Source organism: Varanus komodoensis, unplaced genomic scaffold, assembly GCF_004798865.1.
Source record: "Varanus komodoensis strain SLA01 unplaced genomic scaffold, ASM479886v1 scaffold53, whole genome shotgun sequence".
Classification (NCBI taxonomy): Eukaryota; Metazoa; Chordata; class Lepidosauria; order Squamata; family Varanidae; genus Varanus; species Varanus komodoensis.
This window is the reverse complement of record NW_025336126.1, coordinates 336,416-478,328: the sequence shown is the minus strand read 5'-3', so window position 1 is coordinate 478,328 and position 141,913 is coordinate 336,416. Positions and strand designations below refer to the sequence as shown.

The 141,913-nt window shown below is 45.3% G+C and overlaps 5 protein-coding genes across 8 annotated transcripts; 3 read left to right on the top strand and 2 right to left on the bottom strand.

Moving 5' to 3' along the window:
• Positions 1-1,890: 1,890 nt before the first annotated feature.
• Positions 1,891-8,612, bottom strand: LOC123032056 (carbonic anhydrase 4-like). The gene is made up of 8 exons (XM_044447679.1): positions 8,537-8,612; positions 8,357-8,386; positions 7,923-8,087; positions 6,438-6,586; positions 4,965-5,054; positions 4,591-4,669; positions 3,583-3,746; positions 1,891-2,320 (listed from the first exon to the last, which is right to left on the bottom strand). The coding sequence occupies exons 1-8, from the start codon at positions 8,610-8,612 to the stop codon at positions 2,105-2,107; spliced, it is 969 nt and encodes a 322-aa protein (XP_044303614.1). The 3' UTR covers positions 1,891-2,104.
• Positions 8,613-18,572: 9,960 nt separating this feature from the next.
• ARMC5 (armadillo repeat containing 5) lies at positions 18,573-30,233 on the top strand. 2 transcript variants are annotated; one of them, XM_044447983.1, is made up of 6 exons: positions 18,573-18,950; positions 21,127-21,234; positions 24,079-24,922; positions 25,879-27,158; positions 27,977-28,109; positions 28,586-30,233. In XM_044447983.1, the coding sequence occupies exons 1-6, from the start codon at positions 18,626-18,628 to the stop codon at positions 29,376-29,378; spliced, it is 3,483 nt and encodes a 1,160-aa protein (XP_044303918.1). In that variant the 5' UTR covers positions 18,573-18,625; the 3' UTR covers positions 29,379-30,233. The 2 variants fall into 2 exon arrangements, with proteins under 2 accessions (XP_044303918.1, XP_044303919.1); XM_044447984.1 differs by lacking the exon at positions 18,573-18,950 and adding an exon at positions 19,878-20,066.
• Positions 30,234-36,385: 6,152 nt separating this feature from the next.
• Positions 36,386-59,341, top strand: TGFB1I1 (transforming growth factor beta 1 induced transcript 1). Its single transcript, XM_044448001.1, has 11 exons — positions 36,386-36,501; positions 44,639-44,781; positions 46,341-46,420; positions 47,588-47,730; positions 49,517-49,613; positions 49,944-50,043; positions 51,633-51,881; positions 52,206-52,379; positions 53,703-53,784; positions 55,306-55,454; positions 57,693-59,341. Exons 1-11 carry the CDS (start codon positions 36,489-36,491, stop codon positions 57,957-57,959), a joined length of 1,497 nt encoding a protein of 498 aa, XP_044303936.1. The 5' UTR covers positions 36,386-36,488; the 3' UTR covers positions 57,960-59,341.
• Positions 59,342-60,911: 1,570 nt separating this feature from the next.
• Positions 60,912-67,744, bottom strand: ZNF629 (zinc finger protein 629). 3 transcript variants are annotated; one of them, XM_044448003.1, is made up of 4 exons: positions 67,668-67,744; positions 66,397-66,488; positions 65,733-65,826; positions 60,912-64,540 (listed from the first exon to the last, which is right to left on the bottom strand). In XM_044448003.1, the coding sequence occupies exon 4, from the start codon at positions 64,537-64,539 to the stop codon at positions 63,169-63,171; it is 1,371 nt and encodes a 456-aa protein (XP_044303938.1). In that variant the 5' UTR covers position 64,540; positions 65,733-65,826; positions 66,397-66,488; positions 67,668-67,744; the 3' UTR covers positions 60,912-63,168. The 3 variants fall into 3 exon arrangements, with proteins under 3 accessions (XP_044303938.1, XP_044303937.1, XP_044303939.1); XM_044448002.1 differs by lacking the exon at positions 67,668-67,744 and adding an exon at positions 67,491-67,638; XM_044448004.1 differs by lacking the exons at positions 65,733-65,826; positions 67,668-67,744 and adding an exon at positions 67,491-67,639.
• Positions 67,745-78,432: 10,688 nt separating this feature from the next.
• LOC123032147 (integrin alpha-X-like) lies at positions 78,433-116,435 on the top strand. Its single transcript, XM_044447834.1, has 30 exons — positions 78,433-78,544; positions 81,552-81,657; positions 82,162-82,265; positions 82,959-83,023; positions 83,507-83,621; positions 84,042-84,172; positions 89,602-89,735; positions 91,551-91,701; positions 92,629-92,779; positions 95,006-95,079; positions 96,199-96,331; positions 97,106-97,254; positions 98,171-98,305; positions 98,979-99,185; positions 100,629-100,759; positions 101,669-101,826; positions 103,173-103,324; positions 105,137-105,268; positions 106,180-106,253; positions 108,397-108,538; positions 110,638-110,751; positions 111,984-112,063; positions 112,375-112,458; positions 112,615-112,693; positions 113,199-113,306; positions 113,554-113,634; positions 114,149-114,265; positions 114,533-114,625; positions 114,863-114,973; positions 115,332-116,435. Exons 1-30 carry the CDS (start codon positions 78,508-78,510, stop codon positions 115,458-115,460), a joined length of 3,477 nt encoding a protein of 1,158 aa, XP_044303769.1. The 5' UTR covers positions 78,433-78,507; the 3' UTR covers positions 115,461-116,435.
• The last annotated feature ends 25,478 nt before the right edge of the window (positions 116,436-141,913 follow it).

Here is a 141,913-nt window from a genome sequence, read left to right as displayed (position 1 = left end):
GTAGTTAAAAGGGTGTGGTTTGCTCCAGTTTTTCCCACGGAGGAAGAAACTTGCTCTGGCAGCTGCAGGCCCATGTTGGGCTGTCCGTGATGGGAAGGGATGCAGCAACCGGATCACGCACACATGTGACCCGCTGTTCACTGGGTGCCTCAGAGGCAGTGCCCGATGTGGACTGACTCTATTGAAAAAAATGCTGCACTGGAGATAAATTATGGAATTTCTGTGTGAGATTAGAGACATCCAATGTGAATGAGCAATTGCTTGATGTTCCTATCTGTATAAAAACGGATCTCGAAGCTGCGGCCTGTGTGATACTGGGGTGTTCTCTTTATGAGGCATTGAACTCGGGGCTTCATGGATGTTCCAAGTTCCAAAAGAGTCTCATTTTTTTCCACTGGGGTTTTGCTTTCAATGCCTTCACATATGTTGTATTAGATAACTACATGGTGGCACTGCCGTTTAGCATAATTGCTCATTTATGCAAACCTTTATTCTAGTTTGTTGTGCCATGACAATTCATTACCTCATTATCTTTATTTGCTCTTAAAAAAGGCACAAAAGGGACTACAAAACATGGGAGAGGCCTGGAGGATGATGACTTGCCAACTTTTGAAAGGGGCTTGCCTTCAGGTAAGGGGCTTGCCTTCAGGTAAGGGACTTGCCAACTTCTGTAAGTGAAGGGTTTTAACTACACAAAAAAGCCTTGAGAAGCCCACAGACCTGAAAGTAATTTCAACTGTTTAAAAAATGTTAAAAGGATTTGCACAGAAATCTGAACCTCCCAATCCACACTGAAATCAATATTTGAAATGAACTTTTTCCTGGTGTTATGTGAAACTTAGGTTTTGGATTATGATGTACTGAATCAGTGCTCAAATTCCATTATCAGGTCCATTAGTTCTAAGCCCAAACCTTGATTTGGGAAACTCAAATATAGACAGAGGTTGGTGTAAAGCAACACAAAAGCAAATAAAAGAATTGCTGGATCCACAGCAGGTGCAGCCAGTCTTAAGAAAAAATAAATAGGAAAAACAAACCAAAACTGAAGTAATTTTATAATATAATTAGTGTTAAAAGCTTCAGCTTGACTCCATTAGAAGCTGTAATATTGAATGGCTATCAAGAAGAGTCACTTTTAGTATTAATTTTATGATGGAATTGCTCTGTTGTTTGTCTACATTTCATTCCTTTCTGTCTAGCTCACAATTTAAGTCTTGAGATACAAGATGTTCTGGAAGCTTCATTTCAGCTCTAGGTGTCATAGACTGAGCAGCACTTTTTTCTCCAACACTGTCCGTAGAAGCCCCGGCTGCTTCTCCTCTGTGCTCCTGTCCCTACAGTGATGCGCATCTCTCACTCCCCCTTTTCTGTTTTCAAGTACATTTCCTACCTGGCTGAACTGGTTGAGAGAGAGATGGCAGGTAGGGACAGGTAGGATTGCGTGAGCACCTAGACATAGGTGGCTGACGGGGGTGGGCAGAACACCAGGAGCAGGGCGCTGGTGTGAGGCTGGGCTTGTAGCTTTGTAGGGCTAGAGGCTGGCAGTGTGGTCAATGGTCCAGGGTCAAACATGAGGCAGCAGGCAGTCCAGTCCAGTGCAAGAGAGAGCAGAAACAGCCCAGAGGTCAAATGCCAGGGAAGCAGCCACAGAAAGGCAGTCAAGGTGGAGGAGGGAGGCCACAGGGACAGACAAGAGTGTTCTGGAGCTAAGCGGGATTAACCGGAACAAGAAGGAACACACGGGAGCAGACTGGAGCACGCAGGATCGAGAGGAGCAAGGCAGGAGGGAATGAGCAAGCAGCGACGAACAGGAGCAAGGCAGGAGCGAGGTTCCAGGCATGGAGCACACGAGAGTCACAGGGACAATCGTGTCCTTGTGGGGGAGAACAGCAGCGCAGAGAGGCCTTCTAGGACGGTTTCCTGGGCCCCAGCTCCGCCACGTGATTGCCTCTCAGCTGCTCCCTGCAGCTGCCTGCAAAGGTGTTCCTGGTCCTGCAGACATTTGCAGAGCTAGGCAGGTCCTAGTCCTGATTGTGGTCTAGTACTGACCTCTCGGGAGATCACAGCAATTCCCTCTCTGCGTGGTTCCCAACACTTCTGCCCTTTATACGAGCATTGAGGAGATGATGGTGGCGATGAAAAGGAAGGGGAGGAGTGGTGTTGATGGAGCAACCAGGGAGGCAGCAGAACGCTTAGCCTTCAAAGCGGCCGATGCTTGCACCTCCCGTTTCCCTATTGGTTGCAGGGGGCGGAAATTGTTCTGCATCCGTGGCCCGCTGGAGGAGTCCGTATAACGCAGTTCAGACGGGAAAGCTTCCACCTATCAGAGGAGAGATAAGAAGAACATCAGCCTGGGTAAAGTGACAAAGGAGGTGCTGCTGGATTGAGCACTGGGATCTATGCCATGAAAACCAAGAGGGACCAAGCTAGGATATCAGCCGATTAGCAACTCAATGGGACAAATGCACAGTTGTTACAGTGCACCATTGAAATGGCCTCAGACCCTCTTTTCATGTTATAGCTCCTTTCTCAAGCCCAACTTCTTTAGCAAAATCCTCAGCCCAGACCAACCAACTGTATCGCCTTAACTTCTCTCAACTGTCTAATGCTAAGGCCTGGTCTAGCTATCACATCTCCATTTTGGGCAACCTCAGATTAGACAGGGTTCTGTGCATTTTGCAATTCTGCAGAAACAGATAAAATGCTTATAATGTGGAAAAGATTGGAAATAAACCTGCCAAATATCATACTGCCCTTGTACAATTTACAGTGCAACTGCACTTAGAATATTATGTTCCATTCTGGTTGCCTTATGTAAAAAGGGCTATTGTAGAGGTGGGAAAGACAGAAAAGGGCAAGTCAAATAAATGGCTGAGGGACTGGAGCAACTCACTGAAGGGGAAAGACTACAATTGCTGGGATCATTTAGCTTAGAAAAAGGGCAAAAGAAAAATCATGATAGAGATGTACGTGGTATGGTAGAAATGGATAGAGAAACATTGTTCTTTCCTTCTCTTGCCCTGTGACCAGAACCTGAGGCCATTCCATGAAGTTCAGTGGTGGAAGATTCAGGACAGATAAAAGAAAGTGCACCTTCACACAGCAACTATGGAATTTGCTTCACAGGATGCAGTGATGGCCTCCAATTTGGATGGCCTTAAAAGGGGATTGGACCAATTCAAGGAGGAGAAGGCTACTAGTCCTAGAGGTATTGGAGGCCCATGTCTATGTGCATCAGTTGCTGGGGAATATGGGTGGGCGGGTGCTTTTGCACTCATGTCCTGCTTGTGGGTTTCCCTTGGGCAGCTGGTTGGCCATTATGCGAAGAGAAAGCTGGACCAGATGGATGCTTGGTCGGATCCAGCATGGCGCTTCCTGGGTTCTTATGGTACCAGCTTCAGGATTTAACTTCTTGAAAGATCTTAGCTTTCATCCCTCTCTCCCCGCTCCCCCTCGCTCTCTCTCTCTGAGTTAAATATGGGAGAGACAGCTGGAGGAGAGGGGAAGACGCAAAAGAAAGCACCTTCTTGCTTGCCTCTGCATTCTGCCTGTGTTTGTCCAAACTCGGATTGCTATACTCACCACTTTGGGTGGCACCAGGATGGGGTCAGGAAAGATGGTCCAGATTACGACCTCATTGCACTGGGGAGTGGTGAGAGAGCCGGGGTAGCGGAAATAGCGGGCAAAGTCTGTGGGACCCAGCAGGTCCAGGAGGGAGAAGGTGCTGTCAAGATCTGTATGTTTGCCTGAAGATGTGGAGGAAAGTGGGTTATGCACATGTTCCAGATTTAAACAGGTTCAAGCTAGTTTTAACAATGATTTTACAGAAAAATTGAGCACGAGTTTGAGAACCCACATGACACAGTGCAGCTGTCTCCAACATTTCAGACCCATGGACACATTTGAGGAACTGCTGTGGGCTCCACCATGGCATGATTTCTATGAAAGATCACATGGGATCCCGACTAGCCAAAACGAGACAGAGACGGTGGAGAACGAGAAATGGTGAGGCTGGGAGGGAAATAGGAAAAAGAGCAGAGGGAAGCCAAAGAGCAATCCTAGTGGTTCTAAGATTTTCCAAGGTTTTTCCTTAAACTTTTCTTTTTGAAGGGGGCAGGGAATGGATAGTATTGTGGTGACACTGAAATTGTCTAGGGGAACCCTGGTGAAATGGTTAGGATGTCAGGCTAGAACTGAAGTGAACTAGTTTCAAATCTGCACTCCGTCATGAAGTTCACAAAGTGGGCTTGGCCCTGCGAGGATACAAGAGAAAAGGGAAAAATGGATGCCAGATTGACTGCCCTGGAGGAAAATTGTATATATGTTATAAATAAACATATGAATAAATAATGATGCTTCCCATTAAGGACCCTAAATTGTGCAGTTCTGTATAAGGGATGGTGAGGGAAATCCAGGGGCGCTGATGAAGCAGCCATGTCCAGGGTACATCAAGGCAATAATTGGAACTATCAAAATTGAACAATGCGGTAGACAGGCAGGAAAGTATTTCAACTCATTATGGAAGCTGTTATGGATTCTCAGGGTGAGAGAGGAAACAGTTGGCCCTCCTGGTTTTGCCAAGAGACTCACCCTTTTCAGACACTTTCTTGAGGTTCTTTATGAAAGATTCCCATGCTTCAGCTGTCTTGCCTGAGGCCATTTCCGAACCCTGTGGTACAGAAGAAGCGGTGAAATGAAGCCTAGATGGACTCCCAGCAAATCCAGCACTTCCTGCTTAACCAACTACTCTTCTTCCATTTCTCCAGAGCAAGAGAAGAAGCATAGACATTAGGATAACACAGGTAGTATGCAATACGGATGTGGTTTTGGAACCACATTCCACATGAAACTTACAGTGGAACTAGCAGTCCGCTTGGATAAAGGGGCTGGAATTACTTTTTCCCCAACATAAAGTGCTATAAAATGGACAGAAGTTTCTACGTCCTTTTGGCTTCATCCCTCACCTCGAGAAAGAATCCTAGCACAGCAATTCCTTCTGGGTCCTTCCGAGCATCTGATACACTCGTGTTGTTTTTGGTATGTACAATGTGTAACTGATGGGAGAAAAAAAACAGTATTAATTTTGACTATATTTCTACTGTCCCACCCGGTCCCTTTTGGAGGAACCTTTGAGCACAGATGTGTAGACTATTGTATAATAAAGTCATCACATATTGGAAATTTCTCGTGTGTTCCTGCTTCACTTTCATTAGAGTTGGCCATTGATGGATTGGTTGATTGATCGATTGGATTAGTTCCCCACTTTTCTACCAAGAAAAATGGCACCCAGGAAGCTTAGAATCATTTAAACAGCTCAAATGAAACAATAATACAACAAATGCATTTAAACACAATTGAAAAGACAACTATCACAGAATAAAAAGAACCTCTGACCCAGCAGCCCAGCTTCCATGCCAAAGGCCTGCTTGAATAAAAAGATCATTACCCGCTGGTGGAAAAGGGGCGGAGAGGGAGCCAAGCTAGTGTCCCTGGGCAGGGCAACCCTCCGTCCTGGAATAGCCATAGGGAAGGTCCACCCTTGCATTGTGACCAAGCACACCTCTGAATGTGGCAGCATCCAAAGAAGGGCCACTCCAGAATTCTCAGAGGCAGGCAGGCTTGTGTGGGACAAGGTGGCCATTCAGGTAGCCCAGTCCTCAGCTTTGTAGGCCTTCAGAAGACAGAACCTGCACTTGGGATGTTGCCCAGGGAAGCTGCTATAAGGGATGAGTCAAGTGCTCTTTGTCACAGCCCCAGCTGCCTGTCTAGCTGCAGTGGACCAGCTGATGCTTCCGAAAAGTTTTCAAATGCAGCTCCATGTAGCACATGGTACAGAAGTCCGAACAAGATGTAATTAAGGCATGAGTGACTGTGACTTTTCTAATGTCTAAAAAACAGGCTTTGAAGTCAAAATATACATTGCAATAATTAAATGGAAAAAGAAACGTATTTTGCACATGCTGGAAAGAATGTTGTGCTTTGTTTTTTTATGCATACTTAGATAGGAAATACACCCTATCACTCGTAGGACACCCCCCCACCCCCAGCTGGACACTTTCTAACAGGGAAGAATTCTAGCCTGAACTAGAGGAATCACTTTCAAAAGCTGTGACAATTTGTGGTTTGTGCTAATGCTGAGGAAAACTGTTGCTGCTGCAATTCCAATCATTAAAGGCATTAGGAAGGAAATGAGCAGCTAAGATACTCTTACAATCATATAGTTGGAAGGGGCCAAGCAGGCCATCAGGTTGCACCACCTGTGTGGTGCAGTACTCAAGTCGCCCATCGAGAGTCCAACCAGACCTGATCCTCTGTAGCTTCCAAGATAAAGCAGAATTAGATACTTCAGGCTATATTGTTGAGCTTAAAGTTGAGTACATCTCTTCACCATCCTAAGTGAGAACCTCAAGTAGCTGGAATGGGAAATATATCCTTGCCTCCATAGGGTACTGTCTGTTGTCTATATAGTGCTCTGATCCTGGCCTGGAATCACCATCTCCCCAGTGGAAGTGGAAGGATTTGGCTGCGTACTGTGCTGGAAGACCATGGCCGGTGAAGTAGAGTCCATCTTCTAGTTCAATGTCAACTGCAGGTGAACAGAAAAATCCGGACATGAATTCCCCACCCCCAAAGCCTCTGCTGCTTATGCAACCACAAGTGCCGTGATTGGAATTGCTTGTGCAAACCAGCCTGTTTGCAAATATATCCGTACTCTGCGTGACTCCTTTTGAGCCATGCTTATCTTATCTGAGGTGTATTGAGTAAGTTTGTCAGATGTTGGCTCATACAACTGGGAGAGTGAAAGCAGGTTGAAAGGCAGTTGATTTCCCCCACATCTTTCTCTTCTGGGAATAGCTGAAGGATTCTGGAAACACTGGACTAGTGTCCTTCAGTGGTGACCCCGGAAAAGAGGATGTTGATGGAGGGGTGTGAGTTGAATTTTATTTCATCCCTCACAACAGTCTCCCTCAGCAGTGTCCTCCAGAGCTGAGGGCAGCTGGCTGGGTTTGTGCTGTACGTAGCTGCAACGTTCCAGTGGGCTCTGTTCCCCCATTGTATGATTGCAGGAGGAAATCAGGACTATCAGGAGCCTGGGACAGCCTGTAAACCCACACTGGAGAGGGGAGAAATCCACCCATCACAGTCTGCGCATACCAGCAGCACTCTCTGTATGCTGGGTACAGGTGTTTGGACAGGTGTTCAACTGCTTTCCCATGTGAGTTTTGCTGCAACTTACGCAGGATTAACAACACACAAACTGTTTGTTGGAGGGATGCATTCACAGTAAACTGACTGTCTGGGATGATACAATTAGGACAAGAAATCTCATAAATCCAGTCCTACGCAGCTGCTCACTTAAGCCCTCCACCCTCTCCCATGGCTTCATTCAAACAAAATTTTCCACTGTCATTTCACACTTCCTTTTATGTTATGTTATTTTTTATTAAGTTATTATATGCCGTCCCAATACTAAAAGTCTCCGGACAGCGTATAAACCTCCTTCAACTCCCCACTTCACCTCAACTTTCCACACTCAGCAGCCTTCCCAAACCTGGTATCATCCAGATATGTTGGACTACAACTCTCATCATTCCTAGCTAACATGGCCATGGGAGTCCTGGGAGTCACAGTACAGTACAACTGAAAAGCACCAGATTTGGGAAGGCTAACCCATTTAGAGCAGATTTCTTCCACCTCTCTTTCAAACACAAACCCCAAGCATGCTTCGTTATTACACAGCTTTGAGTTAAGAACATGTCATAACAGGAAGAAACGAAGAGCTATAAAAGGTATAAAACAACCTTCACTCACCAGGCATTGCCTTCTTGAAAGTTTGTGAGTGTGTTTGTAAGCTTTTTGCCTGCTGCCACCTTAAAGACTAGAAGCAATTTGTTTCAAGCATGAGAAGATTGCGCAGGTACCTGTTTTCCCACTATTTATCATTTCCTGCAGCTTTTTGCCGTCATCATAGCCGGTGAGCGTGATGGCACCCAGGCTGCGGTTATGGATGGCTTTCTCAGAGCGGATGTTGATGGGCGACTGCCTCTTGCCATTGCAGTACTCCTGGGTCAGCCATGTCCCGGGACCTTGCCAAGAGAAGGGCGAGCAGCAAAGACCAAAAGGCATGGCAATGAGACAGAAGGCACAGGGTGGCATTATTTTAAAAGGGCCTTAGCTTGAAAGCTACAGCCTCTGTTATGCACCCCGCCCCCAGCTGCCGCCCATACACATATATTCAAAAGCACATTTCATCCATTACAAAGCAGACCCGTGGAGTTCTGGACTCAGAAGCTGTGGCTCAGAATAAGCCTTGTTTGGGAAATATGGGACGCAAAAGGATTGCTATTTTTCTTACCACATTCTGGTTTATCGTAGCACCAGGAGCCTAAAAAGAGAAGAAGCAGAGATGGCACAAGCTTAGGAAGAGAAGCCAAATCCGTGGGAGGCTGCACTGATACTAGTGAGGAGCCCTCCTTTGCCCTCTCCCATGCCAAAAAGGAGACTTTACTTGCTGTGAGAGGTGCAGTGACCTTACCTTCACTACTGGTGTAGCATCCTCTTGCAAGCAAGAGGACCAGAGCGAGGGCTCCTGGCATCCAACTACCATCCATTGTATGCTGTGCCAGCTATGGAGAAGGAGGGAGGGAAATCAATTAAAGGAGGACTAACAGATTAAAGGGGACAAACCTTTAAGTCTATTTTAGCAGTCTGGTAACAATGAGATCTAAAAATGTTTCTTCCTTTCCTTTCCTTTCCTTTCCTTTCCTTTCCTTTCCTTCCCTTCCCTTCCCTTTCCTTTCCTTTCCTTTCCCTTCCCTTCCCTTCCCTTCCCTTCCCTTCCCTTCCCTTCCCTTCCCTTCCCTTCCCTTCCCTTCCTATTAGTCTGCTGTCACTTGAACTTCTTGGCTCTCCAGCAGGTAGGTGGTGCCAGCAGTGTGGGTTCATGTGGGACATAGGGGGTGGCACAAAACAGCAAAGTGAAATAAAATGAAACACATGCTCAACATCTCATGCTCCAAAGCTTAATTCTAGATGCCACGGTCAGCCCAGACAGACATGTTTTGCTACGACTTGCAGAAGAGGCTTAAACCTGAGCAAGCCTTGGAGCAGAGGTGGTGGGGAAAGGTGTCTCGCAGCTGGTGCTGCCATCATGCTGGACTTTGGGGCACATGGCTGGGGTGCTGTTCAGCTGAGCGAGCAGGAGGGCCCTCGGTTGCAGCAGGACTGGCTTGCCACCTTTTGAAGTAAGTGAATAATTAAGGCCTGGGTCTAAAGTTACCCGCTCGCAGCTGTGGGAAAGTTGCCAGCAGCAACTTTGTGTGTTCCTTATCTGAAAAATGGGTATGCTGAAAAAGAGCCTCCCACTGGCTCCACCACTGATATGGTGCAAATGGGAAGCGAGGAACGCTCTAGATGTTCTAATTTTCCTGCTGAGGAGAAAGCTGCATGGAGACCATAACATGTAAATATTCACACACAACTTCCCTCTCCCACATGTTTGCAAGTAGCGGGGCTGTGAGAGGTGCCAGCATCACTGCAGGGTCACCTGTCCAGCCGAAAAGGCGCATATGCAATTGTCACATCTGGCAACCTACATGCAGCTGTCGCACCTATTCCTATCCAGAATAAGCATGATGACTTTTATATAAGATAGTAACCAGATGTACGGTTTAAAATGCCAGTGTTAGAACATGAGAAATTAGCAGCAACAACTTGTGGAATTCACTGCTACAAGATTTGGTGATGGCCACAAGTGTTGATGGCTTTAGGACCAAATGATCTGCTGCAATGATAACTGAATACAGCCTCCACGTTCAGTGGCACTGAATCTCTCAGCACTAGACAACGACAAAGAAGACCATCTCCTGGCTCTGCTTGTGGCTGCCACTGGGAAAAGAAGGTGAAACTTGAGAAACCTTTTGAGAAGTGTGCTTCTTTTATTGTTAAAATAGCTGTAGCACAATTCCTACATCTGCATTTGTAACTGTGACACTGTGTTTCTCTGTCAGAGGGGTTATCAGAAATTAATGATAAAAGCAGAATAAATAAACCAACCTTTCTGAATTCCACCCTCTATCTCCCAGCCAACTTCTTCCTAACGTAAGTGCTGGTTGATGTCCCCTTGAGATAACAGGTATCCCCTCCAGCTCTGCCAGTAAGACCCCCACATTTAATCACCTGGCCTCAGGAAGGCTTGCTCACCTGTCAAGCGTGTGTGTCTCTCTCTGTCCTGCTGGAGAAGGTGACACCAGTGATGTGGAGAAAGCATCATGCCTTCTTTCTATCTATATATTCATTAAGGTCACCACCCAGTCTGTTAGTGGGGCGGGTGGAATTACTGAGAAAGGGAGGGTAGATTACAGCGAAGGAGAGGAGGGCACAAGAGGGCAGAAATATAAGGGTTAAGAGTCAGACCTCAGACAAATCCAGAGGCTTAGGTCCTGCATGAAGCCCTAGCGACAACAGGGAGTTTGTACTGGGATATGAGCGAGTGAATTATGTTACACAATTAGGAAATGACTCTTAGCAGGATCCAGGCTTTCAACATGAGGAAGAACACGTCCGTATTTCTTTCAGGCAACTTTTTCAGAAAAAAAGGCATGATTTAACTACTCATTGCCACTCCCTTCTGAGATGTAAGGTCCTGACTCCCACATGTTGCTTCATTACCTTTCAGAGGATGAAAGATGCATGCATCATTTAAATCCCTCCCCTGATGCATCTTCATGATCTGTACTTCACAAGCTCAGGCCCCTTCCTGCCTGTTGACTTTTTCCTCTGGCACTGCTCCTCTGCCTCTTTGAGGGTGATGAGCAAGCAGAAATTAAACAAATGAAGCTTTTCCCGACAGGCATTCCCAGTGACAGGGAAGGTTTTCCCACTGGCTGCACAGCTCCTTAAAACACAGGAGCCCTGCAAAGAAACCCAAGGGTGGGGAATATTTCTCTGGTCCTGACAACACAGTTCCCTGCTCCAGTAGTACAGCTTCGCCCCTCCTGTGCTGTGAACCTGAAACTTCCACTTTTCTTCCTGAGCACCCAATCGTAATCCTGACTGCTACCCCATGCTGGGTTGCCAACTGACCAGGGAAAATGGCCTGCTGTTGTGTTTTTAACAGACGTGGTCTACAAAAACAGCAGGAGAAAGCTTTTTTTCAACATGCCAATAAGCAGCATTTTCTACTAATGTCCGCAGATAAAGTTGGTATGGAAGTAACAGAGGGAGAAGCCCATAAAGGCCATAGGCAACCCTAAACCTGCATAGCCCCTCTCTCTTTACAAAAGTGGGAATTAAATTCTTAGAATATCAATTCCCTGACCAACCTGGACTGGCACACACTCTTACATGGAAAGATCTCTTGGAATTCCCAGCATGCTGGGAGTTGTAGTCTTTTTTTCCTTCTAAACACGCATAGGAAAGAATCCTTCAGAAACTGCTCTGGGCAGATGTCTGCTGCAGGAGGTGCAGCAAAGGACAATTAACTCGCCCCAAAGACTACGAACAGCACACCATGCTATTCTTTGCATCCACAGTTTTTGGAAGCAAGAGAAATCTGTTTCACAGCAATCCCAGCTGCCATTAAGGAGATGAATGCATTTTAAAAAGCTGGGAGAGGTAGGGAAGCTTGTTGGATGCCAGGAAGGTGTCTGGGCTCCTTGATGTTCACGGGCACCTGTTCTACGTAAATCCACTGACAAAGCTAGAATTGCAATCCCTACCCTTGGCAGGGCTCCTGAGCAGCTGGGCAAGCAGAAATTCACTGGGCAAACATTCCCTCCATCACTGCATCTCCATGCCAGCCAACATTTTAGTGCTCAGTTTCTGCCTGCCAAAAGACAAAGTGATAACCCTACTATCAGAACCCAGGAGAACACTGATTTCCCTTTCACCTCCCCTCCCAATTCCAAGCACTAGGGGAACAAAGCCTCGGAGTCCTGTATCTTCTCACCCGTCCATAAAACAAATATGAACATTTTGTGATCAGACAAATGTTTGATGTAGGACTGAACATGTACTTATTTAGCTGGACACCCACATTCACAGTGTGTTTGCAAGTCATGGCTTTGTCATCATTATAAATCTCTTTCTTATTGTCAGTTTCAGGAGAACTGGTTGGGGCAGGGACAGCTTTGACCCACGTCTGATAGCCCCCCCACCTCATTTTCCACATGTCTCTGCTTATTTAGGGATGGTTCTGAGCTCGGAATACAACTGGTAAGTGGGGAAAGTGTGAGTCAGAGCAGAAAGGTCTCCTGGATTCTGTTCCCACTTTGACCTGGTGGGTAGAAAAGGAGGTTGATGGTTGAGTGATGGTAGGTTCCAGTTCAAGAATGAGCAAAGGACTGATATGACAACAGAGAAACAGAGCGAGTCAGAAGGGTCTCCCCAGCCATCTAGTCTGACCCCTGACTCCAGTCAGTTCCACTCATGATATGCCTACCATGTGCAAGTTTGGCCTATCCTTGAACACCCTCACCGATGGGGCTTCAACCACCTCCCGTGGAAGCCCTTTCCATATCCTTGGGGTCCTAACTGTCAGGAAGTACTTCCTGGTATCCAAACTGAACCTTGGTTCCCCGAGCGTTGCTCCATTGGAACGCATCCTGCCCTCCTCCACAGGGGAAAATAGGACTCTACCCAACTCTGCATGACACCCCCTCACGTACCTATATGTCTCCAACAGATCCCCTCAGAATTGCCTCTTTTCCAGGCTGAAAAGACCCAGCTCCCTCAGTCTCACCTCATACAGCTTTCCCTGCTTTCCAGCCACCATCCTTGTGGCCCTGTGCTGCACTGATTCCAACCTGGCTATATCCTTCTTGTAATGTGGAGCCCAGAATTGAACACAATACTCCAGTTGCAGGTGAACCAGAGTCGTGTAGAGTGGCAGTAATACCTCTCTTGATCTAGAAGCCACGCTTCTGGCTATGCAACCAAGGGTGGCATTTGCTCTCTTGACCACCGCGTCACACAACTGACTCATGTTTAGCCTGCAGTCGAGCGTACCCTGAGATCCCTTTCACAAGTGCTGCTCTCCAGCCACTTGTCCCCTTGTCTGCACTTATGATACCCATTCCTATGCCCCAAGTGCAAGACCTTGCACTTATGTGAAAAAGTGCCTGGAAGAGAGGAGCTGGTGTGGTGTCGTGGATAGAATGTTGGTCTGGGACGTGAGAGATCCGGGTTCTAATCCCCACTTGGCCATGTAGCTCACTGGAAAACTTTAGGCTAATCACTGAACCTCACCTACCTCACAGGGCTGTTATGAGGATAAACTCAAGAGGAAAGGAGAAGGAGCTACTATGGGTTCCTTGGAAGAGGAAACAGAAGAGGTAAGTAAGTGTGATGATGATGACTAATAATGAATTTTTAGCATGGCTGTGTGGGTTGGTGCCCCATTAGGACAACTTCTGTGTTCCTTGAAATATAAACGCTGATGAGGGGCATATTTGTGGGCGAGTGCAGTACTCAAGACCAGAACTAGGACTCTTTGGAAGGGGAAGTGAGGTTTATTCATGGCAGGAAGGAAGTGGGAATGGACTTGAATGAGGTCATTACAGCTGAGGTGTGTGTGGGTTAGTTAGCCATCCTAAGTAGTAAAATCATCGGTCTGGGTTTGTCATGAGGATTGGGTGAAAATAAATAATCTGATGGGATCTGTCACAAGTACAATCCAGTCCCTACACTCAGGGCTAGGGAGAAGTGAGTGAATCAGATTATACAGGTCACACTTAATCATGGCGTCTGCTCATCTGTCGTGTATGTTCACCCATCATCTACCCCATGAAATCAATAATAATATGCTACATTTCTCTAGGTGCTGTACAAAGTTTTTTAAAAACACATTCCCAACGCACAGAATTGCAGTCTTCTAGACATAATGCAAAAGGTGTAAGGGAGAAGGAAATAGGAAATAAGTAAACTCAAGCACAAATTCCTCATAAAATTAAGTAAATGTCATGTTGACTGAGGACTGAGTGAGGCAGTCCAGGAGAGAAGGAGCTACGTGGCCAATGAACCCAGCTGAGGTGGGTGATGTTGGGAGATATGGGATTCCATGGAAACGGCATCCACAAAGCGGGCAAGGAGAAACCCTATCTTGTTGACTGTTCAGAATTCGGAAGAAATCCCAAAAAGGAATTGAGGAACCAAGGGGTTTTCCTGTGTAACTCAACCTAGCTCTGTTTTCTTTCTTTCTTTGTTGTTATGAGTCAACCAAAGAGCCTCAAGCCTGGATACAGTTGCTTTGTATTCTGCACAATCACTTGCATCATCCTGCCTGGCAGGCCAGAGTTTCATCTGATGAAGAAACAAATACAGGTAGCAGCAATTTGCATGAATCACAAGATAAGACTTGTGCTCAGAATGACCAAGCATTAGTTGACCTGCTCTCCAAAGCCTTCCTGCCCTCCAAACTGGGGTATGGACCATGATTGCCCGTGAAGCTGTTCAGGAGACATCCCAATGGTTCATGAGTGTCCTCCTTTTCTATTATTGGGGTACCTCACCCTAAAAAGCCGAAAGGAAGGAATGTGACATGTTGAGTTTGACATTTGGGACTTCTGTGTTTTGAGCCAGTGGGTATTACAGCCTCATGATGACAGCAGACATTAGAGGGGCCTAGGAGAAGCTTCTCCTTCCATTTCCCCCTCCAAATAGACTTGTTTTGGCAAAGTTCCTTTCAAACCACCAAAGGCTCCGGTTTATATCAGATAACCCTCCACTCCCAGGCATTTGGACTTCCCCTTCAGATCTCACCCTCTTTTTCTCATTGGTAGGGAAAATGAAAGTGATACCATGGCTGGAGCCCTGGAGTGGAAGTGAGGGAGACTCCTGAAAGTGGTGCTCCTTCAGGAAACTCACTGTGTGGCCTCGGGCAACTGTTTCTTAGCCCAGTCTACCCCATAGGGCCACTGTGAGTATGAGATAGCTCCTTCTATACCCCTCCTTGGAAGGAGAAGAGGTCCCATTAAAATAAATGAAATATAGACAGTGACTGAACTACACTCAGGAGCAGAATGAAGTTATCGTATGCCCTGAACCATCTGGTACGTCCTTTTTGGATGCTCCCCACATTCTCCTCCTCCTAAGTACCTGCATATAGAAAGCTAGCACATCAGGGTGGAGGGGTGGGGACAACAGAGAAAGGTTACCTGCAATAACTGCAAAGCTGGCACCAAGTACGAGGGTGAGCCTGCAAGCTCTTTAATGTCTTTTCAATGCCACAACACAGTGCCAGTCTCTGGGATGTAGCAGGGGTGTCACAATGCCCCTCATTGTCCCTGGGCAAACGGAGTAGGTGGGCGGGAGGGGAGGGCCCAGTAGCTGCACAAGGGTGCTGAGTGCTGCTGCTGGACTTGAGCTTCCATTTCCACCTAGCTTTGCCCAAGATCAGCTTCAGCTTTTCTTTGTTTCTCAGGGGACCCTCAGAACTGACAATGACTTTAGCCTAGCTTATTAGTTTATTTGACTAAACTAAGTTATGTGAAGTCATGTTTGATATTCCCGAAACTACGTCTGACCTGTTCTGGAGCAAATGATGCTGTACCTGAAGCAGAAAAATCAAAATGAGCCCCCTGGCTTTGCTCACTTTCCTGTGACACACGGTCCCCGTGTGGAGAGCCACTGCGGGCAGAGGCATGAGGAAACTGGGTCACCCCTTTCTCACCACAAGCCCCATTAATAAACACGTGGTTTGGAGTATGTGTGGGACCAGCCGAACATTAGGCAGAATGAGGAAGTCACTTCAAGGTGCTACTTTGAGTTTCATGAAAGGGAAATAAATGGCTCATTTTCCAAATATTTATTAAATGTTTGGAAAATGTTTATTAAATTAATATTTAATGTTATTAAATATTTACTGATGGGGCAGGGGAGAGAGGTTTTTAGTGTTTTGTGTGTCAGGTATACACTACACACGATACATTATGTACCTCAGCAGCAAGTCCTGGGTCAGCCCTACCTATGTGCACACAGAAGTCCTGTGCAAACATTACAGGCACTTCTGGATAGTCTCCTTACACTACCAGTCAGAAGACCTTGTATAGCTATTCTGCCCATCCCACCTTACTGGATATTTATTTATTTGGTCTATATAAAAGCTGCCCACTAGTATTATGCTCTCTGGGCAGCCATTACAATAAAAATGTCACTAGTAACATTAATAAAATAATTCAGTTAAAATATTATAATAAACAAACAAGATAAAACACAATATATACAATCATACAAAATATAAATTAATAATATTAATAAATGAAATTAAAATTAAAACCAGTGCTGTCATATAAATAGTTGTAGTAGTGCTGTAGGTGTGCCTTTTTCGGGTGCCTAAAACTCAGTAAAGTAGGTGCCTGACAAATCTCCAATGACAAGGTGTTCTATAATTGGGGTGCCACCACGGAAAAGGCCCTCCTCCTTGCGGCTTCTCTTTTACCCTCCCCAAGGAGAGGAACCTGTAGGAAGGCCTCCAAACAACGGACAGGGATGCATGGAGTAAGGAGTTCCCTAAGATAGTGTGGTCTCAAGCCGTTTAGGGCTTTATATGTCTTAGTCAAAACCTTGAATTCGCCCCAGAATTCAATCAATGGAGGACCGGTGTGCTGTGTTCTTAAGAACTGGTCCTCATCAGCAACTGCACTGCCCTGTTTTGGATCATTTGAAGAGTCCAGACTGTCTTCAAGGGAAGCCCCAGCGGTCCATTTTGTGGTTTAAAAAAATCCCACCTTGATGGGAAAATACAGAGAGTTACAAATGGAAGACATCAATATGTGAACCCCAGTACTATTCTCTGAATGAGGCAGCCTCATCTGGAAGGCACGCAATCTCCTTCTCTTGGGTGTCTGGGGTGGTCTTGAACACCTGCTGTTGCCGCCTCTTCCTCCTCCTAGATCTGTTTCTTCCATGTTTGTCTGAACCTGGCTGCAAGGGTGAACATGAGTGCCCCTCAGCTCTGTTCAACTTTTGTGTTTAGCCAACACTTGTTCAGATTGTCTAGTCAATAAAGTTGACCTGGTGGGTCAGATTGTTTTTAGAAAACGTGTGCTTGCTTGTTCTCCTTGGGGAATTTCTCCCCTCCACTGCAACGGTCCTTGTAATCATCCACATCATGAGATTAGTGGCTGAACATTGCTAAAGTTTACATTGTCATCACCTCTCTGTTTACAAGCTCCACTCAAGTGTCTTCAACTCTTCCACAAACAAGGTGAAGATGCCTCCAGCTGAGGCCAGTTCTTTAGGAGGTAGCCTAGGATGGACCCAGCAAGGGGGTTGTCCTCCGCCAAGGAGACACTGTCCTGGATCCACACCCTGACTCAGCAGGGCACGTTGTGAGCAGAGCTGCAAGGTTGGCTGTTCCCTCTCAGATGAGCATTTATGATACAAATGGAATGGTTTGGCTCAGGGGTGCTATCTTTGCAGCTGGCTCAGGGTCTGAGGGCCACGCATGCATGCATCTTCTCACCCAGTGACGCCCTTTTCTTGCTGGTAAGAAAGAGTGGCTTGATAAGTAAAGTGTGCTTGAAATCTGGGTCACCGCAAGAGTGGGTGGAGAGAAGGCTGGCAATCATCATGGTGCAATGGGGGAAATTGGCAACCGTGGGGAGGCTGGGCACTCACAGGATCGCAGTGAAAGCCTTGAGGGCACATGCAGCCCTCAGGTGAGGGGGTTTATATATGCTGTACCTGGTTTAACCGTTTCTATGTAAAAGAGCTCTGACATGTAAAACCCCACCACACATTTCAGGGAGGCATTTGTGTTAGTCTGTTGCCACAAACCCCACGAAGAGTCTTGTGGCATCGAATAAAGACCAATACTGTCAGGCTTACTCCCAAGTAAACTTGCACAGGACTGCACAGATTCTTCTCTCTCCCTAAAGGTAAGGCACCGTCCTATGCACGGTTAGACGGAAAGAAGCCCTACAGCGTCTAACTGTATCTAGGATTTGCCTTTAGGTAAATACAGTACTTCTGTACTGTAAGGACTGATTTTAACCCTCTGTTGCGCACGTTACTTTGTCATTTATTCTGAAGATAGATGTTGCAATCCTCATCAGCACAACACCCTGATCTAACGAGTAAAATCTACTGTGCTCCGAGGCAAGCGTTAAAATATATGGTTTGCTTGAGGCTCACAAGGATCACCCCAAAGTTGTATCAATCCTTATGCGTCTTTCTTCTTAACAAAATAGGAAAACGTCTGATTACAAAACAGTACAGACGTGCACAATAGAGTGGTGAAACTACAAATCCCGTGGCGCAGTCCTTCCAAAACTTCCCCAGACAGCGGCCCCTACAGGATCTGTAGTCGTGCTCTTTCAGTTCCCATCATGCTACGTTTTACACGTCTGCTATTTGGTGGCGCACGGCTCCATGGGAGTTGATGTCCTTTTTCTTGACGTTTCTTGTGATTCATGAGTAGTGGGAGGAAAAGGCACTACAGCCACCGTCATACATCACTCCCTTTACGGCTAGGAGGAAGACCTGGGAGGCTCTCGGGATTTGTAGTCTTTTCCGGTTTTGTCTATATGGGGAAAGCACTACAATTCCCACAGTGTCCCGGGCCGTGCCGCTTTGATGTATTAACCTCCACCCCCTTTCCCTTGGGCAGGGGTTTCTCCCCAAGATGGCGGTGCCTGCTTTAAGGGGTACGGGGGGTGGGGTTACCACCCCCACCGCCTCTCTGGGCTATTGTCTGGCCCAACTACAGAAGGGGACCGAGCCGGGGCTAGGCAGGGCCTTGCTGGCTCTCAGGACCCAACACATCAAGGAGGCGGGGGGCATTGCCCGTTTCAGGACCCGTGGGGGGCTGGCGCCCCTCCTGGGGGTCCTGGCTGGCGCCCCGCGGCCGCGGCGCACCTTGGACCTTGCCCTCAGCATCCTGGGGAACTGCTGCACCGAGGGGGGCAGCCGCACCCAGGTGCGCGAGCTTGGGGGCATCCCGCTCCTTGGTGAGTGAACCCCCATTATGGGCGGCCTGGGGGAGAGGGTTCAAGAGGAGTGATGAAAGCGGGCACGTTGCGTGGGCCAAACGCGGGGTTCGGGTACCCCCCAAATAAAGCTGAGGCACCCTGATCCACTTAGGTGCCAGCGTCGATTGTACTGGCTGTGCGGCAGGAGGCTTTTTAACTTGCCCGTCAAGGGGTGTCTGCCCGTCGGGGTGCAGGCATGAGCAAGTGGGGGTCCAGAGTACTTAAAGAAATCCCTGTGCCTGTGGATACCCCGGACCCCCTTTGCCTGTCTGTGGGAGCACCGCATAGGATAGCTGCATGCCTTTCACCCTAAGGGCTTTCCTGTTCTCACGTACAGGGTGCCAGTAGTTTTGGGTGCCTGTGCAATGGAGAGCATTGCGATCCAAGCAAACAGGATGATGTTCCTTTAAGCTTTGTTGTGTGCTGAAGGGCATTGAAGGTTGTCAGGCAGAAATGTCAGACTTTGCCCCTTAGAATTGGAAAGGAAGATATGCGTCATATCAGACTATCTTGAGCCCCATTTCACAACCTGGAACTCTCTGGATGTGTTAGGTTACAAATCCCAGCATGTTCCAGCCAGCCGCAGGAGTTTCAATATATCAGAAAGGTGCCACATCGGTGAAGACTGGCATAGAAGTACTGAAGTGGCTTCCAGGAGCATCAGATGACATCATTCTTAATGCAAGATGGAGGGGATGTGTGGCCCTGTTGATGCCTTTGAACTCCAAGTTAGTGGCTGTGCTGATTGAGGGATGCTGGGAGTTGTAGTTTGAAACACTGGAGGGGCGGTAGGTTGAAGAAGACTGTTTTTGAGGATTGCAGGTTGCATGTCAGATGAAGCCTTGCATATTGCCCTGGAACATTTGTGAAATTATGAGCAACTCGATTTGAACTTGTGAGCATTGGAATGTGCACTGAAAGGCCTGCATAGGCCTTCAAGAGATACAGTTTGGAAATATGCTCAGGCTTGTAATTGCTTTCTGCTTTTTCTGCACTTGGAACGCCATCTGTCTGTTTACATACGAACGCCACAGCTTCAGCCTTCGATACTGGATAATGGGGAAAGGTGCAGGCTACTCATGGTCTTAAATCAATGTAAATATGCTGGAGTTCTCCTATTGTGCTCCTCACCTCTTCGGCTCCTCTTTGATTGCAGGCTTTGGGGCTACTTTAAATATGCCTGCATTTAGGATTACGTGCAAATTAGCCCTGGTTGGTGTTTTCTTGCTAGGTTAAGTTGGTGGCAATCTTTTGCCCTTGTGGTTATCTTGAAGTATCCCCTAGTATAAGGACAGACAACCTTTTGGAGCCTGTAGGCACATTTGAGATTTTGGAAGACGTGTCCCAGGGGCAGCCACAAACTGACACGGGAGGATAAAATGCTGTGAGTCCCCCATGCTTGATTCCTACTTTTCTAGATGTTCACTCTTCTGAATTATAACTTTTCTTGTCCCCCTTTGCTGGATTTGTATTTTTTTCCCTGCTCCCAACCTTTTTTTTTTTTTTTTTTGGGCAGTGAGCTTCTACCCCCATTTTTCTTAAAATCAGAGGAGCAGGTTCAGTCCATTGATTTTAGTTGGAGTGGAGAAGATGGTCCCTCTCAAAAAATTATTGGTCCTTTGTGGGATGGTGGCTAAATTCTCCCACTATCTGTTTTTGGCAGGATACCCTTTTCTCCATCTATGTTAAAGTAAATAGAGTACTATCTCCCCATTAATTTTAATGGAGGTAGGGAAAAGTGTGCCAGTCAGAGGTGAAGCCTGCCCATTCCTGCTGCGGTGTAGAAGTGTGATACATCTTGATCAGAAGAGTTGCAGTCTGTATTAGATGTTCCGGATTGGGTGGTTGCAGGCTGTCAGCAAATGAGACCCTCTTTAAAATTCTGTTCCCACTCCAGTTTTTTAACTGAAAGTGATAGAAAGGCAGTTAAGGGTCCAATCTTATGCATATTTAGACAGGAAAATGCCCTACAAGTCCCAGGGTGGTAGCAGTTGTAGGACTTAGAGAAATCTTAATATGCATAGGATTGTGCCTGCAGGACTCCTTTCCCCCCCACTATAACAGATTAACATAGCTACTCCTCTGGAAGCAGTTTGCAGTTTTACAGTTGTGGTATTCTGCTCTCCTCCTGTCCTGGTATTCTGTGTGTTTCTAGTTACTATCCTGAAATCGCTTGCCGTGGAAAGCATCCAGAATCGGACAGCACGGGCTCTCGGCAACTTGGCTGTAGACGCGGAGAACTGCCAGGCCATACACGAAGCAGGTTGAATGTGGGATGGTGTACTGGGTGGGAATGCAGGGTTGGATTTGTTGTGGGATATAGGATTTGGGATCTGTAGAGGTGATGTGGGTTTTCTAGAAAATTTTGAAATGGAGATTTTCCTGGAATATTTTCTGGAACAGTTTTCAATGCATATTAGGTTAACTTATACAAGAAAAGATCAGTTTCCAGCTTAGCGCAAGGGCTTTGGCCTACAACTCCCATCATCTCTCACTATTCTGGTTAGGACCAAATTATTTATTATATTTATACCCCACCTTTTTTTTCCCTTTCAATGAACTCAGTTCTGCTTCTGTCAATCTTATCTTCACAACAGCAACCGCCTGAGGTAGGTTGGGCTGAGAATCTGTGACTGGCCCAAAGTCACCCAGTTGGCTCCATGGCTGGTTAGGGACTAGAACCCGGATCTCTTGAGTCCCAGTCCCACACTCTTAACTTCAATGCTATACTGGCTCCCTTAACCACTGTACCAACTAATGGCAGTTACAGAACAAAGAATTTGAAGGGCCACAAGTTGCTCAGCCTTCCATAAGAGAGATGCCATTAGTATGTTAATTTTATCTATTTAGAGAACAAATCTAAAAAATAGATTTTAGATTGATTGTTCTGTTTTTAGATTAATGGATCTGTTAATTTTTTTACCCAGTACACCACAAGTGTTTGACCTGAAATAATTGAAGGGGAAAATTAAAGAACACTTAATGTGATTTAAATGTTTTATAATGAAAATAAAATTATTTAGTGGAATACTAATAGACATTTAAATAAATGCATATACTTCTCTTGCATTGTTTAAATTTAAAGGAAAACAAAGAAAGGTACTGAAAATGAATTCATTTTAGAACTGTTCATGATATGCTGACAGTTCCCCATTTATTTCAACAGAACTCAGCTCACGTCCAGAAAAGATTTTGGGACACCTTCAGTTTTACTGTCACAATTTATTAATTCATTATCAGACGGAAACATATTTGTCTTTCAGTGTCAAATATATTTTCTGAAATGTATTGTCTCACATGCTTGCTAGCTATAATCACCTGAAAAAACATTAATTAGAGCTTTGAAACCACCAATTTTGCCTATTATGGTAATTGCAATGGGCATCCATTAATTTGTATGAATGAACCCATGACACGGAATTTTTTCCACCAAAAAACAAAGCATCGGATAATTTTCTATCCCACATCACTGGTCTGCACTGTATACCAAGGGCTGGTATAATATTGCTACTCCAAAGGATGGCAAGCTTTTTCGTTCTTCTCTCATTCAAGGGGGAGTGATGCCATTTTCCTCTTCCTGCTCCCCTTTTCTGTGAGTCAGAATGATACAGGCTTTCATATTCCCAAGAGCCTGGCTGTACTTAATGGCTAGTGACTGGTTGACGAGGGCGAGTGTAGCAGGTGGGGAATGGTCTGAGCAGGGAGCCCAGGTTCATGGTTTATCCTGATTCCAGCCTCGCTAGGTAAGCTTAGGCAAGCTTCTGTTTTCCCCAGCTTGCCTGCATCTCCTGAATACAGGAATGACATTGAACTATTTTGTTGCAGAATTTTCTGAGATAATATCAGCAGGGTGCTTTGAAAGCTTGACATGCAAAATAAATGAAACATTTTAATAACTGATGCTCAAGTTTGGTGTAAAACAGGGACGGGCAACTTGCAGTCGGCCTGTCATTCTGATCTGTAATACTCAGCATCCCTTCTCATGGGTTACAGCTGTTGCTAGGGATGATGGGCATTGCAGGCCAAAATAGCCAGCGGGCTTTAGATCCTGGTCTAAAGCAGCTGTGGAATATAGGAACAAGAATGAGAAGCTGCCTCATCCTGCCTTATACTGAGCCCATCTAGCCCAGCATGGTGATGCTGACTGGTAATAGCTCTCCAGGCAGGAGTTATGGGGGGTGTCAGGGACAGACCTGGACTTTTTGTAAGCAAGGTGTTTCCCTACAGGATCTCCAGGTGGACCTCTGGGTGACCTGCATTAGGATTCCTAACGGTCCTGAATGTCTAGTAATAGGGTTAGGCCCTGGTTACCTTAGGGAGCACCTGCACCCGTATGTGCCTGCCCAGCCTGTGGGATCTATGCAGGGGGCCCTCCTGTGTGAGCCATGCCCTAGGGAGTGGAGAGGGGTGGCCGCTAGGAGGAGGGCCTTCTCTGCAGCTGCTCCCCATGTTTGGAATGCTCTTCCCAAGGAGATCACCTGGCCCTTTCCTTCCTTCCTTTCTTTTCAGGTCCAGGCAAAGACCTTCCTTTAAAAAATATTTTAATAACTAATGCCATAAGACCTTTGTTTTGTATTTCTGTTTTGTATTTTATTGTTATTTTATTTTTAATGTGTTACTGGTTTTTATTGTGTTTTTATCGTGTGAGTTGCCCAGAGGTGCTGTGGCACAATTGGGTGGCGTACAAATGTTTTAATGAAATAAATAATAGCAACAGCAAACAGCCCCCCCCCCCCCCCCCCCCCCGCACGCACACACTGCATTTGAGTTGGGACAAAGCAGTAACATGGCCAGAAGCTGGCTTTGAATAGCAAGGCGTGCTTGGGATGCGAATGCCAGATATCTCTGTGCAAGGCTCAAGCACCAACATTCATACAATCCTTGATAAAAGGGGCAGGGGGGAAATGGAGGAATCCTAGTCAGCTGAATTGGCATCCCCTGACAAGATGCTGTCGCCCTTAACACCTGTTGCTCACAGTGACCCTGTTGCGGCAGGCGGCTCTGTTGACGGGCGGTGAAGAACGCGTGGGGATGCGTGCGGTCCCAAGTCAGGACTGACTGGCTCTCCCCTCCCCTCCCCTCCCTCTTGCCTCTGTCTCCACTGCAGGAGCAGTGCCCCCCCTGATCCAGGTCCTCACTACCTCCCAGGACAGCGAGTGCTTGCAGAGCGTGATCAGGGCGGTGCGCTACCTGGCGGACACGCCTGCTCATCGCCTCGTGTTGGCCCAGCAGGGGGCGGTCCGCCCTGTCGCCGAGCGCTTGGCCTCCTCTCTGGATGACGCCGCCCTTGCCGTGGCAGCCCTGCGCGCCCTCCTGGAGCTGACCCGGGGCTGCAGCCGGGACTGCGCGGAGCAGCTCAGCCTGGGGGGCGGGGTGGTGCCCCTCGTGGCCTTGGCCAGTCACGACAAACGGGCCATGCGGGAGTCTGCGCTTGCGGCCCTGGCCAACCTCTGCCTGCAGGGCATGCTGAGGCCCGCGGTAGGCAATGCCGGGGGGGTGGAAGTGCTAGTGGGGGAGATCCGGCGACGGCAGGGCTCGGGGGCACCTCTCCATCACTTGGTCAAGGCTCTGTGCCTGCTGTGCCGGGAGGCGGTCAACAGATGCCGGGTGCGGGAGGCCGGGGGGCTGGAGCTGCTGCTCTCCCTGTTGCGGGACCGATGTCAGAGCACCTCCCACGCCCGCGTGGTGCTGGCCTTCGTCGCCTTTTTCTACGATGAGGAGGCCCTGGAGGTGCTGCAGGTGGGAGGGCTGGTGCCCTTGCTGGTTGCGAGGCTGGCTGCACAGGGGCAGTGGAGGGGCCAGGAGCAGCCGCTGCAGCAGCGGCGGGAGGAGGAGGAAGAGGAGGAACAGGAAGATGAGCGAGACGCAGCATCGTTTGACTTCCCCTCTGAAGGGCGTCGTGGGGACCAGGCTACACCTGGAGAAGAGTCTTCCAGCTTCCAGCGTCTCAGGTAAGTGAAGCCTTGAGCTGGTGACCATCTGGGCTTGGGCCTTGTCTAAAAGATCAGAAAGAGGTGCAGTGCTTTCAGAAAGCTGTTGGAGTTTAAAGTTGGCTCTTAACATTTAATGAAGCCTGTAAGTTCCCTGCACTCAAAAAATATAGATTCTGAGCCAGTGAAATGCAAACATGCATGCACACTCTAATACTCGACTCTGCTCTTAGAATGCTTCATGCAAATGAAATGTCTTTGCCTTTCTTTCTAGTTTACCCAGCAGGACACTTAACACGACCATGGGGAACATGAAAAGGCAAACTTACCAGGACGGGATAGGTGGGCTGCAGGTGCGAGGGGGGAGAGAGAGGAGCTGTGCAGGGACATCACCTCTCCCTCAACTGTCCCAGCTCTGTGGAGTTGCTTTTTGTTTGTCTCCAACTCCTCTGCACTCACAGAGTTAGACACTCAGGGGTTGGCTTCTCTTCCAACGGGGGCTGACTTTCTCTGTGTCCTGCAGACCATGCTTGCTCCGTTCACGGGGATCGCGCTGCTGTAGAGGGCAGCGCAGGTGGTGACATCAGGCTGTCCTTGTGTCTCGACCCGGGCCTCTTGACGCAGTCTTTGCGACGTGTGGTAGTACGTAGCAAGAGGAACCTGTGCTGTTCCCTTTCAGGGCTTCAGCCATGCACCACCACACACAGTAGCCCGTGAGGCTTGTCGTATTGGCAGCGGCCTCTGGACGTGGCTTCACGGATGTGTCGACAGATACCTGGAGCCTGCTTGCCATTAATCTGGGAGCTGCCATTTGCCATCTTTTCCAATTTTTCTTCCCCATGACTACCACTTGCAAAGGTCATTAGCATCAGTCTTTGTTCCTGCAATCCCTCCCCCCTCCTCCAATTCTCTCTTTTGTTCCTTTTATGTCTCATGATTTGTTTCTCCGTGTTTCATCTCCTTTCCACACAAAACAGATCCTGGCTTCTCTCTGAAGGCTTTATTGCCAGTCCAGGGGACCTTTCCCCACAGTGGTCCCCTGATACCACCCTTTCAGAATTGGATACCCAAGGAAGCATCAGCCCCAACCGGGAACTACAGGATGACTCCCTGGGGCCCTGCCCTGCCATGTCTGGAGTCAAAACGCGGTTTAGGACTGAATCCCCAGACTTCTTAAACTCTCCGGTGTTGGATATGTCCCTGGTGGGGCAGCCAAGTGCTTCCGAGGCAGCAAACCCAGCAGAGGGAGATGGAATTCATCCAGAGCAGGGTCTAGGCCCAAGGGCATTTCCTGTGCTGGACGAACCCGAAAGTCTCCATTCCGAATGCGTCCTTGAGATGTCAAACTCAGACAGGAGTGAGGAGCAAGAAGCAGCTGGGACCAATAAGCAGCAGACGGAGCTGGTGAGAGCATCGCAAGAGGCAACTTTAGTGGAGGGGCTTCCTGGCCAGGATGTGTTGAAGTGGCAAAGCTTATCATCTTCAGGGGCAATGCAAATTTCAGAGGTGATCAATTCCGGAAAAGGAGGTGTCAAGGTAGAGCAGTTAGCTTGGATTGCGTCGGAAACTGACCAAAATGAACCCAGGCCCAGTAACTTGCACTTAGTTCCAACAACCTCAATTCCAAGCAAGAGTGACCAAAATCCACCGACACCCAGACCTGTAGCCAAAGCACTGATCACAGAAGAGGTGTGCACGGTCCCCCAAAAGCTGAATGTTCAGAATCTCCCAGCTTCTCCTGATGAATACAGAATGCCTACCACTTGCTGGAAACGTCGTGCCAAATTTCGGTCAACATCTGAGCAAACAACACCCCCTCAGCTATCGCGCCCTGCTGGAGAGGCCTCATCACAGTTGCTGTCCTTGGCTCTGCCGCTCTCCTTCTCCCCACATGGGGGCGACAGAGAGTTATATGCCCCAGAAGCCCCTGCCCTGATGCTCCTTTCACGATTTTCTCAAGCAGAGGATCCCAGCCGCAGTTTGGTGACGCCAGTCACACTGCAGGGACTTTTGCGCTACATCACTGGGAGCCCCGGCCCCTCATCGCGCTGCCTGCGGCTGCTGCATCGCCTCACCTGCAACCCGTCCTGCCTGGAGGCCTTTGTGCGTTCCTATGGGGCCTCTCTCATCCGGGCTTGGTTAATCCTGGGCGTGTCTCCTGAGCAGGCCACTTCTGCTGTCACAGCCGGACATGAAGAGGAAGGGCCAGCCAGTCTCGGTGCCGGACTGCCTGACACCAGGAGATTTAAGGAATTTGGTATGTGTGGTCTCTGCCATCTCTGTGGGGTTTCAGGTCTGCATGGCGTGTTTTTCTGAGCTGTTCTCGGGCTAACCTTGGGATCTCATGGGTTTCCCATCTTCCTAATCCATACTGGGGTGTTCCACTAAGTAGCTGTTTGAGTCATTGGGAAGCCAAGTGACCTTGCCTGACATACCAGGATTCCTGATCTCTTTTCACCAACACAGTAGGTTCTGTTATCCCAGGTTCAGCAGGCCCTGGGCCCAGAACACCCTTTCAGTGCTGGGGTTTGCACTGGGAATGTGTAAAGGAGAGAGAGGGGAATTCTGGGGACTGGCAGACACCTATGTGGGGCTCTGACCATGCTGCCCCCGCCAGATTTTCAGCCAGGATTTGGCAGCGTGTCAGCAAAAACCCAGTGATTTTGCTTGAAAAGGAGGTGTGCAGCTTGTCTTTACACAAAGCCACTGGTGTTTTCTGTCAGCACAGCAAATTCAATACCGGTAGGACAGCCACACAAAAGACCATGGATGGGTTGCATCCAGCCCTTGGGGCATGTGTTGCCCACCCTTGGCGTAAAGTAACGTGAAAGGTCCCCTTCCCCAGGGAGAGAGCTGCTTGGCTCCCTAGACTAATGGGCCTTTCAAGTCAGTTCTAAAGTGGAGCCTCGAGTAAGATAAAGGGAACAGAGCTCTTGCAATAGGGAAGGGGCTGGCTGGGCAGTGTGTGGGGAGGTCCTAACCTTAGGCTGCCTAGCTTGTGCATTGATGCAGGCCCTGCCTCAGACGGGGGCACTGTGACGTGAATGTGGTCTCCGCTCTTTCTGTCTTCCGCAGGAGAGACATTGCTGATGAACCTCTGTGTCCAGGCGGAGTCCCGCTTCGGGGAGGGCGTGCTCCACCACATGCTGCTGTCGGGCTCTGAATCAGACCAGGTGGCCTGTGCCCTTGCCATTCCCCTGATCTGCAGGTCAGTCTGCTCTTCCCTTGTACCTGACGGACATTCAGATGGGACAAAGGCTGGGAAATGGCTTTGCTTTCTCTGGCTGCTGCCTGCTGCAGTGGGTGGCAAGATGGCTGCAGCTGGCCTGAGTGAATGGTGGCCACTGGTGGGCAAAGTTTCCTTGTGGCCTTGAACATCCACGGCCTCAGGCATTTGGGTTGAGGGCTGCAAACACCACTCCTGACATAAACTCAGGTGCTGCAAGAATCCACTAGACTGAAATGTATTGTTGAAATTTGGTGGTTGTGATGTTGAAAAAAAAGTACACGTTAATGCTAAGAAACTCAATACAGTTTTGAGAGCTTTAGAGAGAAGGGTCCAGGTAGCCAGCAGAATGTTGTCTGGAGCACAAATTTTCAGAGGATGGGAGAGGAGGGATGGGAGCTAGCTGAAGGTCAAGGGGATGATGTGTCTTCCTTTCCTGTCTCTCGTTTCGGCTGCAGGAAGGAGTCCCTCTGTCGGAAGCTTCTGCTGGACCATTCCGGCCTGCGTCTCCTGGTACGGGCCCTGGTGCAAGACCCGGCCCCCCATTTTGTCTTCTATGCTTCTGATTCACTCTCGCTCCTTCTGGGCTCCCAAGTGCAGAGCCCTGCCCGGGTCTTCTCCCCCGCCTTGAAGCGGCCCCGCCTGGATTCCCCGCTGCCCTGCTCGTACTCCCGTCTCATGGAGGAAGGCAGGGCTGACCTGCACTTTCAGCTTGATGCTGGTATCTCGGTGCCTGCCCTGCGCCAGGCCTTCAGCGGCGCCTCGGAGGTCTTCTGTGCCATGCTGAGTGGCAGCTTCGCAGAGGCACGCCATACCACGGTGACACTTCGGGACGTATCTCCTGATCCCTTCCTGGCTCTTACACATTTTCTCCATGGCTGCCGTGGAAAGCCCTGCCCAGTGTTGGGCATGCCTTTCCCCCTTGCCCTCGCTGAAGACATTTTCAAGGTTGCCGGACAGTATCTCCTTCCTGAGCTCCAGTCTCTGGTTGATGACGCTCTAAGCCAGGACTTCCTGTGCCCCGGGACTATTGGCGAAGTGTACTGCTTGGCTGAACGGCAGAACCGGCCCTGTCTGCTTCAGCGATGCGTCGCCTACGCTCTCCAGGAGGTGGCAAAGCCCACTCTCCGAGCTGCTGCATTGGCTGAGCTGCTCCGATCAGCTGGCAGTCCCAGTGGCTTAGTTGAGGAGGTGCTTCGGGTGGTGATGGAGTCCCCATGGGGCTCTGGTTCAGAGAGCCAGCTGGGCTGATGGATTAAGGCCCTTATCTCCTTGTGCTCCGGTCTCACATTTGCAACTGAAGTGTCAGTGTGTTAATGGAACATCCCAATATGATGTCGGCTGGAGGGTGAGGGGAATAAAAGGGATAACACTCAAAGCAGGGTAGTCTGGGCTGGTGGATGCTCCCGTTGTGCTCAGAGTGGATAAAAGAGTGCCCCTTGGTATAAAGTATGTATTCGGTTGGAGGGGATTGCAAAGGGCTAGAAAAGAAGTTGGGGACAGGTGAAGCAGAAATGTGGGAGTGGGAGAAGTGAATTGAAGGGCAGAAAAGTCAGATGGTAAAATGTGAGTTCAGGTTTTATCTAGAGGGATCACAAGCACTACTTTGGAGAAGATTCCATCCTGTCAAGGGCAGTCCAAAAGCCAGCCCTCATGTTGGCCTGGTACTGGTAGAAATCAAAAGCATCCGTGTGTCCTTCTGATAGCGAGCGTGCCAGGAAGGGACCACATTTGGAGACATACCATGGTGGGACTTCTCTTTCAGTGGCTGCTGCTCAGGTGATACAACCCCTGACTTAGGATATAGATTTGGAGACAGTGCGGGAGGAGGTGGCTTTCGGGAGCAGACACTCGGTCCATGCTGCTTAGCTTCCCTGGCAAAAGGCTGACAGCCCACCTGGCACAAGCAAGCAGCAGAAGGAAACGCAGACTGCTGAGCTGCTCTTCTTCTGGAGATGGGCAGCTTGCATGAGGTGCTCGCTTTGAAGAGGAGATGCTTGAACTGGGAGCCTGGGCTAGAGGGAGGTGCAGCCCTGTGGGAAATGTCTTGCAGATATGCTATTGTACATAGAGAAATACTGACAACAAAGAGGTGCTCCAAAGCTCCATGTGTCTTTGCCTTATTTTCACCAGTGAGTAAAGGAGAAATGAGGCAGTTTCTCACAACAGCCCATGAAAATTCACATTAATGCGTTGCCCCTGCCAAAGCCGTTGTGGTTCTGTCTGGATGCAGCATACCGCAAATCAGCCGAGTGATTTTTCCCTCCTGGCCAGATCCTTTAAACGGATGGGCTGGTTGGGAGCTTTCAAGTAATGGATAAAGGAAGGCCAGGGTGGCCCTTTTCCTGGTCATCTGGGGAAGTTGTTAAGCAGTAAGATGTGGGAATCTCCAGTCGTGTGTCTGTCATGCCAAGCAAGCCTCTTTGAATTGAATTGAGAGGCCTCCTAAGCCCCCTCGCCCGTTCTTTCCCTCCCCACTGCCTTCCCACTCCAAGAACAGGAAACGCCTGTTCATAACTGCATCCAGATGGTCTGGAGAACGGGGGAGGGGGAGGGAGGAACCACTTCCTGCGCGCCTGGTTGCTCCAGGCCTTGTTCATCTGGGAATGGGAAGCAGAGGGTCCCTTCCCACTGAGTTCTCTCTCCTGCCCTGCCCTGCCCTGCCCTGCCCTGGGCCTGTTTTCTGTCACTCATCTTTCTGAGGCTTGGCTGTTGTCTGGTTTTTCCGTGGCATTTATTGGGTGCAGGAAGCTCACCACTGGTTTACTACTGAATGTATAACCCCTACTGCTCGCTGTGAAGTTACAACTGGAAGATCCAGCCGAGACATCCTACTCTTTCCCCCGGGATGCTTGAAAGAAGGCTTTATAGATGGATTGGGTTGTGTAGCTACTTCTGTTCCTCGCCTGGTCTTGGCTTTTTTTTTTTCTTTTTTTGCCAGCACAGGAGAAGCTTTTTGTATCATTTATTTCTGCCAGAACAGACTCACCTGCTTAATTTCGGCATGACTGGCTCCTGTGAAAAGCAGAGAAGCAGGGTCAGCACAAATGACCTCAAACCTATCGCCATTCAATTAACCAGCTTGGTGCGGAAGTAAGCCAGGCCGAACATGCCACTCTGCGACCTGTTTTTCTCTCTGCTTGAACTTCTCACGTGCCTGGATGTTAGGTAGGCTCACATGTCTGCACTAACCTGTGCTGAGAGCTAGCTTTGCTCCCTGCAGCATTGGCCCTACTAGCTTATGGAGTGGCCCGAGCTTTTTTCTGTTGTGCCTTGCCCAAGTCTTTAAAAAAAGTCCCCTTCAAAAGTGTTCATTCCTGCCTAGAAAATCCAGAAAGTTCAAAATTTCATTGTCACACATGCAGCTGCATTCCAAAATATTAAAATGAGCTACAGTTTCAAAATCTGGTTTGATGCAAAGTCACACAGATCCCCATTTAATATGATTATAATTAATATGATGCTGTAAGTTATTCAAGCTTCTTCACATCCGTTCTCTTTGTAATCCAGACAACAGTCTTCCCTCATGCATTGGTGCTATTATGTCATACTGTGGAAAGGTGACCAAATACAAGTCGCTTGCCTCAAAGTGCAACTGGATCTAATGGCTGTGGCCAGAATGTCCCATAGGTAAAAAAAGAATGGAAACAGTCTCCTCACAAATGCAATTATAACTGTGTACAAAAACGGGAAGCTGCCTTGTCTCATGTGAAATTCCACCTGCCTGCCCAGTAGTGTCTGCTCCGGCCTTTTCCAGCCTGGTGCCCTTCAGTTATTTTGGACTTCAGCTCCCAGCATTCCAGGCCATTGACCATGCTAACTAGGGTCGATGGGAATTATAGTTCAAAACACCTGGAAGGGGGAGGCTGGCGGTGGCTTTTCAGGGTCTCAGGTAGAGAGAGATATTTCATACAAGTTAATCCAATTAACTGCAGGTTTGTGCTGTATCACTTGGCAGGTTGCTTCCTGTGAATGGGGTTCCGGGTCTGGTAGAGAGGAGAAGAGCTTTTCCTCCTCCAGTATTTCCTCCTATTAACCCCATCTCCACTTTATACTCTTCCGTGAATATATGACTGAAGTGGTTTGAAACAGGGCCTTCCTGGCTCAAAGCATCCACCCCAATCTGTGTCACTAGTTCTCATTGTCAGTGTCAAACCTGTCCTTTCTCTGCTTTCTCTGTAAAAAGAAAATAAGAATATTGGTTAACAAAATTATATTGAAGTGAAACTCAGGATGGAGGCTATCAAATCATGGACACACCGAAAGATGATTCTTGCCAAACAGTCACCTCCTGTCCCATCTTAACCAACTGGACATTATTTAATGTTCCTGTTTATGTCTATTTGAATATTCTCTCTTGTCTCCCTTCTCTGGCCTTTTTTGGCACACACCTTTTATATCCTGTGTTTCTTCTCTCCTGTAAACATCCTCTGAATCAAAGAAGCACATTTGGCTAAAAGGTTAAATCCACATCTGTCCCCCACCTCCTCACCTCATGTTTCCCAGCTGCATCTCAGCCAAACCTGCCCTCTGTCCAAAGACCTCATGACCTCTGCTAGACTGAAAAACTGCACATCTCATTCCCCATTTTGGCACCTGGAATGCAAGAGCTGTTAGGTCTTGTCCAAACAGATATGATATCGAAGAGCAGGCAAAGTGAGTAGACAGACCACCCTGTGCGAATATATATGTTACACATACATGTTGTTTGCACTTGTGAGAGAAGAAAGAAAATGAGAATGCATTTGTGTATGTGCATGGACCATACACATTTGACTGTCACAGATGGATTCCTGGTACTCAAAATCTGGGTTGTAATTTGCTGTGCTGTCCTGTCCGTGTCTACTCAGAAGCCAGCCACACCACGATCAAAAGGGATTATACACAGGAAGAGTGTGCATAAGATTACCGCCTTTTAAAAGTTCACACCTCCTATTTTTCCTACTGCTTCATATTACCATACCCATAGCATACCTGCTATGTGCAAAGGTAACCCCTTCCACATCCTAGAGATAAAAGCCAGTGAGGCAGGTGTCTGTATTCAGGAGCTTCCTACCCAGGAATTCCTACCCACCTATGGAATGTGCTCCCCAGAGAGGTCCGCCTGGTGCAGTCGTTATTTGTTTTTCGGCGCCAGGCTAAGACCTTTTTATTTAAAACTTATTTTAAGTGTTAATTTATTATGTAGGATTTTTAAAAAATTTTAAGCCGAGATGCACCAGGTTTTAATATTTTTAGTGTATAAATTTTTGTATGATTTTGTTTGTTTTTGTTTTTGTTGTGAGCCACCCTGAGGCTTTGTTGCGGCATAGAAAAGTTTTAAATAAAATAAATAAATAAATTCAAGCTTTCAGTAATTCCACTCCGGCTGCTTCCCAAATGCACCAGTCCCCTAGTACTGGGATTTCCAGCACGATGTCAGCAGACCCTCTTTTGACATCTGTCAACCTACCTGTCCCCCGTGATTTTTAAAGTAATTTTAGTGTTATTGTGCAATGCAAAAACAACCAGATAGTACTATCAGAGAATAAGAAAAAGTAAAGCTAAAGCATTGAAATTTGGGGGTAAAATTTTTAAAAGAACCATAACACTAATTTAAAAAGTATGTGTATACTTCAACAAAGGCACTCCAAATATCCATATGTAGATTGCACCAAAGGGCCACTCATTAAAAAAATGAAAATTTTATTAAATCCTCTGCCTATTGTATGATTGGCCATTTATCCTTCCAGTGGTGTATTATTAGCTTATACTTGTCAAAAGAGCACAGAAAATCCATTTATGTTGCATTAAATCCCAAGAGATGGATGTTGTTGTTAGTTGCGAAGTCGTGTCTGACCCATCACAACCCCATGGACAACATTCCTCCAAACCTTCCTATCCTCCACCATCCCCCAGAGTCCACTTAAGCTCACACCAACTGGTTCAGTGACTCTATCTAGCCACCTCATCCTCTGCCGGCCCCTTCTTCTTTTGCCTTGTTGTTGTTCCCAGCATTAGGCTCTTCTCCAGGGAGTCCTTCCTTCTCATTAGGTGGCCAAAGTATTTGAGTTTCATCTTCAGTATCTGGCCTTCTAAAGAGCAGTCAGGGTTGATCTCCTCTAGGACTGACCGGTTTAATCGCCTTGCGGTCCAAGGGACTCGCAGGAGTCTCCTCCAGCACCACCATTCAAAGGCCTCAATCCTTTGGTGCTCAGACTTCCTTATGGTCCAGCTTTCACAGCCATACATTGCAACTGGAAAACCATAGCCTTGACTATATGCACTTTTGTTGGCAGGGTGATGTCTCTGCTTTTTAATATGCCATCTAGATTTGCCATAGCTTTCCTCCAAGGAGCAAGCATCTTTTAATTTCTTGGCTGCAGTCCCCATCTGCAGTGATCTTGGAGCCCAGGAAAATAAAATCTGTTACTACCTCCATTTCTTCCCCATCTATTTGCCAGGAAGTGAGAGGACTTGATGCCATGATCTTAGTTTTCTTAATTAAGAAAACTAAGAAATGGATAGGTAACTTTATATTTGCCACTCAGAGCAGAAAATTTCAAAAAATTATCGTCAGGACTGACAAGTTGATCCAAAGTAACTTGTCTGTCCTTCCAAGTCAGCCAACCAAATGTTGTCTTGCCAATTTTTAAATCTGGGCTTCCTCATAAAGTTAATTTTGCATGAGAAAAGACATCAAACTGTAATTACCACACCTGGAGGGTACCTTATCTATTTTTGTATGAGAACCCGGTGCATTTTACTCTCTTAAAAATGTAGCAGCACAATGCATTCTTGCCCTCCAATGCCATCCTGCAGCCCAGCATGCAGGGGTAGCACTAGGTACCAGAAAGATGGGGAACACAGGCCCCCAGGAAAGGAAAATCACACAGGATTGCATATGCTAATTTATTAAAGTCTCTCTCAGTGGGACTTTAAAAGCCAGTGTTTCTAACCAGCACACGTGTTTGTAAAAATGGGATGTGTGAACTGCAGAGTAGAGGGCATTTGATTTCAGGGAAAACCTCTGGCAGAAAGATTAAAAGTGGGGGACAGCAGGAGATGAAGTGCATACTGGCAAAAAGCCAGATATGGGGGATCCAATTCAACATAGGTGATCAGGGTTCCTGTACCTATGGTATATTTCAGCAAGTGCCTGAAATCTGAGAGCTGGGTGGTGGGGCACATGGCCTGCCAGAGCGTAGGGCTCCAGCCCTCCAGAAGATCAGGGCTGCTTTCTGACACCGCATCTGCCAACATGCCCGGCCACACAGAAAAAAGAAAAAGCGAAGGTGGCAATGGCAGAACGCATGGGGGGTTAGTGAGGAGGGATTTGGGTCAGGGTCAGGGTTTGCCTGTGCTGCATTTGTGTGTTGTCTGGTTTATGTTTTTCACTTTTTTAGGCAGTCTTTGGATTTGTGATTCGTTGCCCCCTGCGAGATTTTGCTGTGCTTTGCGCGGGCACGTGGCGTTTGAGGCTCTGATCCGCACCTCTGCTTGTAAACTGTTTCTTCGACAAGGGACCTGCCGGCTCAAGCCACATCTGCTGGCCTTGTGCAGCATGGATGTTGCAAAAGAGGCGGCGGTTTGCGAAGAATGTTTGGGAGCTCAGAGCCTAACCTTAGATTTAGGTCCTTGCCAAATAACTTTCTGAAGTCCCACCAGTTTGCTTTCTAAGAAATGCGTCTTCTGGTGCTTACCAGGGCAGTTCGGTGAATGGGCAAATCCCCGGCTCATGACATCCTTTCAAAAAAATGCGCCTACGGAGCCAAAAAGGATGGGGGCGCCTGTCCCGGTACCCAGGACTCCCTCCCCCTCCCTCCCTCCCTCCCACTTACGAAACCCCCTTCTTCCCCACAGAACCCACTTTCCGACCCCTAAGCCATTAGGCTCCATTTCCTGCCAGGGAACCCAGGAATCCTGGCCCCCAAAGCCTCGCGCACAGCCCAAGGAACCCCGGCGTCCTGGCTGGGAGGAAGAAGAGGGACGGCGCGCAAGAGGGATTTCTGGGCGCTGCTGCTGTCGCCACCGCCTCTCTGTGCCCCACTTCTCCAGGAGGTGGGGTGGCGTGAGGGGGGCGGGGCGATTCCAGCGGGGTCCCCCCGGCGCGGCGCGCGATGGGGCAAGCGGGCGGGATGGGGGAGCGAGGCGCTGCGCTCTTCCTGCCTCTGGTCGAGTCCCCCTTTGCCATAAATGGTCACCTCGCCCGCAGTGGCGGCGGCGGCGGCAGCAGCGAGCGGGCGGGCGGCGGGCGGGCGGGCGGGCGCGGCAGGCGGCGGAGCGGGGCTGCGCTCCGGGAAGGCGCGTCACTGGGGCGGGGGCCGCCCAGCAGCCAGCCACCGGCCCCGGAGTCGAGGACTCAGTCCGCGCCCTCCCGGGATGGACGATCTGGGTAAGAAACCCGCGAGCGCGCCGGAAGACCCCGCTGCAGCCTCCGCCGCCGCCGCCGCCTCCATCGCCCTTCTCCTCCCTCGTCCTCCTCGGCATTCCCTTTTTCCTCCTCCCCGCGCCACCTTCCGTGCTCTCCCCTTTCTCGCTCTGACAGCCCTTTTTTTCTGGCACCAGTTCCACACCTAATTTCTCCGTCTTTCGCTCACGTTTGCCTGGGCAGTTCCTTACCAAATCTTCCTTCTTTTCCCTCAAGTACGAGCTACCCTCTCATTTTTAAAACAGAAATAAGTATCTCATTCATTTTACCCTATTTCCATCTGGTGCTCGCCAGCCTGCCTTTCTTCTCTCTTTTTGTCCAGTTTTTCATTTTGTTTCTTTTTGAAAGACTACTGCCACGGTGGGAACACGTGTTCCCTGCCTAATCTTGAACGTGACATACGTTTTATGCACTCTTCTTGGTTTTTGCATTCACTTTCTTCAGCCCCCGATTCCTCCGGCCCTCCCACCCTGGGTCGACATTCCCGTCCTTTGGTGGACCTTTTGCAAGGGCAATGCCAGGTCTGACAAGGCATTGGCACTGGTAGCTGTTCCTGGCTCCTCAAAAAGCAAGTGTGTGTATCATGTGCAGTACACGTGTTTGCAAGCTCAAGTTTACTTGCCCACCCAACATCTGTCGTTCAGCTGTTACATTTTCCGCTCTATACTTTAATGCAAGTTATTGCACCTAAGGAACAATTAATGTGTGAATTGGCTCCTATTTCTTCCTGCCTTCTTCCTTCTTGTTCTGTCTCTGACACGTTCTCATGCTGCTCTTTCTCCTTGGCTTGGGTTAGCTTTTGGCTAGCTTCTTCTATCCTCTGTCTTTTCCTGAGGTTCTCTCCCTCCCTCCCTCCACCACCCCACCCCACCCCACCCTCTCCCTGTAGCTAGCAGAGCGGGTGCTGGGGGGGGGGGCAGAGGGTGCATTTCCTTAGCCCTTCCCATCCGGAGAAAGAAGGAATGTATTTCTCAGCGTATGCTTGTGGCTTTGCGGAATAGCTGAGCAGTGGCACGTCGCCAGAGGGGAACAAGGGTGCTTTGCAGTCCTTCCCGCTCTCCCCAGGGGGATCGTGACCACACTGCTGCCCCCCCCCCCCGTATATCCGGCGTGTTGGTGTTTCCCCAGACACCTCAATGCTCTGGGGGGAAAAAGGCTCTAGAGAGAGGTTTGGGGATAAGGGGTCCAAACCCCTCTCCTCTGCTCCAAGCCAGAGCTAAGGCTAGGGCTCTGGCCCTGAGGAACGCCTGTTGCACAGATCCCGTCAACTTCCACTTTCCTCCTAAAGCTGGGAAAGGGACTTACTAAAACACACACCTTTCAGAGAAACCCAGGAGTCCTGGCACTCCCTTCCCTCTTCCTCCAACCCTCCCTCCCTCCCTTAGATGAACCTTGGGAACGCCACCTCTGGCGTTGTGGCGTGCAAACGGTTCTGCCTCTAAATTAGTGGCATCCTCAAAGGGTGGGCACACAGATGTCCGGCCTGCGTCTGTTGTGTGGTGTGCAAAGGGGGATGCCATGAGTTTTGTTGTCTGCAAAGGCCTGTGCAGTTCGTGTAACGTGGACCAATCATACCCCATTAACTTGTCGTGTTTCTCTGTTGGACTGTGTGCATATTAGTGTTAGGGTGCGCTCAGAGAAAGGTTAGATGGACCCCTCGGGGCAGCCTTGTCTTTTTCATGCATGCTTGTGTGTGGAGGAGGGGGGATTTAATTTCTGATCTCCATGGTTCTGTTACGAGGAGACATCCTGACGAGACATCCCAGATTTTACCGAGGCAATTCAATGGAAAGTTCTCCCAAGCTGGGCTCAGAACGTGACCTTGGCCAGTTATTGACTCTCAGCCTAGCCTGCCTCACAAGCTTGTTGTGGGGATAAAAAGGGGGAGAGGAAAGAGTGTGGGATGCAGCCCCAATCCTCTTTAAGGGGTAAACATGCAATATACAAATCTAAATGAATGGGAGCTGCACAAGAAGACGGTTGTGCCCCACTGTGTGTGTGTGTGTGTGTGTGCTTTCTGCCTTAAGCACCAACAGGTCCTGCTCTGGCTGAATTAACAATTAGTGTGGGGCTGCGTTGTTGCACATGCCCCCTTTAAATTGGCCAACTTTATCTGCCACTGGGGTAAAGCATCCGTGCTCCAGGAGGAGATATGGCTGGGTGTCAACCGCGCTTTTCTCCCTCCTTCTCCCCTCTCCGTCTCCATGTCTCTTTTCCTCCCTCCTTGTAAGTTACATTCCTGTGTCTCTCCTTCTGTGGTTTCCTTCTCAGCCTTAGACACATTTCTACCCTGTGACATCAGCCAGAAGTGAGAGCGGGGGGGGGGGGGGAGACTTTTTCTTCCCCACCCCCACCAGATTCTCCTTCTACTAGGTCTGTATGTTTCACAGGCAGCTGGAATAACGGTTAACGATCCCCTCATCCTAATTATGCTGTCCAGGCCCTCTGCTCTAGACTCCCCTCCTCTTTTTGGCCTGGGATGACCTTGGGAGGGGAGGCATAATCCAGCTGTGAGAATGTGCAACCTAACTGGGGAACTTTGCTGGCGAGAGCTGGGATCGTTAAAGGAGGCTTCTTGACTTGGTTAGGAGGGCCGTGTGTCCATGTGTGTTAAAAGTGTGACCATCCAGCTGCAGTGAGTCCTTGGTAGAGGAAGGATATGAAGGATCCAAAGAGGCAATACAATACACTCAGTAGCAGAACAGATGACCAGATGTTGTCACTGGGAAATTCTCTGATGACGGGTGGGGGCCGGAAACTGTCCTACTCCAGATATGCACAAACATGGATGTATTTGCATATCCGGCTGAGGTCTTGAAAAGGGAGATCCATCGAGCAGAAATCAACCATAGATAAAGACTGGATCTCTACCAGGAATAGGATCAACAATAATAAAAGATTATTTCACAGCAGGATCAGAGAAGGCGAAGAATTGATCTCTGAAGGGTTCCTCTTGCAGGAGTGTTGTTGGTTGTTCCGATCAGAAACCATAGTTCAGAACGGAACTCTTACAACTATGATTAAATGGTCAAAACTGAATGTCAGACAGGTGGTGTTGGTAATCTACTAGGCACAGATGGGTCCATGGAAATCCATTTCTTGAGGAATGGAGGCTAAAAGACCTGGCAGGAAAGTGTGTGTGTGTGTGGGGGGGGGGTTCTGAATGGGTGAATTTTATTGCAAAACAGAAAACCTTCATAAAATTACATATTAAAAAGCAGTCTGGTCTACTTCATTAGACTCTTTGATGATGCCAAATGTCCTGGGCTGGGTCCCACTTTATAAAGGCTGTTCCCCCATTTGAACTATCATCAGAAGATAGTTCTTTGTGTGAAGGAGTCCCTCTATCAGAAAGGCTTTCCAGTGTGTGTGTGTGTGTGGGGGGGGGGTGTTCAAAGAGGAACCCCAAAGGGAAGACAGTGGGGCTTTGAAGTTGCCCACCTATGGTTAGCACCTGGCTGGCAGACCGAGCAGGGTACCTGGTCACAGTCTTCCTCTCTAGGGTCAGATGTGTAATTTTTCTATTTAAATCAGGTGAATTAGTTTTGAACTTACATCCATGCACATGCAAGTTAGGCCATGCAATTGTGATGCAGAACTGCATCTTTGGTTACCTTTTAGGGTGATGCATTTCCTCTTTTGGGATGATGCAAGAAGATACCCTAGTCTCATAATAACATATAATATTTTGTTACTACAGGACTTGCTCCCGGTAACATCTATTCTGTAGTGTGTGTGTGTGCAAAAGTGTGTGTGCAAAAGACTGAACCCAGAAGTACTTGCCTTTGATATGGCTCTCAGGTTGGATCAGATGGACTGGACTGATTGAACAGATAGGATGGGGTTGCCACGGATATTTGGGAGGCCTTCACATACCCTGTGTGGGACTGGGTGGGTGAACATACAAGCCTCTTTGCAATTTCTTATGGCCCTCCATATGCCTGCAGTCTTTGCAGATGTACTATTTTGGGGTGACTCTTGGGCTAAAATTGTACATTGCCAGTTTATTGCAGGGCTACCAGTCTTGCGGCATGTGATTCTCATAAGGCCCTTTGACATTTGCTCTGCGTTGCTTTGCTCTTGCAGTCTCTTTCAAAACCGAGGCTGGACATTACAGTAGGGAGCAGCTGCTGATGACCCCAGGATGGGTAATTTCTCTCACCACCAGGGGTTCTAGCTGCCCCTTCACTGCCCTTCTGCTCTGCCTGCCCCCCCCCCATTGTGGTTCTCCAGAGACACCTAGTTATTGATGTTCCAGTAGAGAAATCTGAGGTGGATTTGGATATTGCCTCAGCCATGAGCTAATGAGGGGCTTCTTTACACAAAGGGTTTAAGCTGCTGCTTTTCTAAGGTGTTTTTTTTTTCTGTTTTCATGAGCAGAGGGGGTTCTCCTCTGAAGTTTGTATTTCTATAGCTTTCCAGATGCAGTATTCTATATACCAGGCACTAGGTGGTGCCCAAGTATAGCTTGCAGTGTAGGAGATTTGCAGTTTGGCAGGGGACTTTTGTTCCAGTTTGTCGCTGTTTGAATTTTAATAGCATTCCTGGCCCTAAAAGAAAACTATGAAAATGGCTGGAGAACTCTGGAGGATGAGGATGTCATGAAAAATCCCTGCAAACTTGCATGAATGAGGGATCACAAGTGCACCCTAAATGCCTCTTGTAGGAAGCCCATGACTTTAAGCCATTTGTTTTTCCTTGGGCTTCCCTCTCCTCTCCTCCTTTTTCAACAAGGGGATAAAAGTATGACCCACAGGGGTGTTGTATGGATTCCTGAGTTAACAAAGCATTCTGAACACTCAAAAAGTACTGTAGAACTGTGAAGGGTCATCTTTAAAAAGCACGATGTATCTTGAAAGCCTACAAAGTCAGGTAGGAGTTTTATAAATAAATGGATCATTACCTGTGTCATTCTTAAAAGAATCAGGTTAAAAGTGTTTCGGCTGTTCTAGGATCTCTCAGACACTACAGACACTTTTTTTAATTGGAGGGCTGCAGCCTGGCTTTGGGAACACATGGGAATTATTTTGGTATTTCCCTCCCTCTCTTTTATCATCTGTCTTGTGGTAACTTGGGATAAACTGGCTGCAGTGAGAATGATTAACACATAGGTTGTCCAGATGCCCGCTGATGTTTATGGGCCATTGCGTTTGGGCCACTGAAAAGGCCTCTGTGGAACTCACTCTGGGTGGGAAAAGGGGGTTTGTACAAAGGGGTGATTGTGCGGAAGGCTGAGCAAATTTTCCGGCAGTTGCAATGGAAAGTTTAAGTCAGTCTCTGCGGGCAAAGACTGGGGTAGGCAGAAGACAAGAAAATATGTAGGATCTGAATTCCTGGGCTTCGTAGTCCGAGAACTTCTTTAAAATGGTTAGGCTCTTAAGCCTGTGAAGTGAGATGAGAGGCTCTGAACACGAGGAAAAAAACTGCCTTACCACTAAATAATACACCCAAATCAGCATGACTGAGTTGGAGGGCAGAAGTGGGTGGCATCTACTCAAGAGCACATAAAACAATTCGAGGCTTCCTGCTTCTTCTCAACTTCTCTTCCTCTTTGTCTCTCTTCCCATCCTGTGTGATGTCCCGTTCTATCTCCTTTTCACAATTAGCACTGACCACCCTCCTTTCCTACACCATCCCCTTATTTGGAACAGATCCTCATAGATCCCTGTTCTTTATTTTAATGATGCACTGCTTAATTGGCTAAAATTGACTGATGTTGGCTCAGAAGCAATAGAATCTCAGGATTTAGAGATTTTCAGCAGGGAAGGCTTAAGCAGAATGTTTGAACCTGTGAGATCTAGCAACTTTAGACTTTATCACACCTCAGGTTCATTCGTTCATTCTCTCTCTCTCTCTCTCTCTCTCTCTCTCTCTTTCTTTCTTTCTTTCTTTCTTTCTTTCTTTCTGGAAAAGGTTGTAATGAAACCCTTCATTTGCTCATTTCTTTAACAACATTTAGAGATAATAAGGGTGATGGGAAAATTGTCACACAAGTATCTGCTTCATGGTAAAAGTGCACCATCATTCTGAGCTTTCATGTTCTTTCTTGTGCACACACTAGTGCAGTAACAACTAAGAACATCCCAGCTCATGAGGCCAGGCCCAGGGAGTGAGGAAGTTAGTCATACTTCAGTCCCATTGAAATTGATGGAATAATGAGCTATGAGTCATGTAAGTCCCGTTGACTTCGGTGGGGTTAGGATGTGACGTGCTTCTTCCCGGTCATTCTGCCGCCACACGATGGAGCTAAGCAGATCTGGGCCTGGTCAGTGTCTGGATGCAAGGCTGCCTGGGAGTCCTGCCTTGGTCACCCTTGATCCTGCAGGGCAAGGCATCCAAGAAATATCTCTTAAATAAATGCAGATTTATTTCAAATTTGCCACCCCACAGCCCAATCTCCCCATTTGCAGGGAGATTTCATTTGCTGATTAATTTGTGCTTGGAAAAATTCAGTATACCCCCAACAGAGCACAAATATTTATTGCTAGGAGGAACAGGGTGGCATGAATATTGTGGGCCATATGTCTTTTGTCAGCCTTGGTTTATTTTATTTCTCTTCTAATGCAATTACTTAGGAGCTGTGCATTCCCTCTCTCTCATGCACATCTGTCCAGGGTTTTTTTGAGTGGGCAAGGAGAGTAGCTATAAGACTGTCTTTCTCCCTCAGTGTATTCAAGGAGGACATGACACCACTTCAGAAGTAGATGATGAGGTTGCCTCTATTGGGTGCATCCTGTCCTTCAATTAAAATAATATTTTAAAAACAAATGTTTTCTTTTCAGTAGAAACAGGTGGTTATTCTTCAAACTGGTGAAAGGAAAACCAGGTATTAGCTTGGCTAGAGGCTTAGCTGGGGCAGCAGGCCAGGTGGGGTAGCAGCCTTACAACTTCTTATTGTCTCTTTCCCTGCAGCCAAACACAATAAAGCACATTAAGCCACTGGATACTGATAGCAGGAAGGGAGAAAATCAGAAATGTGTTGCTTTCCACAGATTCTATCACTCATTCCCTAAAAATGTTGGTCTCAAAAATTCCTCATAGAGGTCAGGGAAAATGTAGAGCTGAAGTATAGAGTCAAATGTAGAGCTGAAATGTAGAGTCATTTCTACACTATCCTTAGTGTAGAAATGACTAGTTGTGGTGCGGCATTGTTAAAAGAGATAAGGGGAGAATAAGTCATGACCTCAAATGCTGCTGGAGGAGGTTGTGATTCATAGGCTACATTCACACATAATGATAAGCCAAAAATTTTAGCTGATTAAGCCACAATGTGAATAAGTAGCATGCTGTGAGTAGGCAGGGATAGTTTTCAGTGATGGATGTCCAATCTCAGGTTTCTGGTTTGATGTGCTTAAACAAAACTACCTTTAAACCAAGGTTTTTGTCTTATGCATCTTGACTTGAATGATGTGTTGTTGTGCCCATACAACACACTAACAAACTTAGCTATCCCTGTCTGTTTTCTATACTTACTTGCTCAAAGGGATGAGCCAATGGCTCATTCATATTGTGGTTTATTAAACCAGCATTCCTGGCTTATCAGTACACCAGGAATTATTAAGCCAGGGAAGGGGCCACAGCTCAGCTGGTAGAGCATCTGGTTTGCGAGCAGTCCCTGCTTCAGCCCTGGCATCTCCAGGTAGGGCTGGGAAAGCACTCTGATGGAAATGCTGGCGAGCCTCTGCCACTCAGTGCCGGCACTACTGGGCTGGATGGCCCCATGGCCTCATTCAGTGCAGGGCAGCATCTTGCATCCCTCTTGTGTGCGGATACGGCCGTTGTGTGGCAGGCGCTTCAGGTGGGCAGCAAGACCCTGTGTGCCGTTCCTGAACGGGCCAGCGGGAAGAGCAAAGCAGACCTGAATTCCCAGCGGGAGGGCAGGGTGATGGCCTGCAGTAAGGACCCCAGTGTTTTCTGCTCCACAGTGGAAACAGAAAGCAGGATTCGGGCAGGCTTCTTTCCCTCACCTGTTCTGTGCCTCATATCCTCCAGGTCCATTTATCTCCTGATGCCTCTTTCATTGTCGGACCTCCCTGACCACCTGCCGTCTTTTGCCACCGTTGCCCCATCCTCAGCCCATGTCCTCTCTTTCTGTAACCAGATGCTCTCCTGGCTGATCTGGAGACGACAACCTCCCATATCTCCAAGCGCCCAGTTCTCCTCACAGACTCCAGCAGTGCCCTGGCCCAGGACCGGGCCACAGAGCCCAAACCAGCTCCTCCACCTTACAACCCTCAGCAACAGGTAGGACAGCAGCAGGTGAGGACAACAGGGTGAGTGTGGGGAGGGGTGTTCTCACCTCAGCCACAGGGCTGAGCATCACGGGTTAGAATGGGGGAGAAAGGAATTATGGGGAAATGTGCATGGCGTTGCTGTTGTGCTGTATGTTGCCATTTCCCTCATGGTGTCACTTAACCTGTAAAACCCATGAGTTAGGGAATGACAAGTGCACAATACAACGGTTTATGTAGAAAAACTCCAGAGAGTCTTTGCCATAAAATAGCCACACAATGGGTAGAAATTAGCTGGTAAAGTTTTTTCATGCACTGAGGAAAAGTCGAATCTCTTGATTTCCCTCTATTCAACAAGAAATAGAAGCTTGTTCCACTGAATGCTGGCAGCCAAAATTTCAGCAGAGTAGAATTAATTCCCCTCTAGTCCTTTGACTCCCAAATGAGCTGCACCGGAATGGTAACGTGTGAAGGATAAACACAGTTTCTAATAGTTCTTGTACAAAAAGCCACTCTGGGAGCCTGAAAAGATGGACCATCTTTTTAAAAAGTCTTTTTACAGTGCCATATGTACTGTATGTTGATTCACTTAATGAAAAATAAGCACATTTAATGTAAAAGAAACAGTGAAAAACTGCTCCAGAGAGGAGATGCGTTAAGTCAGGGTAAAGAGCTTCTGGCGTGGGTCCAGATTTTGCCTGCCTGAGGTCCTGGACTAGACCTCCAATCCCTTTCCCTTGAGCTCTGTCAGCTTGCTGGTTTTCCAGCTTTTGTGCAGTGTCTCCTAAGGCCTAATTCCTGGTAGTAAGAGCTGTAAGCTAAAGTATGCTGATATTTTTGGTATTTTTTGGCCCTGCATCCTTCACCTACCCTTCCAAAGAAAAGCTGCTCTAACATTGAATTTGACCCTTGAGCTGGAAAAGGTTTAACTCACTGTACCTGTTTTAGTGATGTTAATCAATTTTCAGCTGATCAGCTCTGTGCACAGCTGGTCCCTGGCAGAAGCTGATCGAATGGGTCTTCCCTGAGCTCGGTTCAGGAGGGAAGCTACTCTGTCTAAACAAAATGCAGCAAGTGCCCACCCACGGTGATCATCTTGCTCCAATGACGCAGCTCCCTGTGCAGCCAGGAGAACTGAAAGCTTTGAGCCAGGTTTCGTTTCCCACAGGATATACCCTTGTCCCATTCTCCCTCTGGTCACACCCGTTTTGCACATCTTGAGGACAAGGCTTAAACCTGCTAGGTCTTTGCAGGAGACAAAAACAGAATAAGTGCCTCCTGCAGAGAGAGCGAGCTCCATTTGCAGCTGCTTCCAGCACCACCCTCCATCTCCAGGCCACCTGCTTTACGTATTTTTTGGATCCATACAGTTCCAGGCCAGAAGTGGGCGACTTGAGTCTCTCCAGATGTTTTAGCCTCTGACTCCCATCAGCCTCTCTAGTTGTAGACCACAGTACCTGGAGGGTCACTAGGAACCCAGTTCCTGCTCCGGATAGTGTTGATCTCTTTGACACAGAGAGATGCAGAGCCTTCTCTTGGTTTTGTGATGCCCCTGCCCTCTTTCTCTCTCAGGCTGGGACCACAGCCATGCCTACTGATCCACTCCCAGCAGCTGCCCTGCAGGGTGGCAGTGACAAGGAACACCTGTACAGGTAAATAATGGGGCCTTTCCTGGCATCGCTATGTATGTGGGGCAGGTTGTACACCTGAGGGTCTCTTTGGTGTGTATAGGGGACCATTTCATCCTTTACATTAGCGATTGCTGACATTTAGGAGAAACCGGACCTTTGAACACAAAGGGGATATTGAGGGAAACCAATCCTGTGGGTTGGGGAGATAGTGAATAGTACCAGGAGGGCCTGAGGCCTAAACTGAGGAGGTTGGTTTAGTTGGTCGGTTTTTGAGTTCAGGGACAGAGGTACTGTAGCTGTAGGAGCTGTAGGACCCTGAGACCAGAAGGCCCTGGGCTGGACTGGCTTTGCCCTTAAGAAGACTGAAGCAGCTGCCCCGGGGAGTGGGAAGCAAGGGAATTGAGAGCAGAGGTGTGCCCAGTGGCCTCCCCGCCCCCCTGCCCTCCCCGCCACCTAGGAAGGCCTTTGGCAGTTATAGGTGGCATATAAATCTGGGTCTGCCTGCCAGCCAAGTCAGTTTCTGCGAGTGGCTTCAAGGGCTCGCCTTGACTTTGGCCTCTGGCAGCTAAACGTCTTGGGCCAGTGGCCCCAGGAATGAGGTTGTCCACTTTCCTAATGGGGCAGAAACGCTGACGCCTTTAATTCTTTCCTTGCGAGAAAACATTGCTGCTTTTTCTGCCAGCGGAGCTCTTTGATCGGGGAAGGGGAAGCAGCCAGACATCCTCTTTCTTATACAAAAATAATAATAATAATTAGGAGAAAGGTGGAGTCTTTCACTTGGGCATCCCAGAGGAAGTAGCCCTCAAGGGCCTCAGCAAATTTGAGGTTCTAGGCTGGCCTCAAGAGGAATGGAAAGAGACATGGATACAAGAGGCATGGAAAGAAGCCGGGCGGGGAAGGAGAGAAGATTACGGACGGTTTGGCCTTCCTGGGAGCTCTGCCCAGCTCTGCTGGCCTCATTCCAGGGTTTCCATTAAGCGGAGGGATCCTATAAATAGCCGTCACCCCACTGCCTCCCCTCTCTGCTCCCTTCCCGTCTTCCCTGGAGTGGACGGATGCTGCATCCATCTCCTCCGGGGGCGGCGTGAGCGCTGAGCTCTCCCTTCTTCAGCACTGCTCCTGGGTTGGAACAGCAGCCCCACATCCTGCTTGTGCGCTCACGGCCTCTCTCTCGCTTGCCTCCGCTAGCACGGTCTGCAAGCCACGCTCGCCCAAGCCGAAAGAAGGTGCCCCCCCACCCTTCTCCTCTTCCAGCGGGGTGCTGGGGGCTGGGCTCTGCGAACTGGACCGGCTCCTGCAGGAACTTAATGCAACCCAGTTCAACATCACAGGTATGGGGATGGGGAGGATGGAGGGGGGCAATGGCATGGCTAGGACACTGTAGCCCCTGGGCTTCACCGGCCCTCTGAGGCGGCCACATAGATTGCCTCGGTTGTGCAACACACAGTTAACATTTGCCTTATTTATTTATTTGAAGTGTTTTTAATCCCACCTTTACCCCCAAAAAGTACCCAGGATGACTTAGAGACAAAATATGGCACTCCTTGCTCATGGGCTTACAGTCTAAAAAGCATGGCACTAAAGGAAAGAGTACTGGGAGGGAAGAGGAAAAAAGTAAATTCTTTGTGACTGCTGTGGAAGGGGTTGCTGCTTCGTATCCCTCTGATAGCCTCAGCAGGGAGAGTTGGTGGCAGAAAGGAGGGGCCTCTCAGCTGGAGCTGTATACAGGCATAATGGAAGGGACACAAGAGATCTGGGGGCACCAGGTTGGGAAAGGCTATTTTAAATGACCAGCTGCCACATTCTAGGATAGGGATGGGGGATGTATTGTTCTCCAGTTGAGGTCAGACTGCAACTCGCAATGGAGAGCTGTATGCCCTTCACCCCTGTTCTGAGCCGATAGGGTGGTGTTCCTTGCTTGGTGTTCATTCCAGCCCGCCTTAGGCTTGGCATGTCCCCTGCCCTGCCCGCCTTGCTGCAGTGAGGCTTGTCTGCTTGCCAGACTGTTGGTACCATTGCTCTAGGCTGCCATAAGGCATTTTGTTGCCTGGGACTGAGCAGCAAAGGGAGTTCCACCCCAGAACTCAAGCCAGTGCTTTTGGCACCTGAGGCAGAAAATCTCATGAGCATCTTTCCCATCCCGGCAGCACAATGATACACTGAATAGCCATTTGTTGCCCTTTCAGGATGACCCAAATCAATTATCTAACAGTAGGGTTGACCTTTCTTGGGGCAGGCGCTCCATTTATAGAAAACAGTTCTGGGCTGTTGGTATTTTTCGGGAGAGCTCTCTATGGGATTTGCCACCCTCTAAGCAGCAGGATTTGCCGCATGGGCTGCCTGCTTCCACGTGGCATCGCTTTGTCCTGCAATGGAGCAGGTGGTCACAGCCTCTTTTCTTCCCTCACTGATGCATAGTTTCCAAAATTAGACATTCTTAGCTCAAGCTATCTTGGAAGTTGCATCTTCAGACTTGCACAAGGTTGCCAAGTCCCAAATGAAATCAGTGGTCTCTGCCTTTAAAAATTGTAAAGGGAAAAATTGGGCTGCAGGATTTCTTGCCCTATTCCTCCACCTACCTCTTTGCTCACACCTTTTTCCCTTGCATGTGCTAAGGGGAAACTAGACTCTTCCTTGCTGTAAGAGCAGAGGGGGTGAGGTATTCTAACTCAAGAGGTCTTTTTGCCTTGCCCTCCTTGTGTTTCCTCAGTGCTAAGCCACTCTGCACATTCTCAGGGGGGAACCCCTACCATGGTTTTGTGGCTTCCCATGTTCCATGACTGAATTGGGTGATGTGGGCCCTTCTTGTTCTCAGCAGTGTGGCAGTGCTGCCTTCCAGTGGCAAGGAACTGAAATGACAAGTGCCAAAAAAAGGATTTCTATAACTATATTTATTTATTTAAAACTTTTCAATACCGTCCCATACGTAGATGTCTCGGGACGGTTTACAGCCAATTAATCCTAAAAATAGAAATAAGAATAACAGTTGCCCAGCATCCAATGTTAAAATATAAACCCACTAAGTAAAACAGGTTAACAATTATAAATATACATTTATTTAAATTTATATTTATTTAAAACGTTTACTTTTCTCTCCTCCTTTATTTTCTCTTATAGATGAAATAATGTCCCAGTTTCCATCCAGCAAAAGCCCTGCTGGGGACAAGGGCAAAGACAGGCTGGAAGATTCTGTAGAGGGTGGTTCTTTATCACGGTAGGTGGATGATAGTGAGGGTGATTATGATTGGACAAGAAACTTGTCCCAGAATTAGCTGCATTTGGGTCCAGGCAGGGAATCTTCATGCTGCTGTTACTGACTCACCGATTGGCATGTTGTCTGGAACTTGCCTTCTTTCTCCTTTTCCCTTTCACTTGGCTTGACCTTAGAGGGCTGAACTCAGCCCTCATCTTCAAAAGCTGGATCAGAGGAGCTGTTGCTACAATCAGGCATCTAATGACATTTCCAGGATTGGTTTCCCATGGGGAGAACCACATTGCCTGGGTCCTCCCCGGCTCCAGCCTCACAATGTGATCTTACTCCCAGGTCAGCAGCTCCTCCACCTGCGAAGCCATCTGCCACATCAGCCACCCTGGAGCTCGACAAACTCATGGCGTCTCTGTCAGATTTCCGGGTCCAGAGCAATGTGAGTGGGAACTCGGGTCCCGCCAGGACTGAGGGAAGTGGCAGTGGGGGAGGGCAGTGGCAGTGGGCTATGATTGTGGTAAGTGCATGTGCAGAAACTGGCTGCAGAAACTGCATCCTGCAAAACCACTCTTCATTTTTTAAAGTTCCTAGTTCTTTTGCCTATAGAGATAGGCAACAGATTGATGAAATTGTAGAAGCCACTGTGGGGTATTGGATAGTGTGCGTATGCGTATGCGCGGGCTTGAACAGGATTCTACAGGGAGCAATTCTGTGACCTGCCTTGGTCTCTCTCCCCACCCTCTACCATTTCAAGCCACCCCAAGTCTATGAAAGGCCACATAGACATTGGCTGGGTTCACAGAGAGCCCTACAAGCCATGGGGGGCGGGGGGAATTGTTTGTTTACCATGGATGGTCTGTTGTGCTGTCAGAACTGTCATGGTATTTCATCATGGAAAGATTGGTCTTTAGAAACCATGGTAAGAAACAACTATTCGTTCTATGGCTTCTCTGTACCACCATTGCTTGTTGTGTTGTCTGAACCCAGGATAGTGGTTTCCATGGTCCTGGTTTGCAACTGCCATAGAGTGCTCTGGAAAGAGTGGCAACTGTAGGATGTGCTCCAGCCATCTAGTCTCTATGTGTGAACCAATGAGGAAGAGGCAGGCAACATAGGAAGGGAGTGATGCATCTTGGGATTGAATTTCTGGTGCAGTGGCTGGTGGGATACATGCCAACAATAGGAGTTCTGAGCAGGAGGATGAAAACCACAATAAAGTAGAAACCATTTGACTGACTGTCAGGTAGATCATGGTAAAAAAATTATGAACCCAGGTTTGCTTGTTGGGTTGTGTGAACACAGCCATTATATGCCTAAATAAACAGCAGAAGCAGAATTATGCAAAACATTTGTTTGTTCAGTACAGCTGACAGATCAGCAGGTTTTGGTGCAAAACACCCTTCACAATTTGGATTTGGCTTTTTTGGACCACAAATTAAACAAACTTTGCATTGCTTTGCATCTGTCCGGTCAGAATGGAATGCTCCTGAATGGAGATGTCACTTCATGGTCTGACCTGAAGCTAAGTAAAACTCAAGAAAAAAATAGCCAGGAGTGTCTCTCACCTGTGGCTAGCCATCAATTTTCTTAAACTGGGTGATTTTCACCCTGTTCCTTAAGAGACTATTTAAAAATTTCTGACTTGACTTCACCTAAAAAGCTCATTTAAATGCACCCAGATGCTCCTTACATGTCACAGAACAGACAGATCTTGCTGCTTTGGGCCAAGGAAAGGAGGAAACTGGTTCAGTCCCTGCAGGTTTGGGGATGCTACTAGTAGCAATTTGCTACTAGTGCAGAGTTGGCTATTCTGCAGTCTTGGAAAATCCAAGAATTAGCTGTGCATGGGCCTCTGGTTCCCTGGCTGCTCATTGCTGCTATTTGTGATCAAGGCTGGCTACTCCATTCTAGAAAGAAACAGATAGGATGGATGGATTGGCACTGGCAAAACGACAGGCAAGGTACGAAATAAAAAGGCTTATCTGTAGGCATTTCTTCATCTCTGACTCTTGCTCCCGGATTTTCCAGCTTCCCGGTGCCTCCACCAGCACGGTATCACCGCCACCTGCTCCTGCCTGTGTGTCCTCCGCACAGCAGCCAGTAGTCTCGTCGGTCTGCCCCAGCCCCCCTGCCGCACCCCCACAGATGTCGCCAGCCCAGCCGAGTGGGAATCTGGACAGCATGCTGGTGCTGCTGGAGTCGGACCTCAGCCGCCAGGGGATCTCCACCACGGCCAAGGGTCTGTGTGCTTCCTGCCAGAAGCCAATAGCAGGGCAGGTGAGCACTGTTTGTTGGAGAAGGGCTGGCATCTGGGTGGACAGCAGCCAAAAGCAGGTATGGCAGGAGTCTGCGGGACAGAAGTGAGCAGCTTGTGGTCCCCCGGATGCCTTGGCCTGGAGCTCCCATCAGCAATAGCCAGCATGCCCAGTGATGAGGGATCATGGAAGTTGCTGGCCAAAATCCTAGGAGGCCGAAAGGTGCTATCGGATAAGAGGAGAAAGAGGTTGTAGCCTTGAGACTTGAGACAAGTGTATCTCTCCTTTCCTGCTTCCTTCCTTCCTTCCTTCCTTCCTTCCTTCCTTCCTTCCTTCCTTCGTCCAGGTGGTCACAGCACTGGGAAGCACTTGGCATCCAGAGCATTTTGTCTGTACCCACTGCCAGAAGGAGATGGGAGGCAGTAACTTCTTTGAGAAAGATGGCACCCCTTACTGTGAGAGGGATTACTTCCAGCTCTTCTCCCCCCGTTGTGGACTCTGCAACGAACCCATCCTGGATGTGAGTTGCCCTCCATGTTTGCTGATGCTTCCTGTGGCCCAAGATGATCTTCAACTAGTTGAACAAGGCAACCATTTTGTGTGGAATTTGTTGCTTTTCCCACAAGGGCATGAGCGTGCGTGATCACTCAAAATAGCTCACCACATTTCAAAATGAAGTCAAATGTAGTCAGTGGTGTAGCAGAGGCAGAGGCAAAGTTCCCAGATGTCTTAACGAGCAGAGAAGCTGATGTCATCTGCCACTCCCACCTCCTATCAGCACTGGTTTTCCTGTTCCCTCTGGGCTTGGCTGCAAAACCCTGTAGCAGCTCATTGGGGGTAACATTTCCTCAGCAGTATTTTGTTCTCTGTTGTAATGCAAAACATTCTGGGGTAGCTTCATCCTGAATAGGGATTAGAGCCCCTGAGCTTTACAAAAGATCGATTACTGATTGAGATGAAACCTGCTAGAATTGGTTTGCTGACTTTAAGATAAAATGTTTTTCCCCTGCTGCTGGCCAAAGAAACGCCCAGTAAATCTTGAGCTGGTTGATTTATACTGTTTGGGAATGTGTTGCATGTGTCTCTTTCCCTTTCTCGAACCATCTCATTTCACACCAGCCAGAGCCCGGCATCCCAATCACTGCACTATTTTTTGCCAGCAAACTACTCTAGGACTGTCAGGTGGTCCTAATAAATGGGAAATTTTCTGTGCATTGCTGAACTTTGGAAGTTGCATGTTGACACCCAGGCATTTTCACACTGGCGGATACGCATCTGCCTGCCTTTTTGGACTTTTCTGGGGCATGTGGGAATGCCATGAGGACTGCCTGCATTTCAAAGGTTGCCCTCCACCAAGCGATGCCATAATGGCATGGTGAGCAACAGGGTGTCCGTGTATTGCTGATGCACTTGGTGGCACAGTATATACATGCTAAAGCAGAGAACGCACTGCAGTCCAGCCCACAGAACCCAGGAACACAGAGAACTGCTGGGAAGCAGAAAAGGACCACAAAACCCAACACAGAGAACTACTGGGAAATGTGCAACTGCATGAGTCTGTTTTGATGGCAAAAGAAGGGGATGGCAGAGAATGATGGAATCACTGGATGAGGTGGCTGGATGGAGTCACTGAACCAGTTGGCGTGAGCTTAGGTGGACTCCGGGGGATGGTGGAGGACAGGAAGGCCTGGAGGAATGTTGTCCATGGGATCGCGATGGGTTGGACACGACTTCGCGACTAGCAACAAGCAACAGGAGTCTGTGGGGCACTGTCAACAAAAAGCTACTTCCTCTCAGACCTTGTCTTTTTCCTTCCCCCTGTGTACTCATCTGACTCATTCAGAAAATGGTGACAGCGCTGGATAAGAACTGGCACCCGGAGCACTTCTGCTGTGTCAAGTGTGGGCGGCCCTTTGGGGAGGAAGGTGAGTGCTGAAGGCGGATGACTGCTGGAATTGTGTGGTGGAGCAGGCAGGGGAGGAGAGCAAGCAAACAGTTCCGTGCATGGGCAGATTAGTTTTTCTTGGGTTTATGGGCCCAAGAATTATGAGCCCACCAAGAGTTTGCATGGTTAGGACTACTAAGTACCAAAACGTTAGCTGTGAAAGTTGATAAGGTGCCGTGCTACAGCAGTGATGGGGGAACCCATGCATTCACTCCTCTCCCCTTGGGAATTAGCTTTAGGGAAAAAGGCCCCCTTTATGTCAAGGGCCCTTCCCCCTTAGGCTAACAGCTGCAGGATTTTGTGAGGAGAATGGCAGAAAACTGTAGTTGCTGAAGAGTTCCTGCCACTACAGCAATTAGGCTTTTTAAAAATTTCTCCCTAAATGAGAGCGTTTTTTCCCCTTAAGATTAATTGCTAGATGCTGGCAGGGTGAGGGGGAGAGCGGGAGAGGGAGAAATGATGAGAGAAGGTGCAACCCAGAATGTTGTTTTGGGCATCTTCACTTTTGTATTTTGTCTCATCCCTCACTGCTAGGTAGGCTCTGAATGTTATGCCCAAGTGAATGCAGATCTCAGGCTGAAAAACATTGTGCACCCCTTGGTTAGTGTGTCATACGAGAAGTAGGGAGGCCTGGGTTCAAATCACTGTGTAGCCATGAAATTCAGTGGGTGATGTTAGGCTTTAACTGGTTCTTAACCTAACTTAACTCACAGGGTTGTTTAAAGCTATAGGGGTGGGGTGAGCAGAAGGTAGATTTCCAGATGTTTGGTGATTCAAGTCCTAGATGTTTCTGCCAGCATAATGAGAGGTCAAAAATACTGGGAGTAGAAGTGAAAAAAAAAAAAAAAAAGCTTCTGCTCACTTTGGTAGAACCATGTAAGCTGCTCTGAACTCTTTGGAAAGCTGAAATAGTACATACTTCTCTTATTCTTTCTCACATATAATATTATGGCTGCACAGGCACAGGAATGACAATGTCTGTTTCAGTGAACCCTGCTGTCCCTGCAAAATTTCAAGGCCTAGCCAGTTTAACAGACCCTTAGCAGGCCTGAAAGCCATGCTTTATCTTTTAGACACTTTACACAGCGCTTCTGTGGCCTGGTGGCTGCTGAAATTCTTAACCAAACAAGTGTTGTGTGGTTGCCTGTCAGGAAAGTCTTTGATCCAAGCTGATATTAAACCCATCTGAGGAGAAAGACCGGAGTTCATGGACATGCTGTTGTGGTTTGAGATCACAGCAGTGGTGAAAAGAACAGGGTAAGCCGTGTAGATTTGGCCTGAGAAGTTAAAATTTAAAAAGAGCCCTTCAAGTTTGGATCCTCTGAACTAACTTCTGAAAAGGGTTAGGGTTAGGCCCCGCCACCCTGTGGTCTGTCTCAAGGGCCCTGGCACTGAGACAAGTGTGCTCAGCGGCAGATCTGGATGAGGGCTCTATTATGAGCACCAGTAGTAAGCGTGCCCATTCAGTCTGCGGTCGTTACTTCCTTGTCTCCCCCTGCAGGCTTTCATGAGAAGGACGGGAAGCAGTACTGCCGCCAGGACTTCTACGAGCTCTTCTCGACCCGCTGCCAGGGATGCAACCAGGCCATCCTGGAGAACTACATCTCAGCCCTCAATGCCCTGTGGCACCCGGAATGCTTCGTTTGCAGGGTGAGTGTGAGCACCAGCAGGGTGTCATGGGAGGCTGCCAGAGAGAAAATGGTTGCAGTAGAGAGTGCTGAAGCTTCCTGTGAAAATCTACTGATTGGGAAGGGCCTCGATAGACTCTGTCTTCCTCCCCACATCCTGTTTCTTAATTTAATTGCAGTTTTGCCACCCTGCAACTGGCAATTAGCAGCAGCAGCTGGCTTCCACTTCCACACCCAATGTCCCCTTGGAATGATCCTATTTAGGCTGTCCACTTACTTGTTGCCAAGAAGTCACATATCTGCATAGGTTAATTTTGCAAGTGTAAACCTACTAATAGCTACTATAATTTAAATGGCCATATGCTACCCTATTGGGGAAGACAATAATTGGTAGTAATCTGTCTGCCTGCTCCTCAGTCAGTGCTCAGTCTTGATGGGCAACTTCAAGGTGCTAGCTCTCACTGTTCTTTATCTCTGAACCAAACTTGCACTGGACAGCCCTTCAAATAAAGCAAGGGTGCACTTTTTTGCCCTCCCCTCCACATCATCAGTGGCCACACCTTACTTCCCGCACTACTGCATTTTCTCAAATTTAGTGGCATGGCAGTGATGGCAGAAGAGCAACTTTTAACAATGTGCCACTTTTTCTTCTGTTGTTACAGCACTGAATTTTGGTGATGGTGGTAGTGTAAAAAAACATCAGGGAGGGCTGGTAGCTTAAGGCACATAGAAAGCCCTCCACCTGAAACAGAGGATGCCTTAATTTAAGGTTGTCCTTTAATAGTTGTTGAATTAGAGGATTATTATTTATAAAATTGGAGACAAAGACACCCTTCCTGTGTCCTGTTGCGGTCAAGTTATTTCAGTGGAAGTGCTATACAGAAAAATGGCATGTGCCACACTGACAACAGGAGTGCCACTTCCACTTGGATTTGGAGCAGAATAAAGCGGAAAATGAAAAAAGAATTTAAAAATGCAACTTCTGGGAAGGCCTTGAATCAGGAGAAGTCTAAATTTTCTCCTGTCTGCCTCAGAAATTGACTAAATGGCCATACAGTTTCACCACCCACAATGAGGCTATGAAAAGGGGGTAGGGTTGGCACCTTGCATGGCCTCATCTATGCTCATCTTGATCAGGTAAAGGCATATTTGGGTTGTGACAAAGAGAACCAACTTTTAGATATAAGAAATAACTATTGATCATGAAAGGGATTTAATAGTGAGCCACGTCCAGGCTTACTATTCACACAACTGGGAAAAGCAACTAAAATCTAAGTAAATGAAAGTTGGCAAGAAAATCTACCATGGTGACACTACGTTGCCAAATAATAAATATTTTAAAAATAAGTAAAAGGAATTTATATTTCTACAGGGATTTGTTATATTTCAGAATTGGAAGTTATTCAAAACCACAATAAAGAAAGGCCAGCTAGAATGCATGCTGTAGATTTAAAAAGGTGCCATCCAATCCAGGAGGTTCTTGCTGGGTTTACGATCAGAATCAAGGTTGTGTGAAAGTGAAACTCTGCTTGTGTAAGGAGAACTAAATGAAGCAGGGTTTCTTGTAATAAACATAATCTGATCAGAAGGCAAGTGAAACAGATATTAAGGAACATAGTGTCAAACAAACCAAAAATACCTTTGAATACATAAGAAAAGAGGAAGCAGGGATGGGGTCATTTCTAGGGTTTTTTGACAAGTCCAAAAATTAATACTGCCCAAGTTCCAGCTGGAGCCACCCTTGAATTGTTCAACAAATCAACGGTTGGTCTTCTACCCAAAATATGAAAGTATTTCATTTTATAACGAAAATCACTAGCCAGATGGTTGGTTAGCCAACTTAATACTTGATTTTTTTAACAAAGGTGATGAGATCAGAGATCCTGGAAATTGGATACTACGCAGTTTACAGGCTGCGCCATCTAGATGTTTTGGACTACAACTCCTAGCATCCTCAAACAGCCTAACCAGTGGCTGAGGATACTGCTAGCTAGGGAGAGTTGTACTCTAATGTATCTGGAGAGCTCCAGACTGGGGAAGGCTAGATAACAGTATGTTCTGGGACAATAGGTAGAAAGCTGAGGACAAATGCAGGTGGTCCCGAGTCCAGTTTTGCCTCCTGAGACGTCTCCCATGGGAATGGTCCTTCCCAGCATTTACATTACGAACCCTGTCTTGTGCGCTGGGGGTGCTTGCCCAGCTGTTCCAGAGCTTCATTCCCTGCCAGCCCTCATTTCCCTCTCCTTCCTTCTACCTGCAGGAATGCTATACGCCGTTTGTGAACGGCAGTTTCTTTGAACATGGCGGCCGCCCGTTCTGCGAGATCCACTATCACAAGCAGCGTGGCTCGCTCTGCTCGGGCTGCGAGAAGCCCATCACCGGCCGCTGCATCACCGCCATGGCGCGCAAGTTCCACCCGGAGCACTTCGTCTGTGCCTTCTGCCTCAAGCAGCTCAACAAGGGCACCTTCAAGGAGCAGAACGACAAGCCGTACTGCCACCCTTGCTTCATCAAGCTCTTTGGGTGACGAGGGGCGCCCTGGCCTTGGCCTTGCCGTGGCCAAGCCGCGCCGATTGCCAGCATGGGAAGAGGGGGGGCTCTGGGTCCCGCCTCCGACCAAGCCGGGCCCACTGCCCCTTGTGGGAGGGGGCTGTGCCTTATGAGCTCCGCCCCCATCGCTGGAGCCACCACACTGATGCCAAAAACCACGCCTCTAGGTAAGAGCCACACGCAGAACAAGCGAGGTGAGGAGCAGGGTGCATCTGCTCCTCCCGCTCTGCTCAGGAGCCTGTCACAGCATGAGCAGCCTATCACTAACCCCCCACCCCATCACATGCCAGTTTTAAGCCACACTCACACAATGCCAGCACTTCAGACAGGAGGCAGTGCCTTAAGCCACATCCACAAGACCAGCTGGCGGTCAGTCGTCTAGGCAGGAGGCAGGGCATGAAAGATGCCTCACCTCACCTTTGCTCCCTCAAGTCTCTCTCCACAGTTGCTGCCCAGGAGGGAGGGATGGGCATTTCCTCTTCACACAGCCCCTCTAAGCCATAAAGCCATTCAGCAGGGAGAGGGGTGTGAGGAAAGCCCTTTTGCCTCCAGGTTATTTGGAATCTTTTTGTATTCTTGCCACAATATACATGCCTGGGGAGGGCACAGGGCACTCCAGGCCTGCATTAAAACACTAATGATCTTGATCTAGAAGTCACAATGGTTCTGTTTTGAAAAGGGAGGGGCAATAGTATCCCCTTGGTCTATCCCTTTTTGGCAAAACGTTGGGTCAGCCTTTGTCAACTTGGTGCCCCCTTGATGTCTTGGACTTGGACTTCCACTAGTCCCATATGGCATGGCCAACATCAGGAATGCTGGAAGTTGTCAACCAAGCTACGAGGACGGCATCAGGCTGGGGAAGGTTGCTTTAGGGTGAGCTCACACACATCCATCTTTGCTTCAGTCTGAAGGATTGTAAGAGGTTTGCTGTGGGGTTTGGGATGTGCCTCTTCCCCAGAGGGGAGGACAGGGGCAATTTGTGGTAGGGGTGGGGTGGGGTCTCCTTCTGGTTGGGGCTTTCGGGAGGTGACTGGCTGGTGCTGAAAGAAGGACGCTGCATCCGCCCTCCCCACTTGCATGTTGTGATGGAAAAATTTCCCGGATTGCAAATGAAGCAGTCATTTTGTCCTTTAAACTGGGGAATTACGGGAGAAAAATATGCCTGAGCTTGCAGTTTTGAATTACCAGGAACTCTCTCTCTTTTTTAACTGTGTAAACCCAAACTGAGGCTTTTATTAGATCACATGTTAGGTCAGGAGTCTGAGGAATGTGAGCTCTTCCTTCTGCCACCGGATTTCTATGCCAACTTTTTAACTTCTCACTGCTGTACATTATATAATAAAATTCACATTAAACAAACCCATTGCCCATTGTTTTGCGTGGTGTGCAGTGTGGAGAGTGCATCTTGATTTTTGTGAGTGTGAGCAGTATAATTACTTAAGGAGTCACTGTTAGGGTTGCCATCTCTGTATGGGAGGGATGGTTCTGAGCCTGCAGCAACTGCAAACGCAGCTGAAATCTGAGGCAGAAGGTGCTTCCTTGATCTACAGGTCCCATTTCCTCACTCAGTTCAGAAGCACAACTGCAGGCTTACTAAAGAACTGGGATTTGAACCAGGCTGCAGTCAAAAATAAGTTCTGGGTTTTTCCCACCCATGCTGTCAGAAGGTTTTTCCCTGGGATCATAAAGGCTGAAAACTTAGTTTGGGTTCAGAGGTTATTTTGGTCCCTGCTCCTGAATCACCTGTGGTATTTTGGGCCTTCAAATTACCTTGTTTTTAATGTATTGTTTTTATTCTTTTATCTGTCCTAGCTCTTTGCTTTTTCCCAGCTTGAAATCTGCCTAGATATTGTAGATAAATTATTAAATATTTCCTCTACAAATAGAGTTACTTCTTCCACATCTGGTTCAGTGTTATGTTAAGAAAAAATAAGCCTGAAGAAAACATTGCCTGATCAGGTCTTTGAGCATACATCCCATTATATTCCTATACTGGGATCTTGTGGAAATTGTACTTACTTTTGAGTAGACATGCACAGGCTTTCAGTGTAAGTTGCACTTTGCTCCCACCGAAATCATTGGGACAAGTTAGTTGTTACTTAAGTCCCATTGGCCTGAGAGGGCAAAAACAATGAACTTAGTCCGGGGCTCAGTCCATTCTCTGTCACAGAGCTTCAGCCATGCCCAGGAGCCTGGTTAGTGGTTAGGTTTACTGACGGGCAATTTTAAGTTGAGGCTGTGATAGGGATGAAAGGATGATTTGAAAGAAGTCAACAGGAAGAGTGAAAATGTAACAAAGAAAATTCCTTAGCCATAGGGGAAAAGGCCAGGATCAGACAGCAGGAGGGAATTGGCACATCACATAGACAAGATAGCAGTACCCTTGTTCAATGGCTTCATGAATATTAACTAACACATCCCACATAGAAAATAAGCTCATGATAGTTCACCTGGGAGGGACAAAGTGGGAGAGAAGAGCAGGTATTGGAGCAGGTATTGAATAGGCAGATGGAAAAGACTGTAACCACCCAGTACCTTGGCAAATGAGGGAGAGGAGGGAAGAAGTGGGGGAAAGGGCATAAATATGGGATGTGAACACATGCTGGGCGAAGGGAAGGAAACACTCTGACTCCCTTTGTTGCAATAAAGTTAAAAAACTCTGTTGCCAAGGGAAAGGAAAGTGTTACTGACAGGCTGGCAGGGAAGCACTGCAGTTTCCTCTTCCCCAACCAACAAACCTGAGAGTGGCTTCCCAGCCAAGTTCGTGGGCCACATGTGCCACTATCTCTGTCAGCGTCACAACCAGTAACTATTGCTTTTGGCAGATTAGTTTTGGTCCACAAGTTCAGTTGATTAGGAGCCGAGGTACCACAGAAAAGAAACGTGATTAGGAGCCGAGGTACCACAGAAAAGAAACGTGACCTGTTCATTCAGCACCAGTTAGAAGTTTTATTGTTCTACTCTCCCTTGTAAAATCCAGATGGTGTGAGAAATGGCCTAGGCATACGCAACTGTGCAGGCAGAAGCAATTTCCCTCATCCTCCCTCTATGGCAACCCTTCCAAAATGCTACACAGAGGGTTGGTGAGCACTTAAAAATTGGACAGAGGCCCCGAAGGCAAATCCAGGATCCACGCCTTGCCTGCATGAACTTCAATTAAATCTGTATTAACTTGCACTTTTTAAAAGCATTCTTGTTTGCTTTGTTTCTGATGACACTGAAAGCCTTGCATTTAAGTGCTAGCCTGATAGGCAACGCCAACCTTGCAGGCAAGAGAGAAGGTGGGGAGCGCTGCATCCCACATCTATGGCTAGCGCAAAAATGCAGCAGGCTCCCGCAGGGAGACCAAAGGGCCCAGTCCCTCTTCTGGCAGCCTCCAGCAGGCTCATCCTCTCTGTGGGTTTCTTTACCAGTCTGGCATAGTTGTGCCATAGGCAGTTTCATCTTAAAAGAGGCACTGTTCTCCTGCCTCATCCAAAATGGCTTCTGTAAGAACTTGTATTAAATAATATGCAATTTAAAAAGCCTGCTTCCCAATTAATTTGAGGCATTTTCTTTATCAAAGTTCTTAGCCAAAGGGTGTGATTCTATGCATATTTACACGGGAAAAGCCCTACAATTCCAGCATTCCTCAGCCAAGTATTTTAAGGGTATGAGATCTCTCCAGCATTGCTCAAACAAAGCTCTTGCAGACTGATCCCAAGATCCAACATGGTGTCCAGTCAACTTTGGATCCTCTTGGCCACTGGTCTCTCAAAACACCAGCCTCTTAATCTTTTCTTAGCATTATTGCTTTTCTTACCTCTCAGAGGAGCTCTTGCCCAGAGCTCACATGACTCAAACACCCAGCTCTCTCCAGCCTTTGAGGCTCACTCAATTTCCCCTGAGTTCAAACATTTTGGACCAAACATTTTGGAGATGAAATAGAACAAAAGAAGATCAAGAGGCAACAAGGTATGTAAAACTCAAAATACAGTATTTTTGATTGAAACATTTGGATTACTTTTTAACATAGCATCTGCCTGGGAACCAATCAAAGGATAAGCCCAGGCAAGTATCAAATTTGCATATTTCCTCCCTGTCTTTTCTGGAGTGGCCAAAACACTTCTGTTTTAGATTAAGCACAGTTTGGCATTACATCTATACAGTACACTGTGGTTAACCTTAATTATGGCTTGTTGAAACACTATGTAATAAATAAATACTTTGTATTTGGTTCCTTTCAGCAAATCATAGTTAAGACTGACCATAGTTTATCTTGGTTCTGATGATATGGCAGGTTGATCTAAAAAGTCAATGGAAGTTTCCAAACTAGTCATTGCTCTGCTGGGCAGTGGGGTGGCTAGACTATGGTTTATTATTATGTCCAAACCAGCCCAAAGTGTAGTTCAAAATTTACATTTTCAAAATACAATTTTAAAAATGTGCTAGTTCTTTTTTTTACAAACATGCTGACTGGTTTAGCAGCCCTTGAGATCCCTTCCATGAAATCCATTGCTTCAGGGTTACTCCTTTCATAAGGAGCAAAAATATTTTGCAGCACCAAGTAGAATGTGAAGAAAAATAGCAGCCAAAGTAATTATTAACCCTTAAAAATAGTGTTATGCTACTGAAATTGCCATCCCCTTATATTCTCCAAATCTCATGTGGAGAAAAAAACAGAGGAAAGAACTTATTTCCACTGGAATTTTCTTTGAAAGTCTCTTAAGAGAGTTTATCTTTGCTGGTTCTCAACAGTGAAATGCCCCATGCTTTGTGGGTCTGTCCACAGCCTCCACCTAAACTATTTTACTAGTACAGGTGGTAGACGTATAATCTGAAGGCTAAATGAAGGGGATCTGCAAATGTATGCTTGGGGAGTCCCCTCCTCACAATGTCCTTAATCATAGAAACGGATTGGTGGAACAACTCTGCTTTCACCAGCTTCAGAGACGCACTATTGCCTGTGTGATGTCATCAGCAATGCCTTGCACAACCACCCTCATCTCAAAGCTATCCGGATGCCCAGCAACCAACTCACCGCAGGCAATGAAAAGGGAAAAGGCTGCCTTTCTTTACCACTGTGGGAAGCAAATGGTCAAGAACAAATGTGGACATACAGAAGAGAGTGGCAGCCCATACAGTCAAATCACTTGGAATACTATACTAAGAAGTACCACCTTAAGGACAGGCTCTAAATGGTCACCTCAGACAGAGAGAATGGCCATAGCAGAGGCCTCTTCCCCATGGAGCGTCTGATGGTCCATGAGCAGCGCTCTGGAGCCAAAGCTGAGCCCGCAGTCTGCACATGTGTTGGGTTTCTCTCCCGTGTGGGTTCTTTTGTGTTTGGTCAGAGTGGAGCTATCACAGAAGCCCTTGTCGCAATAGGGACATTTGTAGGGCCGCTCCCCTGTGTGCAGTCTCCGGTGGATGACCAGCTGCGACCACTGGCGGAAGGCCCGGCCACAATCCGGACACCCAAAAGGCTTCTCTCCTGTGTGAGTGCGGTGGTGGTTCAGATAAACTGAGCTCAGGACGAATCCCTTCCCACACACATCACACTTGTAGGGTTTCTCTCCTGTGTGGCTTCGCCGGTGGATGATGAGAGAGGATGTATCAGTGAACCCCTTGCCACAATCCTCACATTTGTAGGGTCGCTCCCCAGTGTGGCTCCTCTGGTGTGTCACTAGGTGGGAGCTGAGGCTGAAGCTCTTCCCACACTCCAGGCACCGGTGGGGCTTCTCTCCAGTGTGGATTCGCTGGTGCTTTTTCAGAGTGGAGTTCTCAATAAAGCTCTTCCCACAATCAGGGCATTTGTGAGGCCGCTCCCCAGTGTGGATTCTCTGGTGCTGAATGAGATGTGAACTCTGACCAAAACTTTTTTGGCACATGGGGCACTTGTAAGGTTTGTCCCGGGCATGGTACCTCTGGTGCCGAATCAGATTAGAGGCCTCACTGAAGTTGATCCCACACTGAGCACACCTGTAGGGCTTCTCCCCTGTGTGAATTCTTTGGTGCTTAATCAGATTGGAATACAGACTAAATGTTTTGCCACAGTCAGGGCAGGTGTGAGCCACTCCAGCCGCCTCAATGGCCGTGGCCTCTCCATTGCTGTCAATGAGGTAGGCCATCTCAGTCACGTGAGTTCTCTGGTGTACCCGAAGCCGGGCGCTCTCGTCAAAGCTCTTCCCACATTTGGGGCACTTGTAGGGCTTCTCCCCAGTGTGGATCCTCCGGTGCCTGAGCAGGATGGAGCTTCTGTTGAAGGTCTTGCCACACTCTGGGCATTTGTAAGGTTTTTCTCCTGTGTGGATTCTCTCATGCTCGGCAAGGTTGTTGCTCCGGGTGAACCTTTTGCCGCACTGGGAACATTTGTAGGGCTTCTCTCCAGTGTGGATCTTTTCATGCTGCACAAGGTTGGACGTCTTTGTGAAACTCTTTCTACAAATGGCACACTTGTAAGGGGCTGGCCCACCTAGAAGCTCTTCTATATGACACTCGTCGTCATCTATGTGTCCTCTTGCAGTCTCAGAAAAAACCTCTGAACTTTCAATCATCAAATCCTCTTCCTGCTCCATTCTAGGAGATAAGGAAGAGATTGGAGAGCAAATGGATGGATGTGAACAAGCTTCATAAAGATTCCATTCACTTAAGTAAGTCTTACTCAGTGGAGGAAGTTACCCTCTGCCTTTAATCCTCACATTGTTCCGTTATCTACATGAAGCCACTGAGTGAGGTCATTTGGGGATTTACAGCACAGTGTCAATGGTATGCACAATTGCTTATTCTCAGACCCATGTAGGCAATGGAAGCACTAAATCAGTACCTTGTTGAAATAATGGACTGGATGAGAGCCAATAAAGTGAGGATTCAATCCAGACAAGACAGTGGTACTGTTACTGGGTGGTTCACTTACCTATGTGATAGATACCTGTACTAGAGGGAGTTGTAGGACATTTGTAATTTGGTGTGGAGTGTGTGTTCTCTGATCTATCCTTGTCACTACTGGCACAAGGATGGATCAGTGGCTTGGATTTCTCTTTACCAGCTTAGGCTGGTACATCAGCTACAACCCAGTGGGGCAGATAGCTGTGCTTCAGCGAACCATACCCTAGTAACTTCCTATCTAGATTGCTACAATGAATTAAACATAGGACTGCTTTTAAAAGCAAGCTTGAAACTTTCATTGGAACACAGTCTGGCAGTAAGATTGTTAATCAGGGCTGGGCTTTAAAGCTGTTTCAGATTTTGATGTATTACTCTTTTTTTATTGCTATTTTGAACTTGTTTGTTCTATAAGCCACCTTGAGAACTTTCTGTTACAGAGTACCATATAAGAATTGATAACAAAGGCATGTTTCTATGAAGTAGCTTTGGCTGAGTATGTGAGGCTCATTTGAACTCATCTATACCCAACACTAACTACTAGACTATACTGGTTTGTGAGTTGGGAGGCTAATCGAGACTTTTAATGTAAATGTTTAACAGTATTTATGCTTAAAGACAACTTATTATTTAACAGATCAATCACCACGTATTTGGAGGCATAAAAAGATGATTCAGTTGATCGATTTTGTAAGAGTGACAGCAGGATGTGTAACTGATAAATATTTCAGATAGATAGCATTTCTGAATTTTTTGAATATTCATTTTTCAAAACAAAGGGCACAATCTTTTGGTTGATAAACACAGTAGAGACAGTCATAAGAGAGGCTGAATGCCTAGCTCCAACTTCAGAAACACAACCCAAAGGCAGAGTTGAGGGTCTGACCTCAGAGTGCCTTCACTCCATTCTCATAGCCAGAGTGTTCATTCTTGCTGACGGTTCAAAAGGTCATCCTTGGAGCCAAAGGTGTGTTGGCATTCTAGGCAGAGGGGAGACACACATAAGAGGAGCATGTGATATTGTGATATTCCATCACAATATGATGTATCCTGGCAGCATCTCATGTGCTGGGGAAAAGACTAAACAGCCAAAATCATCTGTCTAAATCTTTTGCAGGGCAGAAGAAGCACAAAGACAACCATTGTCTCAGCACTTCATCCACCTTCCAGTGGATGTCCATAATTCCAGGTTTGGAAGGCTATGGGCAATCAGACTGGATGGCACTGCTTGGAAAACAATTAAAATAGTAGTAAGGGTATGAAATTGGTTCTGTGCTTATTTTACTGTAGAATGCAATAAACATAATTTTTAAAAAATCCTCATTCATTCTCACAGATGTACAGTATATTTGGCTGAAGTTTAACTGTTCTAAGGTGTTCTTCCCTTATGCATATCTATTATTCGTGTATATACATCAACATCCCTATCTTTTCAGATTATAGGTACCTGCCTCATACTGCTTACAAAGAGTCAACCCAGATGTGACACAGACAAGGAGGAGGCAGTGCTAAACAGATAAGCAACACATGTTATTTTCAGTTGCTCTTACCTGAATTAGCTATCAGCTGATCTATCAGCAGGAAATTAGAATCACAGACTGTTCTAAAAGCTTCATGGCACAAGAAGGTCTTGAAGAGGGACCTAAATTCAGTAAAAGTTTTATGGCTAGAAAATGTAATACAGATTGATTTCTTAATATTAAAATCATCCAGCTGTTAGAAGAGAGAACTTTGATTGGAGAAGACAGTATTCTGACAGCTGCCTCCTCTCTTCCTCATTGGCCCCAAATTCTGCCCAGTGGCATCCCTGATCAGAAATCTCTTTTCAAACAAGCCACTAACTAAGCCAAGAACTCTTGGGCAAATTGCACAATTCATCAGTGTAAAGTTCTCAGTCTATAAAATGGAAACTGCAGGGATGTTTAACTTATGAGTCCTTGTGAAAGATGAATCAATTCCAGAAATCCTGGTGTTTAACACTTTTTAAGAAGTTACCCATATTAGTTATTATTTCGCATTCTCAGTCCTGTATCCAACTACAATATGCAGAACACTGACCTACATTAGAGAGTTGTTGTAGCTATTGCTAGTGTTTAAAGCATTTTGTGAAAAACTTTAAATATTAAGTCCCACCCCCCACTATATAACCTGTTTATTTTAAACAAAAGGCAGTGTATCACAAACTCTCAAAAAGAATCAGCAGCCATTTAACTAATACTGGAATTAAACCAGGCCAGAGAACTGTGGCAGCTCTTTTGCTAAAACAAGAATGCACATATCCTAATAAAGGCATATGCATATGACATGAAGGACAAAAATATGACATAATGTAATACATTCCCTAGAAGAGGGTTTCTTTACAAAAGTTTAACAGACTTCCCCTTTGTCATTTTGATGGGAAATCACTCTGTCGCTGATGAAAGAGAAGCCTCGGGTTGGTGGTCCTCCAGATGTGGCTGGACTCCCAACTGCCACCAGCTTCAGCCAGCAGGGCCACGGGTCAGGGGATGAAGGGAGTTGTAGTTCACCCACATCTGGGGGTCTCCTGGTCCCCCTGCGCCCAGTTTCGAAAGAGATGCTTTGCTTGTTCCTTTACAATGTAACATTTAAATGTACGGCGGGACGGACCAGGGCAGTGACCTACTAAGCATTGTAAGTGCCCCGTTCTCCAGCTCCTCCGTACCCCTTCCCTGTCTCATCACCCGGTCGCCGGGCCTCCGTTCCTCCGTCTCCCTCCGGGCGCCTCTCCGCTCCCCCGGCGACAGGGTCCCCCGCAGGACTCCGCCTCCATCTCCCCCAGCCGCCTTGCCGGGCGCCTTACCGAACCGGGGGGCGACTGCGACCGTGCCCGACCTCCCCCCCGCGGGACGGCTCCGGGCGAAGCCTCAGCAGGCGGCGGAGCGGCCGCCGGAGAGCGAAGGGTGGGCGGCGGGCGGAGGGAAAGGCGCGACCTGCACGGACGCCCCCCGCCCTTTTCCTGCGGCCGCCGCCGCCGCCATCGCGGGATCGGCGAGCGGGCCGACCGGGAGCCAGCCCACCCCAGGCACTCTGTGGTTTTAACTCTTTGCTCCCCACCATGCGGCGGCGGGCTGCTTGGGTGCCCTGCTGCCGCGCTTCGCCGAGGGCAGCCCGGGCCAAGTCAGGGGGGAGCCGGGCTGAGATTTTGCCCCATCCACACCAAGCACCTGGAAGTACCCCCGCGCCTTCCCTGCAGACAAGAAATACGTGGGCCTTGTGAAGAGATTCAGGTCATGCCCCTCACCGACACAGGGGACAAGGGATGAAATGTGGGTCTTCCACCTGAGGGCACCTCTCCTCTGAAGCCCACTTCAGCAAGCAGCTGCAAGGTTGCATTTGGCCACCCTATCGGGGTTGGAGGGCTTGTGGATAATAGCTCTAAAATTACTCTTCCCCAACACTTCTCGGTGTTGCCTTGACATAATCTAGATAGACTTTAGCAATGCTTTCAACATAGTGCCACACGACATTCTGATAAGCATCAAAAAGTGGACTAGATAAAAAATCTTTTAGGTGGATCCAAAATTGGCTGCTAAATAGGACACAAAGCGTGCTCATCAATGGCACCTTCTCAAATGGGATGGAGGGAACTAGTGGGGTGCCACAGGGTTCAGTCCTGGGCTCAGTGCTCTTCAACATCTTTATTAATGATTTAGATGAGGAAGTACAATGAAAGATAATCAAATTTGCACATGTTACAAAACTGGGTGGAATAGCAAATGCCCTAGAGGGCAGAATGAAGATCCAGGGCGATCGTGATAAACTTGAACACCGGGCTGAAAGCAACAGAATGAGATTCAATAAGGTCAAGTGCCAAGTCCTCCACCTAGGAAAAAGAATCCAAATGCATTGATACAAGATGGGAAATACATTACTTAACAGAACTGAAAAAGATCTCAGAGTAATTGTAGAAAATAGGCTAAACATGAGCCAACAATGTGACGCAGCGACCAAAAGGGCAAATGCTATTTTGGGATGCATTAACAGAAGTATTACTTCCAAATCACGAGAACTAGTTGTTCTTCTATACTCCTCACTAGTTAGACCTCATCTGGAATATTGTGTCCAGGTCTGGACACCAAGATTTAAGAAAGATGCAGAAAATTTGGAAAGGGTCCAGAGGAGGGCAACAAAAATGATCCAGGGTTTGGAAACACTGCCCTATGAGGAGAGACGGAGAGAATGGGGTATGCTCAGCCTTGAGAAGAGAAGAGAAGACAAGAGAAGACAAGAGAAGACTGGGGGGGGGGGGGACATGATATTCCTCTATAAGTACCTCAAAGGCTGTCACAAAGAGGAAGACCGAGATCTCTTCTTGCTGATGCCAGAGTGTAGGACACAGAATAATCAACACAAGTTGCAACAACCCAGATTCAGACTGGACATTAGGAAAAGCTTCCTCACTGTCAGAGCTATACAACAGTGGAACCAACTGCCTAGAGAGGTGGTGGGCTCTCTCACACTGGAGACATTCAAAGAGAAACTGGACAGCCATCTGAGTGGGAGGGTGTGTCCTGAAGCAGCAGGGAGTTGTACCCAATGGCTAACCCCTTCCAGCTCTACCATTCTATGATTCTGTAACAGGAAGTACCATATTAGGTAACATATCAACCCTGACTGCTCTTTAGAGAGCCAGATACTGAAGATGAAACTCAAATACTTTAGTCACCTAATGAGAAGGAAGGACTCAACCGGAGAAGAGCCTAATGCTGGGAACAATAGATGGCAAAAGAAGAAGGGGACGGCAGAGGATGAGGTGGCTAGATAGAGTCACTGAAGCAGTCGGCGTGAGCTTAAGTGGACTCTGGGGGATGGTGGAGGACAGGAAGGCCTGGAGGAGTGTTGTCCATGGGGTTGCGATGGGTCGGACACGACTTTGCGACTAACAACAAACAACAATGCCTTCAATATGCTATAGGTCCTGCAAGTCACAGTTATGGAGCCATGCACTTTGATTTATAAATGAAGGAGCACTTTTACTGTGCTTTTGCTCTTTTTCACAGAATTTTAGCAGTGGGGTCTTCAGAAGATGGTATCTTTCTACTGCAGACCTCCTTTGTTTTCTCATCACTTCTGTCTTTTTCTTAGCATAGTAAATGCATTCAGAAATACATGGTGCAATACTTGCCCAGCGCCATCTCATTGTTAACCCTGCCACTCCTCCATTCAAAAGCATCTTGAGTATGTAACAACCACAAACTCTATTTTGGGTTGGCCTTGTTTCACTTTCTATATGCTTGGCTGTTAGATGCAATTTAATTTAATTTAAACAAACATTTATATCCTGTCCTTTCCGACGAACAGCTCAGAACAGCTTATAACGATTTAAAATTACAATAATACAATAATAAAACAACAGATATAAAATCAGTATAAAACAGTACATCATAAAACTAAGGGAAAGAGAGGAGGAGGAAAAGAATAGAAAATGTGACTGTGGGAAAAGATGATTAAAATCTAAAAAACTTAATTATTAAAATGATGGTTGAATAAAAAGGTCTTTACCTGGCGCTGGAAAGAGTATAAAGCAATGATTGTCAAGACGATAAATACCATAGTGTATGCAATCCTCTGGTGCATAAAGTACAAGGTCAGTTTCAGAAAAAGTATATTTCTTTCCAAACATATAAGCTACTAAAATAGATGTATGAAAGAAGCAGACCCTATAGAAATGGGTCTTAATGGCAGTCCATTTTGGAAAGTAGATGCAAACAACACACACACACACACAACACTTGTGACAAGAAAAAAGCTAATCACAAAAAGAGCCTGTTTTATTTTACATTGTTGTGCTTTTGGGACGATTGCTAGGGAACCAAGGTTGTTTTTTCTTTGTTTCAACCATATTTCCATTCCTGCCTCATTCAGATGTATACCTTTGATCAGAAGTGGGGAACTTGTATCCCTGCAGATGCTTTGGCAGCAACTCCTGTCAGTCCTAACCAGCATACTTTGTGGTGAAGGATGATAGGAATTGTAGGCTAAAATATCTGGAGAATCACACATTGCCCATTTCACCTGTTGAATAATTTTTGGCCTAGACCTCTCTTTCATACCTACCTAAAACTACAGATTTCCACCCATGGACCCCATTCCCTTTCTTTTGGACATATGGTGGCCCCCTAGAGACCTTATCAGAATGTCTTATTTCAAAGAGTTGGACACTCTACAAAGAAATATCCTTTCCTTTAATCCCATTAGAGGGATTTTTTTTTTTTTTTTTTTTTTTTTGCTTATCAATTGTAAACACAAGCAGGACTTCAGGGTTTTTGGTGTCTTGTTGTCGTTACATGCCATCAAGTTGACTCTCAGTTATGGTGACCTTATGAATGAACGCCCTCCAAAATGTCTTTTCTTGACCGCCCTGCTCAACTCTTATAAGCTCAAGGCTGTGGCTTCCTTTTTGGAACTGAGCCTTCTCATATTTGGTCCTCTTCTTCTGCCTTTGACTTTCCTTAGAATAATTGTCTAATCCAGTGAGTCTTGCCTGCTTTACTCCAATGAGTCTTTGTCATGATGTGCCCAAAGTCTTCATTGTTTTTGCTTTGATCTGAGACCCACTTGTACATCTTTCTGTCAGTCCAGGATATTCACAAAGCAATTCTCCAGAATCATGTTCTGAATGCACCGATTTTCTTCCTGTCAGCTTTCTTTACTATCCAGCTTTCACATCCATACATAGTGATCAGGAATAAAGTTGTGCAGATGACCTTGGCCTTGGTATCCAGTGAAATGTCCTTACATTTGGTGATCTTTTCTAGTTCCTTCATTGCTGCCCTTCCATGTCTCAGTCTTCTAATTTTAGCAGTCTTCATATGCAATGATGATTGAGCCAAGATCTGCAAAAGCACTCACAATTTCAGTTCTTCATTATTGATTGTAAAGTTGTGTAAATCTTCTGCAGTCATTGTTTTTCTTGTTACGAGTATTCATCTGCAGCTATGCTTTTGTATTTTCACTTCTTTCATTTTCATTAAGAGTCCTTCCAATTCACTGGTGCTTTCTTCAAGTAATACGGTATTATATACATATCTTGATGTATATTTCACTGGTTTTCACTCCTCCTTTCTTGCTTTCCTGATATGTTCTGCATACAGATTGAACAGATAAGGAAATAAAGTAAACCCTCATCTGAAACTTTTGCCAATAGGAAACCATTCTTGGACACTTGCATAAAAGTTTTAAATTTGTTCTTCTACATCTGTTGTTGAAGTATAGATGTGAATGATGGCCATGCTGATGGATTTTCTGAGAGTTTTGATTGATACTATTCAGTCAGACTTTGCATTATAGCCCCTTGCTGTCTGTGCTACATCTAGCCTCAGTATTAGAGCGATTACATTTCTTCTGAGTTTTACATCTCCAGAGTAAAACACTTTGTGTTTGCCTAACTGAAAATATCCCATTTCCATCCACTTTGTTCACTCACACCAGGTACTGTGATGTTTAACTGTTTCATTTCTTGCTTTAAAGTTTCACTTTGCTTTAATTCATACGTTTCATATTCCAATGATATGCAGCACTGTACTTTCCTTTCATCTCTGCACATGGCAGCTACCAGATCTCTTTGATCTCGTCGTGTGTCAAAGTGGCAGTGCTATTCATACTTGCTCTTTGCTCCTCTCCAGTAGCTGGTTAGGTCTCATCTTATGGCACTCTCTTGTCGTAGAGTTTTCAGAAGTGTTTCACCTTTGCCCGCTTTTGCACAGTACTAACTGCAGTTACCTTGAGCATCCCTGCCGTTGGAAAATTAGAAGAATCCTCTCCGAGTGTTTCCTTCAGCTACTGCTGCTGTCCAGCAGCTGCCCTTCAGGAGTTTCCCTGCCCCATCATCATTCAAGAGACCGATTCTCTTCTGCTGATGTGACTGTTAGTCCTTACATGCAACTGGGGTCTCAGCTTTCACCATTCTGCTTGAATGACCCTGCTAGGAGACCAGATCAGTGAGAGAATTTGGCTTCCTGGTGGTGCTGCTTTCAGCTTCTCTGACACTCTCAAACTCCCTCACCATGTTATGGTGCACTTCCGGGGAGGATGGGTAGTAGCGATAATAGCCTTTTTACTTCTGGCCTGTAGGACAAATAAGAATGAACCAGCATCAGCTGGCAGAAGTCACAGAAAGACAACAATAGTTTAAGGTCACAATAGGTCACAGCTCCAAAATAGTTTTGAAATAGATCCAGACAGAAGTAGCCTTTTAAAAAAATTTCCGTTCACTTAAAACCAAAGTTTTGGAGAAAGGGTGAAAATGGCCCCTACTGGCAGGCACTGACATTATCACATGGTTCCCCAGCCACTTCTAAGTAAGTTTGTATTTCAAAAGTTTTTATTTTGGTGTCTGTGTATGGAGGGAGCACTCTCTTTTTTGCTTTTTATATTAGTTTTGCTGCCTTCTGTCTGCAGGCCCTCCAGTCTGGTCAGGTCCTTATGACCAAGCTGAAGGGGGCAGCTGATGTGAACAAGAATCTGGATCATGATGTGTCTCTCCCACCTTTTTACAGGCCACAGGCATCCTGTCTCAACCCAACGGGTCTTTTGAGGATGAGACAGTTGCTGTCTCTATTTCGGTAGGAGATTAAAGGGGAGGCACTGAAGGCGTGTCTCTCCACCCACTGTAGGGTAGTGGCTTGGAGACTGAAAGGCCATGGAAAGTGTGAATTCTTCATAGTTTACCAGGTTGTAGAGTGAGGAATACCATGGGCTAGAAGTCATTTTGGGCACAGTAGGATAAATTGTTTATGAACTGGGAGGATGTAAGGGTTGTATGCACAATTTGTTTTTATATTGAATTGATATTCTGCCATTTTGCTAAAGACAGCTCATATGCATTCCATATGACTAAAAACACAATCATAAATAAAATCACATTCACACAAATTAAATGCCCAATTACAAACATAGCAATAAAAGAATAAATGGCACCAGAAAATTTCTGAAAACTCTCCAGAAATATGTCATCTTATATGCTAAAGGCTTCCCTGAATAAAACCATCTCTTTCTGCCATTGGAAGGACCACAGGGGAGGGATCAATTTAGTTTTACTTCATAGGTTGTTTTAGGGGCTGGAAGTGGGCACCACAAAGGCCCTGCTGTACCCAGTGAGACTCTAATGGAGGCAGTGCTGAGAAAAGCACCTTCCTTGAAGGAAGTAAATTTTGGATAGGCTTCTTGAAGGTGGGGATAAAGAACCGAAGGCCATAACCCTTCCGTAAGCCACTTCACCTTTTCTCCAACCACCAACATTTTGTGGTTTCCCAGTCTTTGTGCAGTTTCTTCCCTATTCTAAAAAGATGAAATGCTCTTCTAAAGCTTAATTCCTAGTAGTAAGAACTTTAAAGTATGAGGGTATTTTTAGTATAATGGTATAATACCCTTTGAATATTCCACATGGTGCTAAGGCCTGTAGGACAAAAACTTGGCATGCTTTCCTTGCTTTTACAATAGCAGGCTACGTCCCTGTTTTCATACGTGACATGCTAGAAGGCAAGGTATGGCAGTCATGGTTACGATAAGGGACTATCCATAAAACATGGCACATGCATATGGGAAAGGCAGTAGACAGGTTGAGACAAAAAAGGATTAAGAAGATGCTGACACAGTACAGATTCTACAGAGAGTCCCTAGGAAGTGAGCATGATGTTAACTCATGAAACAAACAAGTGATTCTTTAAGGAGTCAGAACTGACCATTCTAGTTTTTAACCACTGACATCAGGATCAGCAAATCCACCGTTGTAGGTTGTACAGAAGAGAAGCAAAAGAAGACCGGATTTATGGGTGGTTAAGTATTAGTGCAAAAATAACATTCTGTATGTAACAGGATCTTTTTAGAGATTAATATTTTATCATATAAGGAATGCTCATTCCATACCCTGCTGTTTCAAAGAAACCCAAACAACTTTCCCATGTTCAGCTGCATGTATCATAAAGAGCCTCTTGATGCGGGTAAAGGAGGAGAGTGCAAAAGTTGGCTTGAAACTTAACATTAAGAAAACTAAGATCATGGCATCCGGTCCTCTCACTTCCTGGCAAATAGATGGGGAAAAAATGGAGGTAGTGACAGATTTTATTTTCCTGGGCTCCAAGATCACCGCAGACAGGGACTGCAACCAAGAAATTAAAAGACGCTTGCTCCTTGGAGGAAAGCTATGGCAAATCTAGACAGCATACTAAAAAGCAGAGACATCACCCTGCCGACAAAAGTGTGTATAGTCAAGGCTATGGTTTTCCCAGTTGCAATGTGTGGCTGTGAAAGCTGGACCATAAGGAAGGCTGAGCGCCAAATGATTGAGGCCTTTGAATTGTGGTGCTGGAGGAGACTCCTGTGAGTCCCCTGGATCACAAGGCGATCAAACCGGTCAGTCCTAGAGGAGATCAACCCTGACTGCTCTTTAGAAGGCCAGATCCTGAAGATGAAACTTTGGTCACCTAATGAAAAGGAAGGACTCCCTGGAGAAGAGCCTAATGCTGGGAACAATAGATGGCAAAAGAAGAAGGGGATGGCAGAGGATGAGGTGACTAGATAGAGTCACTGAAGCAGTTGGTGTGAGCTTAAGTGGACTCCGGGGGATGGTGGAAGACAGGAAGGCCTGGAGGAAAGTTGTCCATAGGGTCGCGATGGGTCAGACACGACTTCGCAACTAACAACAACAACAATCATAAGTAACCCACTTTTCCCATTATATATTATTGCTGGGGCCATCTGATCGTTATACCCTTGCCCCTGTTTGCCTGCCTGCCTCCCTCCACATGCTGGCATCTGTTGGCTCCAGGTACCTGAGGGCCTTTGGGCCAGGCACTGTTGGAAGTAAGAAGGATGGTGGTCTTGGGCAATCATTCCCATGGACTGCTGGCTGCAATCCAGACAGTCTGGAATTGGAAAGTAAAATATATTTCAGTGAGATTGGAGAGGATGGGCTAGAGCAAGATTCTGGGATGCAGGAGGAGGAGGGGGTGATTATCTCAAGGTCTCTGCTTTGCAGAGACAAGCAGTTCCTGGGAATCACCAAGATGTACAGCCAATGGGAGGTGTCCCTGAGGATGAGGGATGCTCAGATGCAGACCAGGCCCTCCCTGTTCTCCACCCCATGGGAAGGTGTCAGCAGAGATGGGAGGCCCAACTGAATGAGCAGCAGACAGAGAGGGGGTGTGCTCGCCTTCAGAGAGCCCCTCCCGAGGGGGTGGGCCCAGGCATGTTCATAAGGAGAGTTCCTGGAGGCAAACACTGGATTGAGCTCAATAAGCCACTCTGTGCATGCTCAGAGATCCATTCTGGGTGATTCGTATTTGGGAGCAATAAAGAAAGTTTTGTAAGGCAAATAGTCTGTGGTGTTTGACTGCCTGGAGGAGGAGCCCCACCTCATGACAGGCACCCAGAAGAGACCCTCTTCCTCAGAGAGTCTGCTCTATGACTCCATTGCCACCAGCTGCTCTTGTCCTCTTCTCTCTTGGCATCGCAGCTACTTGACAGGCAGAGGGCCAGTGCGCAAGCAGGCACTGGGCTCAGGCTACCCAATGACCCACATCCAGGGTTGCGCTACAGGTTTTCTTGAAACATGAGTTTTGTGTTGTTTGAACCTAGTGGAGAGAACAAACCATGTTGAACAAGCCACAGTTCCTAATCCAAAACCAAACCATGGTTCTCTCTCTTCACGTGTTGCTCATGGTTACCAAGCCATGGCTTTTTAGTGCAGCTGGTTTCAGACAGCACAACAACCCATACTTCAGCAGCAACATGCACTCCAAGCATACTCAACTCTTGGGTGTGAGTTACTGTGTTGTCTGAACCCATCCAATGACATCTGTGGCACCTACTTGCCACAACAGTTGCCCGGCCCAAAGTTAGAGTCGGGGGAGCTATAAGGTCACAGTGGAGAAGGCAGGGAACTCGCATCACAGAGGCACTCTGCCCAAGGGCAGGCCCCCCCACAACATCTGCCCACTATGGCATTTCTGATGCATTGCGAAATTTATTAGTTTTCTTCAGTGAACCCCCCTCTCCAATGTTGGCAAGCACGTATATGCTGCTTTTGTTCCTTTGTGTTTTGCAACAGTTGTTCCTGAGCAGCATTGCTGGAAAAAAAACATGAAAGCCTTTCTGTCTCACAATGTATAATGCCATTGTTACACCTCACTCTTTAAAAAGCTGAAGGATAAAAAACTTGCTTCTGCTGCTTACAGACGCCCCTAGTAGAGCTGCAGATGCTGCTGAATCATCTATTGCACATTTGGCCCAGAAGCATCTTGGACTGGGCTGATGGAGCTGTCATTCTTTCGCAAGTTCAAGAGACTGAACTTTGTAGTTCCTCAGAAACTAAGGGAAACTTCTGCATCCTGTTTTATTTATTCCTTTTCTGACTAGACTGAAAATGACTACTAGAATTCTCTTTCCCTTTGTCTATTTTTGGCACCTGAAAAAATGCAACTAGTTCTTCTTCTGTTTGCTATCGTATTATTATACAATAATAAACAACCCAAGCATTTCCCATCAAATTGTTAACTCTTAATAGTGCTGAAGTCTGCAAACCGTCTAAAGGCAGTTTTCTGTTTTGTCTTGTTTTTAAACAGGCCTTCTCGCTGGACTTTTAATACCACTTTGACTCGCAAACTTCCTTTGTAGGTGAAAGGTACTCCCCAACCGCCCCTGCTACAGAGATTCAAGTGCTTAGAAAATCTCACACGAACATACTTGTGTGTTTCAGGATCAAGCTACCAATTGCCCCACAGCCCCCCCCCCCCCCCGCTTCAAAATGAAAGTGGCAAGTGTAATTACACTTTTAAAAAACCGAATCATGTGACATATCATTTTGCCCTTAGATTGCTGCTACGGACAGAGAAGCAGAGCTAGTTTAAAAAAAAACTGGTAGTGTTGACTTAAGGTCACAGTCTTTCCTTTTCTCCTGGCAGGGCTTCTGTGCCTAAAACACAGTTTCAGGAAGGGGCAGGAAAGGCCAAATGAATGCAGGGGCCAAATTCAAAGCCTTCCCATCAAGATCCAATCATAGGCTCACATCTCAAAAACCACACGGTTATACTGAGCTCCTTATCAGTCTCAGGCATGGGCAAGGAGCTCACGACCACTTCTGTCTTAGGACGAGGGGCTTTGGCAGAGAACTTTCCATATTCTAGGCTTCTGCAGCTCACGTCTTCACTCAGGCCATTCAACTGAAAACGGGGCTCCTACTCCTTTGGCGTCCTAAGATGATTCTGCAAGAAGGGAGAGATCAAGACTCTGCAATCTCTGGAAGAAGTTGCATGGAAAAGAGAATTTTAGGAAAGGTGCTTTTTACACTCCAGGGAAAGCTCTGCCTGCTAGGAAGGAAGGCAAGCTGTCTGCTGCTCAGCAGTTGCCTCTGATCCCACCAGTGGTCCACTGGACTTCTGAGAGCCATCTGTCTCATCCGCAGGAGTCACACTGAGTCATGCTTTCTGGTCTGGCTACTGCCCCCTCCACCGCCTCTGCTGAGGGCTGGGCTTTCTTCCCTTTCTCTGTGTGAGGTAAAGCAAAACTGCATTTCTCTACTTTACACAGCCAGCTGCTTACTTGTAGGTTCCCTATTAGGCAGTCCTTTAGCCTGCTGGTCTTTTCCTCTTGCCCTGAGGCATCCATCCTGCCTACCACCCTACATCGGAAGCTTACTGAGCATGGATCTTCCTCTGCTGTTTCTTCACCTGGGTACAGGTGAGTGACAGAAGCAAGGGCAATCAGGGGTGTGAATTGGGTGTATGCATACAGATCTTCTGAGCATAGTTCTTTTAATCCGCAGTCTTGTCTGTTCAGATAGAGATCCTAAAAATAAAGTGTAGGATTTACTTGCCCAGTGGCAAAAGAGCAACCATTTATAGCGATCAGAAAGTGTTCCTTCCATTCTACTGGGACGGCATTAGAAAGTTTCTTGTTACTCATTTTCACCTGCCTGAATAAGCTCCATTGTTTGAGAGAAATTGGTTCTGTTCCTGATTTCTCACATGCTGCCTCTACAAACATGTGCTCATAGGATGACAATGCTGCAGGAGCGCGCACACACACACACACACACACGCACACACATGCATGCTCCTTACATTAACCCTGTCCTTTAGGGTAAGTATTTTCTGCATCACAGAGAAAAGCAATGGTGGCAAGAGGATAGAAAGGGAGATGACATGGGCTACATTTTTTTTAAAAATAATTGGTCCTGCTCCTATGCTACTAAACTGCAGCCTGTCGAAGTCATTTATTAGAAGTTAAAAAGCAGAGACACTTGAGAGTTCTCATGGCTTGCACTAACTATTTCCGCTCTCCACTGTATGTGAAAAAAGCACACTGTGGCTGTGGAAAAGGCAAGTGCTGTGTACAGAATCATCAGAAAAAGGTTCAGAAACAAAACTACTGGTGTCCTAGTGCCTTTATACAAATTGTTATGGCCTGACCATGTTTGGACTACTGTGCATGGTTCTGGGTGATGCATTCAAAAAGACTGTTTTAGAGCTAGAGAAGTTGCCAAAAAAGAGAACTGAAATGATCAAGCGGCTTGCTCAATTTCCCTATGAGGGAGGATGACAAGATTTGGAGCTTGGAAAAGTAATAGAAAAAAGTGTTACTTAGCACAAAATTAAACTACTGAATTCTGCTTCTTCAGAATGTTGTGAATCAACTGAGCTGGTTTTAAAAGGGGATGAGACAAATTCATGGTGGATAAGACCATCGGATTGATCACTGTGGGAAACGGTATAGATTTGGGGAGAGCTTTGGGCTGATGGAGGAGGATCCCCTCTTTTTTTGTTCTTATCTAATGCTTTTATGAATGTAAATATTTAGCAATCAAATTTACTTTCTCTTGAGATTCTTCCCCCACCATCACTTAGTTTTAGCTCTATGAGGGAAAGGCAGCTGGGACCTTCCCTGAGCTGCCGCCATCTTTATGACTGCCCACCGGCACCACGGTCTGAGCAACAGCGGCATGAATAGAACAGAGCCTGGGTTTGAACCTTGTCTCAGACTGAACCCTTGCTGTCGGAAGCATGTATGTGGACAAGGAAGCAAGCATACAACCCACGTCCACAGATACTTATTCTTTGTAAATAATACCAAGATATAATGGGAGACTGGCCTGTCCCATTTTGCCTAAGCCATGGTTCACTACTTTGGCATTCGAATCACAAGTTGCATCTTACTCAGCAAACAATTTTGTTTTGTGCCTGTTGGATGTGACAATGCCTGTGAAATAAGAGACATTTGTCTAAGTTGGCTAATTATTGGTGGTATAATATAGCTAATCCTTCTTTTAAGCCTACATTTTTTGGAACACACAGATGTTGATTATTCTTGGAGGTCAATATATGGATAAATTTTGCATAGGAACATTCCTTAATATTTACCGATGTACATGCTCTTTTAAAATAATGTACCTGCCTCTTGGAAATTAACACATGGTCAGTGCCCTTCTGATAGCTAAAAGACTGATATCACAGCATTAGAAGGATAAATACTCACCTTCTATAATGCAGTGGATCAAAGAACGTGCAACGCTTTGAACTTTTGAATGGGTAGTGCATGGATACTATCAGCATTTGGTTATTGGTTTGCTCTTGGAGACAATTATGTGTAGTTCCTAGGAGAGAATCCCTGCCAGTTGTGTTGCAACTCACCACTTCTGTTGTACAAATGCCTCCACCACTTCTGCCAAGGCAGGCAATCTGAAATGAGCAGAAACACTTGTATTTTCACACACACACACACACACACACACACAATGCTTTTTTATAATATTTATAGCCCACCAAATTTCCTTCCAGAAAGTCAAGGTCACTCACTTAATCCTCCTCTTCTTTTCAGTCTCATTCTCACAGTTATCCTGAGAGTCAGTGACTGACCTGAAGTCACCCAGTTGAGCGCTAAAGCCTGGATCTCCCAGATACCAGTCCAACATTCTAGCCACTATACTAGCTATTTGATCTGTATCCATTGAAGCTGATTTATGCAAACTTACGTAGCTACTTTTCTTCATGTCTTCTTTTTCTTATGTTGCAATTTTACAATAAAATATCCAGTGCTTTTTTTGTAAAAAAAAAAAAAAAAAAAGGTGCCGGAACTCACATCTTGTTAATCTTTTATTAAAACAATTATATATTCAGTTCTTAATATTCTGGACTTTTTGTTAGCAGGACCGGTGGTTGAGAATTAGTAATGTTTTTCATTTTTAAATTTGGGGTCACACTTTTACACTAAAAATTAAAGATTTTTCAATTCACCAACATTTTTTTAAAATAATTATTTACCTTTTGCACGTAGCCAGTCACTGTACACACACTAACACTGTGTAATGACACATAATGGTTGCCACCCGCAGTAAGCACTCAGTGCGCAACCACATAACCAATCACAAGCCGAGCAGTGCCATCACAACCAGCGCGGACACACAAGCAGCCCGCATGCACCATTTTAATGATTTTGCCCCCAACCTGCTACGCCCAACAGGGCAATTCAAATTCATGTGGAAAAATCCGTCGAAAAAAGGTGCTGGAACACCGTTCTGGTGTGTTCTATGACAAAAAAAGCCCTGAAAATATCTGAACCTGAGCAACAGTGGTAGAACTAGGAATCAATTAACTTGGTGTGTGTTGGTACAAACATGCAAATGTGCCTTCTTGTGTATGAGGCATGTGAGAGCCATGATCAGCCCTGAAAGTTCATTTGTCTCCTGCAGTGTTGGTGCCGTGGTGCTCTGGATTCAGCGTGGACGTGGGCGCACCAACTATTTTCCATGGGCCAGTTCAGAGCTTTGGGGCGAGCGTGGCACAGACCAAGAATACGTAAGAGGAAGTTGACTTGGGGTCAGGGTTGCGAGGAGGGGGAAGCAGGGCAAAATATAGCAAGGTCCTGGATGCGCCCTTCTGGATTGCCCTTTCTCATCCAGCACTAAGCTCTTGGTGGCCTGACTCAACCATGAGTTTCTGATCTTATTTCTTCTCTGCCTGTCACCTTTATTCGTTCTTCTACCATCCCCAGAGGCCTAAATTTATGACTCTCAACTGAATAATCTTGCTTTCACTTTCCTAATTCTAGGGTATTGTCCTTCATTCCAGAATATTTTCTTCCCCAAAGTTATATTTTTGTAAAGCCATAGGATTTCTGTACAGCTTAAATAAAGCTGAAATTTAAAGTAATTATATTGGCTCAATTTAGTATTTGTTTTTCCAGCCTCTCCCTTCCCTCTGTTCCCTTTGTTTGCTTAGATTGCTTTGTAAAGCACCAAGAGTGTTGATGAACACAATATAATAGAGATTTTAATAATCTGTTTCTTCTTTGCCCACCAGGGTGTTGGTTGGGGCCCCTCTCCAGATAGGACGAGTGAATGAAACCGGTCAACTCTACCGTTGTCAGTATCCTTCTGGCGCTTGTTCAAACATTCATATCCAACGTAGGTATTACTTGATGCATGACAACATAATGTATACTTACAAAAACCCCTTTCCCCCCAGATTGTACCACCTAAATCAGCTCAGGAATTCTGAATCCAACTCATTTCTCCCATCATTAGACTGTTTACACTTTCAGATCTCAAAAAAAAAAAAAAAAAAAAAAAGCAGCAGAAGAAAATATCACAGATAGACCATAGACCACTCAACTCTTCCAAACTTTTGGGGAACTGAGCTTGCCACTTCTCCTTTTTCATATCTCCCCTATTTCTTCAAGAAGAGGGTTGTTAGGCTTGGGCCCAGTCCTGACTATTCCAGGGCAATGGATTTGTTCCCTGGAGCTCCAAGTGTCCACTGAGGTCAAGGCAAAGCACCTCCCAATAGACTCCTTCCTTCAGTGAATCCACCTGCTCATCACCACTATCACCAGCTGCTTTTTCTTCTCATGCGCTCACCCATTGTGTGAGAGCCAGTGAGCAAGCAGACAATGCTGCCTGCCTCTCTTGCTTCTCAGCAGCCCCTATCCTGGGCCAGAGTAAGAGGCTGGTGAGCAAGCAGGCTGCAAATTCAGCTGGCTTTTGCCAAGGGGCCCCTGTTGGAATGTGGATCCCCACCAGAAACTCAGGTTTGTCTATCCTTAACACCAGCTCTGCTTATTATTATATAACTTCATGTGTATTTCTTACTCTTTTCAGGACCCGTAGATGCGGTTAATATGTCCCTTGGTTTGTCCTTGGCTACCCAGAATTCTCAGGTCTTGGTAGGCATACATGCTTTATTTTGTCTGTTTGTCTGTCGATCGCATCTGTATGCTGCCTCATAGCCGGAGGCTCTCTGGGGGGCTCACAGTTGCTTAAGAAAATATTTAAAAATGTATACCCTACCCTAAAGATGAATAATTTCATGCTGGCTAGCAATAACAAAACAAAGTAATTGCTATTTAAAACATGATGTTTAAAAGCAAAGCATAAGGAAAGCCAGTGTTATCTAATGCTATACAAGACATGGGAAAAATGTCATGAAGGGTTACGGTATGTTTGCTGCCCGGAAGAAGTACTGTTTTCTGCCTCGAGTGCCAAATTGTCTGGGTATTATGCACCTTGACTGAGGCTGGGGAGACACATGCCACTTGCCGCTGTGCAAAGAGCCTTAGCAAAACGCCTGGGCTCTCCTTCGGAGCCCACATTTTTTCACCAGTGCTGCCCTTGCTTACGGCGACCCTTCCTCTCCGTTTTCTGTTCAGGTATGTGGCCCCACAGTGCACCGAGCCTGTGGAAAAAATATGTATGTGAATGGCTACTGCTTCCTTCTGAACCAGCATTTCCAACAGGTCCAACGTTTTCCAGAGACTTTGTCAGGTAAGACCTTGGGGCTACAAAGGCAGGTCAGACAGAAAGGAAGGCAGGAGACCCCTATATGAAATTTGGTTCTGCAAAAAACAGTAGGGCTTTCTAGGATTTAGTAGGGCTTTGCTTTTTAACTCTGTAGGCCCTTTAATGTTTTTAATTTGTTTAAGGTCCTAATATTTCATTATTTTGATACATTCATTTTTGTAGTTATTACTTTGGTTGGTATTTTATTGTTTGTAATTTTTATTAATGTAAATTGTCTAAGGGCATTTATCAGTTGGGTGGTATATAAATATAATCATTTATTCAGGGCCTGATATACATTGGTATAATGTCGTCTTTAATCCTCTTCCAATGATCCAGTATCTTATTATAAAAGGAGGCAACTTACAAATGGGTACTCCCTTTATCTCCTTTCATCTATCCCAGAATGTTCTGCTTATCCGACGGACATTGCATTCTTGATTGATGGCTCAGGTAGCATCAATACACAGGACTTTAACAAAATGAAGCTTTTTGTTTCTGAGAGCATCAGAAGACTATCTGGGAGAAACACACGGGTAATGAATACTTGGGTAGTGCCGTACTACAAGTAAGCTTTACCCAGTCCTGTGATGGTCTTGGGCAGCTTTGTATCCTTTTTCGGTTATGGTATACAACCTATGCTCCTGGTCCCTGCCTTCCTCCAGGATGCCTTCCACACTTCTGGATGGGCTCTGTGGAAGCCATAGCTGTATAGATGCGACACTGGCATGCACTGCACTGCAAAGTTGTATTTGGACACTGCTTGTTCTTTACATTGTGCATGCAGGCAATGCGAACCAGCAGTTTGGCAATGTATCCATTAAGGAGTGGCTACATTAAAATGTTTCTGAGTTATAGTTTCTTAATGGAGATGGCTGCAGTGATTTACATACATGAAGGACTATCACATGACAGGAGCCTAGAATGCTACCTTAAACCAGGTCAGACTTGTTCTGTCTAGTGTGAAATGCTAGTCACAACTAATGGAAGCACCGCTGATTTCAGTGGGAGTGAAAGTGCAACCAGATGAATTTGGTTCCAGCCCTCTGTGTGCAGAACCTCCCTAGGGACTGGCAGCCTTTAGGGGGGATGGAAAAATTTGTTAGTTACTTATTTAAAAAACAGAATAAATGAATTTTCACCCACTCCTTGGAATGTCATCTAAACGATCCCTCTGTCAATTGTAAAATGCAGACTGAAAGAGAAGTAAGTGCTGTTTCGTGCTTTTATGATATCCTAGATATGTCTGTTCTATGTAGGCAATTGCATGCCTGTTGCATCTATGTAGCGCGGGCTTCATCAATGTGGTGCCTCCTAGATGATTTTGGGCTACAGATCCTAGACTTCCTTTGTCCATGCTCACTGAAACTAATAGGACTTGAAGTCCAACCATCTGGAGGAACAAGGCTGGGGCAGCTGATGCCATAATGGGTGAAGAGCGACAGTTCAGTGGCAGAGGAGAGATTCAATGCCTAACATCTCCAGTTACAAGTGATCGGATAGCAGGGATGAGACCAGCTGCAATTTTGGCCCCCTGAAGGTTCAGCCAGAATAGAAAATACTAGACAAGATGGAACAAGCCTGATGTAGTACATGGCAGTTTCCTACGTTCCTGTCATGTGTGATGCTCTTGCATGTAAATCACCGTATGTACGCACACTAAGGATGTCACCCTATGCATATCTAGGCAGAAAAAGATCTACAAATCCCAGAATGCTCCAAGGCAACTGACCCTATAGTGTATTTCCACAACTAGCAATGTGTATACTGGCCCTTTGTTAAGATTTTTAATTTTTTATTATTGTTTTCTTAAAATAGATAAGATCCTGAAAAAAGAAGGCTATAAGAAAAAAAGTGAAAGAATTGCCAAGGGATTTTAAACAAGTATAACCATTGCATTCGTAATCTGCACATTTCCAAAGAAATTACCATTTTCTATCTTTCTGTCAATCAATACTCTGTTGAAGCTCAAAGAAAGAATTACTATAGTTCTCTATATTGACAAATTTCCCAATCACTACAAATCAATTGTAAATCATAGGCAATATTTTAATGAGCTTCCTTTTACATCTTATTAATTATACTGGATATAATAGAATTTCCATTTATCATTACATTCTTCAATTGGTCTTCTGTTTACATCATTAGTTAATTTTGCAACCACTGCACACACCGCCAATTTGTTCTTCCAGTCTTCAAATGCTGGGCATTCTGGTGTTTCCTATTTAGAAGCAATTATAATTCTTGCTGCAGTTGTCATATATTTGAATAACTTTGACATGTTCTTTGAAAAAGCCTATGGCATTATGTTCAAAGGCATAGTCTTAGGACTCACAGAAAACTTAGTTTTAAAGGTTTTCTGAATTTCCGTGTATATCAATTTCCAAAATCTTTTAATTATTTTACAAGTCCACCACATATGGTCGAAAGTCCCATCTATTTTATTGCATTTCCAGCATTTTCCATTGTACTTCTTATCTATTTTTTCTTTATCTTTTGGGGTAATATACCACCAAAAAGCATATTATACCAATATTCTCATAGTGCTTGACTAGCTAAGAATTGAATGTTTAATAAAGTTTCCCATTGACAAGCTATTTCTTTTTTGAGATTCTGCATCCAAATTGTCATCCATTTCCTACCTTGCTGATTTTCAGTGTCATATTGAAGTAACTGCTTATAAGGTATTCCTAATAGATGATCATTTTGTTGTGCAATCAGCTTTTCAAAATTCATCAGGTCTCTTATGGCACTGGTTTTCAACCTTTCCACAGCTGGGGACCGGTGAAAACCAGAAAACCACCTCAGGGACCCCTGAGGCAGAAACAAAAGCACCATACACATAATACAGTATTCTGTGCATTAGTTTCCAAACACAATACCAAAAAAAAGAAAGAAAGAAAATTCTTCAAAACAGCAACAGAAAATTCTCAAAACAGAAACCCAGCAACAAAAAATGCCAACAAAAGAACAAAATACTGAAATCAGTGCAGTGTGGCTCCCGGCTGGCTCCCACCAAGCTGTATCTCCCCTCCCTGGCCCCCTGGTGGCACCAGTGCACCCCCCATGAATGCAATGCCAACTGAGGAAGAGGTGGGGGAGCACAGGTTGTCCCTGTGCCAATCTGTGGTGAGTGGGATGCACCCCCCCACAGACCAGCAGAAAGTCTCCCATGAACCAGCACCAGTCCGCAGACCAGTGGTTGAAAACCTCTGTCTTACAGTGCCATCCCCTAATTGTATTTCCCCTTTTGGTCTTGAAAGCAGTTGATAATAAACAAGTCATTGTATATTTTCCCCTCCATCTTTTAGGTGTTGCCAAGATTTAAGTCATTCTTGTTGGTCAATCGTATCCCCATAGGTTATAAAGTCATTATTCTTCCTTAAGTACATTCCATATGCTTCAACGGGGGACATCATTCTTTTTCTTATAGAATATCACATTTTTATTAGGCCATCTCTTAATGCATGATTATTATTTGCTGTCAAGGCATTTCTAACCAACTCGTTGGCCCATAAGTGATTGTGCATTCTTTCTTCTATTTCTAACTTCACTAGCCTATTATTAACATTTATAATCCAATCTGAAATCCAAACCAGGTGAACTGTCTAATAGTATAGCTTTAAATTAGACCCTGTGAGACCTTCTCTCTCCTTTTCATCTTGAAGGATTTTGAATCTAATCCTCGTCTTTTTGCAATTCCAAATAAAAGCATTCAGATGTCTTTGCCTCTCTTGAAGAGTTTTTCCTAGTATAGATATTGGTATCATCTGACCCTAACCCTAAATATTTGACTGGGTTTGAAGTTATTTCACATCCTGAAATCCTTTTTATACTTTCCTCAACCAATTCTTTATTTGGCCATTAACCTGCAAAAAACAAAAAATGACAGTCAAAATAAGGAAAATACAGTTATGTTAAAATTACAGTTAATTAAGATAAGGAAAAAATACAGTTATCCTCAAAAATCTAACAGTGGGTAGAATTAATCCTACTCTAGACTGTACAAACTATGGAACAGTATTTGGCTGTGATCAGAGATATAACATTGGATTGATCTGATAAAAGCATCCTAAGAAAAAATACATTGGAATGACCAGGATATTTAGAAAAGAGTGGGAATAACAATTATGGTGAGCACCTGCATAGAGAGGGCCATAAAGAATAACATACTCCAACGATTCAATTATTTCTGCCCCACATGGGCACAGTCTCTTTTTAAGGGAGATTTTTTTGATATCTCCCTCTGGTAACAGCTGTTGGGAGGGCATTTAGAAGGATAAAGCCCTTCTAAATTTTGGAATCTTTTATGTGGTAGAGATATCTGGCTGGTTGGAGAAGATAAGCCAAATAGTTCAAGAGGTGTTTCTGGATAGAGTAGGACAATCTGCTTGTAGCTCTAAATCATGACCCACATTGCCCACTGTTAAGTTCTACCAATGCATGTTCATAGCCCATCAAGGTGATAGCTGGCCATGAATAACCATATAATTGCAATTTGGCCTGTAATTCCTGGCTCCAGGAGCTCTGGAAACTGTCGGGCATGATTAAAGAGACCAAACCAACTTGAAAGGAGAGATAGAGCCAGTAGGAAAAGATGTAAACCCAGGCTGAAGTTTGAATCTTAAGAAGGCCAGCTTTATGTTGAAGGACCGTACTTGGCACACAGTGAGGTGCTTGAAAGATGGTTCTCAAGAACTTGGAGTGACCTCTTTCCAAGGGAAGAAATGACCTGTAGGGTCCCAGCTGAGCTCCAAAAGGAGCTGGGCTTGAATCTTAGCTGAGAAGACTTTCATTGCTGCGGTATATGCTGTGCTCCTTTAGAGAAATAAAAGTTTTGAAAGCCGACACTGTTTTTTGTGCATATAAAAACTGTAGCTGACATGATATTTATGTAGCGTGGAAGACAATTCCTAGATATTTGCAGGATTTAATTTCAGTACTATAGTATAAAGTAAGTTATACTTTCCTCTTTCTGTTTTGTTGCAAACTTTAATATAAATGTCATTTTCTTCTTATTAATTTTGTAGCCTGAATAAAGTCCAAATTCTTCAAGGTTGATCTATTATACACTGAATGGACTGATGTGGATTTAGAAATTTCAGGTCTATATCATCAGCATATCATTACATTTTATATTCTTCTCCATCTACTTTTAAGCCTTTAATTTTTGAGTCTTTATTGCTAAAATTTGCAGTAGAAGAATAAATAAAAGAGACAATAAAGGGCACCCTTGGCATGGTCCCTTCTCCATTCAAGAGCTGTCAGTTAATACTCCATTAATTAAAATCTTAGCATGTCATTTAGTGTAAATTGCTTGAATCCAATTCATAAAGCTTGAAGGGCCAAGACACATTATCAAAAGCCTTTTTTGCATCTAGAAAGATAAATGCTTTCCTCTTCTTGACCAATTCAGTTGTGTCAATCATAAAATGAACATTATCTTTCATAAATCTTTTTGGAATAAATCCAGTCTGATCTATATGAATCTGTTTTTCTATAGCCTTTTTATGATTTAAGTGAATTTGAGAAAGAAACACCAGAACATTTTTGTAAGACAAATATGCTTGCAAAAATCTTGAATTAATATTGTCCTAATTAAAATTGCTTTAGAAATACATGTTTTGGAATGGCAATATGTGAAGTACTGAACATGAAGTTCATATGGGTTTTTCTTTAAGCTGTCAAGAATGCTCAATATTTTTTTGTAAAGTGCTCCACTATCCAAGTTTTTTCTTTTTAATCTAAATTAGACATTTTGGATGTTAACTTTGGAAATATTTGCAAAGTTTTGACTTGGCATGGGTGCTTTGTTTTGGTTCTAGAAGAGCTGTTCTGCTGGGGCTGATGATTTTAGTGGAAGTCTGTTCCAAAAGATAACCTATGCTCCTACCAAATTGTCCTGCTCTTGAACTGGACCATACATGACACATACCCACTAACACCCTTTTCTTTTTTCTCTCAGTTTGCCCTCATGCAGTTTTCAGACAAATTCATGGAACATTTTAATTTCAACAGTAATGATCCAGCACACCGGGTAATGGACATTCACCAGATACATGGATGGACCCACACAGCCACAGCCATCAAGAAAGTTGTGTATGTTCCTCAAAGCCATTATCCCTCTGAAACAGCCTTGACCTTCTCTTCACTCCTTGTGAACTCGTCTCAATCTTTGGCTGGGTTTGCTCAATGTCACAGCAACCCATTCTTGATGAAAAGCGAGTTGCCCTGCTGTGTGAACCTGGAGTGACTAGTTTGAGGACAACAAGCCACTCTGATAAACTGTAGCTTGCTAGACCTAAAATGAGTGGTCATATCATCCAAATCAGACAATCCCATTGTGAGTTGCAGGAATCAGTTAGTGAATCAATTGTGCAGGGCGGCAAAAACACTTTGCCTCTCTTGCCAAACTATCCTGGACCAGTGCCAGCTGCCCCACCAGTGCCTATGTGGTATAATGGAGTGGCCATCACTGGTTCATGATCATTTTGCTTTCCCCCTTCTCCTTTTTCTCAAAAAATAGCTTTTGTAGTCTCTGAGTTGACAGCTAGTGATAGCCACTCAAGAGGCACATTGAAATGGCTGTTAGTGGTCATTGCCCCTTAAAAATGCAAGAAGCATGCACATTTTTTCAAACTTTTTTTTGGACAAACTTGCATTTATGCTTGCATTTGTCTCTGTCAAAAAACCCTGAATAAGAAACCCGTGACAGAAAACAGAGTTTTCACAGCTAGCTGTCACAGTTCTGTGCTCTTGTAAAGGGGGTGGCTTCTATTTTCTCAAGCAGTTATAATTTTAGGAAAGGATAGACAAAAATCAGGTGGATAAGAATCTGACAAGAATTAGGTTCAAGCAAACAAACAAAACACTGGAGCATGGGTCCTCAAACTACGGCCCGCAAGATGGATCCGGCCCGCCATGCCCTCTTATCTGGCCTGCACTGCTGCTTGCCACGCGCAAGGGTAGGCGGTGGCTTGCTCACTCAGAGATGGTTTTGGACTCGCTGGGAGATCTCCAAGCGAGCGATGTCGCCTCACCAGCCTGCGTGCCCAGGCACCCCCGCCTCACCAGCTCGCGTGGGTCGCCGTCGCGTTTCACCTGGACCCCTATTGAAAAAGTTTGAGGACCCCTGCACTAGAGGATCCACTAGTGGATAAAGGGCGTAATATTCTGGCCAACCCCTTTTGTAGGCAAACATCAGTGACTTGGGGAGTGGGGTGGACAGCTTGCCTTTTGATAGTTGTCAAGAGAAGGAAAAATGTAAAAATAAACTGCTTTGTATCCTCTCTGTGTCAATGCCTTTGGTGGGTGTCTCCTGTACTTTGATAGCAGATACCCCAAGGACATTGCTCACAAGAGATTTTTCATTCCTGACATGTGCAAATCTGACTGAAATACTTATATTTATATTTATATTTATATTTATATATATATATATATATATATATATATATATATATATATCGCACACATTTCTGATGCTAAAAAAAGTTGACTCCTTGACAGCACATCTGAAGTGCCACTTGGGCACTTTGGAAGGTCTTCCATGGGCTCTCAGTGTGGCTGTCTGGGAAAAAGCGTGGAGTGAAAAAACTGCAGGAAGAACAAAAGCAGTCACAATAATGGCAGGAAGGGCAGTCAAGATGGGCCCTACCACACAGTCCCCTGGGATACCTGCAGGACAACTGAGGAGGAAGGAGCTGGGGCAACCTACAGTTAGTCAGATTGTCAGCTGGGTGAACTCTGAGTTGTTTCACCAACAACCTTGCCTGCGGAGCTTATTCTCAGAGTCAGTTGTCCTGAAGTATGAACCTGCCCATTCTCTCCCCCTCTCTCTGTTTCCTAAGATCCTTAGTGCATGTTCCAGCAATCAATTCACCATCTTTCCCTGCACCCTTCTCTATTCGCAAGGAATGAACTGTTCACTTCTTATAAAGGCTCCCGAGATGGGGCCACCAAGATTCTTATTGTGATAACAGATGGGAAGAAGACGGATGACCTCCCATACCGCCATGTGATACCATTGGCCCAGAAGGCTGAAATCATCCGCTATGCTATTGGGGTGAGAAAATTGCACTGAGTCCCTGCAAAGAGCATTATGTTGATTTGTTCAATGAATCTGGTCACCTCCATCTCTGAGACATAAATCCCCTTTGGGAGCAGCCTGCTTGCTTGGATAGGGTCTCTGTGTGTCTGTGTACACACAGCCAGCAGGTCATTTTGAGAACTAGAGTCTGTCACTCAGCTCTGGGAACTCCAAATCTCCTGTGCATAGTTGAAGATAAGTGTACAGGTCACAAGCTTTTAGAAAGTCTTCATTAAATGGCCATTTTTATTTTGAAAAACATGCAGCCAGGACCCCTGCCACAGCCGTCTTCTTTTGAAAATATTGTTTCTTGCCACCTCCACCTTCAGCAGCAAGCAGCATCAATAAAGTTTTCAGCAGGAAACTAGTACAGGGGGCTAATTCAGACTACCCCACCCTCCCCTGATTCTTTTCTTTCGCACCTAAATAAATGTTGCTAGTTGAAGCATGCTTTTTTATTTTAAAAGTATGAGCAACAATTTATAGGGCATGGCACCCACAATGGATTGTCATGTTGTGAGAGCCTGGATTGATTCTCACAGGGTGGCTTGTTTGAGGGCAACATAGCACGTCATAGGTGTCGTTATAATTTTTGCATGACATTTCTATACTGCCCATAGACAAAGCTCTCTGGGCGTTTCACAACATTTAAGACACCTTTCCAGACTTCAGCCAGGCCTGACCCTGACCCAGATTTCAACCAGGCCTGACCCTGCTTAGTTTCCAAGATTTGGCAGGATCAGGCACTTCAGGATATACAGAAGCAACGTCTAAGTATATGGAAGTTGTATCACATTCACTGCTAAGTACAATTTCTGTTTGGCATGTCACTTGCTTGAATGTCATAGGATCTACTTGCTGTAGTTTATGCTGTCATTTCATTCTCTTTTTCATCCCATGAAGGTTGGAGGTGCTTTTTCAACCACCAGTGCCAAGCAGGAACTGAGAGACATTGCCTCTGAGCCTAAAGACGAGCATATTTTCAAAGTGGACAATTTTGATGCCCTCAGAGGTATCCAGAACCAGCTGCAGGACAGAATTTTTTCCATTGAAGGTACTACCAGGGCTCAACGAAATGCAACCACATCAACTTTCTTTTTTGTTATTCCTTCTCTCTCTTTCCCACTCACTGCGGCATAAGGTTTTCCTGAACTGAATTTGGAGGAATATTTCACACTAGAAAAGATTTTGAGCACTTTTACATTAGGAAAGTTATAACTTTTAGACCAGGTTTGCATAACGTAACAAGCCACCATGGCTAATCAGCAACGGTGGGTTTTTATATTGTGCAAAGCTGGTATGGTTTATTTTTCTTGAGTGAGCCACTCTGCAAACACATGGCTTGTTTTAGGGTGTTTATACGCATGGTCTTTGTTGATTCATCCAGACCAAACAGAGCAACTTCATTGTGGGTGGCTGGGAACAGCTATACAGCTGCCTGCCAAGAGTGGGGAATCCCCTGGCCTCTCCTTGCAGTCTCACTAGGTGCACCCTCATTGTCCTTCATCCACTGCCGGTTCCATGGTCCTAAACATTAAGAACAAAGGGCATGGAAGAATGTCCTGGACACTTCTGCAACTTTTAATTTTAATGTCCCCTAGGAAATTTGCATACATTCCCACTCTGTTTTACTGCTCTGTCTAGAAATTTGAGTAATTTTCACTTCCATTTTACTGCTCTGCTATGAGAATTGTACAATTTTCTTCATGTTATTACTTTACATGAGACGTTAGCGATTTCCTCCTCTATATTAATATTTTATCATAACATTTTAGCAATCCCTCTCATTGCTCTGTAACCCATTGTCAGTTGGCAATGGGGAGCAGTGGAGATATGCAGTAAGAATTAAATGTGGGGTGAGGAACTGAAAGCAGATGATATTTTCAGGAAAAAAGGTAATTTAGCGGGAGGGTGCTCTTACTTCAACATGAAGTACGTTTATGCATACATAAAGCGTATGAGCTACAACATTTTTTAAAAAAGGGTGTTTGCTGGCAAGTGATGCATCAAAGTGGAGGGCACTGACAGGAGGGAAATTTTGGAATGCATGGCTAAATATCAAGGAAACAGTGATGTGCTCTTTTGCAAGCCTCACAAAATAAAATACTTTTTAAAAGTTTGCAAGCACATTATCATGTTTGTAAGGGTTTGGGAAATTATTTTCTTTTTGTGACCTGATGTAGGGAGCCTGCAGAAAGTGGCTGATGACTGCAGGAGAGAAGGGGCTTTGTGGGTGGGTACAATAGATGGCAAAAGGGGAAGGGGACGGCAGAGAATGATGTGGCTAGATGGAGTCACTGAAGCAGTCGGCGTGCGCTTAAGTGGACTCCGGGAGATGGTGGAGGACAGGAAGGTCTGGAGGAGTGCTGTTCATGGGGTTGCGACGGGTTGGGCACGACTTCGCGACTAACAACAACAATTCTTACTTTAAGGTAGCATCGTGCAACCTTTAAAAAAGAGGTGTTCGCTAGCAAGGGAAGCACTAAAATGCTTGTGACAAGGACATTGACAAATAAGGGCTAGGAGCGTGCTTGGCTAGCTACTGCACATGTGCTTTTGAGCAAGTGGCAAATATCCTGCTCACTGAAGTTACCGCATCCATAAAGGCTCAGAATATTAATTCAATTTGACAGTTGAGGGGTTTTCCTTAGGGGCCAGGAACTCCAGTGAAACAACAGCAGAAAGGATGCTGATATAGGGACTGAGTTCTGCAAAGACACCTGAGATACATGTCAGAGCTGGTGGGAGGGAACAAGGAACCCATGGTGGCCTATTCACAGGGTAGCTTAATATGGCATGCAAAACTGCCCTGCATGTTGCTGACCTAGGCACCATTTAGGGGCAGCCCTGGGCAGTGACTCATGCAGAGCTGTAACAGGTAAAAAAGCGGGTCATTCTGCTGTGTCTGTGCCTAGAATGCAGGTGCATGATCTGGTCTGGCCTAAAGCAGGGACATAGTACAATTACTCAGTCTCAGCAGTAGGTGATTGAAAGAACAGGCAAGCATAACAGTAAATCCTGTTTGAGAGCTTCAGCTATTGACTGTTCCGAACCCACTTGTTGATATGCGCCCTCTTTATTATCTCATATGATTTGGGGCAGAGCGTACCAATTTAAGCAAGCTTTGGTTCTAAACATTGGCAAAGCCTGACTCAACCCCTGCATTAGGCTTCAAACACACTCAGGCTAGAATAGCAACCAAGGATAAAGAGGCGAATTTACTGTAACCTTTATGGACTCTTCCTGTTTTCCTACGACCTCTCCCCACTCCTCGCTACAGGTACACAATTCCAGAGGAGCAGTTCCTTCCAGCTGGAAATGTCCCAGGAAGGATTCAGTGCCCTGCTGACTCCAGTAAGTCACTCAAGTCCCAGAGCTTGTGAAAAGTCCATGTATTACGTTTCAAATCTGGGAAATTCCTTAATTATATGTGATCAGAATGATGTAAGTGAAGTGTACAGACATGGATTTGTTAAGGTCTGCATATTTCTGATGCTGTGGTACGTTCTTTTCATACATTTTAATGTGCATTCCAAGGAAGAGAACATCAGAGATAATGGAGCGAGGTAAAGGGCATGAGAAGCATTTCTAAACTTTCCCATAAGATCAAATTATGACCTTAGGATTCATGATGCAGCAAACTTGCTGGGGCTAAGCAGGCCTCAGTCAGTGGGTAGCTGAATGAAGGTCTGCTTGGGAATTTTTGGCATGCCACCATCTTGGAAGCAGGCCAGCATATAAAGAAAGAGCCAGGAAATGGTTAAAAAAACCAACCCAGAGGGAGGCCTTTCTTTTGAGAGAGCCACCATCAGAAGAAAGTTTTGTAGCTATCTGGGGGAGAATATTTTTGGGCCCTCTCAAGCTGTAGAACACCCCCCCCCCCCGTGGAAGTTTGGTTTGCCCCTCTCTTTATCCTTCTTTTGGCAAGCAAAAACTGCTTTATACAGTAAGGACTTTAGTCTGTAGGTGCATGTTATTAATTTTTTCTGTAATTGTTATGTTTTTATTGTATTTTAATATATTGTTATGGTAAATTTTAATTGGTCCTGTAAGTTGCCTTAGTAGAAAGGTTAGTACAAATAAAATATATTAACAAACTCCAAACTTGGTTTTTATATTTGCTGTTAGTATTGAAATTTTAAAATATTCATATTTTATGTTTTTAATGTATTGTACATGACCCGTAGAACTTTATTGAGTGTTTAAAAGTGCAGAAAATTAAGAAATGACAACTGAGCAGTTATACAATGTATGCTGCTCTGAATATAACTGTCAGATCTCAAAACCAACCAAAAAAAAGGCCAAAATTTAGGAATGCATTAGAATGTTTAACTGCAACTGCAGAGGGTGCAATGTTGCAAGTCATCAATCGTACCTTCCATTTTTAATTGTTTCTTTTTGCCTCCTTTTATTTTCATTTTCCTGTTGGTGTTGCTTTGGGGCTTCCCTGTTCTGCCTTGTGCCATGACTTAGGAAGAAACTTTCTTAGGAGCTGTGGGAGCCTATGACTGGTCTGGAGGGGTGTTTCTATATCAAAACAACAAGAGAAACTCCCTCTTTATTAATGTCTCTAGCACTGCAGAGGATGTGAACAATATCTATCTTGGTAAGTAATCATTCCAAACATTCCTCTGCCCCAGCACCATCTTCTGCCACTATGCCTTTCTGCCCTTGAGGCAGCCGCAATTCTGGGCCTCTCCACTCCCCTGCCAGTGAAGGGATTTTCACAGACATTAACATGTTTCCTCTTCCATTTGCCCTCTTTCTCCCTCTGCCCCGCTTGAATATAAGAAGCAACTGTACCAGGTCAGGCCATTCCCATCACTTGCTCCGGGATACTTTTAGCTGGAGATGCCAAGGAGTGAACTTAGAAGACCTTCTGCATGAAAAGCGCATGCTCTGTCACTGAGCCATGGCCTGTTTCCTGCATCATGATTTGGGCAGCGAAAGAGATTTGTTGTATGCAAAATCTGTAAAGGACCTACTAGCTAGACTGGGAGCCAGTGTTGGATAAGGACCAGGGGGCTTGGGTTCAAAACTCTGCTCATCCCTGAAGATTACCAAGTGACTGTAGGCCAGCCACCATCTTTCAACATAGCCTGCCTCAAAAGGTTGTGAGGGGTAAATTGCACGAAGCTGACTTTGCTACTGTGTGATCCTTGGATAAAGGCCAAGATAAAAATGTAATAATAAGTACCAATAATTTTAGCAACTAGAGGTCTGAAAACCTCAGTTCCTAGGAGAAACTGAAATTTCTCTTTCAGGGAGTACTCTGCATTTAGACCGCAGCCTTCTAAATCAGTCCTACTGAGCAGTTCTAAATACTGGCTATCCTCAGATGCTACTTTCAGATCTTCTCACCCTTTTCTCCTCCCTATAGGCTATTCTTCTCAGACTGTCCAGCTCAATGGGAGAAGAGGCCTTGTATTGGGAGCCCCCCGCTACAACTATGTTGGCAAAGTTGTTCTCTTCGAGAGATATGCCCAGAGTGGAGAATGGCTGTGGGAAATGGAGGCTGTTGGGGAGCAGGTATGGACCAGGGGCAGGTAGCCACAGGTGGAAATGCGGGATTCACAGAAAGCCAACCTCTCAGGATTTCTTTGCACATGTGCTTGTGATCCCTCACTTGTGAACATTTGCAGGGCTTTTCATAATAACATTTCGCCGGAATTTTACAGCTATTCGCATGGGGTTTTTTGAGCAAAGCAAGTCTGGTATTTTCCCTGATGGTGTCATGATTCACTATAGAAGCCTAGTGTAGTTTTGGCATTGCAGTCCATACCACAGCACCCCCTTGTGTTGCATGATGAAACATACAGAAAGGCAGCAAGGAAAACTGCTGGAAAGAGTCCTTCTGTGAAGGATACTCCTATCCTCCCGCAAAGAAAACAGAGGAAGTCACAGTAAAGCACCAGGTTAAATGCCTCATGGGCAAAATGTGAAACTATAGAGGCTATAGAGATCACAAGATTTATGAACTAGTTGTCCCACAGATGTAAGAGATACCGCCCTCTGATCATTTGAGAAAACAGCTCTGACTTGGGAACTGTGACTCCAGTCCCCTTTGAGGATGGCACGGAAACACCTGTGCTGGTTGTGTCTCCAAGGTTAGAGGAGCAACCTTGGAGAGAGGAAGAGGGAGGGGAGGAGCCAAGTGCCACAAAGATATGATATATCCTGGTGGTACCTCCGATTCCTTTCTCCCTTGGCCCTGGCCACCTCACCACTTTGCAGATGGCAAGGCGTACAGAGGCAACCTGCACTTCCTTACTGCACTGCTCTGCATAGGATGCCTGTAATCCTCCCAGCTTGGAGAGTCCAAGAACCCACACTGGATCAGTCCAGCTTAAAAGTATGCAAAAAGTATATAAACGAGATTCAAAACATGCAGCACAAGAGTTCATCACAGAGAACCAGACCTGTTTTTAATTGTTTGATGCAACAGGTCGGTTCCTATTTTGGAGCAACAATATGCTCAGTGGACCTGGATCAAGACACAAACACAGACTTGATTCTGGTTGGAGCCCCCATGTACTATGATGGTGTTACAGGAGGAAGGGTTTACATCTGTCATTTTAAGGTAAGAGTGAAGAAAGTAGGCTTGTGTGTAAATGAATGGGTGAAGCATAGATAAAGACTGAGAGGGCTTTAGTTTGGCTAAAAAAGGAAGCTGCTAAGACTTTAAGAGTCAAGAAATGAGAGAGATTCGGGTTCAATAATGTCTCAAAGCCACACTCTGGCCTGGTAGCCCTGCCAGGTGTGAGCACTTTGAGGTAGAGAAAAAGCATTCCACAAATACTTGGAAGAGGACCACTCTTCATTATTATGTCTTAACATTTTCAAGTGGAGAGTCTTGGCATTAGAAATGTTATTTTTACAATTTTCCCAGTTTATACATTCTGTTACATTTCTGGGTTTTAGAAAAGAAACATTGAAGATTTCCCTATATAACATATACAAACTACTTTATAATAATACTATAATCCTCTTAGGGACCCCTGGGAGCTGTAGTTCCATGAGAGGAAATGTTCTTTAGGAGGATTTCTAGAACTCTCACTAAAGGACAATTCCTGGGATTCTTTCAGGAAACTGAAAGCTCACACTGACATAATAGCGATATAAAGTTCACAGTGTAGATACGGCTACAGGTGTTTGTTGTATGAGGTAGAAGCCATGGGGTAGGGGTTGCTGGCTGGGAATGGTTTTTCTTTGGCTCTCAACATTAACATGTTTTCTTTGACTCCACTGTATAGAAGACAACACTTCAGTGTAGCCCAGCTTTGAAAGGGCTGGGGGGACACATTTTTGGTCGCTTTGGAGCCAGTATGGCAGAAACGGGTGACATCACTGGGGACAGATGGACAGATGTCGCAATTGGGGCCCCCATGGAGAATGAGAATGCAGGAGCCTTGTATATATTTGCAGGGAAACAGACTTCAATCAATCCCAATTATATCCAGGTGAGCTCACTTCTACTTCCTTTCTATGGAGGATGTTTGGTATTTTGGCTTACTCCTGAGGTTTTCTAAATAATAAAGTCACCTCTTTTCCCTATTGTTTCAACACTCTGAGAGCTTGCTTGACCCAAGACACATCTAGAATTTCTTCTGCACTAGTAATTTTCTCTGGGAAAGCTGTCATTTGTACTTGACAGAATAGCTTTGTTTTTGCAACTATCTTGCATTTTGCATCCATGCATTAAGTACGTCTGTTACAACACACAACATATTGATGTTATTCATGCGTTGTATCTGTACTCTGATTGGTCATTCAGCAAAAGGTCTTTTATTCATCAATTTAAATAGGCGTTTACCTCTTGTCCAAAGGCGTCCGCTTCGGTATTTACAAATACTTAATTATAATGTATATTATCATTTATTTTAAGTATTAATGTCAATATTATTATTTATTTATATTTATATAATAACATTATTTTATAATTCAATACTTCCATTGTATGGGTGATGATCCTAACTGGGGCTTATTTTGGGCTTATATTTTGGGCTTATATTACGAGCATCCTGAAAAATCATGCTAGGGCTTATTTTCCGGTTAGGTCTTATTTTCAGGGAAACACGGTAGCTATTGAAGCTTTTGGGGACTCCTGTGTCTTTATTTAAAAAGTGTGCATTTTGGGTTTAATCTATTTTTCTTCTTTCTGCTGATTGTGGATGAGAGATACCCTTATGGTATGCCATTTAAATAGCTTTTAAAAATTGGCACCAGTTTCAGTTTCTCTTCCTGTCAGTAGTAGGTTTTGATTTCCTTTCATTATTTTCCCTCCATTTTTATAATAAAACTGCTATTTCATGATACAAATATAAAAGTTAAAATGAAATGAGAATTGTAATTAAAACCACCACCTTTCCACAACAAAAGACACTTGGGGAATTAAGAGTAGTTATTCCTTATTATTCCCCAGCTGTTCTCATTATCAAACAGTTAAATGGACTGAACCTGAAAGGAAGAAAATGTTTGCTTAAGGTGGCTGGGAACTTTTGCTGAATAGAAATTACTTCTGAGGAAGTGTTAGAGTGGGGTCTTGAGCCTGGAGAAGGGCAATATTAAGTAATAGAATACCATATTAACTTCCGTATGGTAAAACCTTTGTTCCAGTTCCAAATTTCAGTTATATACAGAACAATGCCTTAGCAGCAGTGAAGGGCTCTGGTGTGACAGCAACCTAGGAGGGGAAAATTGAAATGTTTGCTTTTTGTTTACACCATTCCCTATGGGGATGCTGCTAGGTTTATGCTTTCTTAAAACTGAAATGCAAGAGTATAATATTTCGATGGAGCGGCTTGTGGAGGAGATGCACAAGGCATTGGCTCTCGCATTCCTTGTTCACCAAGGTTTTTGCTGGTGACAGAATGCCCATTTCCCCTCCCTTGTTCTTTTTGCAGCGCATTGAAGGGCTGAAGTTTTCTGGAGGATTCTTGTACTTTGGCCAAGCAGTCAGTGGAGGAACAGACCTTACAGGGGATGGACTGAAAGACATTGTTGTGGGACGACAAGGACAGGTCGTGCTGCTAAGGTGATGGGTGTGTGGGAACCATCCCTGCTTTTCTGGCAGTTCTTCTACTCCCTTCAAACAGTAGAGAATTCATTTCCACATGTGCCTTTTTAGTCCTAGAGCCCAAGTACATGTCCTAGACAGGCACATTTTCTACAAGCAGCAATTTGTATTTACTTTAATTCAAATATATTTCCTATAAAATCAGAGCACAGTTTGCAATTCTAGAGTACCACGCACCCTATGCTAGCTGGAGAATGCTGGGAGTTGTTGGACTTTTTTCTGTCTAGACATGGATAGGATTGCACCTTAACAGTCTGGGATATGGTCTGCAAATAAATGGTGGGCAGAAGAGGAGTTGCGCTTGCTAAAATCAATGCCATCTCTCCTTCCTGTTCTTCAACAGAGTGGAAGAGAAGTGGCATTGATTTTGAAGTTTTTGAAAGTATAGAGATGCCGCCACTGTTGCATCTAGTATGGCAATGAGGACTTAGCCAGTGACTTTTCTGTAGGGTGGCACCTTTGGGCAGCTGCTGCAGCTGCCTCAGGGGGATTCATGTTTGGTCCTCAGCCATCAGTGGCAGGTGGGTGGGTCTGGGAGCCATCACTCTCATTTCCTGTTACCTCAAGCAAACGGTGATTGTGGGTTATTGATGTAGGAAGGACTCTGTTCTGTTGAGGTCCCCTCAAACCTGAAGCCAGCCCAGCTAATGCACAACATTGTCACAACTATCCTCCCCTTATCCCCACTGGTACCACCACGAGGAGTAGGTATTGGATTTAAAAAGAAACTGAACAGATGCTCAGGGGTTCTGTCCCAGATATGAGGCTCTGTGCTTTCTTACTGGAACTGCAGACACATTGAACATGTAATCCCTAATCACAGGGGGCAACTGGGTTATGATGGTCCTGTCCTTCTCTTCCTTTTAGATCCCGTCCCATTCTGCAAATGAGGGTCTCCATTGATTTCCACCCTCCTGTGATCCCCACTGCAGTCTTTGACTGTCATGGACAAGAATTCTTGGGGAGAGAGGCCAGCAAGGCAACAGTGTGTTTTAAAGTGGCTTTGGCAACTCAGCAGACACTAGGTAAGGTCACAGTACCTGTGCTGGACGGCAAGAGGAAGCAACACTGATGTAGCCCTTTCTACCCACAGGCTTTGGTGTCCTGCAACAGGCACCAGTGCTCTAACATGTGCAGACACGCAGTTGATTCAGAAATACAGGGCAGGGTGGGCTACCTTTTTTGGCCTTTCAGGCAATATCTGGTGATGAGTGGCGCATTGGGGGCCAGCCACATGCATGCACACAAATGTATGCACAAGCCTATACATGAGGTGGGATCCCTGGGAATGGAGGAGGCTAAAGCCTCTTCCCTGCCCCCCATGATCCTGGCTGCATCATGAGCTGTGAGGAGTGGGACAAAAGCTTATGCCCCTTCTCTAGTGACTCTAACCAGGAGCTGTTTCTCTGCCACAAATGGTACCAGAGAAACAGTGATCTGTGCCAAGGTTGCTGAGGGAGGTGGGAGGCCAAAGCCTCTCCCGGCACCATCACTGTTGACCCTGACTGGCGCCAATGACTTTCCCTGTGCTGCTAACAGGGCTCCACAGCCCCTGTGATCGGGGATGGGGGTGGGGAGTAAATAAAATACCTGCATGCTTGGCAAATTGTATGGAGTGCAGGGGAATGTTCCATGTGGCCTGTGGCAAAGCGTCTTGCCCAGCCCCAAGCGAAGTGGTGTGGCCTTTGTATTGGCTTGCACTGCCTCTTAATGCACAGCTGAGGGTGAGAGGGAAATCTATCCCCGCCTCAAAAGCGTTTTCCCTGATGTGCTTTGTTTACTAGTATTACATCACATTTGCTCCAAAGACCATACTCATGCCCCAGTGTGTTGGAATTGCTAACAGATTCCTTCACAGGTGGGCCTTTCTACTAGTTCTGCTTTGTCTAGGAACTATGCAAGAACGGTTTAGTCCTGGAAGGTCAGAGACAGGAAATAGTCTGAGACCTGCTCTAGTTTGCCCATCCATTCCCCACCACCCTGGTCCAGCTTTTGAAGGCAGCCTCTCCTTGATCCCCTTGGTCAGTTTTATTTTGGTATACTTTTAACTCTCCTTTCTTAGTAGTTATTGCTTGATGTGATTGATAGAGCATACTTATATCACACTTTTTGACCAGAGTCCTCAAAGTGATTTAGAACAGATGTAACAAGAAACACATCGAGGACAAAACTGAACAATACCAGCAGCCCAACTTAAGCAGGAACTGGAACTGAAGTTCCTTCTTGCCAGGTGGGGGATGTCAGTTAGTCCTGTGTGAGTGGAGATAGTTTAACTGTGGCAGAACTCCCTGACTTTTTATGTAGACTTCCTCCTCGTTTTTGTGATGCTAACCATAGCCCCTGCCTCTTTCCTCTCCCTTTCCCCACCTAGGTAAAATACTGAGTGACCTTCAGTACACCTTGGCCCTGGACTCTGGAAGAAGGAAGATTCGCGCCTCCTTCCACTCTAAATCCCCTGTTCTCAGTACAAGTTTGGTGATTGGCCTGGAACAGACTTGCCGAGATTATTCAATTATATTGCCTGTGAGTTGGCATATTGCTCAGCAGGATGTCCCTGAAACATTTTAGAATAATATTCTGTCTGCAGTGAGAGAATCCAGTTCTTCTGCCTTTGATGATGCAAAGAAGCCTGTTTGTATTTGCATGGCCAGGTTTTGCCACTAGAGGGAGGCTGAGCACTCCATCTTCCTTGTGCACAGGAGCACACAGACCACCGCGCTCTTTTAAAACACTTTTCTCAGTGACTAGTTTACTGCATTTCAGTGCAGAATTGGAATTTCCAACTTTATTTCCTGGCTTGTGGTTGCATGACAAGTTCCAGCAGATGCAGTTCTCTCCACAACTTCATCTCTGTTGTGGGGAGCCTACAAAGATCATGTTTTGTGTTGTCAAAAGCATGAAAGAAGCCCTAATGGGATAGGAATTAATGCAAGTTAAAGCTCATAGTCCAATACTTATTTATTTATCACAGCATTTTTGGCCCATTCATCAGTGCAGAATCTCCCAGAGTGGCTTTTGGATCAATGAAAATACAACTCTCCGTCTTTACAGGCTTAGTTTTTTATTTAAAAAAATCATCTGGGAGCATTGCTGATGCAGCTTTCTTCGGTCCTGCTCAGAAACCATACAGTTCAACCTATCTGGGAAATTTGAAAGTACTAAGGATTCCACCCCATCCTTTTACTGTTTCCGGAAAGAAAAAGCTAGGGAAATGTTTGAAATATTTGTAATATTTACTTGACTGTTGATAGTGATCTTGGAGCTGTCTTTGGGCTCAGAAATGGTATGTAAAAGAAACCTTTCCTGGAGAGAGAGAGTGCCTCTCACTGTGAGACATGAATCAGGTGAAGCTGTGCACATCCTGGATCAATGTCTAGACTTAATGATGGGCTAGATGAGAGCAAGTAACTTGCAGCTGAATTCTGGCACGACAGAAGCCTTGTGGGTGAGTGGTTCCTGAGGCTGGGGAACAGGCTCATTCCCGAGCTGGCTGAGGTTGCATCCTTTTGCAAGACAATGTATGTAGACTGGAGAGAACCTCTCGATGCATCACTGTCACTAGAGGACCAAATGGCCATGCTGCCTTGAGTGCCCTTTTCCACTTTTGACTGGCATGCCAGCTATGGGCTCTCCTGGACAGGGATGGCCCGGCCACAGTGGCACAAGGCACCTCAAGACTTCATTACTGCATCACTCTGTGTGGCAGTGCCCTTAAGGCTTGTTTGAAAGCTGGAGCTAGTGCAGAAGGTAGTAGCTTGGCGATAGTCAGGAGCTGCTGGCTTTCACCATGCAACTCCTTTGCTGAGGGAACTGCACTGGCTGTTTATTCATTACTGGGCCTGGTTTAAGGTTTTGCTACTGCTGTATAAAGCCCTAAAGAACCTGAAACCAGGATATTTGAAAGAGTTCCTTCTTATTAACCAGCTTGGTTACTGAGGTCATCAGGTGTGATGCTTCTGGTGGTTCTGGGTGCACCTGTGGAAAAGGAAACCCACAGGTGGAGAAACCCACCTGGAGAAGGGCCTTCAGTGTAGTGGCTCCTTTTCTATGGAACTTGCTACCTCTAGGGGACAAAATTGTGTTGTTTCTAGCACCTGCAGAAGACATCTGGTTTTCAACAATCCTTCCTGAGTGATAGCTGTGTTTTACGTTGGTATCTGTTTTGGAAAAAAAATTAGGCTTTTAAAATATGCTTTTATTCTTTCTATCTTTTATTGCTTAGTGCTCCAAAATTTGTTTAGATGTGGAATGGTTTAGATGTGGAATACATGCGGCCTGCTATATTAATTCATAATTCTTTTTAAATACTATCTCTCTTGGTGTCCCATCTCTCAGATCTGCATTGAGGATACTCTGACGCCCATCAGCTTGTGGCTCAATTACAGCCTCACAGGGAGGCCCATCTCAAATTTCAAGGGCCTCCAGCCCATCCTAAGTGGAGAGTCCCCGGAGATCTACACAGCACAGGTGATGATGTTCTGGGCCCCAGCACTGCAAGATGAGACAGCAACATTATAGTAGCTGAGCAGGCCTCGCCTCTCCTTCCTGTGTGCTTACTCCTCCAGGGGCTACTTGTAGCATGAGGGGAATGAGTGGGTGGGTGAGTCCAGAGCCCTATAGGGCCCTAACCCTGCCTTGTTACACATACTTCCTGCAAGTCATTCTCCCCTGCAGAGGAAGGCAGGACGCGCTCCAACGGAGCAAAGCTCAGGGAACCCAGGTTCCATTTCGATGCCAGGAAGCACTTCCTGACAGAACCCCGAGGGTGGGCATGTCGTGAGTGGAGCCAACTGGAGCCGGGGGTCAGGCTAGATGGCCCAGGAGACCCCTTCTGACTCGCTCTGTTTCTGTGTTTCATTTCCTTTCTCTTGCACATAAGCAAATGCACACTCATTCATCCTTCCCCTTCAATTCCATGTCCTCACATGGGAAATTTAAACCTCCGCTCCACATCCCATTGTGCCACTTCCCCACCCCATTTCCTAACTGATTGGCATGTGGAACTGCTGAAGATGGGGCCAAGTGGCACACATTTCAGCTCCTTCCAGCCCTAATCAGCCACTTCTGCCAAATTGTGTGCGGGGGCGTGTTGGGGGAAATATGGAGGCAAATCATGGGAAGGGAAACCCAGGGCCTCTGCCTGGGAGGCATGCTTAACATTGCCTCCAATATCCTCATCATGATAGCCATGTTGCTTTCAGGTATTGTAGCAGCACAGTAAGAAACAAATGTTTTCTTATGTGTAAGGCAAGTATGTGTGTGGTGATGTTAGGCGTGGGGCAGAGCAAAGAAGAGTGTGGGGCAAGGAATGCAGCCCTATCGTCAGGGCAGTGTACAGCGGGTGCTTCATTCTACTCCTTCCCTCCTCCTGTTTGCAGCTCCCCTTTGAGAAGAACTGCGGCAGCGATGGCAAATGTCAAGATGCTTTACAAACCTCTTTCACTTTTTCAGGGTATGAAAAACATGTTCTCTGTCCTGCTTCTCCATTGTCTACATCCCACCTGACCTGGTTGCACGTCAGGCCTCCAAAAGCCACATTTCCTTTGGGAGGTCCACTGTAATGGTGGGATGTGCCTGTCGGATACTCCGAGCTTCCCTATCTTCCATTTCAAATGGGTTACTTTTTCTTTTATTTAATTGATCTAATATATTTATAATGTGCCTTTCAAGATGAACCCTCTGCAGGGTCATTTGCAAGGTAAAAATGTAAAACAGTAGTGATAAACAGTAAAAATACATTTAACTAGAATAGCAGCATGACAGATATAAAATAACCACATCAATAACAACTCCCATTTAGAAAATAAAATTGGGCATCCATTTATTTAAAAGCAGACTAGAACATTCAGGCTTTTAATGTCCTTTTAAGAACAGGGGAAGGAGCACAAACACATCCTGTAGTAGTGCATTCCAGAAGGATGAAGCCACCACAAAAAATGTGTCATCTCATTTGCTTCCCACCCCAACAGATCTTACAGACAGGCCCTTGTGCAGAACCTCTGTGGCCAGTTTTATGGCCCAGGAAATCTGATATAGGTGTAGGCAGTCCTTCAGATAATCAGATCTTTAATGCTTTAAAGGCAAAGCACTTTAAATTGCAACAAGCACAGAATCAGTGTTCTGCACTCTGACCACTGGGCATCTGCAAGCAACTGGACAGTAGACTGAATGTAACCATGGCCGGGATGACTGTGGCAAAGTCAGCTTTCTCTGGGTAAGGATGCAGCTGGCAAATCGGCCACAGCTAGTAAAAGGTCATGTTTTTCCACGGATTCCAAGAGAATCTCTAACTGCACTCATGGTCTTTCAGAAAGAGTACAACTCCATCCAACACCACTCTGATCTCCATCCATATCAGCAGGTTTCCCCTGTCTACATTTTCTAGATTAAACCTCAGCTTGTTCATTCATCCCCAAGCTGCCTCCAGACACCTGTTCAGGTTTTCTGTAGCCTCCTGGGGACCAGCTGCATGGAATGTGAGCTCTGTGTTATCTGAATACTGATGACAAGCCTTCCACATCTTGGTGCCTTGCAGGTGTTTTAGACCTGAACTTGCATCAACCCAGGCCACCATGGCCAATGGTGAAGAATCCTGAGAGTTATAGTTCAAGACCATTTTCACCCAAACCTCAGAATGTCTTCTAAAAAGCATGCAAGACACCAACAAGAGTCACCCCAAAGGTCAATCAGCATGAGGCAGAACAGGAGTTGATCAGCATCATCTTCTGGATACATTCCTCCAGGACTGGCACCACCATAATGTTGGGCTTTCCAGTTCCAGCCCTTCTAAGTATCCCAGAAGGATACCTGGAGTATAGAATAGTATAGAATAGGAACATGAAGATCAGGTCAGAAGCTGGTTCTCTTGCGCTTGCCACACTTCTTTCCTGTACTCAGTCCTGGCCAGGAAGTGACTGGGACAGATATCAAATAATTTGAGCTGTGTTTCAAAGAACATTGCAATGAACCAGGCTCTGCTTTAGAACTCTAGTAAGATTTGTAAGACCTGCTTGATTAATGAGGAATTCTTTAGAGCAGGCATAGGCAACATGTGGCCTTTGTGAGAACCGCTTCTGAAGAATTTTCAAAACCATTTTTTATGAACAAAATAGCACCTGGAGCTGTGGCAGTGCCATCTGGGTCAAATTAGCTCATTTGCAAGCCAGTTTTAACCCCTTTGTCATTCTATAGTGGCTCTGGACTCCATTTGATATCTGCTTTATTTCCCTCCTGTGGTCAATATCTGCAGTGGAGGGTGCAGTTCCAGGAGGCAAAAATGGGCCCCAGACCTCCCAAAGATGCCTGCTATTATCTTCTTGTCCTGCTGGTGGACTTGCTTTTGGTGCATCTGGTCAGCCACTGTGGGAATAGAATGTTGGACTAGCTCAGCACAGCTTTTGCATTCTCATGAGGTTTGGCAGTTTACAATGCAAATGTTCATGTATATCATCTGATTACTGGTTTTACTTTCATTTAGATAGTGTGGGATGTGTATAAGGAGTTCAGGGTCAGAGAGAGGGGCCTAAACCCCTAGGAGTTTTGAAAGGCTACATAGGGAATCATTACTCAGACAGCTCCATTTTTTGTTCCCTCAGCCTGGGCCTGCTAGTTGTTGGCCAGACACCCGAGGTGAATGTAACAGCCTCCCTCTGGAACCATGGAGAGGACTCCTACAGCACCACACTGACATTCTTCTATCCTGCAGGGCTCTCCTATCGCAAGGTCACTTTGCTGCCGGTAGGTGGTAGCCAGTCAAGTTCAAACTTCACCACAGACTCAGAAATAATCTGAAACGCCTTAAATGCTTTAAGAAAATTATAAAAGAATAAGAAATGATGATAATTAGCATGATGATAAAAAAGCTTTCTGGGGGCTTCCTCACAAGGAGAAAGGCAGATATAAATGCAATGTGATGTGATTGTGCAATGAAAGAGAATGTAACATCAAAGTAAGGTTGTTTAAAAGAGTGTCAGCTGACAAAGCCAGCTCTGTGAATGGATCTCCTGAGTTTACTTGCATTGCAAAGCTAAACTAAAACATGTCAAATTTTCTATTTCCCCATGACTTTCTCCTGCTCTCTACTTGAATATAACAAATTAAGCTAGATCATTATTAAGATCCTCTAGGTGTCTAACAGTAAACACTAGCACCTAATTTAGTAAAATATAGAGGCCTAAAAAGCCCTAAAAATGAAAATTAAGTGGTTTAATTAAAAAAGATGTGGGGACCTAAAAAGTGAATTCTGGGTGTGTCCATTATAGAAAGTTGGATCAGTTCTAATATCCTATACCTAAATGTTATGCACTCAGTTCTAGAACCTAAACCATCATGACACTTAAAGGGTTGACCACATTTGGGATTAAAAGGGTTAACCAAGTTTGGATCAAAGATTGCTTTAAGGGGCAAAGAGTTCATGATCATTCATTCATGGAAGTTTTTAGGTCCTTTGCAGGATGTAGTCATCCTCTGGAGCCTTTTTCCTAGCCATGTTGTGGCTTGTTTAGATGAGGAGAGTCTGGTATTTTCCTAGATGGTGCCATTATTTGCTACAAAAGCAAGATATGAATTTGCAACTCTGCTGTATATTGCAGTGTCCCCTTGTGTCAGGTAATGGAAGGAAAAACCCTGTGGGGAAAAACCTTGTGTGACGCACACTCTAATCCTCCTGCAAAGAAAACAGAGGAAGCAGCCTTGATAGAGCACTGGGTTAAATAGCTCATATAGAGAATCCCTAACTCCGAAAATGATTTCAAGTTTCACCTTCAGGAACTATACAACATTCTGAATTTAGAAAATATTCTAAGACTACAGTAAGTAAAGAGTTGGAATTTTCTGCAATTTAAGCCTAGGAACTCAGAAGATCCATAGAGGTGCAGGTCCTCAGGTCTGGTGGTCCAGCATTGATCAGAAGCAAAAGCAAGCAGAAACGAAAAAGCAAAAAGTGAAGTTCTTTATTCCAGTCAGAAGTGGGGGTCTCAATGAAACATGAAACAGCCATCCTCCAATAAAAAATGAGTTGCTTGCATGATGAGACCACCCATTAATTCATCAGGAATAAGATGTCTGCCTATGCCCCAACATGTTTTATGCCCATGTATTTGGAAACATCTCCAGCATTTTCATTAATGGGTTCATTGGGAACCCTTCTTTGTAGGTCTCCTACATGGGCATTGTTATCTTGATTGACATGTTTCCCCTGGTGCATCTTCCTCAAGCACAGCTTCCTTTCCTGTGTAATCATCTTCAGTCATCTACATCTCTTCTCAATCATTGTTTTTATCATTGTGATGTCTTCACAAACCAACAGATGCTGAGTAAGAATTATTCCAGTACCCTTATTATCTCAGGTACATTAGTTGCCAGGTCTTCAACGAAACAGAGCCATCTCTGACCTTGTTATTTCTTTGAAGAAAGCAAAATCGCCATATACCAAAACCAACTTTCCAATGAAAACTCCTTGTCATCTTTCAGTAAGGAGTGTTATATGACAACATTAGTGATTATAAAGCCACAAGTCCTTGGACTTCTTGCCCATGACTCAGGATGCTGCAATATATATTTGGGATATTCCAAAATAAAAGTTTGGGAATTTTTAGGGAGTCGTCTTGTAGATCTCCCCCCACATCAGACTATGTGAACTATTTGAACCACTTCAGACCAAATCAGCCACCTGTAGATAGAAGCAGCCTCTTCAATCTTCTGTTAGCAAAATTATTTAACGCTTTCAGTGCTGGATTTCCACAGGGACAATAGCAGGAGCAATGGAGGTCCTTAGGTATGATAATTTCTTGCTCATAAACTTCATTCATAAACTTCATTGCATTTACCCTTTTCAGAGCAGCAAGAAGGTTGTGAGTGTTAGATGCCACTCAGCTCCTGACTCTGAAGATCAGGCCAACTGGGCCACCACATGCAACATCAACCACCCCATTTTCTGGAGTGGGGGGCAGGTAAGGCCTCCTTTATTGTCTTATAATTCACTGGGGCAAGAGGTGATGATGGCCACTAATTTAACTGATCTAGATATTAAACAAAAACTTGTGGTAAAGCCTCTTGGATCTGTGCTATTTCAGAGAGCAAGCAGGATATTAAATGATGAGATGCTCCCTCTGAGTCAAATACTTTTTTATGTGGAAATTTAATATGTCAGAGTGAAGGGGTTTAGAAAAACTTGCATGCAGCTATTCTAGGATCACATATTCAGTCTAGTTTACTGCACACAGAGAACAGAGATGCAATTTGAAGTGAAACAACCAGAGAAGGGCTGTACCATGAGCTTTCCCTTATGTTAGAGATAAGATCTGAAATGGCATTGGAAAAGATGTTAATAATTTCCCTCCACAAAAGAAGATGTGTTTATAGAGGGTTAGCCATCTTACTGAAAATCAGATTGCATAATTTTGAAAAGGTATGGATGTGAAGGTCATCAAATGTCTACCATCCAAAGGTCCATCGAATTCTACCACAAAGCCATAGCTTTGTGGTAGAATTCATGGATTATATCCAGAAGATTGCATGTTTAGTGCTTAGCATAATCAGTTAAGGGATTGCTCAGCTAGCAGGCCAGGAAAGACCCCTGGCTGAGACCTCTGCTGGGGAGCTGCTTCTAATCTTGGCCAAACTGAGTCAGCAGTCATCCATAGCAGTTATTTTGCTGAACTGTATAGGCACTATCCATGGTGTTTCATTGTGGTGAACCTATGTTGGGGATAAGTTCAGCACCACAGATAGCTCTGTTGTGCCGGAGGGAAGCAAGAGTATTTAAAGCAAAAGTCATCTTCACCCATTGGACTGGTTTGGCCTGGGCTCAGGTGCTCTCTATTCTCTGCAGAGCAGCTGTAAAGAAGAGATCGAATGTTTCTGCTTCAGTTTTAGATAACACAGCACGTTTTATCCTTTGGAAAGACTATGGATTATGTTAACAAGAATTACTGGAAGTAAGCCAGCATCAAAATTTATACAACTGGCTTGTTTTATTAAAAAAGTTAAGATTAACTAATTTAGCATTCTGATGAGACATAAGCCAGGGTTGATGTAAAATAGGAACAGAAGCTTCTGATTTCTTCCTCTGGAGAACAAGACAGATGTGGGGAATATACAAACCCAGAAGGACTTAATGCAAAATCATGTTAAGTCATTAACATTTCACATATGGTAATATTAACAAAAATACTCTTTTCAGGCTATCTTTATTGCCACATTTGATGTTTCCCAAGATGCTGATCTAGGGGGCAATCTGCGGATCATGGCTAAAGCCAAGAGGTGACTTCACAGTATGGGCCTTGTGGGTTAATAAGTTGCATTACAATGGAGCCTTGTGGAACAAAATTAACCTTTTGGGGTGTGTGGGTGGAGGTGTGGTACAGATCTGATGGGTGCTACAGGGTGCGATTTGACCCATTCCCATTGAACTTGTCCCTGTTTTTCATGGGTTCAGCCCTAGATTTGGGATACTGCACTGTAATGACTTTGAAACTGTGTTCCAGGGGCATCCCAGACTTTCTTTGGGAATGTATCAGTGCCACACATATATGTATATGTATGTATGTCTTTACTCTTTTCCACTTGTCCAGTGAAAATGGTGGCAATATCACAAAGGACATGGTTCACCAAGCGGACTTGCCTGTCAAATATGCCGTGTACATCATTATCACCGCGTAAGTCACCAGGTTGTTTTGGGGAGAAAGCAGGGCATGCAGACTGTCCTCCAACAGACACTGCCCCCCAGGGCACCTCCTTTCCTATCATCCCCCATATTTAAGCCTCAACATTTAAGCTCCACTAATGCTTATTTCTCACTTCCATCCTTCCAGCATTGAGGAGTCAACCAAGTATGTCAACTTCACAATTGGCCAGGAGGAAGCAAGCAAAAGTGTGGAACATCGATATGAGGTGAAGGACAGTAGCCTGGTGGCTGATTGGAAGGGGAGGATGCTACCACAGGGAGAGGATGATGGAGAAATGATGGGCAAGAAGAGGTGCTTAACTAAAAATGCCAAACCAAAGATGTAATGTCTAGTGCACTGAAATTGAAGATACTTGGAAGTAGGGTTCCTATGTATAGAAATGGGTTTATACAAGTTGAGATGTCATTGCTTCTTTCCCAAGCAAGGAAATTGTACTTTTGGAGTACTGAAAATTTTGTTGTTAGGGATTCCTGTCTGCCTAGAAACCCACCCTGAAACAACAGTTGCCAGGTATCAGGACTCATTCTTGAGGTCTGTAGTGTAAATACCCTGGTAAAGAGGATGTTAGAGTTGGGCTGGAGAGTGGGTTCCATTTTTAGGCCTGTGAATGAGGTTGTAGAATGGAGGGTGCCTCTTCAGGTTGCAGGTTGAGGCTCACATTTTGAATGCACCCCTATTAAAAGACTTGAGCAGAAATTGCTTCTGTTTAGGTGAAGAACCTCCGTGAACGAAGCATCCCCATTTCAGTAAGGTTTCAGATCCCTGTGAAACTGAATGGGATCCAGCTGTGGAATGTGTCTCAGGTCTTCCCCTCTGAGGTATGCTGATTTCAATCACCTTGTTGCAATCCCTGGTCACACCAGTGAAATGCCCCTGCTCTTCCATTTACCCTACCTTGGAAAATAAGAAAAACATTCCATTTCCCACTTCCAGGCCCTGATCCTGCCTGTGCCTGCTTGACATAGGAATTGACATGGGCTTCTTGAGCCCCCTGAGATGCAGAAGATCTTGCTGTCCACCCTATTCCCCAAATGAATGAATTCTTGAAACATTTTTCATCCATAGCCTCAGCTTGCCAGATGCGTCTTGGAAAGAGAAACTCCAGGCATCAAGGATTTTCCAGGGAAGGAAGAGCCACTCCTCCTGGTGAGTACTCAGAGTTGTTTTTGCAGCCTCCCCCAAAGGAAACCATGTTTGGTAGGTGATTACCACATGTACTGGGGCATGAGTGGTCTGTAAATTGAGGGGTGTGGGTACTTAGTTCCTTTTTCCTGCTGTTTTTCTACATTATACATATTAAGCAAACTTGCCCTTAGCCTCTTGATTATGGCCAGAAATTTGCCACATTGCATAGGTCTGGCTTAGAGGAGTCACTACATACACCAGCCCACCACGGGGGGTACTCAATCTAAAACCAAAAATGGTTCTCTAGGATTATGCTGCTGTCTGTCAATCTTATGCATGTTAGGTGGACTCATGGATTGCCTCTTGGCATGGATGATGGCTAGACACCCAATTTTACCTTTTCTTAAAGAAGGTGGATATTTTCAGGATGTTGGATTCTGCAGCCAGGACTGGCATTACAAAATCACACACATTTATGCTCAGCCATGAATGCACCCTTTGGCCTGACTCAGGCGTATCTTTCCACCTCCCTCAGGACTGCTCCAGAGCCGCCTGCAAGGTGATCCGTTGTGATGTTTCATTGCTGGAGTTACGAAAACAGCCACTGGCGTTCAGGATCAAGGGGGACATCAGCTTCCGGTGGGCATCTCAGGTACAGAGGCTGCTCCTAGGGACAGTCCCTTGAGAACTCATCAAGGGTTTAAAGAGGGATGGGAAGGATCTTTCTTTCCTTCCTTCCCTCCTGCCTTCCTTTTATTTCTTGGCCTGCAAGATGTTGACATGTACTTCCACTCCACCCCAGAGCCTCTCAGTGCCAGGCAAGAAATCCTTGTTTTAGTTCTACTTACTGATACTTGTTTGGGGAAAACTCTTGACCACTGAACTCCCAACTCTCTGGGGGCATCTGCTTCTCACCCAGATCCAGCAGAAAAAAGTGATATTGGTGAGCTCGGCACAGATTTCCTATGATGAGGAAAAATACACGGAGAAGGAGGGCTTTGCACAGACCCAGGTAATGTGGGGAGGGAGAAAGAGCATCAGCACCATCTGGGGCTGGCAGCTGAGGTGCAAGCTCCTGCTCTTTCTTCAAGGAGCAGGCTGTGTGGGATTGCCTAAGGGAGGCGAGGGCAGAGGGCCAGCACCTGGGCCCCTGGCTTCTTGGAGGAGGGGATGGGATTCTCTAGGATCAAGGAATGGTATCAGGGTGGCTGAGGGTAAGGTTCACTCAGCCCTCCTTCTTCCCACCCAGGTGCAGACAGTGGTGGAGCGCATTGAGTTCTACAACTACCTGCCTGTGATCATTGGCAGCAGCCTAGGGGGGCTTGTCCTTCTTGCTGTCCTTGTGGCAGTCCTTTACAAGGTGAGGTGGAGCTCAAGGTGGGTTCTCAAGGTAAAGGGTGTGGGACTTAATCTCAGCTGTCCCCATCACCAGCCTACTGGTGTATGAGCATTGACATGTGTCTCTGAGTCAGAGAGTCTCTCCAAGTTTGCTCAGAGATGGCTTTTCTCAGCAATGAAATAATCCTCAGTGATCGACACAGACATCGGGTTTTGAGGAAATGCCTTTGGACCATTCTGCTCTTATCTTCTCTGAAATGAACCGCTGAGGCCTGAATGAAGCCTTTTCCTCTGGGGATGCCACCTTCTACAGGTTCAATGTTTGCCTTCCCCCAGCTCTCTTTGAGTTTTTTTTTCTCCCCCGCTCCTTCCCTCCCCAGGTTGGGTTCTTCAAGCGCCGGTATAAGCAGCTGATGAGTGATGATGGGGCGGACAATGCAACTGCACCACCTAATCCCACCACTCAAGACAGCAGCTCCTTTCCTGCTTGCAAAGACAATGACTCATAATGACTGTTTGGCACTCTAGAGAAGGTGCCCTTCACAAGACTGTTCTTAGAGCAACAGTTTTCCTCCCTGCTGTCCTCCGCTGACAAATATTCCGAGGCACACTGTCCCTGAACACGGAAGTTTCACTTAGCCACCATGGCCAATCTATAGACCCATTTTCCATGCATTGGCTTAAAAGCCATCGAAACTACTGGCTAACTTCCTATCCTTTGGCATGTCTCCATAACCAGAACTCTGTCCTTTATTTCTTCACACAGCCATGCTGATAGAAAAGTGCAAACACTTTTGCATGTTTGAAAGTCACGTTGATAAAGCAAGATTTATCTGTGTTTTTAAAAAAAAAGTTACCACTGAGCATTACAGTTTGTAACTGGTGGTCTTTAGTACAACAGATCATATTTTGCAGAACAAATATATGTTTAATTCTATGGGTTGATAGTGGGGAGGATCTTAAAATATCCTTGTGGAAAATACCCTTTGGTTTCAGATCCTACTTTTAGAAGGAGACATGAATGTATTCCTGCTGGGTTTCTAATTGCTGGTGGCATTTCTGTACTAGAGTCCCATTAAACCAGAGGCCAGGAATTTCCCTAGTCTGTTTCTATTTAGGTCCTCGATTGTCAGATCAGCCAAAAATATTGGAAATGTGGCCATGTATATGCAATGAAAAGAGTATAAAAAGTCACAGAAATATGGTAACTATGTGTTAACAAAATGGTGGGGTATTCCAGGCCCTGGGGTAGAGTGACCTTACTGCATATTCCCCCTAACCATGTGTCTTACTCAGATTTAGAAAAGTGTACATAGAATTGCAGCCTTAGAGATTATGCCAAATGCCCTCAGGAGTAAGACATAACTGAGTACCCATATATGTACATGCAAGAAATGCTAAAGTCAATTTTTGATTGAATTTGTTTTAGTGGACTGTGACTTGTCTTGGGAAATGTGTATGTGAATGAGACTGGGCAAGGGAATAAAGAGCTTCTCTTATGCTTGAGATTTGCCCCTACATCAAAGATTGTGTTTGTGTTGGGAAAATTCAGATAAATCCTGGTAGAAAAAAATTGCTTATATGTGCCTTTGTGTTACAAAATGAAACCTGCACCCTCTTCTCAGAAAGCATCCAAGCCAGGTCACTGTTTAGTATTGCTGTTACTTTAACAAGTAGGAACTGATAGCTTTCCCAGAAGCTGCTAGGGCTATTGTTTTTGCTAATCAGTAAGGGCTGATAAAGCAGCCAGGTTAACAGCATTGCAATCACCCTCATTTGCATGCCAAGACCCACAATAATCCCTGTGCCTCAGTGATCATGTTAATCTCCTGGAATCAAATGCCATTGTATTGAGCCCCCTCTGCAGACTTCTCACCTTCTGACTATAATCACCTTATTTCATCATCAACTCCCCAGCTGCTGGGCCCATGTGACTCAGAATTTATAAAACACTCTGTGTATGTTTTAAAAGCTTGTAGTTGGCCATGGAGACCACTACCTGGTAGCATGCTGTCATAAGTAATTGCAGGGGGCCTGGGTGATCTCACCAATAAAAAAGCTGGGGTTCCAGGCAATTCAATCTTCCCTGCAGGTCCTGGTAATTTACTAATTCTCACCATTAGTAAAGAGATGCTGATACTTGCATCCTCAAGACAGCAGTCTGGTGGTGGCAGAATGAGGAGCTTGCACGTAAAAACAAAGGTGGAAAAATGCAGTGACATGTAGTGAGCAGGGACCCCCTGCAACGGAGCAACTTAGAGAGCTGATTAGAGACCAAAAGCTAGGATGCATGCTTCCACCCCCAGCCACCCACCCACATTTGCAGGCAGCTCCACTGTAGACCAGGAGCCTGAACTAGGCCCTCCTCTCTCTTATGTTGCACGTAAGGATTGCTGCTGACTCCTGAGACCAAAAATAGAGGGCTGCTTGGAGACTCAACCAAAAAGACACAAACTCTACCCTGGAGAGGAAGAGAAGAGGTTGCTAATGATGGTCTTGCAAAGAAGGCTTGCTAGATTCTAGTTTAAATTACACCCTTGCAGCCCGACTGGTGGAGTCCTGTGTGTGTTGAGGACTGAGGCATTTGCTCTAATGCAGTGAAGAGACCTAGTTGATACTGGAGTCTCCAGTGTGTTAGTTGGAAGCAGGATCGCAAATTCAACATCAGAGTGGGCAACTCCACTATTTTTCACACTCACAGGGGCAGCCCCTTTGGATATCTATGGACACTTTCAAGCATGTAATAGCATTAGGCTGCAAGGAGTTCCCCAGGCCTTTCCCCTATATCCAAGCTCTGCACTCCTCCCTTGGTAAGGAGGAAGAATTAATATGCCTTTTCCATGGCTCGCTCTCTTTCTTTTCTCCCAAGGCATTCAGCCAGGAAAAATGAGAAGAGGAGGAACAAATTAATCTGCACTTTCTCCAAAATGTATTCTTTTTTCCCTCTTCAGAGCATTACAGGGGATGGGGTTACTTTACTTCCTGTGCAAGCCTATGAATGCTTACTCATCAATCAGCCCCACTGGATTCAACACTTCATATTTCCTTTATTCCATATTTACAAAAACAAAGGGAGCTTCATCTTTGGGCTCTTTAGCACTTCACAAATGTAGCAAAAGTAAGGCAAAGTGTTCCCCAGGACTAAATGAATCAGGAATCAACTGGGTGCAGGCATTATCTGGCAGTAGTGAATTTAATTCTTGGAAAATACATATTTAGGAAAAGAGATGTTTCAGAACTGCAGATACTGATTGCTTTGAGTTGCTAAAAACTTAGTTTTTAAAGTTGCTTCTTACAAGTATCATTGTGCAGTCTAAAGAAAAAAATTGGATTCAGCTAGTTCTAAAATATTTTTTCATCAACCAAAAATGGCAAATCATGGCAACATTGCAACCCAACATGGCACAAACCCTACTCCTGGTTGGAATATAGCATACTAGAAGACCCTACATTTTGCTGTGGTACTTCCTGTTACTGGTGCAAATGCATTACTCATAAAAGGTGCAACTGCAAAAAGGTTACCGATAATGATTCAGAACTAAACTTCACAACTGCAGCACAGTCCACAAAGCCTGCATGAGGGTGTGGGAGAGTTACAAACCCACACACAAATTTGAAGAACTTTCAGTTTTAGCACACTGTTCATAAGGAGCATATCGAAGAAATTGGCTTTATAAAGCCACCCTTGCAGAAATTATTTTGTTCACTATTATACAAAAAATGCTTTGTGTGGACATTGGGACAGTGTCACAAGGAGTAGTGGGAAATGTTTGCGAACTCCATGGTGTCTCATGGCAAGACACAATCGCAGAATCTAGTTTAAAATGAATACCTTCCCTGCTATGCAAAGTGCGCACATTCCATTCAGGATGAACTGGTAAACATCATGAGCAGAACAGTTTGGAAGTCAATTTCTCATCAAGTAAAGGAAGGCCATCTCCTTTGCATGAATTGCTGATGAAAATAATGACTTATGTTTTGTGCCAGAAAGTCTCCCACAGAGAGAGAACAGAGAAAATACAGTGCTTTCATTGCATTTATAAGCAAGTGATAAATACAGTTTGACAGAAGTGAGGCATATCTTATTCCCACAGGCCATGAGGAATAAGAATCCTTAAAGAAAAGGAAAATAATAGCTCCCAGAACAAGATGAGTTTTCTTTCAAATGGGGATCTTTCCCAAACTGGTGCCTTCCAAATATATCAGACTGCAGTGCCCAGACTCCCTGGCTTCAGCCCCTTCTCCCAGCTCCTCATTATCTACCTGGAAAGTGCAACTCTGCCACCCCCACCACCCTCGTCTTCTGCAGCCGCCATTTTTCATTTGTGCAGTCTGACTTTTGTGGGATAGAGTCCACCTTGATTCAATTCAGAAGCCTGCTGTTCTGAACATAAAGAGTCCCAAGCAGCAGCAACAAAAAAAGGCCAGCCCTCTTTCTCCCTTGCTACAAGAAGGAAAAAAAGGAAACAGCAAGTGGTTATAGTGAAGTTTCAGCCCTTGACAGCAGTGCTCCCAATTAAGGACACTTTTGCACTGGTCTTTTAAACCACCACATTATGATTTTATTGCATTGTGTTTATCTCTCTCTCTTTTCTCCTCACATAGCTCCATGTCATCCTCACAACAACAACCCTGTGAGGTAGGTTGGACTGAGGGTCTGTGACTGGCCCCACATCACAAACTCCATAGCTAGGTGGGAACTAGATATCAGATCTTCCATGTCCCAGTCCAGCACTCTTAGCCACTATACTACACTCATAATACCACAGTGGTGATGGTAATGAAGATGATAAACTACTTAACATATCTGCCTCTGAGGTGGAAAAACTTTGCAGAAAAAGCACATTCCTGAAAAAATCCGTTTCTGCATGTATCATCCACTAAGGCAGATGGGTGAAGGAAGCTACATGTGGTAGAAACAGGGCTCAGTGACAATCCGTCTTGGCAAACGGGTGAGATCTTGGCCTGCCATCTCTGCTCCTCAGAGATGAACTTCTCCCGCCAAAAAGAACCCTAGAGAAGGGAGGGCAGTGGTTACACAAAACAAGCCCTATTTGTTTTAGTTTTCTGGTGTTGCTGGTTACTTAGAAAGTAGTACCATTTTCCTCTCCCTCAGCCACAGTCTGGCTCAAGGGAACCCACGGCTGAGGGCAGAGAGTTACCTCAGTGATGTTACCATGTAACAGGCATGGGACATGGCTGCCACCACCACAACTACCAGGCTCTGTGGTGAGGCAAATGTAGGGGGCAGAGAGAGGCTGAGAAGAAGTCATGAGGGGGAACCATTTTGGATGTTTGTCCAAAATCCTCCAAGGATTCCAGGGTTTCCTCATATGTTAGTCCCTCAGTGATATTTTGCAGTAAGGAAAAAGATGAAAGCGGCAGTGGGAAAACACAGGTGCGTCACAAGAAGGTGATGACAGCTAGACCACATGTAAAAATTCATGACTGAAGCCAGAGGGTCAGAAAGGAGGGAATTGGGAAGATGTTGAATCCACAGAGTGGAAAAATGGGGGAATGGGTTATTAAAAGGTCATTTTAAAGTATGACCTATTTTATGGATGACCCTTAGGAAGTTATTCTCTCTTCCGTTCCAAAGCAAAAGCAAGGGACATGATGGTGACCTATGCAAGAAGGAATTAGTTTTTAAAGCTGTCAGACCACAATGCTGTGGCTTACAACAGCCAGAAAGTATTATGTTACTGTTAGTCACCTGTTAACACAACTGGGAATCCCATAATTGCAGGTTGTTCATGAGAGAGGAAAAAAAGAACTATAGAATGTATATATGGCTGTGAAATGGAGTGCATTGAGTGATTTTTAAAAAACTTGCAAGAATGGTACTTTGAAAGTAACAGAATCTTTCTAGATGGTATTTTCTCATACAACTCACACTTACAGCTTCCTCTGTTGTTGAAAACAGCTTTCCCACGTTAGTGCTTACTTCATTTGGTTTCATAATCTAGTTTTAAATTATTTTTCAAATGTTTTGTTGTGTTGGATATCATAGTTTTAGTTGTTGTGAAATGTCCTAAGAACTTAAGAAATGGACAAACAATTGCTTCCAAAACAAGGAAATAACATTTTCCCAAAATATTTTATAAAGCAGCTGTTTCCCTATTAGTGCATCTTGAACTTCCTTCAACTCATAGCCAGTGCACTGCTTTTTAAAGGCAAAGAAAAAGTCTGGCAAGCATCAGAAAGACTACTACTCTCTCCATCTCCACCATAGTTGAAGCTATGGAACCAGTTCATTAAATATATTCACTTACATGCACCTGAACTTAGCCAAAAGGCTGAGAAGCAATATATACTGACTTTTTTTACTGTTATTTCTCTTGTGTTTTTAACAGCAGTACGGCAATTTAGTAGGTAAAGCTTTTGTGGGTATGTTATTTGTGCCTTTTTAAAAGTGCAAACTGACCACTTAATCCTCAATTACTAATTGGGTTAAGTATGGGTTGTTTCACCCTCAATTAACCCTCAATGGCTAGATTTACACAACATATTGCAATCCCCCGTTGGCCTTACTGGAGGTTGTACATTCAGAATGCCCATAAGTGTATTAACAAGATAAGCCACCCTGTTGTCATTGATGAAGTGCACTGAAACCTGGAGAAATGGTCTGATGCTGAAGTATCATATTAAAAAGAACAGCAAACATTAGTGCTCTCATTTCTCTGATGTGAAATGGGCAAATTTAGAAAACTTTGCCAAACCTGTAGGAACGAACTGAGAAAGACAGTATCTCCCACCTTGCAGAAAACAGAACAAAACATGATGGAGTTTTTCAGAGGAGTCCAAAAGACTACCAATAAAGGAACTAGTATTTTTCACATTTTCAGTTCCTGTGTCTAATGCCTACATTTTCAGTTAGATAGCAGCACTGTGGACCAAGAAAAGGCTGAATGATCACTTTGGGAAGGCTGAGTTGCAGATGCAACTGAACATGCACACAACTTGTACAGTTTTTTGTTTTCTTAAAAAAACAAACACTCCTGCATTTGCTAAAAAGTGCAAAAAGTCATCCCAAATGCAAATTTAAAAGGAAGAAAGCTGTGGAAACCCAGCCCAGAAATTTAACGCACATAGCTGCAAGAAGTGAGGACTGAAAAATCAAGTGTGTGTGTGTAAAAACATTCCTCAGAGTGAGTGGGGATTCTCTGCTGTCTCCTAGTTCTATTGTTCCAAGGTGAACTGCAGAGGTGAAATAGGGTCTGTGAAATCTAACCATCATTTAGAGGGAGAAAGCAACATGTAGAAATCAAATTTTGATTTGGAAAACATCTCCAAGAATTTCCTTGGCCAGAGTTGGTAACTCTGTAGAGACATCTGTACTTCTTTATTATATTAGGGTTAAGGACAACCCAGTCCTAAAGACAACTGCCCCTAAGGGTAAAAGTGAAGGGGCAGCAGCCATAGCCCACCCCCAGGTACTCTTCCTGAGCCCCTCAAACCATCTCTTTTCTTGGAGAACAGAGCTGAATGTGCCATGCAGCTTGTTCTGAACTCTAAAGTAGCTTGCTGCCCTCAGGCATGATGAAGGACATGACCTGCCAGTGGGCTTGAAGCAGAATGAAACTGCCAGTCCAATTTTCCTTTGGATATGGAATCAGAGGAGGGTGTGATGTTCATTGCCCCTAACTGAAAAATGCCCTGGGCCTGCCTGAGTCAGAGCTTCATGGCATGAAATCCTGTGGAAGACAGGATTTCATTGGGTGTCACTTTTTAATCCCCAGGATAAGTCAGGATAGATATGATTTTCTCACAGTTCTCCATATACTGAGATAAAATGAACTTGATTTTTTTTCTAACGTGGGAAACCAGAGCTGAGAGAATTGCCCATGCTAGCCCAGAACACTGAGTACTTTGCTTAGAAAACCCTGGATTCAAATCCCTTTTTGTCTAACCATGTTAGTACGTAGAGCTGACACCTCTTTTTTTCTAGACATCTCCTAATTTTTAACAGGTTTATGGTAGGCAGGAACATCATGGGCTTCTCCATGCTGGGAATACTTGTACGTATTGAATTTAGCTAATGCAAATGGATGATGCTTTTGTTTCAGTCAGTTTCTAATAAAAATTACCAAAATGTACAAAGCTCATAATAGGAGAGAAATTTCTATACCGCTCAAAAGCCAGAACTCTCTGAGAGGTTTACAGGAACACATGCAAATGCAATATGAAATACAAACAACATTTTAAAAGTCATGCAAAGCTAATCATACAATTTTAAAATTAAACACATATTAAAAAGTTACAGCCTGTAACTTGAAGTTTATGGTCCACCTGGAGTCCACCTAAAGACTTCAGGCCTCTAATTCTATTTCTGCGGAACTGTTTTGGTAGTCAGGTAGGCACCAACATTGCATTGTTTCTTAAGCCTCCTGAAAAATCTTTATTTCAGGAAGGCTTCCTTACTTGATGAGCCAATGAATGTTAAGGCAGTGCTTTATTCTTTTGCTTCTTAATTGTTTGTCACTCTACAATTTATTTAGATGTGGTGCTGTATATGCAAGTAAATAAAGCAAACACATTTTATAAAAAGCCAAATGTGGAGAAAATAAAACAAATTGGCCCATCCCTCAGGGTAAGGTGCATTTGCAGGAAGTTTCCTATCTGGACAATTTGGGAACATGGGGTGTGAGTGGGGTTTCTATCCCCTCTTGCCTCTAATTTTTCACCTATCTTTCAGAGCCATCTGTCTCCTGTACAGCAACGGTGCTGAGTCACATGGTTCTAGTCAATTCCCCCCTGCCGCACACACACACTCTTGAGGGCTGTGCTTTTCTTGCAGTCTTGGTGAGAGGTAAAGCAGAGCTGCACACCTCTGCTTCATGTGGGCAGCTGCTTAGTGACAAGTAGACTTCAAAGTAGTTCTTTAAGCTGCAGGTCTGTTCTCCTTCCCTGGGGCATCTGGTCTGACTACCACCCTACATAAAAAGCATGAATCTTGTACTGCTGCTTTTTTACCTGGATACAGGTGAGTAGTAAAAGCAAGGGAAACTGAGGTTATGAATTGTATATTGATAGAAATCTTCTGAGCCTGGTTCTTTTAATAAGCGGTCAGCTCTGCTCAGGTAGGGATCCTGAAACTGAAATTTAGGGTTTACTTATAAAGTCCAACTTCAAAACAACAGCTCTATACATTAACCAATGCTCTTGCTCTCCCCCAGCATTTTTGTGCGTTTCTGCTGTTTCAGCATTAAAAATTCCTCATGTTGGCTCCTTTTAACCTGTTCACCTCAGCTTATTTATCTGGATTAAATTGTCTCCATGACTTTGTACATACTAAGTTCACAAACTTGCCATCACCCAACAACAATGCAACAGGGTAGACACAAGTCTTTTATCAATTTTCTTTCTCAGGATGTATATTCTTTCCATTACAGAGATAATTCAGAGAACTGCATCAAGTCAAAAGACCCAAAATTGAGACAAAATGGGAAGAATTTGGATAAGAAATGAACAAGTTTGCCATTTTCTGGCTTTACAGGTCCTCTGTTTTTAAATAATCATCCCATTGGGGTATTTTTAGTAGTATACATTTGAAGTGTAGCAAGTCAATTTTAATAAGAAACAGTAAGGAAATGTTTTGTGCAACTTAAAAGAGTGCCCCCCAACCTTTTTGCTTTTGTGCCAACAGCTGAGAATTTGAGCTGCTGTAGGGGTCACCACAAAATTCCTAAACAGTGCATTGTAGCTTTGGTGTCTACCTATTTCTTTTATGGATCCATGTCTACAAATATTCACTATTAGTGAATAAATAAGATATATTGGGCTGAATCAAGATGAAATAGGAGACTTGATTGTCCCATTTTGCCTACGCAATAATTCACCATCTTGGCATCTGAATCTGATGTCGCTCTAGATCTCAGGGTGCACCTAACTCAGCAAAAAAACCTGTTGTGTCTCTCTTTGTGGCAATGTCTCTTTAATAGAGCTTGTCTAATTCTGCTGACTGATAAGCAATGAGTTAATGTTTCTTTTAAACATATATTAAGTAATGCTCAGTAGTTGTAAGGAGGTTACTATTGGGTAAATTTTGTGCTGGAACAGTTTTTAACATTTTTAATATCCGCTGATGCACACTCCTTTAAATGAGAACTGCTTCACAGAAATTAAAAAATGGACAGAGAGAATGATTTTCTATGCCTTTTCAACAGTGAAAAGAGTGGTACTACAACATTGGAAGGATTAACTGAGGACATTTCAATGCTTTCAATACCTGAACAGGTGGTGTATGCTACCTTCAGATGCATACTTATTTGGATAGTTGGTCTGGTTGTCTTCAAACTTATATAAAATTGCTAGAAAGTTGCATGCAATTCATAGTTATTCATTGCAAAGAATATATAATCAAATGCATGTTTGCATATAAAAACAGAAAATGCAAATGTCCACAGAAGGCCACACTGGGGACCCATTCTTGGGCACTGCATTGAGGACTTCATCTGAAAGACTAAAGTATTTCTTAGAGTATAAGCCTTAGTCTATGGAACTTTGTCAGTTTTTAAGATGCCACAAGAACCTTTTTTGATCTGCAACAGATTGATATTTGTTTGGAAATTGAGGATCATCTCTATCGGAATCCCAATCCATACAGTCAGTTTCAGTTCCATGGGGGTGGGGGTGGAGGTGGGGGTGGGGGGAGGGAGAGGCAGTTTGCATATGCCCTGAAGTGGTTTTTTTTTTTTTTTAATCACTGTACATACATTCTACAGATTGAGCTTTAGTTTTGAGAACAGAACAGGGAAGATTTGAGCCTTGGCTCAAACTGAACCCTGAGCAGCAGTGGAGGAATTTAGCATTAATTAATGTGATGTATAAGAGGCATGTGAAATTAACTCCTCACTGAGAGTTAATTTATCTCTTGCAGTGTTGGTGCTATTGTGCTCTGGATTCAATGTGGATGTGGATACACCTACCATTTTCCATGGGCAAACTCAGAGCTTTGGGGGAAGTGTGGCACAGACCAAGAATAAGTAAGAAGAAGTTGAGTTGGGGGTCAGGGTTCTGGAGAAGTGGGAGGCTGGAAAATAGCAAAGGCACTGAATACACAGATTGTGGGTCCCTGGATTGTTCCACTGACAACCCCTTTCAAAGCTTTGTGGCCTGATTTGACCTAAATGCACTTACCTGTTTTCCCCCCCAAAGGCCTCCTAATCCACCAAACAACTGCAAAATCGCCAGTGCTGTCCCAGACTTCCTTCCTGAGGCATCTGCATAGCGCCATCCTTTTCTTTCTCCAGTCTCTAAATTTCCAGGGAAACCTTTGGCTTAATCTCTGAATGCCTCTTTTTGGTTTAAATGTTCCTGAAGGTGAAATGACTGCATCAGTTCAGATTCATTCCTTGTTTCCTTGACCTTTCCTTCCATTTTTTATTTTTATTTATTTATTAAAACATTTCTATGCCTCCCCATTCGCCGAAGCCTCGGGGCGGCTCACAACATGAAGTAAAATACAAAAATAACAATATAAAAATAACAATATAAAATAAATAACAATATAAAATAAGTCGCCCTGGCCAGATAAAATAAGCAAATACTGTTGACAATTAAAATGACGCTTAAATAAAAAGGTCTTTGCCTGGCGCCGAAAAACAAATAACGACAGCGCCAGGCGGACCTCTCTGGGGAGCGCATTCCATAGATTGAGCGCCACCGCAGAGAAAGCCCTCCTCCGAGTACCTACCCTCCTAATTTCTTTCACGGAGGGTTTCCGGAGAAGGGCCTTTCCCGCAGATCTCAAGGGGCGGGCGGGCATATATGGATGTAAGCGCTCCTTCAGGTAACCAGGACCCAAGCCGTTAAGGGCTTTATAGGTCATCACCAACACCTTGAATTGGGCCCAGACTTCAATGGGAAGCCAGTGAAGCTGACGGAGGACTGGAGTCATGTGAACATAACACTCTGACCCCATCAGCAGCCTGGCAGCTCTATTTTGAACCAATTGAAGTATCCGGACCGTCTTCAAGGGTAGTCCCACGTAAAGCGCATTACAGAAGTCAAGACGGGAAGTCACCAGCGTGTGTGTGACTGTCGCCAGGCAGTCGTACTCCAGGCAGGGGCGCAGCTGATGAATCAGCCAAAGCTGAAGGAAAGTGCTCCTCGCCACCGCTGTCACCTGAGCTTCCAATGAAAGCTCCGGGTCGAAGAGCACTCCCAAGCTACGGACCTTGTCCCTAAGAGGGAGTACAACCCCATTCAGGACTAGGTTAAATCCACCCTCTCCGAAGCCCGATCCACCAACCAACAGGACCTCCGTCTTGTCTGGACTGAGCTTCAGTTTATTGGCCCTCATCCAACCCATTACCTCGGCCAGGCATCGGTTCAGTACAGCCACTGCCTCACCTGGATTGGTGGAAAAGAGAGGTAGAGCTGGGTATCATCAGCGTACTGATGATTCCGCAGCCCACACCTCCTGATGACCTCTCCCAGCGGTTTCATGTAGACGTTAAACAGCAAAGGGGACAAAATGGATCCCTGCGGTACTCCATGGCATAGCTGCCATGGTGCAGAGCCATAGTCCCCCAGCACCACCTTCTGGAATTGGCCATTGAGATAGGAGCAGAACCACTGCAAAGCAGTGCCTCCAACCCCCAATCCCGCTAGCCTATCCAGAAGGATACCATGGTCGATGGGATCGAAAGCCGCTGAGAGGTCCAGAAGAACCAACAGGGACGCACTCCCCCTGTCCTTCTCCCTGCACAGGTCATCGTACAGGGCAACCAAGGCAGATTCAGTACCGTATCCGGGTCTGAAGCCGGACTGAAATGGGTCCAGATAATCAGTTTCATCCAAGAGTGCTTGGAGTTGTCCCGCCACCACCCGCTCTAACACCTTGCCCGGAAATGGGATGTTGGCCACTGGTCTATAGTTAGTGGCCATCTCTGGATCCAGTGACGCTTTCTTCAGGACCGGTCAGACTACCACCTCCTTTAAAGGGGCAGGCACCCGACCCTCCCTCAGAGAAGCATTAACCACTTCCAAGATCCAGATCCCAATCCCGTGCTTGGAATTATTTATTAACCAAGATGGGCAAGGGTCCAATAGGCAAGTGGTGGGATGTACTCGTCCAAGCACCTTGTCCACATCATCGGGCCGCAATAACTGAAATTCATCCAATAATTCTGGACCAGACAGCAGCATTGGTGTCTCCCCAGAAACCTCTGATTCACTAGTGGTGTCCAGCTCATGACGAATCTGAGCGATTTTCTCCCAGAAATGCATGGCAAAGTCGTCACAGTGGGCCTTTGAGGGTGGAACCCAATCTTCCTTAGGACCTGGACGAACCAGGCCTTGCACCACTCGAAAAAGCTCCACCGGACGGCATTGTGAGGAGGCAATGGAAGCGGAAAAAAACCTCTTTTTTGCTGCCCTCACCGCCACAGCATAGGCCCGATAGTGGGCTCTCAAGTGTGTTCAGTCAGATTCATCCCGTGATCTCCTCCACCTATGCTCTAGCCGTCTCCCAACCTGCTTCGTCGCCCGCAATTCAGGTGTATACCAAGGGGAAGAGCGGGCTCTGCCCTGTGGGAGAGGACACTTAGGAGCGATCGTGTCCACAGCCCTGATCATCTCCCCGTTCCATAGTTCGACCAGAGCCTCGACAGGAGCACCCGTCTTGTCAGCCGGAAACTCCCCCAGGGCCTTCAGGAATCCCTCCGGATCCATCCGGCTCCGGGGGTGGACCCACACAACCAGGTCCGCACCCTTGCAGAGAGAGAGGTCGCTCTCAAGCACAAACCTCAGCAGGAAGTGATCTGACCATGACAGGGGAATCAAGCATAAATTCCTCACCCTCAGACCACCCTCTTCCTGCCCCGTCGAGAAAACCAGGTCCAGAGTGTGCCCACGTTCATGGGTCAGGCCGGAGACATGTTGAGACAGCCCCATGGCCGTCATGGAGGCCATGAAGTCCTGAGCCGCCCCGGTCAGACCAGTCTTGGCATGGAGATTGAAGTCCCCCAGGACCAATTTTTAATTTTTTTTTTTGCTTAGGTTGCATATATGCTGATTGTGCTATATAAATTTAACAATCTCTCTGTTCTCTGACCTCCAGGGTGCTGGTTGGGGCTCCCCTCCAGACTGGACAAGCAAATGAAACGGGTAAACTCTACCAGTGCACTTACCATTCAGGTGCCTGTACGGAGATTAGCATTCAAAGTAGGTATTGGTACCCCCTATATTTCCTACATGGACAGCTGCAGCACAATGAAAAAATAGAGATCAGGTTCTGCCTTTGCTCAGGGAGGGGAGGAGGGAGTGAGGGCTCCTTGTTGCTCTAAGTTGTGAGTGCAATTTCATCAATGTGAGAAGGAATTTGTCTGAGAAACAGATGACTCTGTTAACCACTGTCAGAAAGAAAGAAAGACTGAGACCTTTTAGGAAATGAGAATGAGGAGGCAGGGAGACCAGTTCCCCAAAATCTGGGAGGAGAGTTGAATGTTATGTGAAATTCTTCTGTGCTCTTTTCATAACCTGATCTAAAAGGTCTAGTGATTGAGGAGCAGGATTTCTTGGAGTCAGAGCCTTGACTTTTGTTCATCCTCTTCCCCACCACACACACCCCATATCATATTTATTTCATTGGAATTCCACTTTTGCACTGAAAGCCATGCTCAAGACTTTTGTCATGCCTGCCTCTCCCAATGGGATGGTTGTTGTTGTTATGTGCCATCAAGTCATCTCTGACTTATGGCAATCCTAGGAATGAAAGCCCTCCAAAGTGTCTTTTCCATGAAAGCTCTTCTAAGTTCAAGGCTGTGCTTTCCTTTATGGAGTTAATTCATCTCATACTATGTTTCCCCGAAAATAAGACACTTTCTTATATATTTTTTTGCTCAAAAAGATACATTAGGTCTTATTTTTGGGTAGGTCTTATTTTTTTAATGTACAAAATGTACATTTAATGTACACCCTTCTGCTCTGCACACCTCTGCTGTGCACCCTTCCGCTCTGCACACCTCTGCTCTGCACTCCAATTACTGCCAAAAGCTGTATACACTGATCCTCTCCAGTGCCTGCTACCGGTACTGTCACAGGCAGTGGAGGAAGCAGAGCGGCATGAGCCAATGCTTCCTCTATAGTGCCGGCTCCTGTGACAGTTGGAGTGCATTTGATATCACTCCACCTTCACAGGAGCCAGGACTATAGAGGAAGTATCGGCTTAAGCTGCTCTGCATCCTCCTGCTGCACCCTCTGCACCCTGCTGCGCCCTCTGCAAGTAAGCAAAAAAAGTAAGACCTATTACCAATAATTTTTGGTAATAGGTCTTACTTTCGGGGTAGGGTTTATATTACAGGACCTACCCCAAAATAAGACTAGGTCCTATTTTCGTGGTAGGTCTTATTGGGGAAACATGGTATTTGGTCTTCCTTTTCTTCTTCTACCTTCAACTTCAACTGAATGTCTAGGTTTGCAGCCTAAAAATAGCTATGGGGAAGAAAAAGATGGTGATGGAGACAGGGATGAAATAGTTTAACAATTCTTACGTTCACACACATTTTAGACTGGAAATTCCTGAGGGCAGGGAGCTTTATTTGCTTGCTTATGTTGGTCAGTACTGACTACTTGAAGGAATTTCATGAGCTGTGACTTGGTGGGAGAGGGGAGATTATTGGCAGGATAGAGTATTCATCTGAGAGTGGGACTATTGGAGGCTGTGATTTTGGGAAGGAGTGGTAACAGTGGGGCATTTTGGCAAAGCTGCTGCATAAGGAAGGAGGCTGCACTTGGAATAGGGGCAGGAATTGTAGGTTAACAGTGAAAAAATGGTGGGAAAGATGTCCATATAAAAATAACTTTCCACACAAACAACACAGTGATTCTTTTGATGTATATTTGTTCTCCAGAACTGTCAGATAGCTTTTTTCCCTGCTAGGAGCACCATATGCAGTAATAAGAAGAATTGATCATCTTTGCCAGTTAATCTTTTGTTTTTCAGAACCAGCAGATGCTGTGAATATGTCTCTTGGTTTGTCCTTGGTTGCCAGGGACTCCCAAGTCCTGGTAAGTACCATGATAGTGAGAACTGGATGGCTCAGAAAGAAGAAGAGCTGGGGCTGCATATAGGAAGGCTGGAATTTGGGCATGCCATAGTCATGGTGAGTTCATTTGTTTCCTTTAAAGGTGTGTGGTCCCACAGTACATCGGGCCTGTGGTAACAACATGTATTTGAAAGGCTACTGTTTCCTTCTGGATCAAAACCTCCACCAGCTCCAGCACTTTCCAGAAAACTTACCAGGTGAGATCTGAGTGTACAAGTGAGAGATGGGAAAAACCATCAAAATCCCCTGGGGAAGTGTTATGGATGGGTAGTAGATTCAGGTGACAGTATGGAGATCCTAAGACTTTGGCTCTGCCTCCTACAGAGCAAGATGAGGGAGCTGCCACAGAATCTCAGCTTTACCTTTTGTTTGACATAGGAAGATTCTGACTGTCTTGATTGCACTGATGTGAAAACATGCAGCTGACATCTGCAAACACCCCCAGCATTTGGGGTGGGGGTAGAATTTTTATAGACTGGTTACCTCCTTCTCTCATGATCTCAAGCCACATCTTCCCACTCAGCTATGCATCCCTTTTTATTTGATTGCCACTCTGATTCATGTATTGGAAGGCTTGATTCATTCTTGATAGAGCCCTTGAGCTAAGTGGAGAGATTAGAAACTAATCTAGAAAACTAATATGAAGAAATCCAGAGAAGAACCATAAAGGCAACCCCTTGATTTTGCAACTACTCAACTTTGCTGTTGACCTAAGATGGCGAGGAGCTCAGTTCCTTGGGGCAACTGAGTTCTTTCGGGGCAACTGAATTCATTCTTTTCTGTCATCCTGTGTCCCCAGGACAGTGGATAGTTCTAATCCTATCTTCTCCAGTGACAGGAACCATCTGGGTGCTGGATGTGGGGGAGGGGCCATTGGTCAGTGAGAGCAGGGGTGGGGAACCAGAAACCCTATAGATGTTGTGGACTTCAACAACATTTGGAGCACCACACATTCCCCACTAGGTATGCAAGTGAATATGTTTTGAATGCAGAATATGTCTGTTTCAGTCCCTGGCATCTCCACCAAGGAGAATCTCAGGTGGTGGTTGTGAGAAAAGAGAACTCCTGCTTGAGATTTTGGAGTATTATTGCCAATTAAAGTAGACACCAACAGTTTGGATGGACCACTGTCAACTTCACATATATTCCTATCTGTATCCAACAGAATGTACCAGCCACCCAACTGACATTGTGTTCTTGATTGATGGTTCAAGCAGCATCAATGACAACGAGTTCAAAAGAATGAAGACGTTTGTTTCTGAGGTCATCACAAAACTCTCCAGCCGGAACACACAGGTAATGGACTCCAAAGGGCACTGGAGGACAACACTTTATTGTGGTCTTAAAAAAGATAAGACCGTTTCCTGCCCTGGCTTCCTGGAAAGACATTCACCAGCTCCATGTGTGTTGTGGCTTGCGGTGACATGTTTTGACTCTTATCACACAAGCTGAATGCCCTCCTTCCAATCACTTGGCAGGTCATTGATTCCCATATTATATATGGGGAGTGCATTAGTATACTTCAAGAAAATACTTTGCAAATGTGAGATATGCATTGTTTAAATTATGAAATGCCTTGAGAGCCCCATGTGCTCAGAAACAGAGGAGTCTGCCTGCTGCATCTCTGCAATATCCCTTGCTCTTGCCACCTCCCAATCTTTCACTTTTCACAATTACTTTTGTGCTTGTATCAGATGTGATTACATCATTTGATCACTCCCAAATGCAGAGGCACAATAGACATTTTTATCCTTTACAGAGGCTGCCTGTTACAACTCTGTTTGACTTGCAGGTCTAGATGTATATTCTAATACGGAAAAGCAAATCCAGAGGAAATATACTCAGAAACATAAGGGAGGTTGTGCTCGCAATAGGCTTTTTTAAGGGTACATGGTTTATTTTCTTATGTGCACTAAATGTGGAATTTTAGGGGTGTAGATATGAAGCTTTTCCCCAATTTTAATTTGAAAACAAAACAAAAAAGCTAAATTTGGAAGAATACTGGCTCTGAGCAGCTGGAAAAAGAGGCTTCCATTAAAAGAGGGTACTAGAACTGGAGGTGTTCTCTGAACTCTAATTGGAATATACATGTGGCTGTAGCCTGTGTTGTGAATGCAGATACTTGCTGTACTTCTAGGCCATCCACTCCATCACTGTCACATTTTCCCAATGCTTCCATCTTGGCAAGTTCCTGCTGGTCCCTGGTTGAGTAGGACCAGCAATCTGTGTTACCGGCTTCCTAAAAAGACCTAGAATTGTCTGCAGGGGAAAAAAATCTAGACTAACCCTGACAAGCCTCATCTATGCCCAGTGACACTAGAAGCCACTGGTAGAATTTTTCCTTTGTTCTTTTCTAGAGGATACTACATTCCAAGTGGTGCTTCCCTTCCTTTGCATGTGCTTGGCCAAAACATGGTGTAAGAAGCCTCTAAAGGCTTGGCATATAGATTGTTCACATATTTAAGTGATTGAATGGACCTCATTACCTCAAATTCCAGATAAGGCATTTGTGAATGTTTCCTTCTGTTAAAAACCTCCTGTGGAAGAAATAGAAAAATTTTCCTCTGTTGTTACATTTTCTGCTTGAAGGGAGTGTGAATTTAAATTGCGTACCTGAAATCTGAAGCAGTGCAGTCCCTTCTTCCTCCTCAATCCACTTCTATGCATAGAGCCACCCAAAAGTGACCATTTTTCTGTACAAGTCTAGCCTAGGAATGCACTCTGTGGTAGCTGCACAGGCAAAAAGCAGTGTCTTTGAACTAACCCTCTGTTATAAGTGGGGCTAGCAGGGGAATAATTGGCAGAGGGACCTTCCATGAATGGATCCCTTTCTCTCTTGACAGGCAGATGCCTGCTGGAGTTGCCTTTTCTAACATTAATCCCCTATTAGTGTCCAGTAATATTCAGAAATCATTGTCCCAAGGATGCCTCCAGATGAGGCTTTAATCTTGTCATCACTAGGGTACATTCACAGAATTGTACAAGGACTTTGGATATTGTGTGGTCCTCTGTTTTCCCACCACTCCTTCTGTCTTCTTTCATGCCACAGAAAATCTGTTGAGAAAGAAAGACAGAATGGCTGCAAAGTGCCTTCTGCCTACTAGCACTAGGGCACCTCTGGCTGGGAGCACCCTTAATATCCCAATGGGGGAAGTGAATTATACATGAGGGGCAAGAAGTGAGAGAGGCAAATTATTTCTTTCAGCACTTGTCCCATTCTGAAGTTTAAAAAGCCACCCCTGCCCCTCTTAAGTAATGCCACCTGAATGATTCTGCAGTTTTTGTAACTGAAGAGTTTGGGCTTATTCAATCCACCAACCTGTGCTAGTTTACCAGGTGCCTGCAGTGCTGGTTTGGTGGGTACCATCCTTGAGCTCTTGGAACCAACTAAGACCAAAGGTGTGAGATTCTGGACTGGACATCTGATCATTCTACACATTAATCCTCTTTTTTCTTCTTTCCCTTGACAGTTTGCTCTCGCACAGTTTTCACATAACTTCCAAGAACACTTTAATTTCAGTGCTCCAGACCCAGCTCGCCACGTTATGGAGGTTTCTCAGATAGAAGGTGTGACCTTCACACCCACAGCCATCAGAAGAGTTGTGTATGTCTCAAAACTTTCTTCTCTGTCAAAATAGCTTGCTCTTGCATTTTCTTCACAGCAGACTACTTTTAATCATCTAATTTCTGCATTAAAGATATTGATTCTGTAACCAGAATGAATGACGTGCAGCATACATTTGGGACCTGAGAAGTGTTTTTAAAGTGGGGGTGGCTCAAAGTGTTCTAGTATTTAAGTAAAAATTAAATTACAAAAGAATCCCATCTGTTTTGGAAAAGGCATGGCTTAAGATTTTTTTTATAGTAGAACTACTATAGGCCATCAGGGCTCACTCTCTTCACTTTTAATCTTAACTCTGCCTTCCTAGCCACTCTGCAAATTTGCTTTCAGGTTTGTTTAGTTCAGCAGCTACAGCCAGTTTCTGCTCCCAAAGCAGAGACAGCAAGGTGGTCTGGATGGTTGTTAGGTGGGTCCCAGAAAACTGGCTGCACAGCTCCTTCTCCTTTATCAGGTTTGACTTTTTGACTGGAGCATTGGAGGAGGCTCAGCTGCCACTGCTAATCATGGAGGGAGCTCTAGTCTATTCCCCTTCCCGCTTCCCAAAGTTCATCTATTTTCTTTTGAAAGACAGGGTCTAATTGCATTGCAGTGCTTTTGCTGTCACTGAGCTTTGCTACATAAGATTGTTAAACAGCTGTATCTACTTTCAGTTTTGTTGCAGAATTGAGATTTGAGCAGTACATGAGGAACATTGCTTTTCTGCTACGTAACTTGCAAAATACAGGAAATTCAGAAGAGGAAAGCATGCTTTCTTCCATTTTCACAATCAGATGCTGCATTTTCTGTCCTCTAAAAAAATACATGCCAAAAGTGGTGGTTAGACCCAGGGATAAAGCTGGAGACAGTGTCCATAAACAACCTTGAGTAGGGAATGATGAGTGCATGATAAATACCTTATGCAGGAAAACCCACCTTGTTGACTAAGCCTTTTTCCTATTCCTCTCTTATCCTAAATCCCTCTACAGCCTGTAGAGCATGGGTCCTCAAACTACAGCCCACGGGCCAGATCCAGCCTGCCCCAGAGGTTTTGCACTCGCCATGCACATGCGCATGCACAGGCACGTAGCTTGCTCGCGTGGAGATCAGTTTGGATTTGCTGAGAGAAAAGATCTCCTTGCAAGCAAACGGTTGCCTCACCCCACGCGACCCCCACCCTGCCCCGGCGGCACCGCCTTGGTGGCCCACGCCCACTGTGGGCACCTTTCAACTGGCCCCTGTTGGAAAAGTTTGAGGACCCCCGCTGTAGAGTGCAGAAAACAAGGGTTGTTGATGTGGATCGTTCAGGGGAGATCCCATGGGCACAATATTAAATCACTGACAGTTGATACCATCCTGTTTCCCTGGACTGACACACATTTCAGTATGGGCCGGAAGTGTAGCATGAATGTGCACGATGAGTACTGTGCTGTTTTCCTATCGGAGACTTAAATGGATTTGGTAGCTCATAATGTGATTATTATGTGATCAACATTTAAATGGAAGAGAAATTGGAGAACAGGCATTTATAATGCAAAGCAGTGTTCTCTTACTTGCCTTGCAAAGGGCCTCCCTTTAAGCCTCATGTTTGAAACCTGTTCTTTTTGTTTTTGTGGGGGGGAATCTAGACAAGGTATTTATTGTGTACTTGCCCTTCCCTGTTCATGATTCCTTACAGGTTCTTTAAACAAAGTCAGGACCCTCCAGTTTCTGTGTCTACCCAGCAAGTTTTGCAAGTTTATTTAGAGCAGGGAAAATGTGGCATTTGATTGTGAAAATGAAAGGAACTGCAATTGCTTTTGTGTACTTGTGCTATTCTGCTAAGTATCTTGGTAGTGCCTGTCTCCTGCCACTACCATGCCCCCTAGCCCCCTTCTCTGAAGTCATTCTTATGATCTCAGAGAAGCAGCTGGTGTGGCTCTTTTCATGCCAAGTTATGAGGTGGGGAATGTGGATCCCCAGTTCTGAGGTCAGGTGAGTGGGCCAAACTTGGTGCTGAGAATTTGAAAACCCCTATGGCCTTCTAGATGCTGTCCAGTGGCCATAGAATTACTCTGGAGAAGACTAATTGAAAAAACAGAAACCTGGATCATAAAATAGCATCTCCTGAGACGGTTATAACAAATGTATGTCGTGAGAGGCTCAGTTTTCTGATGTATCACTGCAAAATGCATGAGAATAGTACTAACTGCATCCGCTATACTTGTCGTGAGTTACAAATCTCTTTGATGTTTATTTGAAAATACAACTTTATGTGGTCTCAGGAAAGATAGAAGAACCGCACAGAGAATACAGGACAACTGGTTGGTGGTATCACATGAATGCTTTGTAAAAAGTGAGTGAACAAAGCACGGCTCCTAAAATGGCTTGCATTGCCTCCCTAGGGCTCAAGCAATGGAATCTTTACCTTATTCCCACCTCTCTTTTCAAGGAAGGAGATTTTTGTCCCACATAAAGGATCCCGAAAAGGAGCTACCAAGATCCTCCTTGTGATAACAGATGGTAGGAAGAATGACGTTCTCTCATATGAGAAGGTGATAGAAGAGGCTGAAGAAGCAGGGATAATACGTTATGCCATTGGGGTAAGCATCCTGCAAGGAGTCTTTTTGCTACTGTTACGTGCCATCAAGTCATCTTTGACTCATGTTGATACTATGAATGAAAGCTCTTCAAAATGTCCTGTCTATGGCAGCTCTTCTCAGATCTTGTAAACTCAAGGCTGCAGCTTCCTTTATGGAATTGCTCCTTCTCAGAGTTGATCTTCTTCTTCTTCTGCCTTCGACTCTCTCGCATGATTGTCTTCTTCAGTGAGTCTTGCCTTCTCTTGATGTGCCCAAAGTATGACAGCTTTGCCAGTTTTGCTTCTAGGGAAAGTACTGGATTGATTTGTTCTAGGACCCACAAGTTCATCTTTCTGTCAGCCCAGGGTATTTGCAAAGCTCTCCTGAAGTGAACATGTTTTGAATTCATCGATTTTCTTCCTGACAGTTTTCTTCATTGTCCAGTTTTCACATCCATGCATACTGATCAGGAATACAAAACTGTGGTTGAACTTGGCCTTGGTCTCCAGTGAAACATCTTTACACTTGATGATCTGTTCTATTTCCTTCATTGCTGCCTTCCGATGTCTTAATCTTCTTTGAATTTCTTGGCTGCAGAAAGCGGTGAAGGAAGTGATTACTGTATTAAATCTGATTGCAGGCTATATTGTAAAGGTGCATGTATGCTTTTGAGTATTGCAGAGCATTGGTCTTGGAAAACTAGAAATCTTGCATACCCCTACCTAGTACAGGAGGCAATACAAATTTCATACAGGATGTGATCCTGTGCAGAAAAAAAGCCTGCGGCTCCCAGTAGATTGCAAGAGCAAGCACAGACATGGAGAGTGCTAATTGACTTTATGAGAGGTTCTGAACAAAAATCTCAGCTAATAATAGCTGCTCTCCTCCATGATGGATCTTGACTCACCCAGGCAACAGATCTTCACATCCTTTGTATCTTTTTCTTCTCTTGCATTCTATGAAGGTTGGCGCTGCTTTCTCAAGCAACAGGGCCAAAGAAGAACTCTATGCTATTGCCTCCAAACCTGACAAAGATCATGTCTTCACAGTGGACAATTTTGATGCCCTGAAAGGCATCCAGGACCAGCTACAGGATAAAATCTTTGCTATAGAAGGTACCATGGGACCCTAAGAAGAACAAGCTTGGTGGGCAGAGGAAGTTTCAGAGGCAGTTTATTTTCTCACTCCTACGGCTGAAATCTTACTATTCCTCAATCATATGACATTTTTAATTCCTCTGTCTGGTAGGTCACCATTGTTCCCATTTTACAGATGGGGAAATGAGGCTGAAATAAATGACCTACTCAGTGACTTATATTTGTAGGGGTCAATCTTAAATTCAGTTAGCAAGGCAAGAAGGCAAGCATTCTAAGGTCCACTTCAGGGTTTTTCAAACTGCACAGTCTGCTACTTGACAGTGGAAATACCATGGACTATTAACATTGTTGGGAGTCATGTCATTGGGATTTATGTGGATAACTTTGGATAACAATACAGGATAATTTTTCTGTGTTGTAATTATTAAATTATAGTGCACTGATCAAATCAAGTTGAACCTTGCAGAACTATTTCGTGAAATGGCTTTTCATTTGGTTCCTAGTTTTGGATGTTTCCAGTCATAGGGGTCCTAGACATGGCAGGCTTCTGAGTAGAAGCCATGAAATCTGTCTTCATCATTGTAAAATGTTGTGAATGAGACAGGATGATGGCATGATCAAAGCTTTGTTTGAAGTACCCACTATTAAGATAGCATCTGAAGCAAGTGTGATAGTAGACCAAAATGATTTCAAAAGAATATGGTATTTTAAGAAACAGATGCTTTGTTAAAGAGCCATGTACTTCTGAAGAGCTGACAGTTTGGGACCATACATAAATTAATATTTTAATTTTTTAGATGAATTAAAAACAATTGGTGTAAAACTTTATTGATTTGGTTTGTTTCTGATCTTTCTTCCAAGGAAATGCCACTCAAGAAAGATTTTAAAAACCCTGTCATTTTTGTTAAATCAGGATGTCTGCTTGAAAAATGGATTTGGGAATTACTTTTAACAGACGATAGTTAATTGCTTAATTTTCTATAATGAGGGATGTCAAAGACTTAAGTCCCTCTTGCCTGAAAACTCACCCCCCTTAATTTTAGATATAAGTGAATGGGTGGTGGTTTCTATATAAATAAGAAGACTCTCTACATATGCTCAATAGAACCTGCTTTATTTTTCTTTGCATATTTTAAGGTTATGCAGTGCCAATCAGTTTCTAGGTCTAAATGCTAGTGAATCCTTATTCAAGTTACTCTCTGCACTAGGCCTGCCTAGGTGAGGATAATTCTTATAACCTCTACTAGCCACTCTTGCTGTTTGTCTGTGTCCTTTCTCCAATTTTCCATGCAGGTACACAATCCCACAGTCGCAGTTCTTTCCAGATGGAAATGTCCCAGGAAGGATTTAGTGCCCTGCTAACCCTGGTGAGTGTCTCAAGCTGCCAGAGTATATGGAAATCCCAGTTTCAAACACATTTGCTGAAGTGTGTGCATGGTTCTTTTTCTGTAATTTAGGTATTCCAACACTTTTTCCAAATAAGGGAATGGCAAAGAGTAATGGATGGAGCAAAAGGACACAAGAGGCATCTCTAAACTTTTACTTACACCCTTAAGAAATAGAAACATGATTAGAAAATAGGAAATGAAGAGTCCCAGGATGCTTAATTCACTCTCAATTAGCAGCAGCCTTACAAATATTCAGAATATGGAAGCCCTGTTCAGGAAGCCCTGTTCAGCCTGAATAAGGTATTGCTACATGTGCTACAGGCACATCATGCCATGTGTCACTCTGCCCTACATCCCTGTTCCTACTTTCTCAGTCCCTAATTCTCCCTTGTTGAGAAAGAAGGTCTGATATATTTCAATGCACATTCAACTGAACACAAGCAGTAGTCTCGACAGAGCCAGGAACCCTTCTTTATAAGGTTCTTGATCATGCAGAAGTGTCTATTCATAGTCAAGCAAATGCATGCAGAATCTCCCTTGCTCAGTACAGGAAGGTTAAGAATGGAGAGGATGCAGCTGGTGTACCTTGGGGATGTTTAGGTACAGCCATATGTCCTTACGCACATTGCTATATCCTGGTATGAGGTAATCCTCTGTACAAAGCTGTACAGCACTTATATGCATAAGATCTCACAGCCACATAGGCTCAGGATGGATGTTCCTGCAGACTGAAGGGAGTAAGGATTTGGTTGTCTTGGCAGGGTGGTGTTACATATGGCAACTATAGAGGGTTCATCCAGCTGAGGCTGGTGATGCCAATGTCAGTGGAGCAGTGTACCCATTCAGTTGGAACTTTAACGGAGCTATCCATGGTGCCAAACCTATTTTGGAGATAGGGTCCAGCATCATTCATAGCTTTGTAAAAGTTCAGACTAAAACACAGAGTGAATATAACAGCCTATTTATTCTGGAGCTACTTGCCTTTCCTTGATGGGTCCTTTTTTCTTTTTCTGTTGTGGCTGGTTTGCTGCTACTCTTTCTTCTTTGTCTTATGCCACAATTTAGGATGGCTTTGTCTTGGGGGCTGTGGGTGCCCACGACTGGTCTGGTGGGGTATTTTTGTATCAGAATGGCAGCAGAGTCCCACAGTTTATTCATCCTTCCAGCACTACTATGGATATGAGCAATGCTTATCTTGGTAAGTATTAAAACCAAACTGATCCCAGTTTACTGTGTTCTTATGCAGTGTGTCTCCACCTCAGAGGCAGCTGCATTTGTCAAATCTAACCATCTCTCCACTGAGGGATGCAGATGGAGTACGGATGGGCATTTTCATCTCTATTGGAGTCTGCAAGCTTTTCCTCACAGGCTTTCATTTGGAATTTTGAGAAAGTGATGTGGGTATCATCTCAAAATGGTTTTCATGGTGCACATGGCACAATCACAAAATACCAATTCACAAAAAGTGGACAATTGGAACTCAAAAAGAAATAACTTGCTCAAGAACCTGAGTACAAGGCAGAGGTGAGAGTGGAAGTTCCAGAATGCAACTTCTTTGAACCCACCATCTTCTGCTCCAACAGAGCAGCTATTTGAAAGCACACCTTCCCCAAATCACCTCTAAAGAAATTCCTTTGGAAGCAATACATTCACCATACATGTAATGCATGTCTTTTTTCTATTAGGTTTACCACTAATTATTGTAAGCTGTCCAGAGATGACAGTAATGGAGGGCCTATAAATTTCGTAAATAAATAAAATAAATAAATAATACCACTCATACACACATGTGCACACACAGACACATGCCGAATGCCTTTTCTTTCAGGATCACCCACAATAAATGGATTTCTTTTTCCTAGGTTGAAGCTCTCTTTCTTTCTTCTTACACCCATGCATCCCAGTCCCATCCATCTGTCCATATACACACAGCCATGCACCTGATTAGTTTCTTGCTCTTGCGCTCTCTCACACCTACAATTCCCTCTCCCCTTTCCTGGTCTTCCCTTTCCCCATCCCCCTCCGGTTTTGCCTTGCAACCTTATCAGGCAGCTTGATCTTTTCTTCTTCTAAAAGCATCATTACTGGGCCACTGGATGTGCTTCAATGCCCAGAGCTCCACTCAGTTTTTTCTGAAGAAGGTCCCTTGGCCTGTGGACTTCAGGCAGCAGGAGAAGAGCACTTTTTAGCACACCTGGCAGCCTCCAAAATATTGTGATCTAAAAATTAAGTAGGGGCAAGGGCCTTGCAGGGGTCAGTGGAGCTG

Coding starts and splice junctions, on each gene's coding strand:
- ZNF629 (XM_044448003.1), bottom strand. CDS start 64,539: ATGGAGCAGGAAGAGGATTTGATGATTGAAAGTTCAGAGGTTTTTTCT.
- TGFB1I1 (XM_044448001.1), top strand. Junction 47,731..49,516: donor AACCCAGTTCAACATCACAG/GTATGGGGATGG, acceptor TTTCTCTTATAG/ATGAAATAATGTCCCAGTTT. Junction 53,785..55,305: donor GCGGCCCTTTGGGGAGGAAG/GTGAGTGCTGAA, acceptor CTCCCCCTGCAG/GCTTTCATGAGAAGGACGGG.
- LOC123032147 (XM_044447834.1), top strand. CDS start 78,508: ATGGATCTTCCTCTGCTGTTTCTTCACCTGGGTACAG. Junction 96,332..97,105: donor TGTGAACAATATCTATCTTG/GTAAGTAATCAT, acceptor TCCTCCCTATAG/GCTATTCTTCTCAGACTGTC. Junction 112,694..113,198: donor GTGTGGAACATCGATATGAG/GTGAAGGACAGT, acceptor GCTTCTGTTTAG/GTGAAGAACCTCCGTGAACG.
- ARMC5 (XM_044447983.1), top strand. CDS start 18,626: ATGGCGGTGCCTGCTTTAAGGGGTACGGGGGGTGGGGTTACCACCCCC. Junction 21,235..24,078: donor CCAGGCCATACACGAAGCAG/GTTGAATGTGGG, acceptor TCTCCACTGCAG/GAGCAGTGCCCCCCCTGATC. Junction 28,110..28,585: donor GCCATTCCCCTGATCTGCAG/GTCAGTCTGCTC, acceptor TTTCGGCTGCAG/GAAGGAGTCCCTCTGTCGGA.
- LOC123032056 (XM_044447679.1), bottom strand. CDS start 8,612: ATGGATGGTAGTTGGATGCCAGGAGCCCTCGCTCTGGTCCTCTTGCTT. Junction 8,088..8,356: donor CTACGATAAACCAGAATGTG/GTAAGAAAAATA, acceptor TCTCTTGGCAAG/GTCCCGGGACATGGCTGACC. Junction 2,321..3,582: donor TCCTGGTGCCACCCAAAGTG/GTGAGTATAGCA, acceptor CTCCTCTGATAG/GTGGAAGCTTTCCCGTCTGA.